This window comes from Pagrus major, chromosome 12 (genome assembly GCF_040436345.1).
Source record: "Pagrus major chromosome 12, Pma_NU_1.0".
Classification (NCBI taxonomy): Eukaryota; Metazoa; Chordata; class Actinopteri; order Spariformes; family Sparidae; genus Pagrus; species Pagrus major.
In genome coordinates, this window is record NC_133226.1 from 7,878,833 (window position 1) to 8,023,011 (window position 144,179).

The window sequence follows — 144,179 nt, forward strand, 5'->3', positions numbered from 1 at the left end:
GTGATGGCTGATCGGTGGATACCCGCCACAAGAATCTCAAAATGATTCACCCATTTGCATTTTTCCTCCACTTTCTCTTTATTTTCACTTACCAATATTTTTAGACTTTCATCCCTATGCTAATCAAAGGGAAAATAAAACCTGGGTAAGACTGTGTTTAAAACAATCTCCTCATTTAAATAAAAACAACAAACCCTGCATATATATCATTGAGCCTGACAGTTCATCCTTTAATAAATGTTGCTGCTATAGTCCAGTGTAAAGTATAATACATCATACTCTGTGCTGTGGTCTAGATGAGTGGTTAAACTGACAGATGTATGACTGGGGTTACTTCACTTCTACATTTCACATTTAAATCACTGTCTCTTATGTGATTTCAGTGCAAACATCCTGCACAACATCTACATGATTGACATCTGACGTATACGCTTCTGCATGTAGGATGGAGGTGTGTGTGTGTGTGTGTGTGTGTGTGTGTGTGTGTGTGTGACTACACGACCGTCCCAGTGTTACATGAAGAATGACGGGCTGGTCTCCTGTCTCATTAGGTGGAATGAGAACAGCTCGCTATCAGAGAAACATCTCTGTCATTCCGGCCGCCATATTCCCTCCTTGCCCCGCTGCACGGGCTATTATTAGCCACCAGATGAAAGGTTGGACACCACTGACATATCATTATCACACTTTAATGAGAGGAAACACCTGAACTTATCACAGTGACATTTTTGCTATGATTTGATGTGCAGGAGTGGGGGTGAAATGGGTATAATCAGCGTGACGCACTTGCTAATTCCAGCTTTAAAAAAAGGTTAATAACCGAAATATGAAATCTTTTTCACAGACAAATTTAAAGAAATTGCTGTGAGGACCGAGTCTTTCAGTGCACTTTGTGTAAATGCTCAATGCTCAGTGTATAATTTCAAGTTGGAAAAACTAGAAGAAAAGCAGATAAAATCTAATTGACACCTTAGAGAAGCATTAACAAAAAGGTGTGAATAGCAGGCGACGAACATAAGGACGGGTGAACTCTAACGTGCTCATATGCAACACCTTATTTTTTTACAGCCTGTTTCTTTTGATCCGTGCACTTGTGAAGAATCAATGAAATTTTCATTTCCATCAGCACAGAACTCTTCCCATCACTTTTGACGATTTCTTTTATTGTGTGATGACAGTATACATTAAAATGCAGAGCAAATTTCCCCAAGTTAGACTTTAAGCTTTTTAAAATACAAAGCTGAGACATTAAGCATGAGGAAGAAACGAGAATTTGGGGCAAAAAGACAAAAGCTACCAAATTCATTCTGTGAGTGTAAGAAAAACATCAAAGTGGATCAGCTGTAAGAACCGTGCTGTTTTAAGTCAGACATTACATGCTATCTGCCATTTTACTTTAATGCATCTTGACTTAACGAAGGCAGAACATTAAACAGCAACGAAAGTGTATAGGAATGAACCTGAGAGAGGAAGAGAACAAATGAAACAAAGGGAAAAACAGCAGCACGGGGAAGAAAATTCTAAGATTCACCATGAAGGAAAAAATAATTCAACATAAAATAGTCTCAATAATGAAATAAGTATGAAAGAAGATATTCAGAACTGCAGCAGTTCAAGGATTCATTACAAAATGAAGGTGCAGCATCAACTCAACACAACTAATATCCTGTATAGTATATCCTGTAAAGCAGAGTAGTAAAATAGCTTGTACTTTACCTTACAAGCTGAAGACTATTATGTTGCTAATATTATGTATCTTGAGTGCTAACGTGGTGATGCTAAGTAGGTACTGTATTCTACATCTTAGTTCTTTAATAGCGTTAGCTTGCAGGAATCTACTTATTAGTATTAAACCAGCAGTTGTAATACAGCTGAGACTGATGGGAATGTGATACGTTTTTTTATGCAAGAATCAGACACATTAAACTTTGACCTGACGATGGCTCTGGATGAGAAACCAAAGGATCACCAAAGTTATTACAGGCACATGAACATGAGGGTCTGCACCAAATTTCATGGCAATCCATTTAATACTTGTCGAAATACAGCACTGGATAAGCGAAGACTGTGACTTGCTGAGGGCGCCAGATGAAACATCAGACGCCGGCTAAAGTAAAATTCATCCTCTGGACACTATAAATGTATTAGATTTCAGGGTAATCCATCCAATAATTGTTGAGATACAGTCTGGAGGAAAGTGTGGAACAAACAACCAAAAGCTATTTGTTGCTAACTCGAATCACCTTGACCTCTCGGCTGTGTTTGTGGTGTTTAAATACATATGTCGGACAAATAATACAGCTTGCCGTGCAGTTGATTGGACTGGCTGGAGCAGAAAGTGCCTTCTTGTAAAATCGGCATTTAATACCATACATTAAGATGTTTGTTTCCTTATAAAAAGTGTCAGTCAGTTGTGGCATTGCAGTTAAAGCCTGTCTGTTTTTCCTGTTTGAAGTTCACCCTGTCTGCTTCCGTGTCTGAAGTGCTTCTAACCTCCCAGCAGCTGTTTGAACGCACTGTTGCAACTGATTTCACCATTTACGTCTGTAAACAGTAACTAATATAGGCTACTTCTTTGGAGGAAAAGGAAAGGGAACCAGTGATCTATACCGACCAATACTGGATAATAATGGGACGTTTCGAGATTACCGACAACTCAGAGGGTTTTTTTAATTGTCACCTTCACCCATTAAAAGACACAGTCATACACCAGTAGCAGAGGCTGATATGACCCACGATATTTCTCTGCTCAGCCATCCACACAGATGGAACAGCCATCAGGAGCAATTTGGGGTTCAGTATCTCGCCCAGTAATGTTTCAACAATCAGCAGGGAGATCCGGGGATCGCCGACCCTCCGATCAGTGGACGACTGGCTCTAACACCCGAGACCTCATAAAAGTGACATTTGCATGTTGTTTACTGGAGTTTATAGTAATGTTGTTTGGTCTTGTCTTTGCTTTGATTGAGATTTGATTGAAGACGTTAGCTCGATTTAAAACAAAAACTAATGTGTGCTGCAGTTCACAATCTGTTGCACAGTTTGTGATAACAAATTGTGTCCCAGATGGTGGGATGGTGACTGTAGCTGCTTTATGCAAACACAGTTTTAAATGAAATGTTTAAAATGCAAAGAACTTCTCTGTCTATATAGACAATCAGAAAAACAACAGCTTCGGTCACATCATGACAGATGGTCAAATGATTAATCAGCAAGGACTCTTAGTTGGTGACTGACAGTACTGGATCAACAACATCAGCTGTCTGTGAACAACAAACGAAAAAGCATTGAGTGGGAAGGAGTCAAGTGTCATTGTCATTTGTCATTCCAAGGCTGAAGAAAGATCAGGAAGGGTTTTCACATCCAACAATGGAGACGGTCTCTGAAAAGAAACAGGGCTGCGGTCTACCAACATGACCATACAGTCCTGGAAAAAAAACAGTCTTTAGTTTGGAATATTGCGCTGCAGCTCTGCATTCTCCTTCTGTCTGAAACTCTGTTTTAGTCTCCCTCCAGAATACCCAGTCTCCTCTAATTGGTCAGTTCACACACGCCTGAGCCAGCACCGCTGACAACAGCAGAGCAGCTGTGCTAAATTAAGTTGTACGTGCCAAACTAGCTGGAAGGCATAAAGCATGCAAATGTTTGACATGGTGAAGTAGTGTGATGTCACAAAGTCACGGAATTAAAGGCAGGACTACTGATGAGGCGTTTCAGGAGCAGTGTTTTCTGTGGGAAAGAGAAGCTCTTTGTTGTTGGTGCGGACTTTGGCCTTTGACTTTCAAGACTTTTTTCATGCACGAGAACATATATAATACACTGAGGGGGTTGGAGAAGAAATTTGTAATCAGAATTGTAATATTTACAATATTAATGAGGTAATAATACAAACTCAGAAATATTTATTTTTTCCGTTATGGAAATAAACAAGTTGTTCTCAGAGGAAAATAAGGTCCCCAGAACACTGTTTGACAGTAGAAAGGTGGCAGGGTCCGACAAATATAAACAAAGTATAACATAATGAAATTGTGTTGCCCTTTAATACGCTAGAGCATATTTAAAAGTGCACTATGTAGTTTTGGGGAAGAAATTTTAATCAGAAGAGAAACATCTTCATGACTGATTTTTCATGACCGAATAAACTGAATAAACAAACTGACCTTAAATACAACACAATTTCATACTGTTTTACTTTGTTTATATGTGGCGGACCCTGCCACCTTTCTAGCTTCATACAGTTTTCCGGGGACTTTATTCTCCTCTGAGAACAGCTTGTTTATTCAGTTATGAAAAAATAAATATTTCTGAGTTTGTATTATCAACTCATTAATATCATAAATATTTAAATTCTGATTTTGAATTTCTTCTCCAAAAATACATAGTGCCCCTTTAATGTTAGTTGGACTTAAACAAGGCCAAGATGTGACTCTGTGAAGGGATCCCTTGTCAACATTATACCATTTCAACTATTCAGACACTGTGTTTTTCTTGGTTGGTATTTCACTGTTTTTCGTGTCTTCAGCAAAAAATTCTGGATAAAAAGTGTGTGCAAGCACAGAAATGCCCAATAATGTATTCCGCAACTTCTACCACTGTCAACCTTACTCACACCGTGCTTCTTCTTGTTCCTTATTACCTTGAGACATGACTGCAGAAGGATGCGAAGTGCATAAAGGACAAGGAAGCACAGGTAGAGAATAAACGCTGATCCGGCAAGGAAAGTAGATCCTGAGGGAAAGGCAAAAAAAGCACATATAAACAATATAAACAAGTACTGTGCATGCTCACACACACACAGACACACACACACACACACAGAAAATGTTGTTTTGAGACTTTCCTCACTAACTGTTGCACTGTTCAAGAGTTCAAACACGTTGGAAACATGGTTATAAGAACAATTGATTGGATTTCGCTGCTCTAATATCAAAATAAATTATCATCATAATTTCATATTACGAGCACAACCACAAACAAACAGCAAGGCCACAGTGCAGATACACTGTCACATGAGGCTGCTGCCTTCATAAACAATATTTAAAGTTTGGAGCACATTCAAGGTTGGAACTTTTTGTTTTTTGGCGATGCTGAATTACTTAAAACAAAACAAGTGTCTGCCACAGTGGTGATCACAAGCTCTTTCATTCCACTCAGATGGTGACATGAAGCGTGAACAGGATTTATAAGTAAACAAATGCCAGGGCGGATTTTTTTCCCTGCAACTGAGCGTGCCATATTGCTACTAGTTGCAGTATGAATGTGCTGTGTGACTATATACCGTCTCCCATAAGAACATGAAGAATAAAGGGGAAAATGCCTCCAATACCTTCTGCCTCGACTGTAAAGCTGGCCCTGTGTCTGCGCAGCTGTTCACTAGATTTCCTTTTTGGACTTTGAAAGTGAATTTATTATCAGTCGAAAGGCCCAGGGGCCTGTCTCATAAGGCAAGTTGAACAACGGGGCATCCTCTTCAGCAGTCTTCACAAAAGCAAACAATGGCGAACCTGAATGAACCAACCTGAAGGATGGAAAAAGCCAGGAGTGACATGAGACAGGTCCGAATAATCAATTCAATGCAGCAAGGACAGACTGACAGAATATTTGAGGTGACCAGAACGATTAGTCAGAAGTTTATTAACAACAATTTGGATAAGTGATTAATCATTCATGTCACTTTAAGCAAACATGTCAGTCACTCCTCTATTCCATCCTGAATGTTTGCTGCCTCTGTGTTTTGGACTGCTGGTTGGATAAAACAAACAATTTGTAGTCATCAGTTTGGGCTCGTATAAATTGGGATGGCCATATTTGACTCTTGTTTGTTACTGAACAGACTGAATGATGAATCCATTAAAAAAATATCCATATTTAAAAAAAAAAAAAGATTTTTTTAAATGTGCTCCTTCCAGTGGCAAAGTGAATGTGAAGGAGGAAATGACAAATAATACAAATACGTGACTAAAATCTGAAAAATTTGGAAGTAATAAAATAATCAGAGCAATAATTGCTGGATTATGTTAACACATGCGGCAGACGTTTTCAACAGATTAAGCAGACTGTGAAAATGGATATACAGTAGGGGAAACAAAATGATGTGTTCTGTGAAGAAGAACAAACTATGTAATGACTCAGCCGCCGAGCAACACAAAAGACACACACACTGCTGCTGCGGCTACGGCTGAGAAGGACTGCAGTAGAAAAAGTGCCTTTAGTGAAAGTGTGTAAACAGGCTTATCACTGCCTGTCATTAGGGCACAGTGTGGAAAACCATCCATTGATACAACTCTGCGTCACAGTGAGTCTAGGAGAAGATCTCCTATTCATCTGGTATTCTGCAGGGCTGTGGTGAGGGAGATACGGGGACAATCTGCTGCATCAATCACTGTGGAGAACCTATGAAACTTCAGTGCATTAATATGCAACAGTAAATGTCATCCATGATTGATAACTGCAGTCAGGCTACCTGAGAATCCTGAAACTGTGACAAACATTTCTGATGTGGTATCGATGATACTATTAATCATTGTGTAAAACTAATGAGCTCTGAGCTCCACTGGCCTGCAAATAGACATCCGTACCAAGTTCATTCTGCTACATGTCTGAACTCCTCTAATTAATTGTCAGCCATTCATTTGAATGGAACCATTTTTCACTGCAGTAGAAGTTATTTGAATAATGTTAAAGTCTTCTATTTATAGAGCTGATTGCTGAGGACTAGGACTTACTTTTTACAAAACTATGTAACAATTCATTTGAATTTATTTAATCCCTTTATACGTTACCACCGGAATCTGAAGCTTCAAAAACACCTTGGAAAAAATCTCGTCAAGCAAAACAGTGAGGTGCCCCTGTGAAACTGGGCCATCGAATGTAATAAATGGAAAAAGCGGTGCAGCTCCACTCCTTGCACTAAAAAGTTGAGAGTATTTTACCTTTTATGTGCTCGAATGATCTAGAAACTGCTAGAAAAATAGGACACGCAAAACAACGGGTTTGCTCGCAATGTGTTTCTATGTAGCTCCAGATTTCCTTCTCATTACTTTCTACTTTCCATTGAGTACGGACTGAGATGTATTTAAATCCAAGTTGACCACACCTCTTTTCTTTTTTCAAAAAGATTGAACTTTGATGTGTAATCGCAAAGTTGTCCAAGCTGTTGAACCGGTCAGAAAGATGAGGTGGGATTGAATCATTTGAGAAAAATTGATTGATAACCACAATGTACATGGTGAAAAAATATAAATAACAGAGTGAGGAATGCTGCTTCGCTGCAGAGAGTAAATGACATAAAGAGATGGTAGTAAAAAAGTGCACGATGTTGATGAAGCTGTATGTTTTTCATCATGTGGAATGCTGTTGTTAGCCTGCTAGCTCCTACAGTTTATATGCTTACACTGCAAACTTACTAACCCCGATCTTAACTAATGACTTTTTAAGTTTTTCTTTTTGTTTCTTAATCCTCACCATAGCCTTAACTTGTGTGTCTGTCGTCATGCAGAACTTTCCATGTGAAGTACACCTTTCAAGGATTTATCACATTGTAGCACTGATGTGAGGGTAGAGAGATGCAACACGTCCTCATACCTAAACGACTGAATAGGTTGATTGCCAATGACTCCCCAAAAAACACATGTCAATGTAGCCTACAGTACATGACCAGTGGAGAGGACTGGCGACATGTATAATGAACCTTTGTTGTGCCAAAACAGACGTTTGTGGTCACGGTCAACGTGGTTAACATTGTAAAATGGTTGCATATCTATTAGCTTAAGCACTAAAACTACTAGGTTTAGGAAAATATCATGTATATGATGTAACTTAAGTAACATAGTTAGCTTAACATAGGTAAGTTAAAAATAGGTCAACATTGACCTTGGGTTTTATACTGGCTAACAACGGTGAAGTTCTGGGTGTGTTTGACCCATCCATCAACCCGAGCCTCCTCCCGATAAGGACTTTGTCACTCTTTATGCCACGTCACCGGACTTTCTCTGTTGCTCATTTAATTGTTGACACAGCAGACATTTTGACTTGTCAAAGCAAGAAAAGCACAGGTGGGGTTTCTAACATTAATGATGGCTCCCTTCAATTTAGTTGAGCTACTTCCAGGGCTCTGGTATTGTGCATGTTCATTCACTGACTGTTATAAGCTTGCAGTATTTAAAACTAGACCCACAATGCAGACACCAGAGACAGGAGTTAGAAGAAAACTAGAGTTCAAAAATGAGGCAGCAGCAGTTCCCAGGAAGTCCAAAGCTGAAAATCCAGAGCAGGGGTTCCGACGAGACAGCAGGCGAGGCTGGGCGTGACGGGACGGGCTGGTGAGTGTGGCAGGTCTGCAGCACAGAGGGAAAAAAGGCAGGTCTTAGGCAGGCGAACAAACAGAGCTGAATTGCAAAGAAATATACTCAGAGCGAGACCTTGGTGTTACCACAGATGGTTTCACAACGAACTGGCGAAGACTGGAGGGGAAAGACAGGTAACTGGTGATCAGTGTAGATGGACCACAGGTGTGTGGAGCAGCAGGTGAGAGGAGCCTGGCTGATGAGCAGAATGTAGGTCAGCCACGCCCAGCCTGAGACAAACACTGACAGATAGAGCGAGACAAACATACAACAAGAAGGGAGGGGTGAAAACACAGAAGAAACAAGGGGAAATAGACAAAGCTCTGCAGATCCTAACACCGACATGGCTTACTTGGACACTTAATGGAATGGAGCCAAGTATTTTTTGCTGCCTAAACCTAACCAAATATCTCTGTTGTCGAAACCTAACCAAATATTTTTGTTGCCTAAGCCCAACATGTTAAAGAATGAACCTGGGTGGAGAAATATCTGATCTGATTAAGGGGACTGTAGGTGCTGTTTCTGGTGACTGTTGCAGTAGGTGAGAAGGGTAGAAAGTCAAAGTGACAGTGAAGTGAATACAGTTGTGGTGCTTTCCAAGATGAATCTGACATGCAGAGCCTTATACATTCTGTTTAATTTAAGGAGATTTTGAGATTACACCGGAATGGAAATATCTGGAGGTGCCGCGAGAAAGTTATTAATGAAGCTTGTCACGGCTGGGTTCACACATTTCTCTCTGAAGAGCCGGTCTGACATGTGTGTCGCCTTGGTTCATGAACAAGGCTGCTCCATTTACTGAGTTTCTACAATAACTCAGCCTTAATTGCAGCCGTCAGCTCGAAGAACATTTGCATAACACCAAAAGGAGCAAATTATTAACTTCTAAGGATGTCATGCAGTAATCTGATATCAATGACATTCTGTTAAATCATGTTTTGGAGTTTTTTTCAATAAGGAGAATTTATTCAGTGTTTCTACACAGAGATAGGGGCGAGTTGGCTACAAACAACAGGAGAAGAGACAGACTGTTTTATTAGAGCTGATGACATCGATAAAACTATAGTTTTTTTTAAAAGTGTTGTATGTGAATCTTTGAGGATTGTTCAACTTGAAGCATCACAAAGCATGTATAATCAGAATTAGAGGCAGCAGAAGCCCACAGAATGTCTGTGATGCGAAAAAGTGATTTAAATATCTAATTTTGTAAAACAGCTATAGGCTGTTATTCAGATTGTCTAATATGCTGAACAGGAGATAACAATCTCCAGAATATCAAAATTGTGAAAATCCTTTTGTGTGTTCATCTCAGACACACTTGGGTCCTGCACTGGAAGCAAAAAGAACATGCCAGCTTGTTCTTATCAACATAAGAACGTAAGGCGGCGCGCACTGCGAGATAAGACTTTTCAGGAAACTGGGTTTGTGATGATGTAATTCTCCCATCTTCCCCACTGTGTACAAAAAAGTAGTTCATGTACAAGATTTAGTTTCTATATTTAATTATTACAGGAGATCAAACCATTTGTATCATCAGCAGAAAACCAGGAAAACATTTCCTCTTATAGTGTGAAACTGCAATTATTTCCCGTGAAAGCACCGGTACAATAAGATTGTAGGTGTTATAAGACCACAACGGCTGCTCACTATCTGCATTTGATCAAGACGTATAATAACAACGGGGGGTTAGAGTGCTCCTGAGATCCTGTAACACATATTCTTTTCATTATAAACATGACAACAAGACTAACAAAGTCAATGTGAAACTTCATGTCAGTGCCTTGCAGCAGTTTAAATGCTGCCAAGGAGCAGCATGCCCAATTAGACGCTGGAATCTAAACAGCATCACTGCTGAAAAGCCAAGCTGCCAGGGGCACAAATATTCCTAAGTGGCCTGGTAAAAACGTCAGCCATATATCCCAGGCTACAGCGGGGGAAGCTGCTCAGCTAAAACATTTAATTAGAAGGCAGGCCACTCGTTTTCTGACGTGTCCAGGTCCAAAGGCAATCATCTGAATACCATCAACATTCATGTCTTCATCTTTAACCTGCTCAGGGCACAAGGGATCAGCGAGGACACACACTGTTTAGTCATTGCATTCGTATTCAGATCATCATCGTGATCACTGATGACAGTTTTACCAACAGCTAACTCCAGAAACTTTGACTGCATGAGTAAATGATGTTGTCGATTAAGACAATTAGTTGATAAGAGTGAGGCTTTGATTATCTGTAAGAGCAAGGTCAAGTGTCAGTTTGACATTAAACTATCTCTGCTTCTTCATATAATTATGCAAAATATCACGTCTAATGTATAATGTCATGATTCAAATGACCTTTAATTATATATATCTGGTATGAATCAAGACATAATTATTTCAGCACTGATTAATCTGACACTTTTAAACATGTTGGGATAACATACTCTTGCAAGATAATGTGAGAATGGCAGGGTGCATTCAAACCAACACTAGCTCCGTGTGAGAAAAAACAAAACAAAAACTGAGCCCTTTTGATTCATTCAACTAGAGCCAGTATGATGACACAGTTGGGGCGCCAACACAGAGGCAGTGGTGAGGGGCCGGGTCGAAAAAATTAAATAAAAGGGCACCAGCTGTTTGAGGTAGGGCACCGGCTCACAGAAACTCCTGTCGTTTATCATATTTTAACTACCATAGGGGCATCCAAGAGGGCACTTTTGCTGCATTGTTTGTTTGTTTTTCTGTCATTGGGGGCATCAGGAGGGGCAGGTCCACCAAAAAAAAAAAAAAATGCTGGTTTATGCGTCTGAGATCTTACCTCACCTTTTTGTGGAAAGTAATGCAATCTCATCTAGTGAGGCAGCTCAATAAAAAGTACGATTGGCAGCAAGATAACTTTGGCTGTAAAATCCTTTGTTAAAACTGCTGTACAGTGTTATGGCGTCTGATGAGACTTGGATGGTCTACGCAGCCCCACAAAGATGCACAAGTCATATTTTTTCTGACCTAATCCTGGTGATTAAACTGAGGCATTGGCTGATGGTTTATCTGATATGCTGTGTTGGTACACGTGTTCCTGCAAAATCACAATTAATGGTGCTCCAGGACCATTATTGCAATTGACCAAAAATTCCACACAGAGCTCTCTCTAAAGCTTCCTGGTCAGTTGCAATAATGATCCTGGAGCACCATTGATTGTGACATACGAGACCAGAGTTTGTGACCCGACTGGAACATGTTTTTATCTTGTTGACTCATTTTTAGACTTAGTTATTGTTTTCAGTTTTCTATTGCATTATAGTTGGGTTCAGGCAACAAACATACTAGGATTTGGTAATAAGATCACGGTTTGAGTTAAAATAGACCATTTCACAATGATCTGAAGCGTCATTTATAAGCAATTTAATATTCAATCCCAGTTGGCTGGTAACTTTCTCACTTTTCTTTTTTTCTTTTTGTCACTTTCTTTAACATTGAGAGATATGGAATTGTTCGATAATGTCTCAGGGAATGATGCATGGATCTTGATGAAAAAAATCAGGTGTAATTATGTTGCTGGTATCTATGAGTGAGTACAATTTGATGGGGATCCCAATAAAAGCCTGTATCTTGTGGATTTAAATTTAGGCTTGATTGGATTAAAGGGAACTGCTGGGCCTTGGTGGAGTTTAAGTGATCTCCTGAGTGCCATTCTAGTTTTCAAGTGTTACCCAGTGGCCATCATTAATTCAGCCCAGAAAAAAAGGCACATCCCCTAAAAGTCAGAGTTTTTAATCCGTGAGCTAACTGGCTAACAAAATCAAAAAGACAAAAGTAAAGACATCCAATGTGACTTTTACTGACAAACCGCCACAGCAGGACTCGTATTAATGCAAATCCACCCAGTCCCTCTTCAATTTATGAAAACTTGCCATTTTCTCATGAGCCAACTCCATTTGTGCTTCACATCATCCAACAATGCCTCAAGCTTCCCCTTTTTACCCCCACTTTCACACATGGGAGCCAATCACTAATCAGCGGGATCTTTATTAACCCAATCAGCTGCTCCTGTAGCCAACTGGCTCAAGCAGCCAACACTGATGCCAACATCCGACCGCCATCCTCCTCACCAGCATCCATCCAGACTCACTGTGATTATCACCCAGCTGAGAGGTGACATCGCTCTCTGACTGTGGGGTCAGCGCTGAGTGGCGATATTTATCGTATTTTTTACAGAAACAACCACCACAAAGACGTGACGAGACCATAAAAATGTGAAGCGTTTGTACAATTAAGCCTTACAGACTGCAAGGAATTTTACATCAGTGGCCGTATTCGCAAAGGTTCTGAGAATATTCTTGGCGAGCTCTTAACTTGGCCTAAAATTTTCCTCCTAGCTGAGGAGTTTTTTTAGGAAACTCTTTTGAGCAACTCTGAGCAAGGAAGGGACAGAAACTTTTATCTTGGTGAGGCGTGATAAACCCCGTTAGTAGGTGTGAAAATGCATTCTTAGTGAAAAGGGGCAGAAAATGCACAGTGAAATCAATACGCCTGAACACAGAATTTAGTCTCTGTTAAGACACTGTGTAACTCGGGGTCCTACCCCCCAAAAAAAGTGAGATTCAAGGACTGCATTTCCTGGTGACTTTAAAAGAATGAAAATAACAAAATAATAAAGTAAAGTGCAGCAGCATTTGTATGTCAAATAATTTGAATTTTACATTTAATTCTCAGAATAAGTCGCCCTGTAGCGTAAGCTTACATAAATGTGTGGCAAAGTAATATTTATCACTTTTTATTCATTGCCCTTTAGAGAGTCTGTGCATGCCACTGCCCTGTTTGACGTGGTGTGACCCCCGTGATTTACAGAAAAATGGACGTGGCAGATTTTAGAGCGCCTTTCCTCTAAAACTTCACATAAGAAAAGGAAATTCTTCTCTCCAGGGCATCTGAAATGTGTTTACATACTCTTTCTCCTATACATTTCTCTGTCCATCTCTTACTCACTGAGGAGGACGAGGCGCAACAGTACAGCCGACTACAGGCCTCACACTGCCAGAAACAGGTTGTGATAACTAAAAAAAATGGTGAAAAATTGTAAGGAATACAGGAGAAATACAGAAGAATTGTGAGAGGAGAGAGGGCAAAAAATGGGACTCCCCGGGGAAAAATCTGGAGGGTTGGCAAGTATATGGATATCTCTGCTGAATACATTATGAGCCGTAGTTTAAAAGGAGCCTGCAAAATATTTGACAACACAGGCCGACCTGTGCCGTAACATGTAGATGGTCGTTATAATTATTTGCTTGCATGTGTTTACCATGCTGGTAATTTTAGTCGGCCTACTTAATCTACAGTAGTTGGTATTAACCAGTGTAAATCCATTTTCAAGGGAGCACACCAGAGAGGCGTGTGATATGAGAAGAGGGGGAAGGTGAAAGCGCTGAAATTGTTTGTATGATTACTCTATTGAAGAAGGCCCTATTGCATCTTTACAGTTGCCAAATGTCTTAGTGCTGTGATCATTTTAATTTCGGCAATTAGAGCACGATTGCTTTGGGTTGGCTCTTCGTCTTTCCGCCATTTCCTCCTCTGCTCAAGAGAGGCTCTTTAAAGTCCTCCTCCCTACTCCTAACAGTTTTTCACCTCATAAGCTCTATTCAAGGTGCTTTTGATCACATTCAGCCGCTAAATGGGGCATTCCATCTCCCCTCTTCTGTTGCATTCACTTTACAACACGGTTGTTATTTGATTCAACTGCCCCCCCAAGCTGTTGCCAGTTTGTTGCCCTACCTAGGGGAATATCGTTAATGATGCTAACACTAGCTAGCCAGCGTTAGGGGAGTACAGAATGCTGGACGCATACTGGTGAACTTTTTTTTCCCCACAAACTGGTACCTACCAAGACTCTTGATCTCTGACGAAACACAGATACAACGTAATACCAACAGCGTTGTACTATTGGTTCACAAACCTTGTTGGAAGCTGGGACTGACTCCAACATACATTGTAAAGTTATTAATTCACAATTGACAATTAAAAACAATATCATTGTTTTTAAGGAAAAGAGATTATTCTGAACCTTTCCACAAGCTCTGTAGATTAAAAAAGAAAAAAAAAGATTTGTCGACATAACACTGTTATCACTATGACCTTTAAAGGTTGAGATGCTTTTTTTCCAGTCTTCAATTTAAAGAAAGATTCCTAGAAAACGCCATAATTTCATCACTAAGAACAACTCTTAACACCAGGAAGTTTTCCGAATACGGCCCCTGACTTTTATTCAGCCACAGAGAGGAGGAGTGCGAGTTGATCCCGAGTTGCATTATCGGCTTTCCGTTCTATTCATGGCTCTTTGATTTGTCAAAGCAAATGACGGCATTACACAAAGTCGATCTCACACATAGATGAGCACTTGAGGAAATAGTTTCATCGTGACAAGAAACCTAAGAGGTGTCATTGTGCTGATGTAAGATTCTGTAAAAATGCACTTTCAAAAACAGCTTCACTTTTTTCTGCTCAAAAGCTCCATAGGGAAAAAAAATATTATACAACTGTTTCCAGGAGTGAACTGACTAGATAAGACTCCAGAGTTCCTTTTTGTGTTCTATAGGTCCTGTTTGTTCACAAAAAAAGGAAAAGAACAATTAAATGTCTCAATCTTTGCAAATTGCATCACACATTCTGCAATAAGCCGCTCTAGAAAACCTCTGTGAAATCCTTAAGGGACTAAGTTATGGTCCATCAGCTTGGCTATAAAGTCGGTGCCACGGGCTGCTTTTCAGTTGTGCTGAAAATATTACAGTCTCTTTGAGACAAATCACTGCGTGTGTGTGTGTGTGTGTGTGTGTGTGTGTGTGTGTATCCGTTTGCTGGCAAGCATAAAGACAAAACATAAACCACTATAGCGGGCCTATGAATAAATTAATGTATTTCATGAAATTGCTATGTGTCTGATCTGCTTCACTGCAGGGATTTTATCCGCTCGGAAAAAAAACATTCAATTCATTTATTTCTAAGTATGTCTCAAAGGTGTTTATAGAAATATGTTTATCCAGATTAACAACAGCCATTACAGCGGGCTTGTTTGCGGCACAGTGTGTGCATGTGTGATGTATGAAGAACAATATATTGAATAAATCTGCAAATTTGTGATGCGGATTGGAAAGTATGGCTGGTATTTTAAGGAGGATGAATAAGGAGCTGCAGCCTAATACTGTAAACACAAAGCAGCCCGGGTACATTCTGCACAGATCTAAACTCAGTCTGCAGTTTAAACTGAAGCTCACCGCTCCATTAAGGCACTTCAGTGTGAGATGAGTTTGCCTTAAAGTGCTGGCAAACAAGCGTGAACACGGTTCATGAGGTCAGCTCAGTCTGTGTAGTGTATGTCATATTAGTCATTCACTGCTTACACACATCTGCTGGCTCATATCCTATTCACCGGCTGCAAAGCAAGGACCTCGCACAATTATATCGGGGCAGGATCCTCCTTTCAACCAATGTCGAGGGAGGCGAAAAATCAATGCCTGCTTATCTTGTCTGCTGTCACACGACTGGAGCAGCAGTTAGGAGTGTGCTTTTCCACACAGACACTGATGCATGGGCAGGCTGGGAGTTTTATGCTGCCGGGTGTCTGGTCAACAGATTCACTTACCCCTGCACCATGAGAAGCCATTAATGGTTTATTCTCATGAGCCAGAGGCAATGCTGTCACTCCTGCTCGTTTTCAGAGTCAGAAAAAGGAGAGGCATCGCTGTCGGGCAGTCATGAATGAATCACATTGAGGGCGGTGAGAAAAGGCTGTCCAGGTTGGGGTGACACTTGAAATGTTGTGGGCACAGCGTTGACTGGAAGTATGCCGAAGGGCGGGATTCGCAACTTGACAATTAACCGCCGCTTCGCTGGTGTGTCATCCACCAGACACTAAAGAAAAACGGGGATATTTAGAATAATGAGCATCATCTATGCAAGCTGTCTTTCCTCTGGTTATAATCAGAAAGCCACTCGTGCTTCCGCCCACACAGTGTGATCTGAGCGCAGCACGAAGTCACACAGTGTTGGAGACCAGACAAACGGTTACCGTCAGCGGCATCATCTGTCCAACCTCTGTGTGGCAAAACTCATATTTATGCATTTGTTTCTCACCTAGGGTTTTTTCTTTGCAGTATAATGTAGTAGTTTTTTTTTTTTTTTTTGATTGTGCTGCTGCTCCAAGATCTGAGGAGGAGATGTTTTCAAAGCAGACAAAGATGAAGAGTATTTTCCCAAAGTATGTTCAAAGAAGTGAAAGCTACAGTTGAAGCCAATTAAAATTCATACAAAAGTGGTAAAAAAAAGTAGTTCTGAATATCGGAGGCTTCAAGACGGTGCAGACATTCTCAAAGTGTCTTATTCAAGGTGATTCTATTTTAGCTGCTAAGACATACCATTAAATATTTAAAAGATTATTGTTGTTTGAGTTGTAGACAAATGCAACATCCTGTACCTTTATTACAATGACTGCAGTGTCTTACAGTTGTGCTACACCGCACGTATGCTTTCATTTTATCTCAATTTCCTCGATTTCAGCAGCAACACAGACTCTTAGAAGTTTCACGTTTGAAAAGCAAGGTTTTGTTGACTTCTTGTTGGTCTGCAACTCGTATACAGTATATTATATCACAGCTGTCTTTTATTTAATCAATATCAGGGCTAGGGTTGTCTTCCAAAACAGTTACATTTGAGAGTTCTGCTGCCAGGCTTTTAACTAGAACAAAAACAGGAGGGGACCAGCCTACATCACCAGCTCTTTGTTGTTGTGTTGTTTTTTTTAAATACAAGCTACACAAATAATACATTTCACAGCTCATCCGTTTTCGACCATGCACCAAAACTGGATCTCCCTACATGGCTATAAGATATGCAAGCTCTGTGAATATCTTTAAATGACAAATGAAAACATATCTCTTCACCATTGCTTTTAACTCACTGGCATCTTCCTTGGTACCCTAACCCTTTTACATATGTAGTTGTTTGCGGCATTTCTGTTCTTGCTATTTGCTGCTTCACTTGCTTGTTACCCATTTTGGTTTTAACATGTAGTAATTGCACTTGTTGTAATTTACCCTTTTTCTTCTTTCTTCACTTTATTGTAAAGCACTTGGCAACACATGCTCACATCAAACTGACCAGGTTGTTTGCCAGTGACTCCCAATATCGTTCTCAAAACAACACGACAGTTGAAGCACATCAGCAACAGGTGTACTGGAGTTTTGTCACATGCTGGTAGTGTGATTAGGTTTAGGCGCTAAAACTACTTTGTCAGATTTAGGAAAACATCGTCATTTGGGTTAAAATCACTAAGTCACTTCTGTACTTCAGTTACATACATACCTACATTACGTAGGTACCTTCCGTTTCATTATGTAAGTGACGTAAGTTAACAACATTAGTATGTCAAAAGAAGACTTCCTGTTGACTTCTGGTTTCACACTGGACTCGAACAGTGATCTGCTGGGTGAAAGTCCAGTGCTGGTTTAGCCCGACCAACTCTCTACACAAACTTTTTGCTCATTATACTACTTCACTTCACTTCCTCCTTTGCAGCCGCAATAATTACTACAGCTGCTAGAGGTTGTCGCCTGACAAGAAATGGAAATATGGGTCGTAACAAGCTGTTTTCATTTTCTTCTGCTTTTAAAATAAATTCTTCTTCTTCTTCTTCTTCTTCTACTAGTACTACGATGTCAGTCATACTACTTGTTTGTTTGATTTGCAGGGATTCACTTCCTGGGAACATCTGTGGTTAAATTGGCTTCAGAGTCAAAGCTGCTGCCTCATTCTCATTTAAACACCTTTTTTGAGCACAAACTTTTGTCCCAGATCTTCAATAGGTGATGAATACCTGGTCAGTGGGCTGTTGCTGCAGAGCGAAGTGTGTTTGATAGAGTCTGCGGGGGGTCCTACTGAGCATCACCACAGGCGGACTTCTCTGAGCGACAATCACATGGAGCCAGCGGGAATCCAACCCACCCCTGAGGTGGAACTCCACCATGACTCAGGCAATCAATGGAGGCTTAAGTGCATTGTGGATGTCCAGTGGCATTGATGGGGTCAAAAGCAGGGAGGGCCTGACATGGCTGCTATATGACTAGGCCTATACTACCCTATATATCTCAACTGAACTGACCTATGACAGTTCATGCAGAATCACCCATTACTTAGGGGTGAGTGATGGGGATAAAATCTTCCATCAGGGTATATGGAATTTTATAACACAGTGTTGTCCTTTTAAAGAAACTCAATCAAGAAAAACAAACATTTATTGTCCACATAAGAATGCTTGTGGTAACTCTTTATTCTAGCATTCATTCCTAAATGATAAATTCATAGTTAATTAAAGTTTAGTTAATAGCTTTTTCACTGTTAACAAAAAATTAGATGTTATTTATAAACCATTCATCAAGCAATTGTAAAGGTTTATTAACATCAGTAGTCATCCAAATAATGTTTTTAGATGAACCACAGAGTATTTATTAACTATTTACAAAGTATACACCAGTTGTTACTTTGCAATAAACAATTTCATAATAAATAACTACATCATTGTTAAGTGATACCATGTCTGTTTCTGGCTAAATCAGTAAATCAAATGTCTGCCAAATGTTCTGTAAATTTCCTACAATGTCAAGTAGTGGTACCTTCATAATAAACCAACCCTATTGCCAAACAAGAACATCAATATTGTGCAAAGCCACCGATAATGTTCAACGCCAACATGAAAAACAACAAAAAAAACTATAACAGTGCATAACAGTGGTATGGTTAATGTGTGAGTTTACCTCTATTCAAGTATGTCTTAAAACAATCCTCACGTGTATAACACGTGTACATTAAAAGCACTGTCGCTTTAATTTCCCCCCTGTTCATTGTGTGTGTGTGCTGTGAAAAGTTCTTCTTTTGCAATTTTTGTGAATTTAACTGTTTGTGCGGATGAAGTGTGGGTCTTCCAAAGTTATTGTTCTTTCTTTTTGCAAGGCAAGGCAGTTTTATTTATAAAGCAAGTCTCATACACAGGGGTAGAATGAAGGTACTATACAAATAAAATTGAACGACACAATCCAAAGTTAAAAACCACACAGTTGAAAAGACCAAAATAAAAGAGATAAATATGGAAATAAAATTAAAAGGTAAACTAAAAAGATTTAATAAGTTTAATGGATAAATGATAAGATTTAAAACAATAATACAATGATTATAAGGCTTTGGCCACAAAAGTGCCCTCTTGGATGCCACTATGGTAAATCAAACATGATAAAGTGCCCAGTAGGCTGCCCTTCCAGTTCACTATCAATGTATCATAACTTTCCACTTGCTGGTGCCCAACAGCATACAGCTGGTGAGAAACTCTTGCAGCTGAATTTTGAAAGTTGAAGGTGGCTGGATGGTCTTTTTAGTTAGTCCTGTCTAGAAGTATTTTAAAGTAATTTGCTGGTGATGAAAGCAGAAATTTAATGTAATAAATTGTTGATTTTGTTGCTGCTTTTATATGAGTCAGTTTAAACAACAAATCCTTTGAGTGCTCTTTTGTTCTTGTTACCATACAAACGCTTAAACTCATATTAATTAATCATTTTATAATGTTTGCCTAAAATTATTGTTTTGTTTATCTCTGTTTATGAATTCTTACAGTTGGATCCAGCTTCTAAAAAGCTGTTGGAATCACATGTGTTTCGTCAGCAATCAGCACCCTTGATATTTGCCAGTTTGTGGGATAAAAGGTCAGAATGGCTGAGTTAGAACTTAGCCATTCTTATGTTTTAACTAGCTAGTGCTAGCAGTGGTAGCTAATGCACAAACAGGCAACCACTTGAGGGGGCAGATTATTCGAACAACAGCGGTGTTGTAGTGTGAATGCAATGGAAGGGGGTGAGATGGAATGCCACATTTAGTGGCTGAATATTATCAATAACACCTTTCAAAAATATACGTCACCCATACAAATGTTGAAACACTATGGTGCCTCCTACCATCCAGTAGTTACGCACCTACAAATGTCAAAATGCAGTCTTGAACTGCGGTCACTGGCTCGACCTTCCTGCCTTACTCCACTGCGACCCACCCCCCCCACCCCCTCATCCACCCGATATATAAGCTGTGGCTAACCAAAACACATTACATTTCCCACAATTACTGTGTGTTACATACTGTACTGCCTTTTGTGAGTGACGTGGTTGGAGTAGTCACTTGGATGCCAGTAAGCCACAACTCAGACTGCAGTTGTGAATGCTGATCCAAGGTCAGGGCATCAGAGCACTGACAATGAGCTGACTGAGGGTTATGAGTTTGTCTGTTTATGCTGCTTTTATTCCCACCAGGTCTAACTTGATGAACATTGTACCACAGAGTTTTCTCAAACTTTTTCTTTTATTTCCCAGTTCAGAGGCAGACAAAAGTTCATGCCCCCCACCTCACATTTTGTTTTAATCAATCATTAATACAGAACAGGAAGCAGATATTTAAAAAAGGCCCCAAGGTTAATTTCAGTGAAGTTAAACTCTGACGGCATCAGCAAACTTGTGTTTCAACGCCATAATTTTCCCCTGCTCATCCACCCCGCACCACCACCACCACCAACCACCAACCAAGCCCCCGCAGTGGGGTATACAAATGTATACTGTATATTTAACAGAAGATTTATGATGACATTTCACATCATTACCTCCTAATTAGCCTAAATGAGCCGTGAGATATTAGACATTTTCAATAAAAATGTCAGGTTTATTCTTGGCCTTAGGTTTTCATTTGCATAAGAAATGTTCTGCTTTAGTCGTACCCCCTGTAATATTAGAATTATGTGACATACACAAGCCAGTGACTGCAGTTCAAGACTGCTTTTCAACATTCCTTAGTGTGAAACCACTGTACAAATTCAAGGAGGTCCTTGAGAACATTTCCAGGCATGTTTGTGTTGACAAAGATCAGATATGTATGAAGAGAAGGTGGGAAATCTCCATGTCGTCATGTTTGTGCCAACCGAAGCCGGTATTACAAGTGAAAATAATTAGTTTTCTTAACCTGAGCCAAGTGGTTTTTGTGCCTAAACCTAACCAGACCATAAGCACAGTGTTGTCAATACATTTGATTAAAAAAATAACCTAAAGAAACGTAAAGTTGCAACATAAATAAATGTCACATTTCAACATATCTGTGGTTTTGCAAACACACAGATTCCGAACATTTATTCCAGTGACGTAGATAAACAAATATTTTCCATTAGGATCCTTTAAATTTGGTTATTAAAGGTGCAATATGTAATAATTGGCCACCTGTTGAATTCATACTCCAAACAAGTAGGGGGCAGCATATCAACAGAGCAAACGCTAACTGCTGCTAACTGTAGCTGCTGTTAGCCAGTTAGCTTAGCAGTTAGTGTTCCAGACGGGGAGCTTGGAGCATTGGGGGAGTATGGGTGTTTTTTACATCGCTATTACATTCGCTTTGGGCCAACAGGAGGAGGTTTCAGGCCTGAGACAGGGATAGCATCATGATAGCAAGAAGTAGCGCCATAACATAATGTTAGAACTGTTTTTTTCTTCACATCATGTTGTTAATTTTAGTTACATTTTTCATTGTTTGAAACTAAAGTTCTTACACATTGCACCTTTAAATGAATATAAACATATGCACAGGATATTCTACTGTAAAATATACTGTGGACAAACTGTAACGGTAATGTGAAATGAGACACTGTTTCTAAATCACCTCAAACACATCTTGGCATCTCTGTTCTCCAGTGTCTAGGTATCGTGCTAACAAATTGGACCTTAATAGGTATATCTGTGATGATCATTGACTCCCTCACATAGCTATTAATTTAATGACTCACCAATTTACTCACCTATTCATTTACTTCCCACCCCATTTCCTTAATTACTCATTTACACACGCAGACACTCAGTTTTAATTGATAGGCAGGTTAATTAAAGGTGGTGAAAAAAAATGTCAGGATGAGTCTCTGCAAACATTTCAGGTAAGTCCAGGTGAGACAGATGGTTGGGCAAGCGGGAGGGGAGAGAGATTACGACATCACGGAGAGGGACAGAAAAAGGACAGGTCATATATTTGCACCTCTAAAGTGGATTTCCGTGTTTGTCTGGAGAGTCTGCAGAAATAGTACCAAAAAAAAAAAAAAAAAGAGAACTCGATTGCTCCATCCCTGAGTGCTTCTTCAAAGGTCACTATTCACAGCATAATAATAAAGTGTGCTAATGGACACCAGCATGGTGCGGGGTTAAGTGCATTGTGTTTGTAGGACACCAAATGACAGGAGAGAAAACTGTCATCAGTTCAGACGCCGCAAGACTCAATAATTAAAATTGATTCAGCCAAGACTGGTTGGTCATGGCAACCAATGGTCGCTTTTTCTAACCTAGAGCCACTTAGCCAATAGCATTAGCATAAATAATTAGCAGCGCTGTTCGGAGAGTGCTCTTAAAAAAGGGGTTTCCACACACTGCTCCCTGTGCTGCTCGCAGGAGTAATGACAGTATATAACATATTCTTTCATTTACATTCCTTTCCATCTGCAACTGATATGCTGAGAGTGCTATGTTTAGGCACAGTGACATCCTTTGGGGGGGCGGGGGGTCTCAGCAGTATCTCCTCTTTGAACAACACTAACAACAGTGAAGTGGAAGTTGGGAGTTGCCAGTAATAGAAACAGCACAGCATACAAATGTGTGTATACTCACTGCAGCTTTGTGTTCCTCTCCTTTGTTTATGGATACTCTGTGGCAGTGGAGCACGCACAGATTAAAGACTAATGGTAACCTGGGGAAAGTGGAAATAGAGGTGACAATGAAAAAAAAAAAGAAAAAGGAAAAACAATAATGGTTCTGCTGAGGAGAAAAATCAGCTACAAAGGCAGCGAAGGGAATATGAAGGTAAAATAAGGTTTATCAGCGGTAAAGATGAGATTTTTTATTTATTTTTTTGGTAGAGTTGACCCAGAACAGCTTAGAAATGCCAACAAAGACTGCTGCCTGGACTCTGTTTTCTATCAGAGAGAGATATTTACTAAGAATTTAAGAATTTGTAAATATTCCCCACTGAGCACAGTCGAATTGCATTGGGCTGCACACTGATGGTTTTTTCGCCAACAGCAAAAAAGAAGAGAGGCGCCGCTGCTTTATACAAATAACATCAGCGCCTGATTAATCACTGCAGGCTGATCGTAGCGGAAAAGGAAATCACCTGAAATTTTACTCCTGAGAAAAACACCTGAGTTTCTTTGTTGATGTGGGGTATTTTTGTGTGTGAATTTCCAATTTGTAGATATGTAGGAAATGGAAATCCAAATAAAGCTTTTAGCTTTGGCTGAGGAGGAAACTGAACAAAAAGAAAAAAGAAAAAAAAAAGAAATTGCAACAGAGCCCAGTGGACGCCGACTCTGTAAATAAAAGACAGAGATAGACCTGATAATCAGATCTGTGTGGAGCGATATGGACAATGTAACGTCTCTGAGGCCTAATCCACATGTACACGGGTATTTTTGGAAACAGGGTTTTGTCCACACAACACACATGAAAACACACATAGCCATTCAAGTACACTGGGCATGCACCTGCCGTTGTAGACAGGAGACAGATTCTATACTCTGGTTGGCTGCTTAATTACAAAAAATACTGTGAACGAGGCAGAGAGACAAGACTGCTCTTCACAGAATCTTCTTGGATGACTTGTCAGCAAAACATGATCGGAGTCCATTTCTGTCTCTTTTCCATCATTGTGTTATCAATGTCCCTTTGTGTCTTTCTAAATACAATGTAAATTATATATATATGTATAATGTAAGTGTGATACTCCAACATCATTACATATGCTCTGAGTTCATATTTTCCACTGAGATCACAAACACTGATGTCTGCCTCATCGTTTCAACAAATCTCTGTTTCTGCCCGTCCAGGCGTGAACACTGAAAACTGCATTTTTAAATCTTCTCCCTGAAAGAAGTTTTCCAGAAGCTCAACTTTCAGCAGCCTAAAGTGCTGTTTATGTGTATACAAAAGTCCAAAGCGCATCAAACAAATGACATATTTCCATCATGTTTTCCACATCGTTTTCTTCCATTCTTGGTCTGACTGGCACTCTGTCATCTTGTTGCGCTCTGTTGTTCTGCAGTTTAATGGCAACAGCCTGAAGAAATTGGTGCCACCAACTGTTTATCTTGATGCACTCAACTCCAAATATTCACAGAAAAGTAGTGGATGGAAACGCACATTCATCAGCATTTTCTTTTACATATATTTTAAAAATTTGCACAAAATTTGGATTGAAACATCACTAGTGATTGGAAACAGACAAAGCAAAAAGATAAACACAAATCAAAAGATTCATGATCACTCTACCAGAATGCTCAGCTCAGCACGACAACACAAGGCAAACGAACAACTATGAAATGACTAGTCATTTTTCACCAACCTACCTCCCCGCTTCCCGGAGTTGCCTCTTGCTTATTTTTCTTGATTTATAATGGCTCCCAACAGTGCGAGTCCAATGCCATGTGATTGCAGCAGCCAGCAACACTAATTAGGGAGGACATTATTTATTTTTCATCCTTATACAGAAATAATCCAGACTAAGGAGCATGAAAAAGTGCCTCACTTATCTTTTGAGATTCAGTCAATCACTGGTCCTTTTGTTGTGCCGACAACATGAGACCATTTTATGTTTCCACTTATACAGCAGTTCCTCTTGCAGGACAAATCAAGGCTTGCATTCATGCTTCTATTTCAGCAGCTCTGGCTAATAATACCCTGCTGTATGAAAAATGATGTTAAAAGCAACCTCAAACCTTAAACATACTGTATGAGCTAAACGTTTCATACCAAAGGTTTTCAGCTGGCGATACATTTTGATACATCACCTGTCATGGCAATTTCACTGTCGGACGTAGGAGCTCAAGCTGAAAAGATATACTGTATGAAGTGGCGTAGCATCAAAACAAGCAATACAGAGAAAGGTTGACTTTGAAAGAAATATGTCTTCTCTTCACATAGGGGCAGCACAAAGAACACTGAGGGATGTATTTTTCCACAGCAACATTTATTTCCACATCCTTCTTATTCCATAGGTAAAGATCATATTTTAGTTCAGAGGTGTCAAACTCAATCACTCAAGGGGTCGACTGAAAAAATGAAACTGAATTTGCTGGCTAGATGAGCCGGGGCATAGCCAGAACTTTCTTACTGGCGTGGCGAGGCTGGACCAAGTGATTCCACTGGGGTGGCAAAAAATAACTCCCTAATAATAACTGACTGATCCTCTCATACCCAAAGTATTTAACAGTACACATCGCTTTTGATGTTCCTCTTTCTGTAGCAAACTGCTCTGCATAGGAGAAAACCAGGAAAAGGGTGGGGGCATCTGGTGGCATGGCCTCTGGGAATCTTTTTGAAAATTACCTTTAAAATGCTCATTTCGGCTAATTTGCATCTATTTGCATTTCCTATTAACAGCTGGGTTTTCCTTAAGTGAGTGAGTAAATGATCATTTTGCTCGTCAGAACATCCCTTATGTATAAATGGGGTAGACATGGCAACGTCTTGTGATAAGCCTCGTTCTGTCACACAACAAGTTCATTTCAGAGGCCGGTTTGGCTGAAAATGCAGAATGTTGCTGGGGATTCTGGGGCATCGTGTTGTGGACAACATTGAAACAGGAAAGTAGTCTGTACACAAATCTGGTGAAGTACAATAAGCAGTGTTCAGGCATTTGAATACTAGCTGTCCTTCAATTTTTACCTTTTCTTTCTGTGTAACATCACATTTGACAAGAATTTCTAGGGAGTCACTGCTCCAACAGTGGTGACAAGCTTCAACACACAAGCCTTGACTATAGGGAGAGTGCCCCTGTAGGAGACCATACACATAATTGATAACCTTGTCATGCAGAGGACCAAGATGTTCACCAGCAGTGGATTATTGATAAATTATTATTATGGCTATTATAGTCAGGCAATTAATGTAAAAATACCCATGAAACAACAAAGAATAAAGTTATTTTTTATCACTGTTTTTTACTAGTGCAACTGGTCTCTAATGATTACAAGCTACAACACTGTCGGCTGGTAATGTCTCTATGTGTGTGTCATCATGGCAAAATGTGGTCCTGGAGACATGTAGAGGGAACTAACATAGATGTGATTTTGACGTGATACTTTACCAGGTGTTTATGTGTTTTTCTCTCTGTGCCCAGATTTTTGTCAAAGTATCACAACTGTGCAAGATTCAGTCACGAAACTTTAAAGGTGAAAATTGCCAGCTGCAGTTTGAGTCATTTTTAAGGACACCTGGGGACATTTCCAGCCATGTTTGTGGCAATCAAAATAAGCTTTTTTTTACAGGAAGTCGCACCATCTCAGTCCATCAGCCAAACCCTAATGTTTTCGTGACCCTAACCAAGTGGTTTTTGTGAGTACTAACCCAACCAGAGCATAAGCACAATGTTGGGACTAAAGAGAAACAGGACAAATCAACTTAAACAAACATAAAGTTGCAACCAAAGGTAATGTTCAGTTTTAACTAATCTATGGCTTAGCATTTACAGGTTTATTCTGGCATTTATGAATTCAGGATATTATCATCACATGTTAAATCTGAATAACATTAAGATCACCACCCATATGGTGGCCCGAACGTCACCAATCCACCTACCCATGCTGCTGTCACTGTCAGAAGGCAGCACTGAGTCACTATGACTTGCCAACGCAATCATGGCGGCGCTGCATGGTGGCGAAACACACAATACGGTCGTCGGATATCGTCTACAGGCTTGAGAATTGGAATCATCACGCAGGCTGGTAAAACTTGTCCGACCAACGGACATATATTTAATTGAGTAGAGAACAGGGGGTGGGACTGTATCCAAACTTTGAACCGTGTAAAATTTAGACCTCTCCTGGTATTCTGCTCTACTCTGACAAAGACGTGGCGCTGACACACAGCTGGGGGCTGAGGTGTGCTGCTGGCAGGGGGGGAACAGTGTGGCTCCTGCCTGCAGACACCCTGTGGACCTGATTGTTGATTGCAGACAGAGGTTATATACATAAATGTTTGGCATGGCTTTTAAGTCGGAAAATTTACTAGCGCTGTCAAAACCACCCTTGCTGCACAAAAGGTAAGAGTTGAATGTGTGTGCTGCTTTCTGTCAGTGTATCTTTGCCTAACTGAACGTGCAGAAAATCCTGTACATTCTTTCGAGAAAAGCTTAGTTTCATCCATTAACCTTGTGTTCAGTGTTTCTCCAGTAAACTGATGAATCCTTAGAACTGTAACATGTCATTCAAGGTAAAACACACAGGAAAATAACACAGTTCAGCCTCTGTGCAGGAGCTACACTGAGGGTAGTTGGTGTCATGTGGACTGAGGTAAACAACGCTGCTCAAAAGAATCTTTTCTGCTGCTGCGACTGCTTCTCCCTCGCCAGATCCCTTCAATGTGTAGCGCTGTACACGTTCTCGGCTGCAGCCTAGCAACCAAATCTGCAGCTTATGCCTTTACATCAAGAGCGGGACACCTACTTAGAGGCAGACAACACTGAGCAATATGGGAAACGGTCATTAGTTAGACCCCCTCCTGCATGTAAGCGCTGTGACATTGAGCGGCCAGTGTGAATATTATCATGTATCCTGCTATTAACGTTTCTAAATGTGATATTTTTCATTGCTCGCACAGGTTTTAAAGTAAATACATGGCCATTTAGCTGACCTTCATATAAATAACAAAAGCAGCCATTCTGTTCACCTGTGTGTGCTTTATAGCTAAGCTACACTCAGACCGTTTGCCACAGGAGAGCCATACAAATGAACATTGATGACTGTCTGCCAGATTGATGAGGAGTAGCATCTTTTCTCTTTGTCTTTCCCTGTGTTTCTCCCTCTCCCAGCACACACACACACACACACACACACACACACACACACACACACACACACACACACACACACACACACACACACACACACACACACACACACACGCACACACACACGGAAGATTCTATTAAGATTAACCTGTATGAAATGGTAAGAATTGAAAAACTGAAACTTCATCTTCGGCTCCAAATAAAGTACACTAAGCGAGAGGCTCTCCTTTTATCAGTTCGCTGAAAAGGAAGTCCTTGATTCTTTATCCTCAACAGATTAAAAACATCGAAAAAATCACCTCAGCAATCTCTGAATACTTGCCAAAAAACTATGAAGGCACAGTAAATGTCGTTGATGAATTTAGGCATGAAAAACCTTTTATGACCTCCTCAGAATCACCTTTAAAATCTTGTGGCCAAGCATTACAAATGCATTCTGATTCAAATATTTATTAGAATTTCAAGTGTATTCTCAATGTACACAATTTCTCAGACCGGAGAGAAAAAAAACATCACTTGAAACCTTCATTACTACTGTTACTATTAGTATTATTAATCCTTGATATTGGAAAGCACCAATATTTGTCCTTCATGTAGATTAATACAAACTTTTATTTTAGGCATGCTGCATGTATTTATACACATCACGGTGTCTTCGTGGTAAATAAAGGCTGCTGGGGCTAAGGAGGTCGAGCGAGTCATCCACCAATCAAAGGATGACTTTTTGCTCTTTATCCTACTTATCCTCACTTCCCTCCTTTGGAGCCATAATAACTCAATAAATAATAACAATAAATAAAGGAAACGTAAATATTGGTCGCAATAAGCTGTTTTCACTTTCGACCAGTTATGAGGACAGGCTCCGATTAGGTAACCTAATTTTTTGTTATGTAAGGTTAGAGCTCTAAAATGACGATGTTGAAACAAAGTTAATTTAGTTTTACTTCCTTACCGTACCACCAGACAGCTTATTCCTCAGGCTGTAAGACCCCTCAATCATCAGCACTCCACCATAAATTTTTTTTATGACTTATTCAACCTGGATCCAATCCGGTAACAGGCATTAAGAAAAACTATAATAACTGTACAGAAATATCCAATCTTCTCGCTGATGGTTTGCTTATGTAGCTCATATAGAGGCATCAGTATTAAAGTGAGACGGTTTCAGTTAAAAGTTTTTTATAGTACATTTAAATGTTAAACAGAATGACATAATAGTGTTAACGTTCAAAAACCTCACAGTGGAAGAGCAACGCGATCCTCCCTGAATTTTGTGCTTTAATGTGAACACAGAAGATGCCTTCATTTAAACTCACAAGAGCAAAAACAGGCACATTAAATATTGCCAGGAGTCTTTGATCTGACAGGTTTTCCATCTAAACTATTCATTTTCTCGGCAGTGCCATCCTGCTTTTTGTCTGGCTGTTATGATTTCTATTCCACTGCCTCTCAGTCTACAGTATGTGTTTTCAGCAGTCATCTCTGTTCTACTCTTTCTGACTGCTAGAGCTGGCGATTTACCCGAGGTGCAGAGTCCAGTGTTCAACCATCAATGTCAGCAAGCCACAGGTACTTTTCACTGCACTGCCTTCCTGCACCGAAACTAAACATTACCATTGGTTGTAAATTGGCACACACCAGTTTGAGTATCTATAATTGCTAAAATCTCTCTGTACCAAAGCTTTTTACTGCCAGAGGTGGTGCTTTGCACAAGAGCTGCAGCCAGGCACAATTTTTAACCGGTGTCAACTGGTGGCCGTGGGAGTTGTGGAGAGTATGGAAGAGAAAATGTTACAAGTCCTGAGCAAGAGTGTCCATTTATTTTAAGCTGACTCCCTGGCACTGTGGTCAAACAGGGTGATTTTTCTTTGGCTGTACTTTTATTTGATATATATTAAATTCTATTTAAAAGCAGGCTAAGCAGATTTGCAGTATTATTGGATTATTTATTGTGTAATGTGACAGAAATGAGGGATTGCATTGTGTTTTAGTTTATAGATTAAAAATATGACATTGGCACTGATTCAGACATTAGATTCTTTTCTGGTTCATTATTTTTTCTGCATTATAGAATAACTAACAAAAACTATACAACAACTACTATTACTACTACTACTACTACTAATAATAATAATAATAATAATTAAGTGCTTTACATATATAGATTGAAATAAAATACAAAAATGAATGACACAATATACGAGAATGGCAGATGACAACAAACAATAAACAAAAAAGTTAAAAAACAATAAAATAAGCAGCCAAATTTGATACAATCAAGGTCTGCTTTCCAATAAAACTACGATTTCAGAGGAGACTTGAAAGAAGACAGCGACTCAGACAGCCTTATTTCCCTGCGGCAGGTCATTCCACAGCCTTAGGGCCCTGATGGCAAGAGCTCCTTCCCCTTTAGTTTTTATCCAAGAGTCTGGGAGAGATAGAAGACGAGTGCCCGAGGATCTGAAAGTGTATACAGGTACATTAGGACTTTAAAGGTCTGAAATATAATCTGGAGCCAGGCCATGAAGTGCTTTAAAACTAATCAATACGATCTTAAAATAAGATTCTAAAACAAACGGAGCCAATGGAAAAAGGCTAAAACAGGTCTATTGGATCGTACTTCTTAGTTCTGGTCAAAAGCCTTGCAGCTGAGTTCTGTATAGTCTGTAGTCATTTCAAGGCTTTATGATGAAGAAAAGAAAAGAGGCTGTTGAAATTATCAAGGTGCAAGTGGACACTGGCAAGATACACTGTAGAAAACAAGTGATGTGAATCTAGAAGAAGTCTTATAGTACTTATGTTTCAAAAATAACACAAGCGCCCCTCAGCTATTAGCAAAGCCTTGATATCTACATTTAAAATTATGTCATTTGGAAAAATTGATTCATTCACCAAAACAAAATGAAAAGTTACATTTGATAAGAGTTTCAAACCGCGGGAACCTTAAGCTGTAGCAGAAACTCAACAGTTGAAGTGTCGATGGGCTGTGTCTTTTCAAGCTGAGACTGAAAGTTGTTTTTAAGTTGTTACACCAGCAATGTTGAGTGTTTCACTAAGTCTCTTTGGCTTTGTGTCTACATTCCACACTGCAGGAAGGTGTGTTTGGAAGCTCAACCATGTGTTTGCCTTTGGAGGAGTTTAACCTAAGTTGTGAGAGTGATCTCAGGTAGCTGTGGTTGGTTTACTTTTCATTTTCTCCCGACATGGTGTGCTTATGGGATCCATGGTTTACCATGGCCTTTTCCAACCTGGAGATGGTCATGATAGATGCCAATCTTATCTTGGTATTGATCACCTCAGAAAGAGGCTGAGGGTGCATACATGAAGAGCAATTGCAATCTCCCAGGTCGGTAGATCTTAGCAGGAACATTTTGTTTGCTGACAAGCTGCTTCCTTCTGGAGTCACCAAAGGCCAAGAAGTCACGACCCATTGCCAAGACAGCAGACATTTTTTTTTGCAACCATCTCCTGCACAGCTTCTCATTGCCTTGTTTGCAATTATATTCCCTCATTGTGAGACAGAGACATGGGAATTCGCCCTTGCACTCAGACAAGGGGGATGTTTTTTCAAACTGGAATCTCAGACAACATCTTTTCTGACCAAGATGTGGAGAAGAAGGAAGGAGATATTGAGAGCACTGGTCTAGCCTCTACTGTTATCCTTACCCTTATGCAAGGGCAGGAAGCAGACATGAAATGCCAATACATACCTATGTGATTAGATTTCTTTACTAATAATTTCTGTGATGTATCTGAGCTGACCTAGAAACCAGACCAATCTGCAAGCTCAGAAGGCTGCCAAGCCAGTGACTGCAGTTTGAGACTGTGTTACAACATTTTGTGTGTGACAGCTCTTGACATTTTTAAAGAGACCCCGGGACAATTTCCAGTCGTGTTTGTGGCGACTTTTTTAATGAGATGTTGGAACCACATTTATCGGCCTGCCATTGGTATCAGGTGATATTTACCTCATTGACTAACATCGGCCTATCAGCAAATGAGATGGCATTTAAATATGTCTGGTGTGTCTTATTCATTTTGTGCTGGGTCTAATCCCGCCTGCCTGGTGGACCAAAGTCATTACTTTCTCCACAACTCTGGCAATGTGCCGTGTGCACATGTGGTTCATTTTCAAATAAAAGTGAAAGAAAATGTTGGTGTATGGAGTATTACACTGTCTCTGAGAAAGATCAGCGACTGAACTGTGCAAGATATTTCAGCAACCTTTTCTGATGAGATCTTCTGGTGAGAGACATATTTTAAGTGATGATTAGGTTGCCTGGTTTCTGACAGGCCAATCACAAATATCTATCCATTGGATAATTAACTTTACATGCAGTCTAGAGTTTGATACGCTGGTCTGTGAGTAATAGGATATGAAGTAGGCTAGTGGTAAGTAATCTTTAACCTACTTCACCTTAGCAGTCCATCAAAATCTGGTTCTGAACAAATTTGATGAGAGAAATGAGCAACCAGGTTGCTGAATCTTCACTCATATTAGATCCTCAAGACCAAATTAAGAGTTTATTCCGTCTTTCGAAAAAGTGTGGCAGTACTGCACTGGCAGTCTTTTGGTTTGATCGGTGACCATGTTCCCTGGTGACTCCTGACAGTTTCTTATCTGGACAGAAGCTAGCAGGTTGCGATTTACGCTGCTCATGTTTGCTGTCATGTTAACTGGCCCAGCGCTGCATCACATGTTTTGTTGCTCTAACTGATTGTAGGTCTTGGAAATCATGGAAGAACTGAGATGTTCCTGACTAATTTGTATCTTCCAATTGGTCTAGTGATGCCAGTATCATTGCTAATATCAGCTGGCATGTATGCTTGTAAGATGATTGGTCCAGTTCTGTTCTGAAAGAGGCCTATTTTTATGGACCATAGCACCACCTTTGCACGAGCATTCTGTTTGTCATCCAGTGAAGGGCATACCAGTTCAGAGTGCGCCCACCTGGGATTTTGTTAGCCTCCCTGTATATCCACATGATGCATGGCAGCCGCACTGGCCCTGCTGCAGGCAAGAGGAATGTGAATTATTCCACATGTAGATGACTGATTGTTATGTTCCCAGTCAAAGGCAATGAGGGACACCCAGCGTCAGTGTCCCATGGTACTCAGCTTGGTGTCAATGTCAATTCAGCACGGTGTTCATCTGCATCTGTTCTGATTCTAGCTGACGACAGACCCGTCTCCCCATATGGACAACATTTGTTTACTTCTTATTCAATTATTAAAGGACATGTTTTTCTGGCTTACACGACCTTGCTGAATCCAGGGGACATATTTATGACTGACTCCTCAGTGGTTCTGCTGGATCTTCAGTCACTTTTGCCTCTTTAGATCTGGTTGACTGGTCTCAGCTAGAGGCTACAGAATAGAAGGGGTTACAGTTAAGTGTCTGGTTTTAAAATGTTTCAAGCATGCTCAGGTCTTCTACGATGGGCTTGTGGCAAAGTCATCTGTGATCGCCAAAATCACAGGTGACTTTACTGAGTTAGATACTTGACTTGCATTGAGATATCCAGCTTCAAAGCACAGCTCCTGGTACTGTATCAATCCAGAATGTCACAGAACCATCGTCTGTATCCACACATTTGCTTTGAGAAATTGCATTACACACTAATTTGAGATAATGCGCTGAAATTATTTTTGGCTGTCAGTGCCGTATTGACAAAACTTCCTTAGATAGGATGACTGGTGGCTTATTATGATAATGTGACCTTATCTGCTTGACTGACCTACAATATTGAATAATTGATATGCGTGTTCACAATTCATGTCAAATTTAACATGCACTACTTAGTCTGGTAAAGAAAAAGATAAGGCCTGAAGCCTTAGCCTGTAATTCTGAACTGATTTTAAAAAAGACATCACACGCACTTAGTTTTGAATTGGCTTGGACATTACATGTTTATCCAGATTAAGCAAGCATCGTTTTTCTTTTCTTTTTTTCAATCTTTGATGTGAAATTCTTTTTTTAATATTGAATAAAACATGATCTATCAGTATATCAGTATATGCAGTATACTGTGGCTGCCTCAGTTTTCAATTTGTGTCTCACAAAGAGAAATATTTTATTTTTTTTGCCTTTTAAATTGATAAATCAATGAGTGACACATTCAATCACTTGATCAGTAATCTGTACGTCTCATCCACCCTCTTTATATCCAGTACAGCACCTGCATTCCTCTATCATGTATCATGTCGAGCTGTATTTTCTTTACCTTATTTGGCACCCGCTGTTCCCATCAAGAAGAACAATTAATGAAAATGAATGAATGACAGAATAAGTAGCAGATACAGAAAAAAACATCCTGTATTTGTAAGCATTGCTTTGTCAGTTCATTATTCGTTTGGAACAATGGGAGTTAATGGAACTGCCCCAAAATGTCTGTAAATCCATAAAACAGTGAGACAACACTGAAACTATCACTTATGTGCTGTGTGTTTCCTCCTTGCAGAGCTCCAATAACATTTCGACGTGAGCAACTATTGATTTTTGCTGCAGTTTGAGTCGTCCTTACAACTGATGTCATGAGTCATGACATTTTCAGCAGTCAATTAAGAAATGCTTTGAAGAAGGTACGAGTGTTTTACTCTCGTCATTCAATAAGTTCACATTGTTCACTGTTAAGCTGAATTATTCAAAGAACATCTTTTCCCCATACACAGTGGCTTTTGTGGAATGTGTTTCTTTTGCTTTGTGTTTCTTAATGTGAAAGTCAACAGCCTTGGTCGCTTAAAATGAACCCTGGGAGACTGAAGAGATTAATATCATAAAATAATGACACAGAAACTTGTAGACAGCGGTGTCCTTCTTATTCATATACCTAGCTGTGGATCGCAGCTGCTGCATTTAATTTCAGCCATCTAATAAGGGTATGATTTCAGACTTTGAAAACCAGACAAATGTAATTATCAACTGAGCAGGATAGAAAACCAGCAGGGTTCTGTCTCTCATGGGCTGTCAGTGAACACCTCTGATATTCAGAGAGAAATGTGACAGAGCCCAGATAATTCACATCTTCAAAGAGATGGTGATCCTGAGAATGTAAGCATTGATGGACTATGGAGACCAAAAAATTCAAGAGGAAGGCTTTGGAGATTTTATTCAGGGAAAAAATAGCAAACTGATTTTTTTTTTTTTAATAAGTTGTTAGTTGTTGATATGCCTTTTTCCCTAGTTGTTTAGTTTGGCTAACCAATAACACTGGAATCAGGGAAACAGCCAAACTAAGCCACATTGTCAGGCAGCGACCCCTAGTGGCCATAGAACATTTTACAGCAGCAAAGGAGGAAGTCAGGTGTCCTAGTAGAAAGAGCAACAAAATCTGCATTGGGAGGAGGTAGGAGTAGATGGTTGGGGTTAAACAAACACTGGATTTTCACCCAGGTGACCCAGGTGACCACAATTTCATATGAAATTACAAATCAGTGGTGAGTTATTTTTAACCAGTAGTTACTCATGTGGCTTACATAATGTAACTTAAGTAACTTACATAACCTGAACCTGTGTACATAAGTCGTGTTGCTTAAGTAACATAACTCATCTGTAACCCAAACTGCAATCTTTTCCCTCAACCTAAGTAGTTATATTGCCTAAATCTAAACTGCAACAGTATGACAGAGGTTCAGTACAACTGTTGCTGGTTTGCTGCAATGCTGTAATGATCCTGTTGCTTTGGGAGTCACTGGCAATCAGAGTGTGATTCATGTGAAAAACTCAACAGCTAGATAATCCACAGACTGCTCTCTCAAACATAACTGGTATTTTTCTGTGAATGCAAGTGTTTCAGATGTCATGTTTACTTAATTGGAGTAGCGCTAAAACATTAAGTCAACTCTTCGATTGAAGAATTTGAAAAACAATATCATCCCGTCTTTACAATGTAAATCATTTGTAGGTCAGCCATTGCAGTAAATCAAGCAAACACTTGCTGGATCCAACTCCTTGAATGTAGATTGTTTTCGAAAAAAACAATGGTATGTAGAAAATAAGTCATTTGAAGACCAAGCAATTAATCGATTAATCTGAAAGATAATGTTCAGATTAACAATAACAAGTATTATTAGTTGCAGCTAAATTTGACCACAACAAATTAAATCCCATTGACCTTTATTATGGTTACCAGCACAAAACAAGATTTGGAGGTGAAAATTAAAGAATATCTGTTTGACTAAACTATAATTCAGTCAGGACCACTTTGTCAAAATAATCTTTATTTACTTGCACAAGTTTCATTTGGCGGTATGGTACTGTTCTGGGACCCCCTGCTCTTCCACGCGCTTGCGTGGAAAGCCTGAGGCAGGAAGAGCACACCTTCCTGCCCTTCATGAGCCATCATGAACGGCATAAGCAGGGAGCGCAGCAGCAAAGAAAAACCCAGACAGAGCAAAGCAACCGACAAGATACAATGGTAATATTCATAACAGATGACAGGAGGCGCTGGGGTGGAGGTGGGTTGCAAAGAGCCAGCAGAGGAAGCAGCAAGTGAGGTCGGGCTAGAGCAGTTTAAATAGTGCGCTCTGAATGCAATTTCCCAATAGGAAGCTGGCACGGGGAGTCAGCTGAGCCATCAGCTGATCTGCTCCGTGTTGACAGCTACGCTGTTGAAGCTGATTTAGCGCTTGACGTCGTGGCCTGCCAGAACTGACGCTACGCTTGATTGGTGAGAAGGAAATATGTCTTTTGCATACTATTCTTTAACACTGAACAAGAGTTCAGTTGCAGTCAGTCATTCTTCTTCTTCTCCTTCTTCTTCTTCTTCTACTACCCATGACCTTAAAGTGCATTTGACATCACCAATCAATTTTAACAGAAATTCAACAATAGAAACCATGTTTTAAGTCTGGATTCTGCATTAAAAATGAGAGCGCCTCCCATTCTTGTCTTCTTCAGAGTGACTCTCCCATGATCATTTTCTGACAGTAATGGCTTACAGCAGCAGGGGTGATGTGATAAAGAAAGATGGCTGCCTTGTTGAGACATTTAACATTTGTTATTCACAGTACAAGATTTTGTTGTCCCAGATATGACAAAAGTTTTCACCACTGAATTAAACTCGCAGCAGATTCAGCCCCAGAATCACGCACAGATCCTTATCCTGATCACATCAAAAACATTGTAGCATTGAAAAATTTAGAGAACTCTGACGTCAACTTTAATCCCAAACTAAATTAATGCAGAAATGTCATGAAAGGAAGCGCCTTTTCTTGACACTCTACTTACACAGCCTCACAGAAATTTTACAAGTGGAGTTAATATTATGCAGAGCACAGGGAGTTCAACCTGTAACCAAATGCAATAAGAGAATTTCATCATGCACACCTGCAGGGGATGGACTTTTGAAGGTGTTTTTGGGCTCTTGTGTCATAACAATTTTATTTGTGCAAAATATTCTCTTGTATCATCATCAACAGAGGACACATCTCCCTTTGCTCCCAATGGGCAAAAGTCATTCAACCCTAAAGAAAAACCAATAAAAAAGCTGAGCGCTGTGTGAGACATTAAGAAAAACAAAATACAGTCATTTGCAAACAAAGTGGTTAATTGGCAATGGTTTCATCAAGTGTTCCTGAGCCCATAGGCATCACGATACTAGCATTTCACAACTTTACCAGTCCTTTGTTGCCCCTTTCCCAACTTTTGTGAAAAACATGTTATCGTCAGCAAAGTCAGAATAAGCATACATTTTCCAAAAATTAATGAGGTAAAACAATAAATATGTATATTTCTGCTGTTTTCAGTTGAGTATTCCAATCAGGAGAGACAAGTGAATGAAGTGAGGAAAATGTCTTTGTTGCTTAGACTCTACAGGGAGATTTTGTAATTTAGGTCCGTCTGCTCTTAGCAGCAGCCTTAAGAATCCCCCCATGGAGTCCAGATACTTGGTGGTGGTGGCTGATGACTCTGCTGAGACGTGAAAGATGATGAGGCTGAAGGAAGATGAAGCTGATGCATCTGCGAAGAAGGGGCAGTGATGGGGAGGTGGAGGGCGCATGGGACAGCATGAGGCTTCAGTCAAACGTATGCAAAATCAACATTCGCCTCCTGAAGGGGCAACAAAAGCATTCACATCCAGTGGAAAAGAAATTCTGCACCTTGGCTTCACGTAGGGTTCAACCATTAGCAAAGACGTGTGTGTGCTTTACCCAACAAGCGGACTATAAACAAGCACGCTGAATTCCATGTGTCTTGCATCCTGCACTGCCCACATTCAGCATCTGCAGCGATTTTCTTTTGCCAGCATTTGCATGTGTGACTGCAGCGTGAACGAACTAAAGGCAAAGAGAGAAACACATATTTAATAAGGGGCAGCCGAAAGTCGATAGGCTAACAATGTGCTGTAGGTGTGTCGTTGTGCCATTGAATAGATGAGAACAGCTGATATGTCAATTGACAGCACCAAGACATTGACAGCAAGGAGACTGTGAGTGAGCACGTGTGAGGCTAGGCATGCAAAATAATTTTTAATTTGTTTTACACAATCCTAAGAAGAGATAAAGGGAACATACTCAGCAGCGCAGGAGCAATGTTGATTGACATCCTTGGCCTCTACAAAAAGTATGTGTGGCACAAAGTATGTGAGGCTTCTCTCGTTTTCCTTCAGACTAGAATGACTTGGCCTCGATGCCCGCTGTTCTGCCGTGTTCATAAACTTAACATCATGAAGGTACATGTGTTGTTATCACACACACCATGTGTTGCATTTCATGTTGCTCTTCTCACAAGTTCAAACTGCTCCTCGCTCAGCTGCCTCTGCCAGCTCACCTGCGTGGTGTCACCAATCCTCCCCTCTGTGTTATCACTGTTCCCCTCTGTCGTGCTGGCCTGCTTCCTGTATTTACCTGACATCTCTTTGCTGACACCACACTCTGTTGCAGCCTGGCCCTCCCCCTCCTCCTCCTCCTCCTCCTCCTCCTCACCACTGGCATCAAGGCCCAGTCTGCGGTCAAGGCGAAGCAGGAGGAAGAGGAGGGGGGAGATTCTTGCTGATTTACGACACCACCTCCTTGTGACTGTGGCTGCAGGCAGCTTGGGGCCAATGTCAAAGCTCCATCGGGCAGCTCCCTGCGCTTGTTAAATTCATTTTATGGCTCTTGTCACTCCTTGTCTCAAGTGTCTTTCCCAACCGAGCCACACTTCACATGATACAAGCAGATTATTCTTTTGAAAGATAGCAGCAGGAGCTGGATGCTGTACAACAGTACTGTATGTAAAGCACTGAAGGGCTGACTCCTGCACAAACCTTTTCAGCTTGTTAGGTGAAGTTCATCCCCCAAAAAAGTGCTGTACCTAGTATGTGTAAGAAACTGAAAGGATCTGACATTCAAAGGAGCTCTGACCCACAAAAGGATGGCTTTGTGACAGTACCACAAAGCCAGATGCTGCAGCTGTTTTGCCTGCAGCAGTGACAACAACTAGTTAGGAAGACATCATGTCGTGTATCTCCATTGGTCAGTTTCTATTAAGATCTTTTCAGTTCTTCTGTCTAAAAGGCTTTCTGTTGGACATGCCCGCTGCTTTTAAAAAATTAACTGAAGAGACCGAAATTAAATAACTACGACTTTGAAGAAATGACCCTCCTTAAGACAATGTTTTCTTTCATGAATAAAAATAATGCTCATTAAAGGGGGTCATTATGCTTCTTCAATTTAGCTCCTTTCCTTCAGTTTGTTATATAGGTTCTTGTGCATGTAAAAAATCTTGAGAGTTAAAAGAATGCACCAACCAGAGCTCCTCTCTCCCACAGAAAACACTGCACCTGACGTGCCTGAAACCCCTTGTCAGTCATCCCGCCTTAAATTCCTTGACTTTGTCACATCACACTACATCGCCATGTCACACGTTTGCATAATGTATGCCTATATATTCACGGTAGAAGTGAAACTAACTGGAAGCTGAAAACATGACAGAGCCGACCAGAGACATGGTGAGTGCTGGTGGCTCAGGCGTGTGTGAGCTGACCAATGGGAGAGGACTGGGTCTTCAAGAAGGGGGCCTGAAAGAGGCAGGAGTTTTTAAAAATAATACATCTACAGAGCTTGTAGAAAGGTGCAGAATAAAAGTAAAAACATTGTTATGATTGTACATGTTTAATAAAAATCAGGTACAAAATGAATTTGTGTTTATCTCTGTGTCAGAATTCTGACAGTTGGTTGCAGCTTCTAACAAGGTTAGTATAACGCCTTGTGTTTTGTCAGCGATCAAGAGTCTTGGTAGTTGCCAGTTTGTGGGGGGAAAAAACGTAAAAACAGCTGATTTCTACATTATGCAGCCAGCATACGGTGTCGCCTAACGTTAGCTAGCCCTAGCAACATTATCGTAGGCTCGACAAACCGGCTTCCACTTGAGGCTGCAGATGATTTTAACAACAGTGGTGTTGCGACGTGAACGCAGTGGAAGGGGGAGACGGAATGCCACATTTAGTGTCTGAATCTTATCAATGACACCTTTGAAACAGAGCGTTTCAGACAGAGGGGGTACACAGTATGAGAAAACTGATGCATGTTTGAGCATTAAAGCATGTAAACCTATTCTAAAACTAACCCAAAATAAAATGAACCTGAAAATGAGCATCATATGTCTCCTTTAAGAGATTATTTCAAACAGTCTGCCCTAGCCTAAGTGGCTGGTGCTTCGCAGGAAAGGTAATGAAATGGCGGGTCCACCTGAACAGTAGGCTACATCAATCTGTGATTGTTGAACATGTCATTACACAACCGTCGACATTAATATGCTGTAACAGCCCCCACAGCTTAAATTTTGTTCTCAAGGCAAACCTCAAAGCCCGGCTGGAGACAGAGTGTATCGTCTGTGTTTGCTCACTTTGAGGCTCACTGCTTTGCACTCATAAAACTTTCACTACATAGTATAACAAGGCTAAACCCAAAGTCAAGTCAGGCAGCTATTTCATATAATATATTGTGTTTTTTTTTGTCTCTCGTGTCTGAATTCTCCAAACTAAATAGCGACTGGAAGATACCATCCCAGGAATTTATCACAGTATGAAGTGAAGGTGTGACTAAATCAAATATTTGAACGTGTTATGGACTGTGGATAAAACTTTGAATTAGAGAGAAATATCATTGCAGGAGGGCTTCTGTCATCACCCAAAAAACCCTCAATTGCAGCTATTTTTAATCATCCAAAAAATGAAAAAAACATATCAGGGCTCCAAACAAGCATTCTCCCCCTGGTTGGGACAACAGCAGGCTCCCTAATGAGAGAGAGTTTGAAATGCTTCACCACAGTATAAATAAAGAAAATGTCTTGGAAAGCCTGTCCAACAGTCTCCTGGCTTCAACTGAACTCTTGCATTTAAGCCTTCCTATCACAATAATTATGCAACAGGAGGTGGGATCAGGCAGGCTACCCACTCATGCTATAATGATGACCACATATATCCCTCAGCATATCCTCCACAACACCTGCATAATGGACTTATAGAAGGAAGAGCATGGCAGAGCGGCAGACAGCTCCTGCACCGGTTTGTTTGTGTTGGTGTTGATGGTGATGAGGAGAGCAGATCAACAGAAAAACAAAAAGCAAATCTCGCATTAGACCCAATCTGCCCGCAGCTCTTAAACACTGCATTACATGCTCTCTCTCTCTCTCTCTCTCTCTCTCTCTCTCTCTCTCTCTCTCTCTCTCTCTCTCCCTCCTTTTTTCTTTCTCCCACGTGCGCGAGAGGCGCGCACACGTCCCCCACGCAGCCGGGCGCGCACACGCGAACCTGCTCGCCGATGCACCGCACAGGAGCCCCTGACAGTGGCCGTGTGCCTGCCCGTGATCGCTGCTGTCTGGCGTCTCCGCCGCTCCGCTGGATGTTTGCGCAGAGGACACCTGGCTCTGCGCTAAACAATCCTCCACCTCTCCACCTTTTTAACTTTTGCGACGTGTGACGGGCTTTTTCTACTGAGGGCACCTGTTCCAAGACTATGTTCCTATCGGCAGAGAGAAATCTTAAGAGCCAGGCGGTCTGACTTCCAACTTGGGGGCTTGATGGCACGGTTTTTTGTGACAGGTCTGGAAAGTTGCGCTGCGCCAGGGAGCATGGGCGCAAACTTTACGTTTTTTACCGAATCGAGAGACAGTTTTTAGAATGAAGGCAGGTGAGTCACCCCTCGCCTGAGAGGCGCGCACAGCTCCGGGGCTCTCCAGGTACTGGGAAGGAAAAGCACGGAGGAAGTCGTGATCTGTGCGGCGGATTGCGCCACGGAGGACGGAGGGAACGGACCGATGAGACATCATGGGTAAGTAAGTGGAGGGCTGTCTCATATTGAAACGAATGCGCACAGATGATGAAGAGCCCTGGGAGTCTGTGAATCGCCAGTATTATTAGTTGGCGCACTTGCGGTCAGAACAGTGTGGTTTGATTTTTCCTCCTCTGGCGCATCTGTGAGTGTGTGGATATTGAGAAAATCTCCCCCTCAAGCCTTTCGCGGCTTATTCCTGCGCAGCATGTCCAGTGTTTCAGAGCACTACTTTTGCATTTACATTTTTCTTTTGTCTTTTGCAAATATTTCCTGAGATTTAAGACCAGCATCACCTCTCAGAGGTTTTTCCGTTTCTTTTCCAGAATGAAAAGAGAAAGAAAATACTGCGGGCGGGAGTGTTGGAGGAGAGAGACAGTAATGATCTCACCTTTATGATGTGGAATGTGGAATGAGTTGAGGCTCAACAATAATCTGTCAGACGACGTCCTTCTTTATCACCAAATATCAATGTGACTTTAAATGGCCGATATTTGGTGAGATGTATGGATGAATCTGTTTCCTCCCCCTCCTCCCCCTTCAAAGCCCCCCTGACATGTTTTGACTCCGTCCTCTCTCTCTCCCCCCTGCCTCCCCTCTTCTCCTGACGGCTCTGGGCACCTACAATCTTCTCATCCCACACTGCCTATCACCTCCTCCATTTTACTGGCTGTGGGTGCTCCAAAGCTAAATTCACCGCTCAGCCTCATAAACCTCACAAACCCACACTTCCCTTTAGTGTTCCAGGAGCTCTACGTTCCGCAGCTCGACTCCAGTTTTTTTTTTTTGTTTTTTTTTTAATTCTTGAAAATTTTTCTTTGCATAATTGTTTGAGGGGGGCCCAGAGAGGCTGTGGGTGTTCAGATTGTCACCGAGTCTGCGATGGAAAATGATGTTGACTTTCATGCAGCATGAATAGAAAGTCGTCCTCACGATGTTCACGAAGTCCCCTTTTCTCTCAGTGCAACTTCTGCTGTCAGATATCTCAGTCAAGGACTGGTATTCATGCGCTGGCACGCGCACGGACGCGCGCGCACGCACGGAACTGGGCTCGTTTGATAGGTGCGGGGAGAGCCGCTCCAGCTGTTTCTAAACGGCTCCACTGTGATTCATTTTGTTTGTCTTGACTTCTCTCTCACTTGTTGGATTTGTGCTGCTGTGTGGTTCCCTTTGTGTGTGTGTGTGTGTGTGTGTGTGTGTGTGTGTGTGTGTGTGTGTGTGTGTGTGTGTGTGTGTGTGTGTGTGTGTTTTGTTTGTTTACGCCTAAATTGAGTGAAAGGCTGACACATGCTGGAGGGATGCATGCTGCCCACACATCTGTGCAGAATTGTGGCATTTTTCCAAGTAATGAGCAGTTTAGTGCGACTAATGAGAACATGCTATTACAGTTTGAATCGTGTCGTCACGATTACTGTAGGCCAAGATGAGCAGTGTTGTAAAAAAATACCCTAAATTAAAGATATGGTGTTACAATATTACTTTGATACAAGTCACCAATACAAGTAATACTCGAGTAGAAGTCTTAAAGTATCTGATATTAAATGTACTTAAAGATGTATAAGTGTTGAGCTTCTTGGTCTATCTTCTCTTGTTATTTATTAAAAATACAAAACTCATTAACAACCCTTGGTGTTAGTTAATTTTTACAGTCTTTAAATTCATTCAGTTAAGCCATTGCGTTTGTTAGGATATCAACAAACAGAAGCCTAAATAATGAATAAATAAAGAATAAATGTAGGAACCAACACTACGACCACTTCGGATCGACCAGTCATCGGGTCTGAGAATCAGTGTTTTTTTTGTTTTTTTTATGTGATTGTAGATGAAATAAATGTATTTAAAAATGTTCAATCTGCAAACTAACTAGCAACCAAATTTTCTAAAGTCATCAGATTAAAATGTACAATATTTGCCTCCAAAATGTAAAAAGGATTGGAAATACTCAAATATAGTTAAAATACCTCAAATTGAACATGAGTACGGTACTTGAGTGAATGTATCTAGTTGCATTCCGTGACTGGAAACAAATGGTTGCATTTGTTAGGATATCAACACACTGAAGCGTACTCATCGCATCTTCATCCAGCAGCTTGTTTTCCTCGTACACATATGGGAAAGAAAAGTGTATGTTGCCTTCAGGGTTGGAGATTTCTCCAACTAGCAGCAACTGCAGTTGCAGCTAACAAATCATTTTTAAAGGCTACTGATAGATATTTGTAATAGCTCAGTCCATGTGTGAATAATGTCCATCACAATTTATTCTAAATTGCTTGTTTTACCCAATGAACAATTCTCAACACCAAAGTATTCAATTTACAATTATAAAAACAAAGAGGAAAAGCCACACATCATTTGAGAAGAAGAAACTCGAGAGTGTTTGGCCTGTTTGCTTGATAAATGACTGAAATGTTCTTCAAAAGTGATGGTGTAGTCAAGTTTGCCTACACCGAGGCCAAGTCATGACCAAGACCAAAGCGTTTATAGACCAAGACAAGACCAAGACTTTGAGGTGTTGAGACCAAGCCATGTCAAAGGTTAGAGTGTATCGAGACCAAGGAAAGGCCAAGACCAGAGTGTATCGATTCCAAGACAAAACAAGGACTTTCAGGTGTTGAGACCAAATTATGACCACAACGAGAGTGTAACGAGACCGAGACACGATCAAGACATTGAGGTGTTGAGATTAAATTATGACCAAGACCAGAGTATATCGAGACTGAGACATGACCAAGACTTTCAGGTGTTGAGACTAAATTATGACAGAGACCAGAGTGTAACGAGACCAAGACAAAACCAAGACTTTGAGGTGTTGAGACCAAATTATGACAGAGACCAGAGTGTAACGAGACCAAGACAAAACCAAGACTTTGAGGTGTTGAGACCAAATTATGACAGAGACCAGAGTGTAACGAGACCAAGACAAAACCAAGACTTTGAGGTGTTGAGACCAAATCATGACAGAGACCAGTGTAACGAGACCAAGACAAAACCAAGATTTTCAGGTGTTGAGACCAAGCCATTTCTGAGATTAGAGCATATCGAGACCAAGACAAGATCGAGACCAGTGTATCGATTCCAAGACAAAACGAGGACTTTCAGATGTTAAGATCAAATTATGACCAAGACCAGAGTGTAACGAGACCGAGACAAGACCAAGACTTTGAGGTGTTGAGGCCAAATCATGACAGAGACCAGAGTGTATCGATACTAGGACGAGGCCAAACCTTAAGGGGTTGAGACCAAGTTTTGACAGGATCCACAGTGTAATAAGACCTAGACAAGACCATCAAGACATCCAATGTCTTGATGAGTCCCTCACTGGATGACACACGCAAAACTGTGGAACATGCAAACCATAGGCTCTACTCAAATTGATCTGAAAGATTAATAATCTTTATTCAACACTCCTTCTCCATGCTTTACCAACACCATTCCATTTTTGTGCAATCATCAGGTTTTCTAGGTGACTCTCGTCTTTCAATACAAACCATCATGAAGTACAGTATGTTCCAAAAAATTGTTCAATACAGCGATATCCCTGCAAATGTGGTCTTGACTGGTCTTGAAATAAAATCCAGAGTCCTCTTTGTCTGAGACCGAGATAGGACTGAGTGAAGATGCGGGCGACTCTGAGACGAGACTGTGAAAATCGAAGTGGTCTTGAGATTGGTCTCGAGACTAAGACCACTATCTGGTACAAGAACACAATACTCAAAAGTATTTCCAACAAATGTCCTTTTTAAATGCATTAGTTCAAAACTAGCATCAAGTAATGTAATGTTTTTAAATGAATAACAGAACGGAACTGGTCTTAACAAGGAAGAAGAAACTTTTGACAAACAAGACCAATGCTGATGAATCCGAATCACCTATTTGTTGCCCAAGCTGTCAAGTGTATGACTGCCAAAACAACACATTTGTGCAAAAAGCACAAAGAATAGATGGTAACAGAAAGAAAGAGCAGGGGAAAGTAATGCAGGAGTCATTATGGACAACACAGAGGCCTGATGATCTCCAGTCAGACTGAACGCACTTGACTGTAGAACTGTTAAGGCAAGAGCATCATGGCAATTATGCTCAAATAACCTTCAATTTATTCAATAATCCATCAGTTTCCTCGAGCAGAGACAGTAATTGGTCCACGGAGCACATTTCTGTTAAAGCTAAGTAGGATTTCTTTTTTAAAAAAGTAACCTGTTTTTTTGTCTTTCCACTTTTTCGAGCCTTTAATAATGCACATAATTGGATGCCTCAGTGTTATTCAATGGTTTGCCATTGGCACAAAACCAACAACTTTCCCTGCAGCTTGAAGACCATGAATGTAGTCTTAGACATTAGATGTGGGTCTAGTTTCTCAGCTCTATACATTCACTTTCATGGTCAAATTGTCAAGTTTTCTTTATGAAATCAAATATACAGCTTTAATTGAAGGATAAGTTCTCTCTGTTCTTTTAAGACTTAAGCACAAACGCAACATTGTCTACCTGTATGTTAGTCAAAAAACCTGCTTTAAAACATAACAGGGAGAAGAAAAAATAACTAACCTTGGGTCTAAAAGGCTGCAGCTGTGGCTCCCTTTAAAAAAAAGCTGAAGCCATCAATGAGGATTACTCTGTCAGTGTGAGGCATGTTTCCTCATTCTGAGCCTGACTGAAAGTCCCCATCAGGCACTTTTTGCAGCAGTTTAGTAATATTCATTTCACCACTACCCACACACGCAATCAAACCGTCACAACACGACACATCACATACTCTCTTTCACTCTACCTCTAGGTCATTCATTTGAGTTTTGACTGCTGGACTCCCATTGCAACATTTCTAAGTTTGGGGATTTCTTCTCCTTTTCATTTTTCCTCAAATTTGGAATTAACTGTGAAAGACTTCTCAAAACAATGTGTCCTCCACGTTCAGCTGAAATATGGGCAGAGATGCAAAACTGAGAACAGAGTCTGGCAGTAAGCACTGAGAGCTGAGCTTGCACAAAAAAAAACAAAAAACGACTGCAACAAGAGGCACATGATATTGTATTGTGTAGTTTGTATTTTGCTGAAGCACACTCCAGCCCACGTTTGGTTGTCATGGTATTTCACATTTGATTATGCTGCTTTTTCATATTTTGGATGTATTTTCCAAGTTGTTAGTCCCTCAACCTAAATAACAAAACAATCTTTGTCAGTGCATTCCACAACGGTATGCTTTCTGATCCGCCACCAATGTGGTTAAGGTTTGATTTAAGCAATTAAAACTACTTCTTTAAAGGGTAACATATTTAAAGTGTGTTTACAGGTCTTGGGAAGTACTACTGCATGTGTTTTAAAAAATGGTATAAAGCCTTTTTTGGCTCCAGATGAAGCTGCATGTAATCTTATAAATTGCCTCCAGTGATGTCACTCAGTGGCTAAAATGCATTTAGGGTATTGTAGGCAGCAGGCTTTGACAAACAAGAAGAATGCGTGAATGAAAAAAGGCCACATTTCTGGTTCTGCTGTATCGATTTGGATCATTGTGCAATACTAGACCAGCGGACTGCTTTTCAAAACCTGGCGCCTACATTGCCCACAATGCAACATGATCTTGGTCATGGTTAAAAGTAGGGCTGCAACTGAGGATTATATTCATTATCTATTAATCTGCTGAATATTTCCACAATTAATAGATTCATCTTTTACGCGATATTTTTAAAAATGTGAAAAAATGGTTATCACAACGTCCAAGAACTCAAAGCGACGTCTTCAAATTGCCTCTTCTGTCCAATCAGCAGCCCAAACTGAAAAGTCTTTACTGCTATCATCAATGACAAAGAAAAGCAGCAAATCCTTACGTTAAAAAAAAAAAAAGCTGGAACCAGCAAAGGTTTGCTTGAAAATGAGTGAAATAGTTGGCAACTACTTTTCTTTCATAAGATTAATCAAAAGATTGTTGCTGCTCTAGTCAAAAGAAACCAACACCAACTGTTGGTGGGAGACAAGATGTTAACTGTGGTTTCTGGTGTTACAGTTACAATACTCCTGCCTTTACAACTCATTGACAGCAGTCTTAATCTGTACAGCCACAAGATGTCGCTTATCAAAAAAAACAACAAAAAAAAAAACATCCTTGGGTCATTTTATGTGTTTTAAGCTCCCCAAAAACTAGGTTTGAATACTTACATATTATAGTCATATTATACGTATGAAGATATAGCACATTTTCTAGGAAAATGTAATGCTTATATAACATAAAAAGGCCTCTTTCTCATTACATGTTGATTCATATTCTCAACAAATGCAGTGCACTTACGCACTCGAGTAAGTACACTGTATTTGTAATGCTTTGTGCTCAATTGTTTTGAGCACTCGACTGTACTTTCGTGGCTCTCATCCGTAGACTCTCTCTGTGCTGTTTGAGATGATTCTTGTGTGGGCGGTAAGAGAGGTTGGTAATGTTGGAGTCTGTTGTGGGGACCGGTCTGTGGGATAACTTGCAAAGTACGGTTTTCTGGACTGTGTCATACATTTCATACCTAAACCACATACACGTGACAAAGTTAGACCCTCTTTTGGATACTCGACCTCTTTTAGCTTCTAGACCTAAAAGAGTGGCTTTGGTGTCTCATTCACTCTTCTCACTATTTGTTTGTGTTGCCCTAATGCAAATTTCCTGCCCTCATCTGTGCTGTGCAGAGCAAAGTGTCGTCCAAATAATGAAAAACATTGCCAAAAAGGGAAAATAAATGAAAGAAGAAGATATAGTTTAATAATACGCTTTATCTTCGCAGGATATAAATATATATATTGTCCCATCGCCCAGCCCTAACTGTCACATATTTTTGTAAACCCTTATTGGTGCATGCATCAGAGCCCCGCCCCTGACAAACCAATAGAGGAGCTTGGACAATAAAACACAAACACAGAAACCTCTGATGTTAAATAGCCCACACTGTTCCACCAACTTTGGCAGAAAAAATATGTGAGTTCACAGAGCAGCCCATAGCTCATAATAAAATGCTGATTTAGAGATTAGGTCTCCGGGGGCCTTTAAACAAATGACCGTTGCTTTCATTTTTCTGATGAGGACAGCCTCTTTGCGTGAAGTATGAAGCCCCAGAAGGGACATGGAGAAAAATAGAGATAGGAAAGAAGCTAATTTAAACATACAGGCTAATGGTTTTAAGTTCACCGGGACATCTGGGAAACAGCAGCAACACCGACAACAGTCACGTTTTTGGTATGCACCTATAGTATGAATAATGTTCAGATCAGGAGGAATAATTTGATTTATAATCGTTGCAGTTTTTATGCCAAAGGGCTTTTATTTTTATTTCAGTTGCATTCCTTTACCATCTGTGCACGTTGTGCTTTTATTCTGAAGGGATTCATGCCTGAAAGAAAAATTGGTCTTTATTTATTATTATTAATAATAATAATAATAATAATAATACATTTATTTTATTTTATATAGCGCTTTTCAAGGTACTTGGAAACACTTTACGGGTTGCTCCCATCTATAATGTTTCCCTCGACATCCCTTCCAGTGGCTCCGCGGTTAGGTCTGGTGGTGGGCGGGGCAGCTCAGAAGGTAAGAATCCAAGGTTCAAGTAACTAGTAAATAAATATACCGCTATAATTAAGTTCTCAAGGCAAAATGAGACAGTTACAGAATGTGCCGCAGGAATTATTAACTAGACTCTGCTCATTGGGACTGACTAATCACTGATATAATGTCATGAATTCTGATGAAAAGGAGTATTGCTTCTCACTCTCCTGAATTGGTTCGTAATTGACCTTCACTGACTACCAGAATAACACACACACACACTTATCAGTCATGATGTCGACTCCTCAGCCTTTACAACAGGCTCGCCTCACAGTAGCCAGCTTAAACATCTCGGGTTTGCGCTGATCTTTTGACACCAGCACTCATATCGATCAACAGAGCTCTCTGCCTCCCTGCACACATTTCTGAAACCAATAACTTTTGTGTGTGTGCGTGTGGAGGTCCACAGGAAGGCCAGAATCAGTCAAGATCCTGATATGTGTGATACTATGGTGCCTGTGAAAAGATTCAGCTGTCACTTTGTGACAGACCGAGTCTGGATGTTAAACGCTGTGGGCGTCAAGGTTGAAAACTTTGGGTGATATGGCTGATTTACTGGGTTCAACTAGCACAGACACAAACTCTCTTCCTCATTCAGTTCCCTGCTGCGTGAGGCAGAATGTATGACTTAAGAAACTCCACAGTTTGTATGGCACTGACCGTCTGTACGTCTATCCAACTCTTTTGAACGCGATATCTCAAGAACGCCTTGAGGCAATTTCTTCAAATTTGGAACAAATGTCCACTATGATTCAGTGATGAACTGATTAAGATTTGGAGGCCAAAGGACAGAGGTCAGGTCACTGTGACCTCATAAAACACATTTTGGCCATAACTCAATAATTCATACAAAAGGTACAAAAAAAATTGTCGTACAAATGTCAGATAGGATTAAATGATTAAGTTATGACATTTGATATCCACAAGGTCAGGTCAAGGTGAAATGCGCTATGACATCATAATATTCTGCAAAAAATGTTCTGGCCATTATTCAACTCTCTGAAACAGTACTGGTGTGCAGAGGCATACAACCACGATGCAATAATTCTAGTCTTAGAAAGGAAATGTGTAGGGCCTGTTCTTTTATAAGGTGATTATTTAAAATATAATAAGGGTCAGGTCAACTAAAAGTCTGACCATAACCCAATCAGACTTCTTAAATGTCTGAATCCAGGCGTGGATTGGCCATCTAGAGCATTCGGGAGAATTCCTGGTTGCCGGGCAAGCTGATTGGCCTGGAGTGTCAGGCCAGTGTTAAAAATGCTAAAATAAAAAAATAAAAAACAGGTACATCAGAGAGAAAACAACACAGGGCAGCTAGCTAACAGTCAGCCCCTGATGGTCTGCAATCACGCCGTAGCGTGGCGAGAAAATGGACAGCACAGGAGGCAGAGAGAACAAGAGAAAGAGAAGATGCAAAGCTGAGAAGGAGCACATTAAGAGGAGAAAAGCTCGGGAGGAAAGTAAAAAATTACACATATCACAGCAGGGGACATGGTTGGTGTTTAAAGTGGAGGGCCACCCTCAGCACGCCATAACTACCTTCCCCAAGTTGATTCTATGTAATATAAACTTAATCATGCTGTGGAAAGCAGAAGATGCAGATGCATGGAAGTGATCTAAAGAGCTGTGTACTCTTTTCTGTCAAAAGTGCACAGAACAGATGCATGAATATTCATAGCCTTAAAGGTGCAGAATGTAGGAATTGTCCACTTGTCAGATTCATACTCAAACAGACAAATACGGGGCATAATATCACCAGAGTAACTGCTGCTAACTTTAGCTGCCATTAGCTATTAAGCTCAGTTAGCTGTAGCTAGCAGTCAGGACTGGGAGTTGGGAGAACGGGAGAGTGTTGGCGTTTAGCCAGGCTAGCAGGTTGGCATGCTAACCTCTGCAGCACAATACACAGACGTCATTGTGTCAAAACTGATATTTCTTCTTATTCTGTAGATAATTCGAGCCAATTTTTAAACTTTTTTTCCCCAGCTAAACACTTTTTTAATTATACTGGCACAAAAAGTAATCTAAAAAATAATAGAAAAAAACGCAGTGTACGTGGTCTCTTGTGAACGTGGACTGATGTTAGATCCCTGCCTGAATTATTATCCCAGTCCGCCACCGTCTGAGTCTTAAATTTAGAGATATTTCCTCCATATCAAATAGTTTCCATTTTGCTTTAATCAGTGAAGGGTAAGTAATCATTAAGCTTTGTGCATCTTTGATGGCGGAATTAAGCTACTGCTATAAGAAAGATAAGCAGAGCAGTGGCTGGATAAAAAAGCAGATATCAAGGCAAACATACGTACCCTGTTTCGTTACTTTAATTATATATTGCTGCAGTTTTTTCTGTTTCTCATGTATCTTTATCAGGCACCAACATCCTGTCGCATTAAAACATTGCAGCAATAGATAGTTAAAGTTTTAATGGGAATATACCCATCCACTTTTGCCCATCTCTTAAGTACCTTTCACTTTCAGTTTTCAAACAGTGCATATGTTGTTTTTGTGATGTTTTTATTAAAGTAGTAGGGTACACAAACCTAAACAGATGTAGGATTACTGGATAATCATGAGGCTCAAAGTCACTGAGATATCAGGCAGCACTGTGGCTGAGAGGAGCCAGAGGCACCAGACCAGAATGATTTGGCCGAGGCTCCTCTAAAAAGTCAGTTTTCCAAGTGGACTTCTGTCCAATATGTTTCATTAAGGCAGCCTTTTTCTACAGCAGGCAGCTTTCACGGCCAGAAAAAAACTGCTGGTGTAAAAATGTTGACATTCAAAAATAACCAATTAGCCTTTCTAAAGGTTCCCTCCTCGCAAATTATATTTCATGCAAGTAAATGTGATGTGATGTGAGTAAAAGTGATTTCTACAAAAAACCAACGGGCAATAATTTCTGAGACAATTGTTTGTGATTGACCTTTTTCATACCAACAGTAATTATTTATGAATTATTTTTTATATTTAAATTCAATACAGCTGCTCTTATTGCAGCTTGTTATATGTGAGGATTTGCTGCTTGTTAAAAGTTAGAAACACACTAGTTAACATGCCACTTTGTCTTCTGAGAAATAGCTATTTTTCTGTTGTTGTTCAGTTGTTTAACTTGAAATGTGATCAGAAGCATGCTTTACTGAAAAAAATAAAGTCTAAATAAAGTTTATATATGTTGAAATAATACCCATATGCATGGATGAGGCCATTGCAATTACATACAACTTAGGAGCTATAGCTGTACTATGTCCAACAAAATGCCCCTTTTACTTAAACTAAAAAATACCTGTAAATCATTTACTTAGATTACAACTATTTTTACTCTTGCTTTTAGGGGTCAGTACTGAACTCTGTACTTTTAAGGGTACCAGCTTAATTGTGATGGTACTACCGTGTACCAGTTCACAATAAATCTAACAATGCCAAATTCTCATAAGTGTGGGATGGCAGCAAAAGGGCGACAAGTCGCAGTGAGTCACTCTCTGCAGTATTTGTAATGTAAAATACAAAGTTGACCAAGGCAACACCTCTAACCTGAGGAAAATCCTGGTCAGTCACAAAATTTTAAAGCCAAAGTGTGACCATTGTTTGACAGCCTGAACCCCAAGTTCCCTGCAGCACCCAGAGCTCATGTTAGCACGCCTGCAGCCAGCCAGTTAAACCCTCTCATGAAAGGCGAAACCTTAAGTGAAGCTTCAACAACTTCATTGACACCTTGAGGTAATTAATTAGGTTTTTAGGTAATTTAATAAGGTTTTGCTGGAAACTGAGCTTTTTCCACTGTCTTTGTTGACGTTATCTAAGTATTTTTAGTGGCTCAAGGTAAAACTCAGCTGCTGGCTGCGACAGAAATTCCTCACCGACATAATGTTCAGTGCGACCAAACAGTATGTGAGGTTTTTTTTCGACATCCAAACCCCTTGAAGAGGATACCGTCTGATAAACTACTTTATTAAAACTTTCCAGCTGAGACAACATTAGCATTCTCCCTTCCTCTCAGACAGACTGCAGTTTAATCCTCTCTCCCTCCACCTCTCTCACTTCACTCTCACTCATTCTGTCCCTGTCACACCATGACTTCTCCACATGTATAGATTTTTATACATATCCTCTCGTCTTTCTGTCTCTCTGACCCCCCTGCTGCTAGCTTCCCTGTGGCAAACACAGCTAATCATGGAATTTCTATCTCTCCTCCTTCCGCCGTGAATTGACTCGGGCGACAAGATCTACATTGAAATGAAACACGTCTTAAATTAGATTTCTGTGGTTTTCACCTCATAGCTATTTATTTTATTTTATTAGCATTAGCTCAAAACTCTTTAGCAAAGCGTCACTGTTGCTGTCTTCAAACGAACACGATCAGGTTTATGCCAAGTGGTTACTAAAAGTCACGCCTGTCAGTCAATCAGTGGTCATGGTGTCTATGAGAAATGATAAACAAGTCAATCAATAGACATGGAGTCCAGCAAGGCTGCCCTGAACTTCCAGTGAGAACTTGATGTATGTTACAGGCAGTTCCTCTTGTAGATGGGTCTGAATTCTATATGTTGCTAATCCCATTGATCCTGAATGTTACTGCTCAGACTTAGTAAATCAATACACCTAATCATGGCATTAGGTCTTTAAGTGGTAATAATTCAGACCTTTCTCTTTTTTCCTACAAAGTGGCCAGCAGGCAGAGCTGGAGCAATCCGTCTGTCTTCATTACCCTCTTTCACTGCCATGCTTGAGTAGGTCATGGACCACTAGACCTCGGTTACTACAGCCCACACTAATCCAGAAAGAATAACTGAGCAAACAAAATTGACTGTTCATTTCAATTAAATTGGAATGGATGTGGCCCCATTTAAGTGGTATTTTGCCATTACTGGTGTGATATTAACCGGCCATGCTCTATTTTTCCATACATCTTCTCCCTGTTGTAATATACAGCGAGTATTTTGAGCGGGCTGCTCCTCCCATCTCTGCATGTTTGTGCAGCTCAAGTCGTAGTAAAATAAGCTTTTATCGTAAATCAGCCATTTTATACTGCTTCGTGCATTTGCTGCGAGTTGGAATTACAGCTGACTCCAATTTTCAAATTAATGGGCGTAAAATAATGGGTTTTAAGTGTGTAAAAGGTACTTCATTTCAATATTGTAATGCCCACGAGTCCAATTAATCACCGTAGCATGATGGGCCCCGCGACCGGTAATATGTCACATACTTCTGTGCCCCGAAAGTATTTTTAATTTTACGTGCCTTAAATCTGAGTGAACACACTCGATAATGTAATATATCACACATGCAGTGGTGCCTGGGGATTTTGCTTGCCTAAGCTCGATCCCACGTCGCACGCTTTAAAATCCCCCGGCTCCTGTGTCAGGGAGGACGACAGTCTGGGAGGGGAAGGAAGGCAGGAGGTGGGGTCCGAGGGAATAACAAGTCCATATCTGAAGCTTCAAGTTATGTAAAGAAGCACAATATCATGTACAATACAGCCTCCTAGTCTTTCAGAATGCACCATATATGTCTTTCATAGGCTATATTTTTTAAAGAGGGGTGGCAAAGACAAGAAAAGTGGGGTGGGGGTGGGGAGGCATTAAAAAAAAAAAGTTATTTACTTTATTGAAAAAGAGAACGGTTTACAAAGAACTCAGGTAAACCGAACAGTAGCACATACAAATGCAAGTGAAAATAAAGAGAAAGGAGAATTGATATTTGTGAATAGAAAATGTAGCATATAGTAACGGGGTGTTGGTCAATTATTCAAGAGTGCTACCATCCAGATTATTATAGTAACAAACAGTGGGTCTCATTCATGAAACGAGAGCAGAACGAATTTGTGTGTAAACTGTTCGCAGACGGAAATTTACGTGCATCTCGCATTCATCAATATTTTAGTAGCTCCGATCTTTTCGTAGCTACTAACAAAATCTACACATGCTGCTGACCACGCGTAGTGCTTGTGTAAATTTAAGAATGCACATAAATAATGCTTGTCACTATTGGAAATTACAATTTAAATTCACATTGCGCTCTGTTATGTACACAATACGCAGATGCCTTTGAAACACGTGATATAGCCTAAACATATGATAAAAATATAACACATTTAGTTAAAGTAGTTGGCAATTGGCAGGTTTAAGATCCAGATTAGGTTCATGATTGTGAATTATCCATGTAAATCGACTCAATAGATTACACGTTCTTTCTATATGTTGAATGATGATAATAAAAATATAGGCTCCAGTGGAGGCATGTCGCTGTCTCCGCCAGGTATAATTCCTGACAGAGGTCTCCCCAGTTATCCCCGCGATGCGCTCGTCTGCAGGTGATAGCTGCGACTGTGAGCCTCCTTCTCCTGAGGCTGATATATTTCTTTTGTGTGAGGTTATGCGTTTCTTTGCCTCCAGTTTCATGTCAAACCATTTACGCTTCACCTCGGACATGGTTCTTTGGACTACAGAGACAATATTGACGGCATCTGTCACCTCCCTCCAGGCCTTCGCTTTGCCTGTCCCTGTCACACCACTGCTAACAGTTGAAAATACTTTTTTTTTCTTAATTCCACTTCACCCAAAAGTATTTCTATCTCCGCTTCCGCAAAGTTCTTTTTTCTTTCTCTCCCTTTCTTCGTTTGCGCCATGACTGACAGGTCGACTGGATGCATCTACACCTCCTTATATGGTGGTCATTGGCAATTCATGGGCGGGGATTTATGCTAATAGCTGATTACCGGGAGCGCGCTGTCACTTTACGATGGATTGGCATTCACGATCATACACACGTGTTTACGATCAGATCTGAGTTTCCCGCGGTGTTCATGAATCCGGAGTAGGTTTTTAGTAGCGTAGGCTTTTATGTGCAAATCTACGCACAAATTTACTAACGTTTCATGAATGAGACCCAGTATCTTTAAGGTTGAAAGAGTAGACAAAGTTAGTAGGCTCAAAAAAGCGAGACCCTTGTTCTCGGCGAGATTTTCAGTCAAAAAAAGGGGAGCGATTGTTTCTATACTTTCTTTACAAGAGGTACGAGACACATCAACATCTGTAAACTTAACAATAAGACATTTAACAGTGTATTTTAAGTACAATTTTGAAATGTGCTTCCTTAGCCTGGTTTGAAATACAGTATATGTCAGGTAAAAGCCACGCCCTTCTGCATTTTATGCTCTCAAGCTTAGAGCTCCAGAAAATCTTTCCCATGCAGAGTGTAATGACGTAAAAGTAAAGGTAAAAAATGTAGCATGTAATCAGTAAATCTATATCTAAAATGTCAATTGTACATTTATGTGTATAACCTTGAAAAGATGCCACAAAGAAAGCCTCCCTTCTAATGTGCACAACCTTTGCTACAGTGGATCATTTAATAAGAAATGGTAGATACAGTATATTTTGTTTTTTTGCGCACTTTTCATTTCTTCCAAGTGCTCCAGCATGCGGCCTTAGCACTATTGGCCAACACACTTGGGCACTCTGGGTAATAGCCTTTGCATCAGTGCTCAGAGCAGCGTGCATTCAAATGAAATATCAACTTGTCGCACAGCCAAGGAAGAGGACAGCCGACTCCTTTGGTCCTGCCAGAACCCACTCCGTCCCTGGGGAGGGGAGGGGAGGGGAGGCATGTGGGGGAGCGGCTTACTTTTATGGGATTTCAGAGAGGTTGCAATTGGAACGTGACTGTAGGTGAGGTAATTGGGGTGAAAAAAAAGAGATATGTTTGAAGGGAATTGTATAATAATTTAACTTTGTGCTGTGTTGTGCATCTGCAAGCCCCATTTCAGTTGACATTTAGTATGAGTGTTTGAGTCTAACTTCATCTAACTGCTCCCAGTCAGTCAGTAGTTGAGCCCAGAGGGACACCGGAGCACAGAGCCTGTTTTTTTTAATTGATATTTATTGGCTGCAATGGCATCTTTATCAGACGTAATTTGTGTTGGAGCTTTATTCGTGACACACAATAAAAAAGAAAAAGAAACTGTGCTCCAGTTTGCTTTGAGGCACAACTTCCCATTCCCTGGCTGGAGTGCAGTACACAGCCTTTCACCGACTGAAGAATTCTCATTTTAAAACACCTTGAAATGAAGGATTTACCGTTCCAAAAGAACGCGTATTAATGAAACCTAAACCAAATAAAACTTAAAAGGGATCCGTGCCAATTTAATACTTCAAAGTCTGTTTGCAGGTCTTGGGGAATACTACGTGAAGAAAGTTGTATAAATCCTTTTGTGGCTCTAGAGGGGAATGCGCAAAATCTGATAAACTGCCTCAAGTGATGGGAGAAGAATGCGCGGAATAAAAAGGCTGATGTCTCCGTTTCTGCTGCATTGATTGCTGTACTAACTGCCCATCATAACACAGTGCTACAGGAGTGCAGCGCTAAATTGGTGCAGTTCTCATTTAATTTAGGATTTAATCAATGTTTTAATATTAACTTAAGATTCCAATTTATCATGTTATCAAAATCCTTGCATTTCTCCGAGGATTAAACAGGGATGCAGTTTTGAAGGATGGCAGCAAACCTTTGTTGGCCGAGTCTTAGAGATGGATTCTCTGCAGAAAAAAACAGAGATCCCGCAGGCTCTGACCACTGTTCTGTGATAAAAAATAAATCTAACACCAGCTTCCGACAAGAAGCTGAAAACAACAGGAAGAAAATGACTCCAGACTTGGAAGCTGTTTGGAACAGATGTACCCAAGTGATAATTACACGAATGTGTCGTTCTGTGTTGCTGTAGTACAAGTTGTTCAAATCTCCCAAGTTTTAACTTCTACGAGATATGAAATCTCTGAAACCCTCCGGCACTGATTGGTCATGCTCAGCTAAGAAGAGAGAGCCAGGTAAACAGATGTGTGTGTGCAGCTTACCACAGGAGATCAGATCTCCCTCTGAGGGCGAGCAGATAGCACTGCCAGTCTGAACCACGGCTGCAGCATTTTATTTATTTTTAAGGCTCTGACCTGATGTGTTTGTCCTACAGTGACCGCGAGAGTATACAGATTTTATATAATGTTGCTTTTATCTTTTTACTTTCTAATTTAACATTTCAGCTTTCAAAATCATTTCAAAGCTGGACAAAGTGCAGCATGTGTAGTGTGTGATGCACGATGCACAGTTGAAAAACAACATATACATCTATTCCCATTAGCACAAGACTGGAGTCTATCATAAAGCTTTATCTCACTTCCTGTTTTGTTGGTGTCACTGCCAAGAATCACAAATCCCTTTACAAGTGGGTTCTGAAAGGACATTTCAGGTGAATTTCAACCAGGTGTATTTCCTTGTATTGTGGCTCTACTCGTCATGCAAACTTTGCGCCTTCCACCTTCGTTCTTGAGATTTGGCGTGACGAGGACTCGCCCAAAACATTGTATATTTAGGGGGGAATCTGTGCAAGCCTCCTACAGCTTTTGAAATAGACATAATGGACTAAAAATAAACACAGAAAGTTGGCTAAGATATGGCTAGCTGCATAGGGATCTACAGTACATCTGGGGCAGCTCTGTCTGACTTGCCCTTATCACCCTGCAACATCATGGCCAAGTAGAGAGCTTTAGACTGGCAATTGCTCAAAGTTGGAAAGTGGGCAACTGGAACATGATTTTAAAACTCCATACACCAACATAATTTAACATCTTTTTAAAAAGTAAAAGCATACACTCTCTAAAATGGTAGGCAGAAATACATGTGACCAATGACACAAGATAATGAAAGACTAGGGGTGTGAATCTTTGGCAGGCTCATGATTCAATTCGACTCCAGTTCTTGTCTGATGTCTTGATGTCTGATCCAGAATGGATTTTCAAATCCAAATCAGCTTTCGATTCTTGAGCGATTCTCGATTCAATGGATAAAAAAGGGGCACTATTTTCAGTCTTTTGCTTAATCTGCTGAAACAAGACGCTGAGTGGGCGCAGTCTGAGCACCCAGTTTTTTTCTTCAGCACAGTGTTTGTTCAGCATGTTGTCAGCTGGTCTCGTTAGTTACTGTTGACCGCTGCTCCACTCCTTTAATATTAAGCCATAACGTCTCGTGACGACATAAAAAGTATTCACAAACATGCCTACTTCACATTCATCTGACTAAGGTAATTATTCGGTCATTAAATAAAAGAAATGCTCGCAACCACTGCCTTTTTTGAACATTGGGTTACTAGCGTGTGTGCATTTCAAATTGTCCAGGTGCTGCACCTCAACATCACGCTATTAATCAACACTTCGAAAAACGATTTTTGACATTTATGAATACATTCTTGGATTTTTTTACCCACCCCTACACACACTGAGAGCGATTATTGAAGCCTGTCATTTAATGCTCCTATGGTGCTCTGCAGGCATCAGATTTGACAATGCCAACACCACAGAATCGACAGTATTGAGAGAAAAATGGCTGTTTATATGTAGTACTCAGTGACCCAGTTGTGCCTAAGGTTTCCGCGACACACACACATGAACACATGCAGCGCGTCAAACCCAAAATAAAAACTCTGCCTCTGTCTTTACGTCGCTCTAATAGTGTCCTCTCCAACTATCACAAGTTTTCACAAAAGCTTATTTTGGTCATTACTGATGAGACATTTCGAGGCAGCATGTCCTCACAGGATGCAGCGCCTCAGCTGTGATATCTCTCTCTCTCCCTCTCGCTGTCTCCCTCCAAACGTGCAACCGAGGCAACTCCGGTCACCGGGTCCTCATTTGACGTTCCGAATCAAAACGAGGTCGGAGTGCTGGCGTCAAGGCAGTTTGACGCCCTGCATAATGCTTCTGATGTGCGTTCGGCCATTTAAAACAATAGGTGTACTTCAAAAGACGCGCGTCAGACGCTTTTAGCATGTTTGGCCCTTAAGACGAACAGAAACAAGGCAGCTGTCAAAACCTGCACATTCTTTTATCCCTAACGGCAAAACAGTGTCATTAGCTGGCAGCTAACTTGTACTTCTTGTAAAGTACGAGAACAACTTGCTCTCTATGTCTTGTAAAGGACGCCAAACAATGCACACATAATACCACTGCGAACACTTACAGGCAGTCAAAGTTCCCCCGGGGGAATAAAATCCCCCAAATTATTTTATTTCTCCTGCTCATTTTATTTATGGCTCAATTATTATTAATTGTGAAGTGTTTCTCTTGATATGGGCCCCGGGCAAAAAAAACTCCATAAAATATACCTTGACATAAGTGGACTTTGGACATCAGGTCTCCCCTCTGCACGTGCTTTCTGCCTATTTATCTGAAGCGGACTTTCACTTTGACAGTTTACGGTATTTATTCAGAGCACCCAGACGAGAGGCCCCAATCAAATGGAAGAGGAGACACATTAATGAAGGCAGAAGAACAATGGCAACTGGGCCATAGAGAAACTGCTGGTGTGCCTGCGCTCGCTGAGCTCCATAGTCCAGTGAGGGGGAAAACATGTTCTGATGGACCTGTTGATGCCAGACTTTGAAAACAGATGTGTCCACGGACAAGAGGGATTCACCTCTGCAACTACAACAAATGGAATTGCAGCGATTATCAACACTGTCGTCCTGCTGTGATTCACCTCGCCAAAATCTACTGTAAGAAATGGCCGAGGCCGGCAGGACCTCAGCTCTCCATGAGGTTAAAAAGAAAAACATCACAAAAATACAAAAGATTGTGGCATTGCTGAGTAGTTGACTTCCAGTCAACTTGCCATGCAATTATATATACAAAAATCAAAATAATGTTTGTAAAAAGAAAAAAGGCACCTGGTTACAAGTTAGTTTTCATATTAATACTTTTTATTTTTAAATTAATTGCAGATTTGAAAATCACGCTAGCCAGCTAGCTAATGTTAACGTTGCTCAGGCTAGCAGCAATGTGCTTGCGGCGGTTAGAAGAAGAGTTTTTACAAGCGGAGATATCTGTTTTTCAGCAGGTACAGTGACCACTTCATCATTTACTGTTGTCTTTATTAGGTTTTGATATTAAAAAAAGTGTGGTCACATGTTGTCAGTGATTGTTGCTGGAAGCTGCCTCTTGTTTGGGTTTTTTTTCCATCGTGTCATCGTGGTCAATAAACAGGTGGTGCTTCTTTTTCTTCTTGGCAGCTGGAAACTTGGCATCTGCAAGTAAAGGTGTTCCTCGCAGACTCTCCCTGTCTACGCTCAATCTCCACATTTGTGTGGCAAAGTAAAATGTAGATTACTGCCTGGAATATATACAGTTTTAAAGAACGAACATGAAAAGCACTCCTCCTTTTTGAAATTCTCCTTACATGTCCAATTTGTAAGAATTCCCAGCTCGTCACATACTGACGCTTTGGGATTGTAGGTCGGGTCAGTTGTCATCCCAGAGCATCGGTATTGACAAGTTGGTATGAGACTTACACAATTTGTAAGGGAGTCTAGGATATTGTCGTTACTAGTGACTTCACTTCATTACCTGATCCATGTCCATGGCTTTCACATGCACACACACAGCAGCCCACTTCTTGCAGCAATCCTGTAAAGCAGTTCACAAAAACAGTTATTTAATTTAAATAACAAAAGGTATGACAGCGCAGACCCCAGAGAGAGAGACTTCAGTGGTCATTGTCACTATCATTCATGAGAGAATATGGTGCGTAGTTCCTCTGGAAAATGTTTCTTTTAACGTATTTATATCACCAATGTAAAAAAAACTCACATTGAAAAATTCATTATCTTTCATTAAAATAATGGTTGTTGGTAATATAATAATGACCCCCGTAGATGTATGATTTTACTGGTTCCATGGGAGCTCAGACCTGACCTTATGGGACCTCAGCTCCCATTGGTTCCCACATAACTCGATCCCTGGACTTGGAACTTGGAGTAAGCGATCCACAGCTCCACACATGTTAAACAGTGTACTACTTGACCTGGGGCCTGTATTACGAAGCAGGATTTGTGGTTAGCGAGGCAACTTCAGGGTTAACTCTGGGTTTTATGGGTGTTATGAAGCAGGTTCACTTCTTACTGGGGTAAATCACCATGGTTACCTTTGCTGCACACCTTACCAGCCCTGCTGCAGGTTATGTTCACTATAAAAGATCAACACATGTAAAATCACTGCCTTGTGACCAATCAATACTCTGGAAAATGACCTCATCATTCATAGAAGATCCAGTGGAGCTCTTACGAGGATTGTGATTTTAACAGAGACGGATTGAGACCCTAATGACTTTGCTGTAAGATATGAAAGTAGGCAACCGCTTTGAATTATGTTTTTCTATTTATTTTTGGATTTGTTCTCAAGTGCGTTTGACACTGCGGGGGTTGCAGCTGAAAGAATAAAGCTAAAACTGTCACTCACATGCCATAAGAACACATCTAAGCAACACTTTAAAGGAGCACTGTGTAGTTTTAGGGAAGAAATTTGAATCAGAAGAGGAAGACCTTTACTGACTGTTTATGTCTAAACAACTTAATAAACAAACTGACCTTTAAGGACAACACCGTTTCATACTGTTTTACTTTGTTTATATTTGGCGGACCCTGCCACCTTTCTAGCTTCAAACAGTGGGACCTTAAATACATATTTCTGAGTTTGTATTATTACCTCATTAATGTTGTGATAATATAATACAACATAATATTACAATTCTGAGTTTGAATTTCTTCTCCAAAACTACATGGTGCCTCTTTAATTCAATGGAATACACAAATGTAGCCTAATTTTAGTCAAATCTACTATCTTGTGTCCTAATGATGGGTCGGTGATATTGCCTATGAGTTTACGCATTCAACAGTCTGCATTTTTTTTTTGTCAGCTGTACTTCTACAACTATGTTGCTTTAAGCCCAATTATGTGTTTAGCTTCTTCCTCTGTTTGTCTAATAGTTTGCTCTTCCTAAAGTATCCTGCTCCACTGCTAGTAGAATTGGCTATGTTTGCAATCGGTCATATGCCGCAAACTCATCCACTTTTATGTGAACACGCCCGTGGCGAGATGTGGAAGCCCTGGGTTCGACTTATCCAGTCTATAATCAGCTTCTTGTGACCGCTTAGCATGGTCCCGATTGTTAGGGTTAGTAAAGCCATGGTCTTTCCTGGCAGCTCCTTTTTGTTCTCACTCAATCTGACTCAGAGTTTGAAATGATTCATATAAAAGTCATGTTAATTTGGAAAGATGTAGGAGGGAACCCCAGTTCGCCCCATTATATATTGTTCAGGATGAGTCATTGTTCCCCTGAATCTCTTGGAGAGAGGTGGCGAGTGCAAAGTTACTAAGACCAGTAAATGCATGACAGCCCCATTACACAATCTGATGCGTCATGAGTGGATTACCATTAATCGCAACTCTCCTCATCCTGCTCTGTAAAGCCTCCCATGGGAGCCTGGTGTACACATGTCCAGTGGGTTTTTATTACTCTTCTGTCTCCGCAGAAATCCATGCTGAACCAGTGTGTGCTAATTAAAGATGCTGTCATGCGGAGGCGTCAATGAGCCAGTGGCTGAGTGTTGTGGCTTTTCTATCACATCGTACAGCCTGGAGTTTTCCGCCATCTAAAATATGTATGATTCCCCCTCTCAGTTTTTTGTTAGGGGCACAAGAACGCGAGTGTAGTTTCAGTGATACGGCGTGGTGAGGTCTCCCAGAGGGGTTTCACAACAGGCCCTTCTAAATGCTCCAATGGGATTATCATTTAGGGAAAACTGATGACTGTGTATAGTGCTGTGGATGCTTGGCCACTTCACAGAGTACCTAATGGAGGTGATGGAAGTGGCGGTGCATCAATTGCTTTGAGGACTCTTATTTATAGCACACATTTTCACACAGCGTGTATCTTCACTCTTTCTCGTAGACTCACAATCATTAGACCTGCTGCTTTTTCTTTTTGCCTGCATTCTGGCACATTCATGAAGCCCGAGCTCTATTTTGCATTTTTTCTCCTCTTAACTCATATTAAACACCAAGTCTAGTTCCACACAATGTTCGGTTGTCGGTCTGGTTGTTAGTTATTAGGAAATCTCAGAACTCTTAACAGTGTACAAGTTTGGCATTTGATAATTTTTGCCTTTTTAACTACTACTTTAACTACTACATGTGTATGCCATGTTTGTCTGTCATGATGCACATGAATCATTTCCTGACACTGTGTATTATTGAAATAATAATACAAAGGATTGTAATTGGTAACCGCTTTAGAGCATATCCTTTAAATAGAGCAGGTCCATTAAGACATGCAATTATATGCTCTAGCGCGCATACCCTAATTCATTCATGCACTTATAACTAGGATACCACATACAGCTTCCATCCATGCAATTCCAATAAATATAAGCTGTAGGCCCCAAACCAAATTATATATAAATTTGCAAATGTTGCTAACCATTCTATCCCGGACTCATTGCAGCATGGAAGACATTCAAGAGGCAAAGGCAGGAAAACACAGTGGAAAATGTTGAAACAAAACATGAATTTTACCAGGCCATTTCTCTCTTTCTTGTGCTTGCTCTTGATTGATTATTTTATGGCTCAAAACAAATCTACATGTGCCGGAGTATAGCATAGTGCAATACTCCTCATACTTTTACAATTGAAAAAGTTTGACTCCCAAACAATATATGATCGTTCGACTTTTATCATACAGACGATCTTTGATAAGGCAAGAAAGCAACTTTGTTAGGTTTCGTAAAATGTTGCGGTTTGCCTTAAATTAACTAACCTAAGTTACATACATTATGTAAAGTGGTGTTGTGGTACTCGAGATTGGTGTAGGTCTCAAGACTACCTTCGTCTCGGTCTCGCCTGGAACTCAGCCATGTTCTTACTCTGCCCTTTCTCGGCCTCAGACAGAGAGTGTGATGCTTGTTATATTATTTAATTTTAAGACCATTCAAGACAGTTTATGTAGTTGTTATTTTACAGTTTAGCAACAAACTTACTAAAATTACATCAGTAAACTAAAACAATAGACTTCCCTGGAAATGTAAGAATTATAAATCACCCCAAGCATCCTTTTCTGCATCATGTTCTGTAAAACCAAAAACTTAAACTTAATGTAAAAATACATCCACTGATACAAATATATCTGTGACAGGCCAATATCAGCTGATGATATTGACCAACCGATGTATCTGTCGGGCACTAATATATATTGCAATAAAAGAGGCGGGTGAAATTGGATTTTCATTTGTCTTCTGTGGGTGTATTAATTACTACAGCTACTAGAGATCACAACTAACAACAAAATCAACATTTGTCATAATAAGCTTCTATCACAGTCGACCCAATGGTCAGCTCACAGCATTTGCTTGTGATTAATGCAGATCATGTGGGACGATGCATGTCTGCCACTCATTTAAGAAAGAAGTTGTCACAGCGCTGTGTCACACTGCTCAAGTTTTGGTATAATGATGCATAATAATGTGCTCCACACAGAGTATATACGAGACAACACAGGAATTTTTCTCTTTTTTTAAATTTTTTTTTTAGTTTACAGCCCAGAACAGCAGGTACAGGATACTAGCACACAGACTTGACTGTCTTTGATTTTCTGTACATGAAATACTTTGTCCTGGAGCTTTGCTTTATATTAAAGGGGCTCAGTGGAACTTCTGTGTTGTGGTGGAAGCCGGTCGTTAATTGGTGTTAGCAGGCTCCATTTGCTAGCTACTGTTGCTCTCTGTTAGCAGAACAGAGAGGCACTGAGAAGATGAACTCTATAACGTCCATCACATACTTTGGACTGGACTTTGGAAAATTCCGACCCAAGCATTTAACAACTTAAGACAAATCGTCCACCGGCATGTATAGGCAAACATGAGAGACGGAGAAAGTCTCATTTTTCACATCACATTACAGTCCGCTCACACATGGCCAATAAAAAAGTGATTGTTACGTAGTGCCCTAAGATTGTAATGAACATTTACACTTTACTGTTCGTTTACAACTTTTTGAGGACTTGTCAATGTGCATCATCAATTCACACAATTACCATCATTATTGTAGTCTCCATCGGTCTGTGTCTCTTTATTACCGTCAGTCTGTCCGTCCACACAGTTTCAGAAAGCAATATGTCTCTTCCAAAATGATGTTGCACATCCTAGCACTATTTTGATGCATTTTTGTTTTTGTATTCATGTCATTCACTTGCTGTCCTTTTATAAACCTGGTCCAAAGTCAAACAGTAGCTTCCTATGCATATACAAAAGAAAACACAACATTTGCGCTGTGTGTGTATGAAAGTGCTTTTGTACTTCCATTTTTGTGGGGACCCATTGGAGTGTAAGACCTTGGCAGAGAGGACATTTTCAGAAAGTGAGGAGATTTTGTGCAGTCCCTACTTCTATGAATGGCTGTTTGGGGGTTAAGACCTGTTTTTAATGGCTGAGGTGAGGGTTAGGTTTGGATGAGGGTTTAATCGTTCAGTTTGTAGTAGTGCACGGCCAAATTTAGCTGCTAGGGAATGCATTGAATCAGTGAGGGTCCTCACAAGTGTAGTAGTACAAATGTGTGTGCTGTAAAAGTAGTAAACTACTTCCAAGCACAGATCTGGGACAGCTTACAGCAGGCCAACTGTTCATAAGTTATTTAAGTATGCATGAATTAATGCTAATGTTTCATGATGAATATCATTTGCCTGTTCTGTCGATACGCGTTTTCTCAAATTGGCAACCGGCGTGTGAGAGAAGACACAGGTGACGGTATTCTTTGCTTGTTTATAAAATATGTAAAGAAAATACAAGCGCAATGAGAAAAAAATGGAAAAAAAAAACAATTCAAGTCTTAAAAGTGATAAAATACTACAATATACTGAGAAGTGATATTTTATAATGTAATTACCTATAACATGACTTGGGCAGGGCCTTTCTGTGCGGAGCTTGCATGTTCTCCCCGTGTCTGCGGGGGTTCTCTCCGGGTACTCCGGCTTCATCCCACAATCCAAAGACATGCAAAGTTAGGTTAATCAGTTACTCTAAATTGTCCGTAGGTGTGAATGCGAATGGTTGTTTGTCCCTATACATCTGAACTGGCGACCTATCCAGTGTGTATCCCTACGTCGCCCAATGTCAGCTGCGATCAGCTCCAGCCCTCCGTGACCCTGAAAAAGATAAGCGATTTCAGATGATGGATGGATGGATGGATTACCTATAACATGACTGATACAGTAAGATGCGTTGGGTTTTTAAACCCCCCACTTAGGAAATGTTTTCTCTCTCTCCCTCAAAGTACATAACTATAACTCACACACACACACACAACCACACACTTATACCAACCAATAAACCTTGAAACCCCCTATAATATTGAAAAAACTAATTAGATCCCTGTTCCAACTGCTGCCTTATACATCTCCACTATGCTGCTTGTCGTCTCTGCCTTCACCCACTTCCTACTCAGCCTGCCGTCTCAGCCTGTCCAAACATAATTAACACCCTTCCTCCCTTTATGCAGCCATAGACTGGCTCCTCATTGTTAATTGTCAAATCCGAAGCTCTTAATAGCAAAGCAGCTGCTGAGAGCAGACATGTGCCCAACGGCCAGTCCGCATTACTTGAGTGTGTGGCAGAACCTCTTGCTTTTCATTTCAGTATACCGGTAAACAGGTCAGAGCAGCCACACAGCATGCGTGAGCCGCGTGGCTCACACAAGCAGTGTGGCATGTCTCATGTAGGGTTGCAGTGGCGCATTGTCTAGAGATTCAGAATCTCGCCTATTTTTCTGCATTATGTATGTGGTTCTCGGCAAAACTAGATCTGTGGATTGTCATTTCGACATCATACCAGCGTTTCATCATCTGTAGAATATGTCACAGATATGAAAAGAACATACACAACTGGTGAGGGGCAGTTTTTTTCCCATGCGCTCTTTCTCTCCTGCTCTCTGTCTTTCAATGAGGGTAAAGGAAAATCACGTCATCATCATTATTGATCACTATCAATACGCACCCGCAGCCGCCACATGCTGCTCATGCAGACAGTGTGACCCAGGCGCGAGGTGGGGTAAGTCATTAAAAGGCAGCATTGTCCCAAGATAGGAACATCCTTTGTCTGAGCATTACTCATAGTGAGATCAGATGCGAGCCCTGGGTCAAGGATGTGTCCCTTGACATACAGCGCAGTCAGAATGTGTTAGTACAGTGACACATCTTCTGAAGTGTTGGCTCTGTACCGCAGGATGTAGAATTTGAAATCAAACACGATTGGAAGGTTGAAAGGCCAGCTGTCAGCCTTAATTTGAAAGTTCTTATATCGAGTGAGTGACTTGGACAGTCAAGAAAGATAGACTTTTTGGCCATAAAACAAACCCTGGATTGCCTTGCCTGTATGTTGAGGATTATTGTCCAGCTGCATTGTCCTACAATCATACGACTGATTGTATATAGGGGGGCCCAAGAGAGTTCACTTGCTCTATACAGCTCTGTACAAAAGTTTAGATTCGGATGATCTGTTGTTTCTGTTTCTTTTTAGGCTAGATCATACAAAGGACCAGGTAATTTAAGATAGAACAAATTTGGAGTGGACCATGAGTGGAGTTGGATCATATCCTCCAAACCTTTTACAAGAGAGAAACTTTATATTCATGCCAACTTAGTAATTCAGAAACTGAAAAGTCTGTATAAAGGTCAAGACCCTGGAATCTTGTTCGTTAATGGATTTTGGGACTATAGCGCTGCCATTACCCCAGTGTCCTTTTATATTAAATATTCAAGTGAATGGAGGATTGTTAAACCTTCGTAAAATGGGGCATGGTGTGGTCTAGCTTGTCTAAGAAAAAGGAGATGGAGAGTGCCGACAACTCTGCAAGGAGAGTAAGAAATATTAGAGCATGTCTCACTGTGAAGTAAGAAAAGTGCCTACTTTTCCTTTAACACAGTGAAAAATGTATTCAAATCTCTTTTTAAATGGACATAGCAGTCAAAGCCGACTTGTAAATCATGGCAGATCTCCAAACCTGAATGTGGAGGGCTTGTGTTATTCTGAGAAAACAGTACTTTGACATGATCCTGCTACTCCTTGGTCTTCTTTGTTGATTTACATTTAAGCCGCGAGTCTCTCGGCATCTTAACCCTCGACAGATGTGTAGAATGTTTATCCAGATGGTCATCATCCTTGTGAAGCTTTACGTTTAGAATATTAATATGTTTGTGAAGAGCAACATCTCAGAAAGTTCACTTTTGCAGAAACCAGAGTCATGACCTATGATCATAGGCTAAAAAGGATCGTATGCAAATTATATATTGTGGTTCTTGCTACTAAGTTATTTTCAAAACGTCAGTAGTTTGCAGTCAGCTTTTCCATTTATATCTAACAAACAAAAAAATCTTCTCACACTGTTAATCTGTTTGAAAAGTTGTGAGTTATTTTTGCTTAAACGAAGATGCAGAATTTTTGATTTGTCCTCAGCTTATTTGGATACAAAAATGACTTGATCTTGAGCGAAGCCCTTAAATTCCTCTCTTCTGTGTCTTTCTGTCTTTTATTCTCTTCTAGGTTCATTGCTGTGTGATGGACGACTGACACACCTCCTCTTTCCTCTCCTCCTCCTCTTGCGGGCTCCCCTGTTGCTCAGCTTTGGTGAGCGCACCTGCCCCAATAGCTGCCGATGTGAGGGGAAAACTGTCCATTGTGATTCAGCTGGCTTCGTAGATGTCCCAGAAAATGTCTCAGTAGGCTGCCAAGGCCTTTCTCTGCGCTACAATGAACTGCACACCCTGCTACCGTATCAATTTGCTCACCTCGGCCAGCTTCTTTGGATATACTTGGACCACAATCAGGTTTCAGCTGTTGACAGCCGGGCATTCCAGGGGGTCCGCAGGCTTAAAGAGCTAATACTGAGCTCCAACAGGATCACATCCCTGCACAATTCAACATTCCATGGAATTCCCAATCTTCGCAGTCTGGACTTGTCATACAACAAATTGGAAATCCTGCAGCCGGGGCAATTCCATGGCTTACGAAAGCTACAAAACCTACACTTACGCTCAAATGGCCTCTCCAACATCCCAATTCGAGCCTTCCTGGAATGCAGAAGTTTGGAGTTTCTAGACTTGGGCTACAATCGAATCAAGGCTCTTACCCGCACCACCTTTTTGGGGCTACAGAAGCTGATGGAGTTGCATCTGGAGCACAACCAGTTCTCACGGATCAACTTTTTTCTGTTTCCACGCTTAGCCAACCTGAGATCGCTCTATCTGCAGTGGAACCGCATTAGGGTGGTCAACCAGGGCCTTCCATGGACTTGGTATACACTGCAGAAACTTGATCTTTCTGGAAATGAAATCCAGACCCTGGACCCAGCTGTATTTCACTGCTTGCCCAACCTTCAAGTCCTCAACCTGGAATCCAACAAACTGTCCAATGTGTCTCAGGAGGCAGTGTCAGCATGGATCTCACTAACCACCATCAGCCTTGCTGGGAACATGTGGGATTGTGGAACTGGCATATGCCCACTTGTGGCTTGGTTGAGGAATTTTCGGGGAAGTAAAGACACCACTATGATATGCAGCAGCCCAAAGTATCTCCAGGGAGAAAAAATTATGGAAGCCACCAGGAGTCATGGTATTTGCGAGGAAACTGATTACGTTCTGACAGAAACACCCTCACCAATGTCTGAGCTCATTTCTGAAGCAACCGCTGAACCAACCTATGCCCCTACAAGTGGCTCTCCGCCTATGCCACCAACCAACACCTTTGGTCCTCCTCCACCATTCAGACCTCGACCTATTCCTCATCCTACCTTTCCAGGGCACATGAGCAAAGACCCAAGAGACTCAGTTGCTCGCACTCGCCCCACTCCTATACCACCCCCAGAATTGGAGCACATGACTCTGCACAAAGTGGTGGTGGGCAGCGTGGCACTCTTCTTCAGCATGTCCCTACTCTTGACAATTATCTATGTGCTGTGGCGGCGCTATCCAGGTGCAACCAGGTTGCTGCACCAGCGATCCATGGTGGGGCGGAAGCGTCGCAAAAAGAGTCCAGAGCCAGAGCAGAACCTGAGCTCCCAGCTGCAAGAGTATTACATGAGCTACAACCCTGCTGCCACACCAGAGGCATTGGAGGTTCTAGGCAATGGCACTGGTTCCTGCACTTGCACAATTTCTGGCTCCAGGGAGTGTGAGGTATGATCCATCGCATCAGCCTAAAAATAAAAACTCAAAATCAAAATACAAAGGCTCAACAGAGAGGTAAATCCTTTATCAAGTATGCCCTGTAACAAGACACTGTTGAATCACAGCTAAGCACCCTTGACTCTTTGTTCATAACACGCTTGACTTCAAATGTTAGATGTCTCCAATTATTCAGGCTTTAGTTTCAAACCCCTAAAGTGGGAAATAGAAAACAACTAATCTGGTCCAGGGGAAGCAATCTACTACATGGGTTCAGAGCTCTGAGGTTAATTGTGTGTGGCATTAATTACTGTTCTGCAACAAAATATTTTTCTCTCATTTGTTATCTAAATTTCCTTTTGCAAATGTTTTCATGGTTTGTCTATGTCAAGGGACCATGAATAATTGGATACTGTCTAACTGTGTTGCAAACACCTCCCCCACGTCAGCATGGCATGGATCATACATGTTTGAAGCAGTTTGTTTGGATTGCGCTGAATGTTTGTGTGTGTTTGTGTGTGTGTGTGTGTGTGTGTGCGCGCTTGTTCAGGATGGGATGAGATGCACTGCTACATAAATGTGTGTCTACAGAACTTATCTTATTCTTGTAATGGAAGATTCTAAATTGCCATAAGTCTATTCAGTTTGAAAGACACAGCGTTGTCAATTTGTACAAAATTCACAGCGAGGGTGGATTAAGTGCACTGGTGTTGATTAAGATTTGACAGTTTTGCTATCACGTGGCAAAGTGAGGCGAGTCTTAAGACGCCTTTTATAGCACTAAAAATAGGAGCATGTTAACTTGTTCATTGCATCCTTTAAAGGTGACAAGGGTTTGTGATATGCATGGTCTCACATATGCATGGTATGCACGTATGTGCAGTGTAGCAGCCCTTTAGTGTAAACCTGGGTATCTCTGGAACACACTTCCTTACTTGTGTGGGAAGATTTATGGTAACCTGCACGGAGGCAAGGCAGTACAGTAATCCCAAAGCTTATGTCATGGCTTAAATGTTGATCCCTCCGCTGTGATAGGGAATATATTTATAAACCAGGGTAATTACAATCACCAGGTCGAACACTAGTGGGTCGTCTTTCTTTGTGCTCAGGAATCATGCTTTTTTAAGAAAATGAGTGCACAGCTATGGCAGATTCACCAATGGGTCTGACAGAGTTTGAAAGGTTAATAAAAGTTTTACATTTTAAAAAGTCATAAACAAAAAATGCAGCAAAATACCTGTCACAAAATGGTATGATAACAGCTATGTCACTGTAAATGGCCCTAGTTAATGGAAATTGTGATAGCTTTGACTTCATTTTCATGGAAATGTATATTCCAAACTTTGGGTTCAAAATTTAATTATCTCATTATTGTGAAGGTACAGTAAATTATACAAAAGGGCAGTAAGAAAAAATTGTTGTGGATTATGACTACATGTAATGTCTAAATAATTTACAGGCAAGGGTAAGAAGCGGTATTGTCAGACCAAATTGATTTCTGGGGCATCACGATGCACCACTTAAAGAAAACAAACATGAAACTGCAATCTGTGCTTGCAGTCTAAGGTAGCAGCTAATCAAGCAATCAAAAGTGAGTGGGACTTTCTTTTAGGTGCTTTCTTTGAGTGGAGGAATACTTCAAAAGGTGTAGAACAGTGGTTGATAAAGAGCCAAACCAATGTAAAATAGCCAATTAGGAAGCTATTCATGCAGATTCCTTTCAGACATTCAGAAATTCCACTTACATATTTTCAACTGCCACTCGAAAATTGTTATGTTGTGAGATGAGATGAGCCACAGCAGGATTTAGCGTATGCCACAGAACTGCATTGTCACCCAAGAACTACTGAAAACACATACTGTACGGTAATGATACCTTTGGTTTTGTAAACACAGAACTGACTCCCTGAGCATGCCCATCGGCATCTGCCCAAAACCGAGCTTCTCTCCAGAGATTGAAAATGCAGTTGGCAGGAAGAAAGAACTCAACTCTCTGTGTGCATTGCTCAATGTGTGGGCTCGGCAGTTTGCTTACCCTGCTTTAACACCAAATATGCAAGTTTGTGCATTGCGAGGCCATTTTCTCAGAAATCTGATTTTTTTTGGCAGAATAAGCGTTTAAAGTTCAACTTGGATGTGCGTATTCTGGCACTGACAGGAGGCAGATGTTACGGCTGTATCAGTGTCAATACAGAAGAATAATGTTGGAGAAGTTGATTTTGTGCCTCTCTGAACTCAGAGTTAACCAGTTCTACTCAACAGTCCCAATGGGACTTGGGTAAAAATGCTCAGCCATTGCAGATGATTAATATTGGGATTATTAGCGTTCATAATTGGACAGTAGCGTCCAAGTTTCCTGCTTTGTAGACTATATAAAACAACATGATGTATTTTTAAAAACAAATAAATTAGATGTCCCCAACCTGTCATTCATGTATAATCAATTTGAAGCTGCTGCTATGCTCTATGCTAAATATATAGTATGTCATAAACAAATTAACATTATGACATACTGATTTATTCTGGGACCTAAATAAGGTATAAGCACCCATCTCAGGCCGTGTTATGTACAATCCTGCTGTGTTAGTCATACATCTGGCACCAACAAGCAGCTCAACTGCAGTTTGCTACAAAACAAAAGCGCTGTTCTAATTTTCTCATCAACCACTGCAAGTATTTCTGGAGCAAGCAGCGCCAGTGTATTGTCTTTCACGACGCAACCCTAATCCAAATCTCATCATCTCAAAAACAATCTTTCCTTTTCAACATCACTGACGGGTGTCACAGCATTTTGTTGCAGAGGGGGTGGAGGGTCTACGCTGTTGCTTATTTCAGCCGTTTAATAATTGAGAAGCTGGCGTAAGCCTCGTTTAGTTTGATGAAAGTGCCATCTCGCTGGCCGGCGCAGCTGGCTGTGCCTTTCATTATGGCCCTGTGCAGCGCCAGCAGTCCCTGCGGATGGCAATGTGGAAAAACAAAAGGCAACACAACACATTTACCCTGCTGCGGCTAGGATTCAGTGAGGTATTGTCAAGACTGGCACAGAATGGTGTCAGAGCCCAGCAGGATACGGTTTCCGCTTTTGCATTGGTCCTGAAGGTTTTGAGGCAAGAAAGTCCTAACTTAATAGGCTCCGCAAAGCCAGACAGGTGTTATCATTTACTCTGGCTGATTAGACTTCTGCCAGGCTGAAGTTGGATGAAGCTATGCAGGGAGTTTGCTGAGATCACCAGAATTCATTCACTAATGCCACATTCACTTCACATTGTGCAGAATGTAAATGTGAGCAGTAAATACACTTCAGGTCGTCTTGAGTAGGAGTTATTTAGATTTCCTGACAGCTACAATATCTCTTGCTTGGAGAAAAGAACAAAAGAAGTGCAAACCAAGTGGTCCCAAACTGTCTGCACAGCCATTAGCTGCAGACAGTTTGCAGTAGACATCGACACATCCACTATATGGAGCCTGCATTTCTTATCTGGTAGGGCTGTACAATTAATTATATTAATATCCAAATCATATTTTCAAGCGTAATATGCAAATCAAGGAGCTGTATCTTACATATTTAACAGTGCCTGATTCAAATAAGACCTAAGGTTCTTGTCTTTTACAATTTCAAATCACTTCAGAGAAGTCAATCTTCAAAGAAGGCCTGTTTTTTGATGCATTTCAGAGATAAGAACTTGATTAATTGCTTTGCAAAGTGAAGTACATCATCACCGTTCAGCGTTAGCATGTTGATTATTGAACTCCAACAAAAGAGCTGACATGTGCTACACACAGCACTGCACCACCTGACAAAACTTCACCTGACTCTGTTGTGGTCGATAAACAACTCAGCTTGTTTCAATCTGACGGACCTGCGCCCATACAAAGTTACTGCTGCAGCCTTGTAGCACAGAGGGTATTCTCCACTGCCAGGGGTGTACAAACATAAGCTAACACTTTTTTTGTGTACTCTGGAGCACATAGATCAACTTCTGCTTCACAAAAGACATTTAGTAAGCCAGGACATTAACATTACATTTCATTGGATAATGCATGTTCAAGCAGAAGGCTGTTATATGCTTCTAAATGCAGTTAGTTTGAAATACTTGCACACAATTTTCTCTGCTTTATGCGTTTGGGTCAGACATTAAGACCAGTTAGCTGAACTGAGCGGTTGTAGTTCATACTTTATTTCAAGGAACTGGTTGAATGGTTTAGCTATGGGCTTGGTAAGCGTTTAAAATGTGAGTGGGACAATTTTAACAAAGGTCTGGGGGTCCCACCCTAGAAAATCTTTTAATAGCGCCTTTTAACAGGTGGTTCAATACTTTATCTGGCTACATTTAGCAGTTTCATCCAGAGAAAGTTGAAGATATTGAGAAAAACTAAAAGTATGGAAATGTATTCAATGACTAATTTCTAGGTACTGTACTTTTTTGGGCTAAAAATACATATTTGCTAACATTTCAAATTGAAAATAACTTAAAATTCACCACATAGAACCAAAAAATCTAATGAAATATCTAAACTAATGAGACAATGAAACACCAACAATAACTTTTGCTGTTGCTCTATTGCATAAATATCATAACCTCACACCATTACAAAGTGCCCAGTTGTATCATCTAATGTGAAGTTTGCTACTGCAGTAACAGTTAAGACTTATATAATAATAATAAAAAAGTTTACAGCTACAAAACCTGCCTTTATACCCTTCATCCCTTTCTTCTTTACCTCTTCATTTCATCCCTTTCTTTCTCTGACTCTGTTTTAGTCTCCTTTACCATCTCCCTTTCCTCTTTCCTGTCATGTTTCCCTTCTTCCTACCTAGTTTACTGTCTTTGTTGGAGGCTGTTTGTGGTGACATTGTCTGACCCGCCTTAACTCAGCTGCTGGGCATCTGCACTTCAATGACTAGTTAAGGCTTGTGGTGCATTTCCGTGTGTGTGCTATTTGTCAATCTGCATGTCAACTTGCCTCGGTGCAAGAGAGTTTAATTAATTTGGGCATTTTTCTCAATAAGCAAGTGGAGTCTATTCAATAGCTAATGAAGCGCCCACACAGTGCACGAGAGTAAGAGCCAGAATATCATGCAATAATATCATTGTTTCATCTGTTGCTCAGTCAGGACCTCCAGGATTCAATTCTGTCAGTCTGTGAAGCTAACATGAAATTAAGCTCAAGCAGCTCCAGGGCACAGCTGTCAGCTGTATCACAGGCTAGTCTGAATAATATCAAAACATTGTCGGATGCAACTTCTGTGCCGTTTGACATACTAAGTAGCTGTTATCAGTGATTCAATTGGAGTGATTATTGAGTAATGTCAAGTGTACCCATTATATAATATCTTCCCCAGAGGACTTTAACAACAAGCAGTTATGTTATTTTATCTGATTTTAAACATGTTTTAACAAATACAGGCCTGGAGTTTTATACCGGTAAAAAATAATAGAAATTTTAATTGTAATTGCAGTAGATTGTGGTAGGAATGAATCCGAAAAATAATTAATTTTGTGTTTTTGCCTTCAGTCAATGGGTTTTTTTAAAAAAAAAATAAGGTCTGTGATAACACCGGCTGAGGAGATTTTCACATCTTGTGTCACATCTTGTTCTACTACATTAACATACATCAGTAAATAGCCTTCTTAACACCAAACACAGAGACTCATCTACTCACTGGTACGTCTTTACAGGCCGACTTTATTTGCAAACTATTCTAACTCTAACTTTACAACTTGTGGATTGATCAGTTTATTGAAAAGTGTGCATGGAATAGCGCAGTAAGACACTCAGTGGTGGTTGCGTCATGCGACTGCGATGTAGTTCATTAATAGCTTACAGTTAGCTTTTTACTTCTGGCAATTGTAGTTGCACTTCAAAAACCATAAAAGTGATGGTCATTTGTAAAGATTATCTTGCTGAACAAAATGTGTAAGTATCTCAGAACTCTTTAATAATCCAAAATCCAATTGAAAAATCCCATAGGCCTTTTGTCGAGGGTACCAGAGCGATGCTAACTTCCCTGTCGCCCTATAAAAATATGTCATCTCTGCAGCACTCCATATTCTTCTTTTGCACAATGTAGCGTGCCGTATATCAGCTTTACGAACTGCACGTCCTTTAGCTTCTGGTGTCAAATCTTCAGTGTACATCTATAGTTGTCTCTGTGCTTTTTCATTCATAACTTAGTTTAAATACTTCACTTTCCACAGTTGAATTTGTATATATTGTTAATAGCTTACCGTTTTTGTATATAGTGTTTTTACCACTAGTGAGTGGTCAGTTAGCCTGGCTGGCTTCCTAAAAAGCTCTGCATATACACATAATAGTAGAACCATACACCCTTCTCTCTGATTTGCGACTGAAATCTCTTATCCAGCAATGAGGCCGGAGCTTTACTGCTCACTTTCACTTTCATTTTTGGCAGTTCTTCCAATCATGAGGGTGAAAACGAGCCATAGCAACATAATGTAAAGCGTGTGGCTAGCTAATCTGTCTATCTAAAGGATCAAAAATATTAAAAACACTATATACAAAAACAAACGATAAACTATTAACAATATACAAACTGTGAAAAGGGAAGTATTTAAACTAAGTTAAAGGACATACAGAACATCACACTACACTTTGCAAGTGGAGAATAGGTTAGGGGAATCACAAATCCATATTTTAAAATAAAATTTCCAGTTTAACTTGTTGAGGAAATGTGTAACACAATCAAATAACAGTCACATTTTATTTTACTGCTGTGACAAAATAGAAATGGGGGTAGACTGTCAGGCTGTTGGCATGTTTTCCCCCACTCTGCTGTCATCAAGTGAATATAAGTCAGAAAATGTCAATCAAGCTCAGTCTTTACACACCCACAGAGTCATTTGAAGGTCTCATCAGACAAAACAGTCTGCTTAGACCTATTCAAATAAGGATGTGGGTGAACCACACTTGAGATTTAAGATATGCCAAATACACAATCCATGGTGCAGTATAAAGTATGGCTCCAATATACATTAGATGACATTATTTTATAGCCCCCCTCTCAGGTTTCTATTAAATTATAATGTGGTACCAGAGAGTTTAAGGTCCATGTGATTGTGTTACAATAAGTCTTCACTGTGCTTATATGCTTCGAGTCTTCATTCATGAGCAGATAAAACATAGTGGTGTGCTTCAGGAATTGATAAACTAGGTTGGTAGCTAAAAAATAAGTCTTATTTTCAGACAGGAATGTCTTTAGAAAGAAGCAGCTGTATAAGGAGCTGAGGTAAAAAAACTGTGTTCTTGACATAGTGAGTTCTTCAGAGGTATCTGTTTGTATTTCAACCACAACTGCACTGTAGAACTGTAGTGTAATTGCTTTCAGGATAACATCTGCCTCATGTTCCAAGACTAAATGTAATGTTTCCCTCATAAATGGAGCTTATTGTATTGATTTAAGGTCTGGAGTTAAAGCTATATCCTCATTTTAAAAGACGGCCAGAGCCTGATGGATAAAGTAAAGAGTGATGAAGAAAGATGACCAAAGAGGAGGTTTCCAATAGATACCAGCCTGTGGGTCACATGCAAACAATGTGCATTCAATTTATAAAATAGAAGAAGCACTAAAATTCAATAAAAAGGGTGTGTCCTATTTGTCCACTGTTAAATATTATGTGAAATAAATTTACTACACATTAGCAATCAAAATGGGTGTGCTACATAAAATCAATTTAGTTTGATAAAATAAAAAAAAAATTAAATATGGGCAAGACTACGGAAGCCCTAAAGGGCCATGCATTCATACATTTTTTTTCTTCCGTTTTCCTGTGATAACGAGTTAATTTCATTTGTTTTCTCGAGATCTCGAGTTATTATCTCGAAATAACAACTGCCGTTTTCCCGAGATAACGATATAATTAATTTGAGATCTTGAGAAAACAAAACGATAGTGTAGTATATTAAATCATTGCAGGAAGCATCATTCATCAAGTAGCAATGTCAGAGGAGCAGGAGCATATCGATCACCGCGTCACATATCTTTTCAATCAAGGCCTGACACAGGCTGAAATAGCATTATGCCTTGCTATTACAGATAATATACACATTAGTGTGCGTAATCTAAAAAGACAGTTAGCAAGGCTTCAGCTATATCGGCAGCGCAATCTAAGTGAGCCTGATGTCGTCGTTAACTACGTAGCTGACCAGCTACGAGGTCCCGGGCGTCTCCATAATCTCAGGCCTATCATATCACAGTCATTATCTCGAGATCTCGAATTAATTATATCGTTATCTCTGGAAAACAACGTTTCATTATCTCAAGATCTCGAGAAAATTATCCCATTATCTCAGGAAAAACGGCAGTTGTTATTTCGAGATAATAACTCGAGATCTCGAGAAAACAAATGAAATTAACTCGTTATCACGGGAAAACGGAGGAAATAAAATGCATAAATGCATAGCCCTTTAGGGCTTCCGTACAAGACAGCATAAAGTTATTAAAAATAATATTAGTTTTGTGTCATTCAAACAGTAATTTATTGATGGTCTCTTCATGAAACCCCTGCAGTGAGCTAACTGTCCTCTTATTGCAAACACAGTGTGATACTGATTAAGAGGCTGCTGCTGGATCTGGACTGAATGTCTTAAAACTGACCTCACTGTGGTAAACTGGTAGATATGCAGTCCTATTTACTAGCTAACCTAGCTTTTATTAAAACACACATGTGTTTTGTTCATGAATAACAGCAATTCATCACTTACCTTAATGGGCAGGTCCACTTTATTTGTGTGTTTTTGAGGTTTTTATATCTTTTTGTAGTTTCCCAGTAAAGTGTTTTGCTTTAATGTATCATTATGAATGCTGATTGCACAATATAGTGGTTACATTGTAAATATGTTGTTGTTGTTGTTGTTTTCAAAAACTAGATTTGAGTCCTTTTTGCTACATTCACAGAAAAAAACAAAACAGTCTCTGGTATAGTATCGATGATGAATTGAGGAGCCTCGATGGCAGCAGCAGGGTGAACAGACTGTGGCTGAGGTGGGTGTTGTCTTTTAGTATCCTTTGGATTCTGTGCAGACATCTCACTTCACCGATATCACTAATGCTTGGTGGATGGGTACCAATGATGTTCTGGGCAGTTTTAATCACCCTCTGTAGAGTAATGGCTATAGAACAATGACACCATCTGTGTTAAGATTGGTTTCCTATAAACCCCTCTCTCACTAAGCAATTTTGTCTGCCACTCGGCACAAAATCTCCCAAGAAAATGAAGCTGGCTGGTGGTGAGCTGGTAGTTGCTGCTCTGAGGGAAATGGAAAGCGATCAGGTTGTGTTTGCTAAAGCGGCACCAACAATTATACCCTTGGAAATGCTAGGGCAGGGGTAAAGTTGTCTGTTTCCAAGTATTCAAATCCAAACTTTCAGATTTTGGTCAAAGTTTGTATGTTTTAGATTCAAAAACCCATTTTCTCAAGCCCTCCTGAAAACTTTTTCCCTCGTGACATGTCGTAGGTTTCTGCATGATGACATTGCTTCATATAAACCCCCCGACCAGCCTTTGTGCCAGGACTGTGTCTGTTTGAACATGGCTGGGGGTGCAGCTGATCAACATACAAAGAAACAGGGCTGGCCAGCGGCCACACACACAAAATCTGGCAGTGAGGCATCTTCCCACAGGATTGTTTTTTGTTCTTCAGAATGTAACCGCCATCACGTAATCAAAAATAATGTTTCATTTCCCTCACTGCCTTGTTCATCTCCCATCGCTCCCTCTCCTCGTCTCTGCAGCTCGCTTGACCACTTCTGCTCTGTCTCCCCTGTTGAGCTTCACTTTGTGTTTTTTTCAAACAGCAACAGACAAATCCTGCATAGTATGCCTGTCAATATTAATGATAATATAGCATCATCTTCCCAGCACCTCAGTCACTCTTCATACTTTCAGTGTCAGCGGCCCTCTGTGTCAGTTGACGTTGGGGAGGGGAGGGCATCGGCGCTGTGACCTGCATCACTGCTGTTACTAGAGGCTGAATAGAGATGGAGTCGCTTTTGAAATTTGCAGAAATTGCGAATGTGTCATTCCACTGCTTCCCCGGTCCTCAAGTGCCGTGTGTAAGGTGTGTGCACATAAACGCATCAAAGCAACTGCCGAAAAAAGGTACAGTGATGTCGACATAAAGAAACCTTTGTATTTATGTCAGAATTTTCAACAAATGCGGCAGCAAATAATACAAAATACTGGGTTAAAATGCCATATCTTTGTAGCGTGTATCAATGGTAAGTGTCAGTGGGCGTAGGAAGCATTGAAAACCGGGATGGGACAATTTTAAAGGAGGTTAGGGGGTTCTCCCCTCGAAAATCTTTTACATCAGGCCTACATTTTGCCTTTTCATCCAGAAGAAGTGCCCCAGATCACATATTTCAAGATAATAAAAGGCTAAATGTATGTAAATTAATTCAATATACTGTACATTTTTAGCTATAATATATATTTGCTAACATTTCAAATAAAAAATAACTCAAACTTCAACACATAGAACCAAACAATCTAATGAAATATCTGAATTAATGTGAAACAATTGATCACCAACAATGACTTTTGCTGTGTTCCACTTCATAAGTATCATGACCTCACACTATTATAAAATACCTAGTTGTATCATCTAATGTAATGGTGGCACTGCAGCCCTTTTTGTTTAGTTCATTTGTTCCTTCTTTATCTCTTCATTTCATCCCTTTCTTCTATCCCTCTGTTTTAGTCTCATCTTCTTGTCATGTTTCCCTTCTTCCTACCTAATTTACTCGGTAAGTATCTGTAATGATCAGCAATTATTGCGCTACTGAAATTTTCTGATGGGTTGGATGAAATTGGACTAAAGCATGTGCAATTTTGAAAGAACCCGAAAAATGGTTGGAAATACTTGGTACGGCATAAATATGGCATAAACAATCACACAAGCAATCCAAGAAATCAGCACTACGTAACCGGGGTTGTGATTGTCTCTTGTGAGAGACCGAAAAAGCGATTTGAGTTCACCATCTCTCTCTGGTCTTTTCCTCAAGCGCTCGCTGCCTCTTGGAGATACTGCGCCTGCACCCCTCCTCCCCCTCAGACAGCTTTGAAGACAGAAGGATGTCACACAGCCAGCCACAGCGCTCACTTTGCATGTCCCCTGGCTAATTTTCCCCTCCAGTTCCGTTCCACTTGACAGGCGTTCCTCTAAAAAACATTTAAAAGAACACTTTCATTTTCCGCTCCCTCTCCCCTTTACCTCATCAGTTTTCAGGAACCATTAAGAGCTTAAGTGCGAGCAGGCGTGCGCGGCAGAGAGTCATCTCAATGAATATACAGTAGGCATCATATTCCAGATTCCAGTTAAGTCATCTGCTTTTTTCCTCCCAAATTTCATCCTCCCAGGCTCTGAAACAGCAGCTTTAATGTGTGCATCATGAAATCCGCTCGGGCCTTGAATTATTAAATTCATCATTTCTGTGATCAAGCAAGATAGAGTTTTAAAAGACTGAATTATTAAGAGGTTTTTATAGTTTATAGAAAGCTTTCTGTTTCTGTTCAATGTGGTTAATAAAATCCCAGCACGTTACATTTGAGTGGGAGCAAGGCTGCGCTGCTCCTTTCAGCCATAAATGAGCCACTATTAATGGCAACAGGGGGCTAATGAAGACAAGATATATGTTTTTTATTGCTTGGCTCAAGTGTTTTTTCCGGTTGACAAAACAGAGAAAAACACTTATCAAGCCATTTATCATCGTTTCAAAACGCGAACAGTGAAAAGAGCCGCTCGGACGACAATGCCGACGAGCCCCTCCGTGAGGAGTCCTTCCACTTATCCAGCGCAACAACCTCTTAACCATCTAAGAGGAGCAATTTCATGCCCTCTTCCCTCAATCGCTGGGTCATCCTCAAAAGAAGTCGTCCCTGCAGAGGCTGCGCCGGATGATGATGATGCATGTAGTGAAATGCTGTAAACATGGCTCCACACCCCAGGCGCTCCTCCCTATCACACATGCAGAGATACAGTCATACATAGTCAACACAAACCCCAATGAGCGGTGTATTGTTAGCAGCATCTGGAGCTCGGCTTGGCCCTGCAGCGAAGACAAATAGGGATCTTATGTTTTACTGGTTATCACAAGAGAAACAGAGAGAGAAGATTCTATAGCTAGATTTTTGAAAGTGTGTGTTTGAAAGCGTGTGTGTGTATGTGTGTGTGTGTGTGTGTGCATGTGTGTTTGAGCCTTAAACTGAAAAGGGGAAAGCAGCCCAGTGGCACCTTACATAAAAGATACACCCCCTCTATTGCCCTAAATTGAATTTTATAATCTCCTACCTGCCCCCCTTTCCCTCTTGCCACAGGCTTTGGCAGCCGCAGTATACTTCATCCTCAGATAACAGTAGCATCAACCCACCCACCTTCACTTGTTCTGTCAAAAACACACAAACATCTTATTCTACCACGTTCTTTATGACTGCAAAGTTGGCACTAGCACGTCCACATACTAGATGTGTGCATACTGGATGTGAGTAATAAATGTAACTAGCAGTATCATGACACTACAACTCTGCGCAGTGTGAATGTAATTAAAAAGAACAACACACCTGCCTACACACACTCACAGAGTCTCTTTACAAAGAGCATTCCTGCAATTTCACACATAGAAGGTAGTGAACTTGTAATGGTGCTGAAGCTGCTGACTGAATGAGTGGCTGATCTACATAAACATAAAAACATTTTAATAATCGATAGTTTTTTTTTACATTTGCGGTTTGCCTATCTCAGTGCTATGAAAAGGCAGAGTAAAACAGCTGGTTGTATTAATGAGTAGGCAGGTTTTGTTACTCACTGATCTGGTAGAAAGAATGCTGGTCTGTTCACTCTTGTTTTCCCTCAGTTTCTATTAGGGGTAGACCGATATGGCTTTTTCAGGGCCAATACCAAAACCGATTATAAGAAATCAAGGAGAACGATAACTGATTTTTGAACTGATATTCATTTGCAGCGAAAATGAAAACCAGTGACGGAGTGAATCTAAGTACAATTTTTACAAAGTTCTGTTTTTAAGTACAGTTTTGAGGTACTTTACTTGAGTATTTCCTTTTTCAGATAGTAGATAGATAAATAGATAGTGGATGGTTGTTAAGTAAAGACCTAAAGCAACCAAGAGATATAAGAGAATTCAGTTGTTGGTCACATTGCAAGAGACTCCAAGAGACTGCGTCATGAATACTAAAAGCAGTCTTTCTAGGATCAGTCCTGGCACGAGACACCTGAAGAACCTCTCAGTAACTGGAGCAAGCTGAAAGTGGACCGGGGTTACAACAAGATGCAACAAGGATGTGATAATGACGGTAATTTCCGATCAGGACTTTAAAGATAAACCGATACAAGTGATTATTACATTTCTCAGACATAGAACACCAACTGACCTTATCATAGAGGATGTTGTGAATTATTGTAGCTATTACTGGTGATAAATCTCAGGGCTGAGCGGCAGACGGAATTGTGTGGAGCAGCATGTCTGTAAATAAAAAAGGCAGGTTCTTCATGGCCAGTTGTACAGAATCAGCAATACAATATATAATAGTATCATCAGCAAATAAATGGGCCTGACTACAGTCCACAGAAGTGATACTGCATATGTCAGTCAGTTGTAAGCAGTTTCACTAAAGATATTCAGATAGCTGGATTTGAATACTTAATTCTGCAAGTCCATCTGTATTGAACATCTCATGTGTATGTTGAAAGAGTTATCAGTTGCTGTAATTGGTCCTCTGTGAAGGTCTGAAACAATTAATGGAATAGTCAAGAACAGAAACATTAATCAACTAAGAGACCAAATCCAGCTTCCAAATATTGAAGATTCTTCTTTCTTTGTCTTGTGATAGTAAATAGAGTATAGATCTTTTGGGTTTCCATCTCCATGAGTCTTTCAGCTAGGGGAAGACCAATTACAGAATTGGCCCTGGCCAATTATTGGGCTGATATTCAGTATTTTTCCGATTGTCAGTATCTTTATTTTTTCTGTCAGATTGCCGATAAAATAAACTAATTTAAAAATGTGCTACTTTGGCTCTGATGCAGCATCCTCTCACACAATGTCCCGCCCACAACACTATCTGATTGGTAACACAGTGCAGATTCAGATTATTCAGTGACGTAACTAGTAACTAAATGTATCAAAAACTTGATGGAGAGGAAGTACAAAGTGGCAGAAAATCTAAGTACTTAAGTAAAGTCCGTGAAAATTGTACTTAAAGGTGCTATTTGTAAGAAAAGTTGATTTTTGAGTCACGTTCCCACTCGTCAAATACTGACGGATGGCCGCCATGGGACTCAAAAATCAACTTTTCATACAAATAAGACCTTTAAGAACAGTACTTTGGAACAGGTTTATTTCATCGCTGGTTGGATTATGACACAAAGCTTTTCATTTTTACTGCAAATGACTATCGGTCCCAAATATCAGTTTTCAGTCTCCTTGATTTCTAATAATCGGTATCTGTATCGGCCCTGAAAAAGCCATATCAGTCAACCCTGCTTTCAGCATATGTGGCATGTAGAAATAATCTGGAAACCTCTCAGGTTGAACCCTTGGAGGAGTTCTGAAATCCTGGCTGGGAACGGCTGGACTAAATGAATAATCACTAAAAATAATCATAACTGTGAATGAAAACAGTTGTTAGATGGACCCCCAGTGTACCATTTCATTCCTGCAGGGATTTTTGATACATACCCGTAAACCCATTTGTCTTATGTAAGCTTCCCTTTGATTCCTCGTTTGCAGTTTTAGTGCCAACCGTGTGCCAACTTAGGTTAGACAACGTCAGAAAATAAAAGCCTGCAGGAAATCAGCTGGAATCAAAGGGGGATAGGGAGGAGGCACCGTGCTACTCCAAGTGCTATTTGTGTCATGATGAGGTTGGTGGATGTGCAATCAGGCAGAAAGTACCATGAAATCACCTCTATGCAGAGAGAGCAGGGCTGCAACTCCTTAAGGAGGTTTACAGCAATGCCCACTTTAGCCTATGAGGGAATCAGACAAAGCTGTTCCTGCCCGACATGCTGAACGTCATGAGCCTTGAAACTGTGTGGAGTTTCACATGAAAGCCCAGAAATGCCCAGCTATTCTCTTGTGCTGTTTCAAATTTAACAACAAGAGCTCTTTCTTAGAAGTTAATAGTATAATTTGGTGTAATTTCGCATGTTGTGCTTCAAGGCCTTTTTGATAAAAAAACATGTTCATCCAATGAGTTCAGAGTCACTCTTGCTGTAAGGACAGACAGTATTTTGTTTGTGCCTGGTCTTTTTATGTCATTATCTACCTTGTTTGTGCCAGAGATAGATCCTATTATTCTGGAGTGCCAGTATTATTAGAATTGCGACTATTGTACAACATTGCTTATCTTATATTTTGTGGCCTTTTCTTTCATCGGTCATTTTGATGAGAATGTACGGTATTTGCAGTATGTTTTTTTCCCCTCTTGTCACATTAATTTTAATTTCACAAGGCTCTGCCTCTTTCTCAGCAAATGTTTGAATTATTAAAGTGTGGTTTTCATAGGGGAGCAGAGACATTTGTGGAGATCACATATTTTTGAATGGTGCCCTATAGGCATAATGTTCATTCGCGGGAATCAGGCAGCAGCCACAGCCACCCACGGAGGCTACTCCTTTTGTGTAAAGTTATTTCTCTACTTAAAGTGACCCCTGACAGTTTGAAAAGTTTTGTTATTCCTTTGTAACAGAGGGAAGAAATGTGGAGGGAAATCTTGTTCTCTCTTTTGACTATGCCTTTTGTATTTAGTGTGCTGGAAAACAGCTTGATTCTCCACAAGAGCTGCATTGATTAGTTGATTAATCGATCTGGCGTTAATAGTTTCCAACTATTTTGAGAAACTGTTTAATCCTTTCAGTCATTTGTCAGGCAAAAATGGCAAAAAATGTCATTTGTCAGCTTCTTAAATGCAAGGATTTGTTGTTTTGAATGTTTTTTTCATTTATGAGAGTAAAGGAAGAGTCTTTGTGTTATGGACTGTTGGAAGTATTCTGAAGACTTCACTTTGGGCTCTGGGAAATAGAGATTGACAACTTTTTGACATTTTATAAACTAAAGGATTAACAGATTTATCGTGAAAATCATGGGCAGATTAATCACTAATGGAATAATCATTACTTGCAGCCCTTATTTAGACTGATGAACAGTAAACTACATGCTGAACAGATTGGTATAAGTTTCCTTGCAGAATTATCAACCCATGAATAAGAATGTTTCTCCAGCTGCATATAAAATGTCGCATGCAGTGGGGCACCAGCTGGCAGAAAGGCATGATACATTTATTCCCTAGAGGGCCCTTTATCATGTTTTAACTACACTAGACATGATAATACAGTTAACATTAAGTGAAACTATATCAATATTATATTATCATATTACATTTACATTTACATTCACATTACATAACCAGAATCACTAAACACGAAATGTAAAGCAGCTATGAAATGTCAGTTTGTGAGTACAATATGTAGTGTATGTACAGAAACTAGTAGATAATATATAGAGTGGGGTGGTTATGTTACATGTAGAATTGAAGTCAATTTCAGATGACGTTCACTTAACTGTGCCGTAGGTCCGGACTACATGTTACCAAATATTCTACATTATGTAGTGCTAGTTAATTTGGCCCAGTTAAATAGCCTTTTTACATGAGCAGACTAAATACATATTGTTTCTTCTTCCACATAATCTACCAGATTGTTCAGTTGAAGTTGGACTTGAATCAGTTCTTGTAAAAATTAATGAAGCAAGAAACCCATTAAGATGCCAACACATCAGCACACAGAAGCTCTCCACTTAAATGGCAATCACATGTAGAGGGTCAGCCTGAGGTTGCGGATCATCTGTGGGAGGGAAAACACACAAATACTCTTATTTCATGTTATGACAAAATGTTTTACTCAGTTTGGTCATTTAAAGGGATAGTTCGGATTTTTTGACATGAAGTTGTATGACATCCTCACCATCAGTGTCGTGCATCAGCAGTGACTTTTCCCCCACTGCGTCCTGTGAGCCGAGGTCTGTCCCGCTGTTGTTGCTGAAGAAAGTAGTTACGGCTAGTTTGCGGGGCCACGAAGATAAAGCGTTTTGCTTCAAAAAACAATATCCGTTCAAAGGAGTAAAACATTTGCATCACAAAATCGTTTTCGACAAAAAAGTCAGACCTCACGATCACCTGGCACTATTTCCCCTCCCTTCGTATCACTGCGCGCTTCCGCCTGTTGACACACCGCACCGCTCCGTCAGCTGTTTCACGGTGTTATTATTATTATCTTCGTGACCCCGCAAACTAGTCGTAACTACTTTCTTCAGCAACAACAGCGGGACAGACCTCGGCTCACAGGACGCAGTGGGGGAAAAGTCACTGCTGATGCACGACACTGATGGTGAGGATGTCATACAACTTCATGTCAAAAAATCCGAACTATCCCTTTAAGTTGTTGCAGTTCATTGGTGTGCTTTTCCTTTTTACGTTTTATTTTTTATTTTGACAGTCAGTCAATGTGGCCAGTGTGGTATCTTTTGGTTAATAGGGCCAATCACGATACACCAATCTGTCCAATTTTGAGGCTTTTCTTCATAAATTGTGATTGGTTGAAATCCTCATAGTGTTTTTATAACAGAGCACTAGAAAAACCCAAGGTATCACATTCATGATCATGATATCATTTGCACCACATATTTTGGTAGATGTTTATTACACAAGCTATTTATTAACATTTTCTCACATGTACACCGGACAATGTCTTAAGAATCAGGTTTGGACATTTGGACAACCAACAGACATTCCTTAATCTCTTCTCTCCAGTTAGCTAGTTTTTGTCGGCATCTTTGGCTGCATCCACACTAATACGTTTTTGTTGTTAAGGTGTTAATAACAATGTTCAGCCACTAAATGTGGCAGTCCATCGCCTCCCTTCCACTGCATTTACGAACACCGCTGTTGTTCAAATCACCTGCCCCCTCAAGTGGTTGCCAGTTTGTTGCACTAGCTATTGTTGCTCACGATAGCTAGCAAACGTTAACGTTGCTGACACTAGCTAGCTAACGTTAAGTGCTGCCAACGCTAGCTAAAGTTAACGTTGCTTCCACTAGCTAACGAACGTTAAGTTTGCTAATGCTAGCTAGCTAATGTTAAGGCAGCACAATGCAGAACTTTTAAAAAAAATCAAAATAATGATTTTAAGGAAAAAGCAATACTTTTATTCTGCACCTTTTTACAAACTGTAGATATTTAAAAAAAAAGATTTGTCTACATACATTTTTTATCAATAAGACTTTTATAAAGGAAACACGTATCAGGGTCGTATCAGTCAAGACAATATCAGACAATAAATGGGCTCATCTAGACTGGTGGTCTAACTGATTCCGACATTTGCGTTCTCAAATACAGCTCCTCTGGGTAATGTCTAGATAAGTTCAGGGTTGCAGTGCATGTGTGAAAGGGAATTACAACACTGTCACTAGTAGTTGTGGTAGAGTGCTAATTGCACAATTACACCCTCTGGCAAGTGTCAAAAGCCAATTCAGTGGGAAGGGAAGGGAAATGTCCCCTGCAGCTATTTGGCAGTTCTTCAGGATCAAGTCCTATTATATCATGAAGTCACCGCTGATCTGCAATATGTGAATAGCATTTGGATAAAGAACTATTAACATAGGACAAGAAGACAACAATTGCATGCCGTGCAGATGACATTGCTGTCTAAAGACATTACACAAAGCAAGACACAAACTGTTACTGGTACTGCTTCTGCATGGCAGGGTTCAGGCTGGAATTAAGCAAATAAATTAATTAAGCTCTACAAAATTGAATATGTAAAACTTGATTAATCAGGCATGTACTTTTGGCCAGAGAACTAGGCACATGGAGGCCTACTAGCCTAAATTCAAAGAGCCCTCAGCCAGAGTCCTGTTATATTTGGATGCATTTAAATTTCCATAGCATTACTGCACCATCCCTTACAGACATCTAATTTTGGGTAATGTGAGTTTTATAATGTCATGTTCAATCCAGTCTTATCCAAGCCGGGGAGCTAATGAGAGATCATGAACATTTGGCCCTCGCAGTTGAACAAATCATTAAAAGTGACATATCTATTTTTGAAATACTGAGATGAAAATTCTATGTCATCAGATAGGAAGACAGATGCATGTCATAATTAACACAATCCAACCCCGATCCTTATCAGACCAATAGAAATCTTTGACAAGCAGTCTTTTGATTAAAAGGTCAGAGCTGTTGCAGATTGGAGTGTGGAAAAGTGTATGAGTAACACTTCTCCCCCTCTCTTTCAACAAGCACAAAAAAGACAACTCATTCACTCTGAGCCTGGTCTCCGGTGAATTCAGATAATTTACCCCAGTGTCTTCAAATGCAAATGCCCTCCTTACAGTATGTGAGAAAATTGTATTTTCCTCGGAGTGAATGAGATGAGTAGATGTTTTGTTCGGAACTGCGATAGTGATGTGAATACGCACAAACTTGACATTTTGGCCCCATTAGACAAGTCATTTCAACTGTCTGGTATTGGAAATAAATGAAAAAAGATAAGATTTAATACACTGGGCAGCATATATGTGTCTCTGTTGGCAGGATCGTAAATGTGATTAACGCAATCCATATTGGTTTTCCCGGGATGGTTTTCCTGGTCAGATCTACTCCACTCAGGGGTGGTGGTATAATCATAAACCTGGTTGGTAACTACCAAAACTGCCCAAAGAGGAATGACATCTGCACTGCACAGCAATTTAGTTACAACGCTCTCTCACCACATGAATCATTTGAGGTTGCACTGATCAGGGATCAGATAAACACTACATATCTTCTGTATGGTTGTATGAGGAAATTACAGTTGCTTTTTTCCCCCGATGAGATACGGGCAGTATTTTAGTTCAAAACAATTAGTTAATAACTTAATATCTGAATCGACATACTGACCACTTTCTTCATGAGTTCTTCCTGATTAACTACCAGCTGGAAAGAATCATTAGTTACTCTTTATGTGTACCTTCAAGTAAAGTGAAACTCAATGCTTGAGTAGTTACCATGTAGACTATGTAGTAACTATGCAGAGTAAGTAATGATTCATTTGTATGATTAAGTAATTTAAGTAACTACTATTTAATGAGTCTGCTTGGTAACAACTCTGTATTATGTCTTTACTCGAAGGTACACAAAAAGAGTCATTAATGATGTAGTAATTAGTAATTAATGAGTCGTTACTAGTTTGTGCCACTCAGCGGTTGAGCCCCATTCCATGGTCTGTAGTGTACACACCAACACTTGGTTGCTCCGAGTTCTACTCAGCTAATATGGCCACTAATTGCATGGCTAACTGAGCTAGCTGCATCTAGCCAGACTCAAACCACTTCCAGTGTACTTGGATTTCAATCTCCCTTAAATGTTTCCAGGGTGCATTTAAACATCGGAAAGCGCTTCGATCTACCCAAGATCCATGACATGACTGAGCATTAATGGGCTCAGTGACATCGATTATGTGGTTTAGTATCAAGTCCTGTAAAAGTCAACTGTTACCTCAATATACTGTAATCTCAACCCTTACTTTACTCAAAATGACTTGTCAGCCCAATTTTTTCAAATAGCAAACAGGGAGGTGTGTGTCCAACTGATTACCTGTTGGCTACATCTTGTTTTACAAGGCTGTAGCAAGTTTAATATACAGCTAACACAAGCATCCACAACCATCGCTGAGTAATAAATCAGCAATCAAATGAAGTGAATTGGAAAACCCCTTCTTCTGCCTTGAAATACAAAGATGAATATTTTGCACAAAGCCACCAGTCCTGTACAGCTGACACTGAAGAACTTAGGGCCCATGTCCATATGACATTCACCAGCATCAGAGTGTATGCAGCAGTATGGGGTCGCCTAGAGAGAGAGCACATCACCCAGCGTTTTCACAGCGCTTTGGTGCTTCTAGTTGAAAATCCCTGAACTTTTCAGAAAGGCGCTGGGGCCGTCACCGTTCAACCCAGCGCTCCCAACACACTGCCAGCGCTTCTCTGCTAGAAAGAAATGTTATGTGGACATGAGCCGTAAAAAGGCTGGGTGATTAATAATAGCCTTTAGCCAGTAGTTAATTAGTTTTGGCGAATGTTACACCACATATCGGAACACACCAGCTATACATTTTAACTAAGAACACAGCTATGGGACTATAACTAAGTGATATGTATTCATTCAAATGTGGCCTTTTCAGCTGACATTTTTCTGTCCGTCTCACTTTATCTACAGCCAGCTGTAACACTTCCATCAAAAAGCTATCAATATAAAGTATCTCCACTCACCAGCAGCTCTGCGTGGTCAAAATCAATTACTGAAGACACTGCATACACAGTATATATGCTGTAGACTACAGCAGCGTTGCATTATGAATAAACAATGGCCTGTCTGAAAGGCTTAACTCGAGTTGACTGATTTCTGTTTTGCCTCCAACAAAATGAGACCGCACCAAAATCTGCCCAAACAGAATATAATTCATCATCTAAAAAGGTTTTTATCAAGATCATTACATTGAGTCCATTTTAATTTACATCTTTTTCTCCCTCCTATTGATGCCAAAAACTCACTCCTGCTGCCAGTGGCCAAAATACTGTCCAGTAGAAATAATGGAATAATAAAAGTGTTTACAACAATTCTATCATACTTAATCATCTTAAAATGCATCATATTGTATTGCATCGAGACGGGCCTGCACTGAATTTCAATCAGTCAGCGAGTACAGATTTGGATTCTATATAAAGATGTTTATTGAGTCGGTGGCAGGATACAAAACCAAAAATAAGTGACACTTTCTCACATCATCGGGATTAAAAATATCTTGTAAGACTGAGCACAGACACTTTCTATGGCACATTTTTGTATGGCACAATACAATCACAGACCAGGCTGTCGATTCTCTTTGTGAGGCCTCTGTGTGACTTATTCATGCTAATGAAATGATGATAAATTGAACTGTCTGTGCCCGCAGGAATAACACACATGAACTCTAATTTAGGGTGACTTCTCCTTTCCCCCAATAAGTTATTGTTGCGTCATTTCATAAAACAGGTCATCACAGTCCATCAGGTTAATTTCAGTAGAGAATTAGGCACATTTTGTGGCACACTTGCAGCTATGATTAATCACAGCGTATTGACGCATTTTACCTGTTACCCAGCTGTGAACCACGATCCCCAAACACAGCTGAGACGGCCCAGAGGCTGGACAAACCCTTTTTTTTTTTTTTTAATGGAGAACAAGAATAGAAACATAGTTGTAGAAGCTGAATGTTAGTGACAGAGAAGAGCTGAGGGAATGTCCTGATCTGAGGGAGCCGGAGGATCTGCAGGGAGCCAACATGACATACACCAGAACCCCTGCGTTGCTCAGTTTCCAACTGGGCCCTTGAAGCCTTGAGGGAAAAGAGAGAGATTTTGATCTAAACATATAGACACAGTCTTATTGGAGGACGGTGCACAGTGTGAAGTGCGATGTCATGATGTATGTCTAGAGAAAATGGAAATTTGCCATCTGGCAGAGGATTTCTATAGCGTTTCTAGTAAAGCTATCCTTGAACTCTATGTAGTTGTATTAGATCATTCTAATACAGTAGGACTGCTTTTTAGGTATCAGGTTTACAATTTTTATAAGAAACTAGTAACTTGATGGTCAGGTATACTATTAAAGGAGACCTATCATGCTTTTACATTTTTTTTCCTTTCCTTCAGTGTGTTATATAGGTTCTTGTGCAGGTCTTGAAAGTTAAAAAGCTCAAAGTCTGCACCAACAGTAGCTCCTTTCTCCCACAGAAAACACTGCTCCTGAAACGCCTCATCGGTAGTCCCGCCTTTAATTTCATGACATCTTGACATCACTATGTCACCATTTTTCATAATTCACGGCTATTTTCATGGTAAAAGTGAACTGGAAGCTGAAAACATGACAGAGGTGACCGGGGACGTGGTGAGCGTTGCTGGCTCAAGCGTGACCAATCACAGCAAACTGGGCTTTTCAGGAGGGGCAACTTAAAGAGACGGGAGCTAAAACAGAGCATCTCAGACAAAGGGGGGATACAGGGCTGCAGCCCTGGACAGTTTGAGAAAACTGATGATTTTTTTGAGCAATAAATCATAAAAAAACCTTTTCTAATAGTAACCCAAACTAAAATTATGAACCTGAAAATGAGAATAATATGTCTCCTTTAACTGGATCAGCCACAGAAATACATTCTAGTCCTGTTATTTTATCTATCAACAGATTCTTTGTTGGATTTCCAGGAAAAGTTACTCTCTCAACCCGTGGATGCGAGGATTAAAATGTTTTTTTGTCACATATACAAACAATATGTGTCGTGAAATGCAGTGAGGCATACTCTTAAGGCTGTGCTGAAGACAAGACAAAAAAAATAAAAGGAAAGAAGTGACAAAAAAATGAAAAATGCAGGATGTAAAACACATGCTCGACAATTCAGGGAACATACAGAGGTCACCATTTACAATCCTGATGGCCTGAGGAAAGACGCTTTTTCTGAGTCTGTCCGTGTTGGACTGGTGGCTAAAGAGGTGTTGTCCTGAGCCTGGAAGCTTGAATAGCCTATAGCTATAGGGTAATGAGGAACCTCCATAATCTTCCTAGTGCTGGTGCTGCATTTTGTGGTAAGTCCTGCAATGAGGGGATTGAGCATAGAGGGGCTTCTCCACTGGCGTTTCTGCCAAGCCGTGCCACGCCGATTTGCGTTTCCATTTCCAGTTTTACCCAGATGTCTCACGACCGCGGCCAACCAGCAGCAGCCCCGCCACTTCTCGCCCTCAAACAAGCGTGTTTAGCAATACTCAACTCATGTCTGTGCAGGAAACCCGAGAGAGAAAGTCTCTCAGTAATTTTGTGGCTTCTAACTGAATCTCTTTAGTTTCTCTCCCTGTTTGTACTTTCAGACAGCTGCTTTATTTGACTGCTTTCAGTGTTACTGCTGGTGAAAACCCAACATTTCCATTATTGTGAGGGCATGAAATGTGTTAATCACCAAATTAGCTTACCTTTTTTTAACAATAATAATAATAATAATACTGCAGGGAGGAAGAGTATTTACAACCCTAACCCTAACCCTACTCAAGACAAGTGCATCATTATTTAAAGACACACCTTTCAAGCAGGTAGCCATGTTGTAAGCCACGCCCTGCTGATGTGCCGAATCGAACCGTGTCAAGCCAAGCCAGTCACCACCAGTTCCCAGAGGTGTGTTGTTCCTGTGATGCTTTTTACCCAAACCCACATCCAGCCTTTGGTTAAGATGTCATCTAGTAAGTGCGCTTTGCACCACAGATCGTCTCAAAGTTGTGAGACAATGTGGTTTGGATCTGTTCTTGAACATATAGAAGAATTTGAGTGGATAGAACAGCTTCAAAATAACTCCAATTTCTGAAATTTCTTTCCGTTATTCTGCCGTCAGAAAGCTCTTGAAAAAGACGATAAATGTCAAGAGATGTCAAGTAAAAAGAACTGTACTTCACCACTTACCAGCCAAGCCGAAATAATTTGACTGGGTTTCTGAACAGCGTGAAAAAAAATAACTGTTGAGCAATACAAGTGCCTTTGCAGATCACAACTATGTAACTCACTTGTATAGGTGTCCCGCAGGTCTGAAGGACAGCTGTAGGTGAAAAGGAAAAAAAAAAAATTGTGGATGAAACTGCTGAGGCTAACACGTCTTTACTTGCACAGATAATGGAGAGATGGGGAGAGTTCATAAGTTCAGGTGTGACAGAGCGAGAGAGAAAAAAGAGAGAGAACTAAAGTTTGCCTTCTTGTGTGCATGATAATTGAAAAGAGATGTAGAAAGTGTGGTGAGCTTGTTAAAGAGGATCTGTCTCTGTCGGAGAGAGCCTGTCAATATCTTGCAATTCAATAACTCCTCAGTGTTCTTGTTGTTTTGAGTGTATTCGTGATTTCTGAGCAGATAATCTCTGAAGCTTTGTGTGATGAAACCTATTTCAAAATTGGTCAAGATTTAATCCCAGCACAGCCATAGACTTGTCAAACTGATATCAGCCTTTTCATGTTTAGCATGGCTACATGTTGCCTAGCAACACAAGCAGCATGAATCCGAAGGCACAGGAACTATTATTTTTCATGGTATTTATAACAAAAGAGCAGGATCAAAGCAAAGTTATACAAGCCTCCCAAAAACAACAACTCTAAAAATATTTTTAATATGATGACGTGGCACGTTGTAAGAAATAATACCATGAGTAATGGATAATCCTCCAGATGATACATGTATCCTAACACGGGTGAGAAATTATTTCTCTGCTTTATTTATTTATGTATTTTCATTGCAGACATGTAAAACTAAATTTATTGCCACACCACACGATATATACAGAGAGAAACCTCCTGCCGCTAATGTGGTCATCCATCACCTGCGGAATCACAATCATCATAAATCATGATGCTCAAGCACAGACGAACATGCATGTGCATGCACTTACATAAATATGCACGCGTGGTGTGACATTTCAAGCTGGACGTGCTCAGTTTGCTCCCAGCCACAACTCGGTGGATCAGACCTCCTCAGGGAGATCTCCGGGCTCTGCCTATAGAGCACAGTTTCCATCTCTTGCTGAATGCACACACACACACGAAATCGCTCTCTGTCTGACTTCAGATGATGTTCTTTTAGCGCAGCTTACTCTCACTGGCCCACTTACATGTGGGTCACTATATCCTCGCTTCTAATGAAATTCACTTTGTGTTGTTAGGGAATGTGATAGTGGAGAGGGTAAACGCGCTGGAGCTCAGTAAAGCTTATTTCTTTGCTTTTATATAGTGAAATTATACAACAGACAGATGTCTTCATTATGTCAATTTAAAATGAATAGTAATTTGAGTTCCACAAAAATACAAATTAAAGGAACCGTTCACTCAAAAATGAAAATTCATTCATTTTCCACTCACCCCCATGCCGATGTGAAGCAGGGTGAAGTTTTGTAGTCTACAGAACATTTCTGGAGCTTCACAGCAAAACGACATTGCGGCTCTCCTAAACAACTAAAGTAGATGAGGACACACAAAAAACAATAAATGAATAAAAAATAGAAATAAAAATAAAATGGCTCCATACAGCTTGTCCAGCAAAATCCAAGTCCGCACCCCTTTAAAAGCCGAAATCTTTACTGTAGCTATGAGCTAAAAGCATTCGCGCAGGTAACAGGCAACGATGATACGCTAACACAGGTAAGGTAGACCGTGAAGAACTGTGTCATTACCTTAAAGGCTTAAAATGACAAAGGACAAGACCAAAAGACACATATCAGGTACAATTGGAAGCATTGTTCATTATGTGACACACGCACCCATCTGATGTGGGTGCACAAGCTTGACCACCTGTTGAGGGTGTACATAGCGTCTTTTTAAATCAATTTGGGACTTGTGATTACACCAGGCGAGCTGTATGTCATTTCATGTTTTTGATTGTTATTTTATATATTAAAACAACCATTAAAATAAAAAAAGAGAATGCTGCAATGCTATTTTACTGTGAAGCTCCAGAAATGTTTCGCTGAGTATGAAACACCCGTGACACCCGACCTTCCATCAGCATGCAGGTGAGATATATTTATTGTCACTTTTGGGTGAACTGCTCCTTTAAATTTCTCAATGGAGTTATTCCAGTGAAATAGAAATACAAAAAAAAAAAAAACAGTGTCCACAATTAAACAAAGTGGCTGTGACTGAATACGCGTCAGTTTGCAGCGACTCTGTTCACTGCACATCCAACGTTTGCATGCAGATGTTGATGATGTATTTGTGGTTTTATATCCATACAGTTTGCTCACCATCTGTTTTCCTGCATATTTCCGTATGCTGTCATTGCAAAGTTTGCATTTTTTTAGTCTAAGTCATAAAAGTCATAAAGCATGACTGGAGGCAAAATATTGCACTTGCTGTCAAGATTTATATATTATACGTCCATGCTCTCAGCACTAACATTAATCTGGGTACGTATTATTTATATATTAAAAAAGAGATAAGTGGGAGGCATTTCAACAAGAACATATATTTTGCATGATACAGTTTATGTATATCATTTTCTACCCTTTAATTTATATCAGACGTGACATTTCCTCCTGGATGTTTGTGGAAATAACAAATGGGAGCCATAAGTTTGACAAAAAAGACACAATTAAGATAATTGAATTTATCCTTGATACATGTATCGCATCATTAATTTGTTGTGTTAATAGCCAGGCATGACTGCTGTGACCTTGCGGAAAACAAAATTAGAAGCCTTTAATGAATGGCTTTTTGTCAGACCATTAGCAGGAAGTCCATTAATTTCCCCTTTATTTCCACTGAACACTGTCTTGTTATCAAAGACAGGAGCCCATTACCCTGAACCAAACTCCTGCAGACGTTCGCAGACATCTTTGTTCGCGGTGGCTTATGCACTGTCATGTTCTTTTACCCGCTACTGAAACATCAAACAAAAATGAATCAACACCGCAATTTATTGAGAAAGAAATATCGCTCGGTCTTGATTAATCAGAGGATTGAGTGTGTGTGTGTGTGTGTTTGGGAGGCAGTGAGGGAGAGCAAGAGCTTAAGAGAAAGTCTAAGTATCTGTGTTTGCAGAGATCAAGAGCTTACAGAGGCATCAGCTCCCCACAAAGACTCTCTTTGTATAATTGTTGTTCTTCTTTAAGCAGAAAGAAGCTCTGTTGTGGAGCTTTAATTTGCCTTATCCATGTCTGAGATCATGTCAGACATGCAAGAACATACTGTACATATAGTGGCCGTGTACTATATATATATGCATGAACAGAAAAGAGCAGCTGTGTTCATGCAAACCTTGCTATTTCCACACCAAACTTGCAGAGCACACATTTTTTTTAAATCGTCTCATTGATTTGACTATTCACGAGGAATTGGCACATTCAGTTTATTTCCCACTGTCTGCCTCTCTTTTCATGGTCTTCAGGGAAAGAAGGAAACAGGCAACTTCACACGAATGTATACAGGCAGCGGGCGGGGAGATGGAACAGGGTAATTGGAGCCCTGAGTGGAGTAAGAGGCTTGTGATCCCTTTGAGAGTGGCTGGCATATGTCTGTGTTACTTCCAGCTGCCCTGACTGACGGAGAGCAAGCTAATTACATCATGTTTGTATCCTTCTAATTAGTAGCCTAATTAAAAACACATAAAGGCGTTGGAGGGGGGTGGATGAAAGTAGGTACAGCTCTGGACACGTAACCTGTGTTCTTGAAAAGAGCAGAACTTAGCCCCAGCTCGTTTTCCTTTGGAATGGCTCCGCAGCAAGACGACAGGATTTATAATTATGCGCCTTTCAATTATGATTATCAGTGTTGTTTTGTTGTGTATGCAGTGATCTCAAAGCAGTGCGGACAGACCCGCACGACTCAAACTTTTGTGTGGGCCTTTTTTTTTTTTCAGTTTCAATTTTCAACCAAACGAAAATACCCGCAGTACCTTTTTGTTTCTTTGAGAAACAGATGGATTTAAAATCGATTCTCTCGCAGATTTTACAGCCACACAAACCCCAAAAAGTTGGTTTCCAGCCATAAGAGGACAGTGGTACTGAAATAAGGTCGCATTGTGACAGTCACAGCTCTGGAGTCTTATATGTGTTCTCTGAGGTGATTGAACCGAGAATGGATTTTGGTACTTTGTTCTGATGTTTACAAAGTTATATTGCCTGGCCTTATTGGGTTGGTATAACTTTATCTGCAAAGTAAGAGAGAGAATTATTGTCTTAATGTAACACCACAAATTGTCACCTTAATTCTGTGAACAAAGGCAGGGCCATTATACACGTACTTATGCTTAGTACTTAACAGTCTCAGGACTTTTGTATTCATGCTTGGGGAAACGTTCGTCCCTCTGTCCCAATCTTGTAAACAAGATCTCAGGAATGTCTTGAGGGAATTTCTTCAAATTTGGCACAGATGTCCACTTGGACTCATGGATGAAGTGATTAGAATATGGTGGTCAAACGTCAACAGTCAAGGTCACTGTGACCTCAAAAAACATGATTTTGGCCGTAACTAAATAATTCATACACTAATTATGACAACGTTTCACACAAATGTCTAGTAGGATAGAATGATGACGTTATGCAGCTCACTCACCAGGATGTGGAAGTTAATGTTAGTATTGATGTTTCTACAAAACGTCTTATATCACGTTCACGTTACATTATTATTACCTGACTTTCATGTTGGGAGGTGGAGGGGATGGTGGTGGAGTTGCAGGTGAGAAGGCTGCCAAGACAGTGATAGCAGTTCCAGTCTCCTTTTCAGTGTCCGTAAGTGTGAAACCCCTGGATATTTGTGATGAGGGACCACAATGTTTCAACATTTGTAATGTGACTTCCAAGAATCTTTTTAAAGTGACCTCGGGACAATTTCCAGTGTCATGTGCTCATGTGCTTATTGTATAGATCTTCTGTGATGTCAGGTTGTGTAACTAACTTTGCAGCTTTTCGTGTTCTTTCAGAATCAGCTTTATTGGCCAAGCATGTGAACACATACAAGGAATTTGGCAGCAAGACAGCATGTTTCTACAGGAAATGATTCACTGGAATATCATGTATCAATATAGTGATAATTTCACCAAGAACTAAACTTAATACTTTTTGATTTAAACTCTTTTTAAATCATTTATGACTATGCCACTGTCACACTATCTCATCTGGATTTGTAAAGAGCAACTGATCATTGTTTTTTTTGTTTTTTTATGCCCTGACAGCTGTCTTTAAAGAAGAAATTCTTCTTTAAAAATATAGGTGTATTTTACAACAACAACTTAACCTTGTCCTGGTGGCTTTTTGCTGGTTATGGTTAGGCAAGTTCAAATAATACACATCGAAAACAACATTCCGGAATCAGTCAACATATACCATCCTTCTGGGACTCAACAATAAAGAACAAAAGATATAAATTCCGTTTGTTGCAAGGTTCAGTTTCTCAAGTCTGTCCTGAGTAAATCTTCTTCTCACACAGATCAATAAAGAATCCCTGAAACATAAAATGAACACAACATCTCTAATATGTTAGAGTTACCTCTGGGCTCAGTCAGCTGATTGCCGTTGTGGACACAGGCTGTGTGGAAGTGCAGCTGCAGGCTACCCGTCTTTGAATTGATGAATTGCAGATCCTGCTTTTGCTTTTGGATGATTGAATTTGAAAGCTCATTAGCATCAATTTTAGATACAGAACAGAAATTATGATATCCCTGCCTGCAAGGCTAAGGCTGCAACTTATCAGTCGGCTAATTTTTTGTAGTCTTGCTGGATTGTCTACTTGTACTGTAGAAGATGGTAAACTTTAAATTCTAATAAATAAAATAAAATAATATAATACAAATTTGCAAAACTTTCAAAAAGAGTGTAAAAATCAGTAAAGCTCCTTGCTCAATCCATCTCTAGGACAACTTAAGACTGATTGCAAGCCAACCTCCCTTAAACATATGACATAATGAATATTTTTGTAAGTGGATCCCAGAACAGTTCCTTTACAGTTTCTGTATTACATGGGTTTTCACAGAACTCATATTCAGATTCTGCAATGCATGGATCTGGTGCCCAAAGCAAAATAATTCCACAGACTCTGCTCAGAATGTCTAGCTGGAGAAATATCAAACAATGCCATTGTGGAAAAAAAAGATAACAAACGTTCTCAAAATGTTCAATAATCATTTCATCCTCAGTTGTTTCCATTGCAACATTTATCAAAACCAAAAAGCTCTTTAAAAAAGAAAACACCAATGTGCAGAGACATTGTATACCCCTTCACAGAAAGACCATTTATTTCTGTGTTCTGACCAATGATCTCATCCACTGCTGTATATAGAACGAATGAATAGACTGTCCATGTATGTTGAATTCTTGTGAAGCATTCAAGTACAGAACTTTGCTTTCAAGGGCATTCAGTGTGTTTCCATGTCAATGCCCACCACTACAGGAGACAGTTCTAGACTCACAAGCCAGTGCCTCCCAGGATTTCACACTCTAGGTTGGATGCTGTGAATGTTATTCATCCATTGTGACAATGTGTTAGCAGACTGACCAGGCTGGTGGCCACTACAGCCAAGTATCTCTGCCCATCAAGGGAAGTTGTCCAGTCTGAAACTACTAGGATCACTGCTGGCTTCTTGTGTCTTCTTTTCCCAACAACTAGAAGCACATACGGGAGATAGAGAGGGGTAGAGAAGTCTGACTTGCTATAGTGTGTGTCCAAGCACAACACTCCCAAGGGTAGATTGGTGGGACAGTGGGTGTTTGTCCCCGAGGTAAACATTTCCTCTTTCTCTCCAAAGTTCTAAATCGGATTAAAATTTTCAGGATGCATCATATCAACTCTTGGCTTGTCTCTGGACATCACATTAGCCCTGGAGTTTCTGTTGCCTGAAATCTGCACTGTGGCAGAGAAGACTCCTTTCGGTCCAGGGACATTGGTTGTCTGAGATCTTAAACAGTATTAATAGCCAACAGCTACTATAACAACACGCCGCAATCCTGCATTGGTGGGAAGGAAGGACCCCGATCATGTTTGCCAAGGTTTTCCTGAGCCCTTGCCAGCTTGTCTCCTAACTCCCACTTTAGCTAAGACCTTAGCCTTGAAGAACTTGCCTTACTTTTGTGCTGTTTTCTTGGAAGTAGCAGCAACTTTTTCAGAGGCTGCCACCGGCTGAAATTGCTCCTTCAAGATGCCTCAAGATTGCTTCTTTGTTTTGAGCGGCAACTGGTGCTGTCCAGATTTCCTGGAAAACAATTAAGGAGATCTGGCAGCAAAGACTTTTAGTTCCCTTTCTATCAGTGGAAATTTCCAGTGCTGAGAGAATGAAGTGGAGCACATGTCCCTGGTGACAGATGACAAAACCTCCCCCTTGCCACCATCAAGGAAGTGAGCAGTCAGTTTTGAATGCCAGCAAGAGAAGTGATGAGGATTGGTGGGGTGTGGCAACAAAAGCATCAATAGCCATTTGGTCCTTTCTTGCAAAGTGATGTAAAAAGCACCGTCTCCAGCTTATGGCAGAAAGCCATTCAACGAGTAATGGCTGCTTGCAGTTCCATTGTTTGAAGAGTTGTGAGCAAGAGAGTGAATTGCAATCCTAGTTTAACCAAACACTTAACCATAATGAAGGAGCATAATGAGTTTGTCTGTGTCCATGAAGTAAACATTTGGGTTGTGCTGAAATAATACAAGATGACAGCAACAAACTAGAGAAAAACAAGAAATAAGCCCATAAAGTAAAATGATCGATTAACGTTTTGCTCTTGTAGCAAAAGTGCCATGTCGACACTAAGCTCTTTTTCATGTTCCTCAGGTCAGTCCTGAGCAGGTTTTGTGGTGTGGCAGAGTACATTGTACTGCTAGGGGGGCCACTGTCATTGGGGAGTGCTGTTGCCGTGAGGTTGTATACATGGTCTACAACAATGTTTCGGTGGGTGGTGCGTGTCAAGTGGCATCCACACGAGTGCCATGTAGGACCCAAGGTTTCCCAGCAGAACATTGCATTGTACTGGATGATAAAAGTTGTTTATTGTCACTTAAAATTATATTTTCTGAAGGCATGAAGGCACATGGTAGTACAAAATGCAAATAGAACTTTGGTGATTTCATTCACCGTTTTTTTTTCCTTTTTACTGTATGAACCAAAACACTGGCAAGATCTTGGGTAGATAATAATCACAATGAATATGAAGCTAAATTTCCATCTGAACTAAAAAGAAATCAGGTTTGAATTTGAATTGAACACTAATACTAATCTTGTTTACTAAATATTTACTCAGCGCTGATCCATAGTAGAAACCATAAAGTGCATCTTTGGATTGATGGCAGGAACAACATTGAATGGAAATGCTATTGACTCATCCAGCCCTTAAAGAATTAATAAGCAGTTACTAATTGGTTTGGACTATACTTGCTCCCAAATTTGAACCGCTGACTGGACTGAAAACAAATTAAACAGCAAAAAAACATTTCAGGCATAAACAAAACAAACATTTAAAATGATCTCTGTACTTTCTACTCCCTGAAAGGAAAAGCATTTCCATCAAACTTTCACAAAAGGCACATTCCAACACACGTGGCAGATGTAGCACCTTTCTGCAACTCTTTCAGACTGTTAAAAAACATTACTTACCTCCAATTATTATGTTGTTTTAAATACAGTCGGAACAAAACCAAAAGCACTTTTAGCAAAATCACTGGCACCAACTAAACAGCCAAAGTGGCTGCGTGAAGAGTGTGGGCTCTGCTCTGGAGAAAATGTCACCTTCAAATAAGGCATAATGAGCCATACAATGGTTGGCCTTGTGACCACTACTGTAGTTTAAAAACAATGCATTCCTCCAGTCACTTACCGGCAGGTATGTGAAGAGCATCTTGTCGATTAAGATAGAAAAGATGTGACTACAATTATCTTCAAGTTGCTGCCATGTCGCTGCATATGACTGCAGACTGGATCAATGCAAGCGTACAACTTCAGCGTATCATAGATTGAGACCAAATGCGAAATAAGACTGTATTAATGAACAACATAGTAATTTGTTCACCTTGCAATGTTTTGCTAACGTCATAGTAGACTTTTTGTATCTCTTATTTCCATAGTGAAACCAGAAAAACAAGCCTCTCAATGCCAGTGCATGCTCCATTACCAGTGGACCCATCTTTATGACATGAAGTGTTCTGTGTAATGACAAAAATGAAGTGGGTAGATGATCTACTCATTTCATGACATAATTTATCCCATCTTTCTTTCACCTCCTCATAGAATGAAGTGTTTCTGTTTCGGTGTGCGTGTCTGCCTGTTCAGAGTGTCGTACGCATCAGCCTTTGTGTGTGTGCGCGCGCTCGTGTGTGTGTGTGTGTTGCTTGCTTCAGAGTTAATGTGCATGTGTTCGCAGCAAATCCTGAGCGTCTGCTGCGAGTGGCTTCTGTTTTTGTGCTCTGTTGAAATTGTCTGAGGTATGACAATTTGTGCGGCTGTCTCCACTTCGCTCACATCCACCTGAGAGCGAGATAAAGAGTTGAGTGAAGACTTATCGGCCTGTTTGATAACGCTTAAATAAAAACTTCTGCTCAGGGCATACTCGTCTGAGCCCTGTGTTACAGAGATCTGCTTCACGCTGACAACAATCTCAGCCTGAGCAGCAAAAAGTTGAGCCAGGATAATTTTGAGCAGATTCTGAAAGCTTTGGAAAATTGCTTAGTCCGGCAAAAACTTGCAGCATTTGTGTTATTAAGGCAATGTGGATTTACCTGTAGCCAAGCTGAAAATAGGCTCTTTTAAAGGTTAAGTTGTAAAGTAGAGGGATTTTTTTTTCTTTTTTTTTCAGGAGCACAGAATGCTCAGAGGCAAACTTGGATATGTGGGCTGAGTGTGCCTCTGCCTCTCGCAGTGTGGGGATCAATTCAAAGCTTGTGGCTCTTAAATCAGAGTAAAATGTCAAAATCTCTTACTAATTTGCAACATCTCAACAAGCTTGAGTTGACCTGTGGGAAAGGGCTGACATTTAAAGGTCCCAAATCATTCACTTGTCATGACTTCTAATGTACTGTTCCTAGTGATACAAATAGGTTATGTGATAGAAACGAGCCTGTTTATTTCCAATAATTGCACTTTATACTGAGTATAACAACCATACATGTTTGCATTATTGAGAAGTATTGATACGGGTCCTAATTATTAGGGCTGCTTTCATAATTGTTGCTTCCTTTTACAGTTTTTAGAAATCAATAGCTAATTTGGCCACTCGTCCAACCCCCAGCGTCAATAGTTCTATTGGATGAATAAGAAAATGCTCTTTACAATAAAGTGAATTACAGCTGGTTCATTACTAATCCACAAATATCCAACTAGATATACTAAATTGACTTTTTGAATAGTGTATGTGTAAATACAGAATGTGACAAATGAGTTTTTTTTCAGGCCAAGGACACCTTGGCTGATAGAGAGATGGAGCAGGGACCCTCTATTACATATGCTGGAAAAAATTACGCTGTAAATTAAACTGAGCCTACAATAATGTGTATAGATAGGGCAGAATCAAGTGCCACATATAAACAAGTCAGCAGTAGTTGTAGAAGCTAGCGGTGCATTAACCTCACATGCAATTTCTAAGGTGGAGAGTGTGTCTTCATAAGTTAAAAAACAATCCCTTGTGGCTCAGGTGAATGTCCGTACACTTGGGATAACAATACAGATAACTTGCAAATATCTTTAAATAATACGCAGTTAGCAAACTAGTTCGCTGTTATGGATAGGTGCAGCACAGTGATTTAGCGTATTGTTAGGTTAGCTTTGTTCACATGATTGCACAAGGAGTTATGAGTAGCCTAGCATCAATGTTGTGTAAATTATTGTTTTTTTAATCTAACAATATGTCAGATTCATGATTTAGGGACTACAGGTGGGAATTAGCTTTTAGCAACATCTGGTTCAAAACGTGTATTGTGCATTGTCCCCGCTAAATAAACAACTGATTAAAAAAAATGTTAATGTGTATGGAACACATTTGAATTAAAAAAACACTTTTTTTCAATTTAATATTTAGGTGGGTTTCACTGAGAGCAACGCTCTCTTTTCCAGGAAAGCCCTGATCACATTCACACCTGGAAGCTGCCCAGTACAACCACAGTCTCATCTGATGGCCACTGAGCAGCTTCTCTGGGGATGGTTGAGGTTAAGGGCCTTGCTCAAGGGCACCTCAGTGGTGCTAACAATAATTTGGTGGGCCCCCTGCAGTAACTCCTTGGACCCCCAAGGGTTCATGGACCCCCTGTGGGAGACCCAGATTCTAAAGATAGACTTAATCCGAAAACAAAATTCTGGGGGGAAAAATGTGTTGATTCTTGTGCAAGTGTCGTATAATTAACTTACATGTAAGGCTTTTTTGAACATATACATCAAAATCAGTATTGCAAAAACATTGTAGGAATAAACCAATGGTACTTTCACAAATTATGAACAAAATAGGATGGGCTTTTAACTAAATGTCTAAAGCTCTATTCGCACAGGTTTTCACAAGTATTACCAAGGAACCTCATGTGATTTTGAAATTGAGTGTCATGTAGTGCCTTCACGTGGGATAAATCAAGTCTGTATTTCACTAGAATTCACTGACAATATCCCCTGGATATGATGTCAAGGCATCAACATCACATTAAACTTTCAGATGCAGACAATCTGTTCTTCAGCAGCCACATTATTAATAAAGTCTAGTGTTGTTTTGCCCTGTCATCACTTTTAAATGTCAGTATAGCTGATCTCACAGCAGACCTGTTGACTGCCGTTCCAACATATTATGAGCTGTGATCAAATTCCATACTTATTCAGTTGTCTGGCAACAGAAAACAGATGTGAAAAAGCCTCACAGAGATGCAGATTTGCACGGGACTGATATTATCTAATGACCTCTGTCTTTGGTGAAATTTGATGGGTAAAATGCGCTGGATTTTTTACTTTACAAATTGCAGACATGGCGGGGGATTAAGATCACAGACAACCGCCGCAATTATTACAAATTGCTAGAGATCCCCAAGGTAATACTAGTCCCCTGTGAATAAAGCTTAAGTGGTTTTAAAGACAAGTATTAGAACAAGTAGAAAAGTCTGGTAAGTGCAGAAAATTATACCACTTTACTGTAATGCAGCCTTTAAAACAAGTAAAGTACAACACTTATGCCATATCCTGATATAACATTATCCAAAATCTATAATGTACGTATAAGAATTATACTGATATCCGGCAGAGCCCTACTTACATACACTGAAGTAGTGACAGTTGCTATTCCAGTCAGCGTTGAGATGCTATCAATGTTTGATGAGAGGATTTTTGAAATATCTATTGTTACAAACTGTTGAGGTGGGCAGGTTCAATAGAACACATTTACTTCCACTTTAATTGACATTTTGAAAAATGAACACTTGTAAGGGTTCTCTGTGCTGGGCTTTCATTTAATCTCTGGAAGACATTAGGGAAAGTCTGTCCAGCCTTCTAAGCTATCTAGGCACATGGGATTTCATCATTTGCTTAATTGCTCACCCTAATTTGCTTTGCTGGCACTGTCACAGCCCCATTGTACTGTTATCAAATCACCGGGCACTGTAATTAACTTTACATTGTAACCACCACCTCTGTAAAGGGTGCGGACCAGCTGTTAAACGGTTTTAATTTTATTGTCTTTTTTTCCCCCCTTTTCTCTTGTCTTTGCAGAATGAGTACACGTGTCCACGCCCCCTACCTGGTGCCTGGCTGGGAGATTTGCCGACCATCCATTAACCCCGAGACAGGAACTGCTTTGGATGGTGCAGCAAACCACAGTGAAACAGGGATACAGGAGTGAGAGACATATGCAGACAACCCATCAGGATCCGACTCCCATAATTAACATTCAAGGATGCATTTACAAATGATCCTCCACGCTAACAAGGGCAACCACTGACTAAGACAGAGAGGAGATAACACCGTCTTTTTTCTTTTTCTTAAGATTTTATAACGTCTTTCCTTTTGGCCTGTGGTCGTCGGTCATCGGCTTTGCTGCATTCCATCACGCTTCATCACTAAACAAACACTGACACAGATGGTTGTGGGAATGCAAAGCAGAGCCTTGGAAGAGACTCATGAGCACTAATGGATGGTAATAACCAACACGGGAGCTTATTGTATAGACTTTAATAGCTTATTGTCTCCATGAGGACAACGTGGCATTGTTTTGAACAGAAGAAGACTGAACACATTCAAGAGGCTTTAAAAAAGTGTAATGAAACATTGATGAAAATACACTGATCAGGTGGCTCTGACCGCTCTGCTAACACAGCTGTGTATAATTTAAAGTGGGTTTCCATATTTTAATTCCATATGATGCATCATGTTATCATCTTTCAACACTTTTTCTTTTTTAAGAAAGACTAATCAAAGGCTAGGATGGTGTACATGTGCCTCACTGGAGCAGAAAATTATGAAAGGAGTCACTGAGCTTCTACGCGCCTGTCAGTAAAGAGGAATCAGGTGGATTTCGAGTCAGCAGCTGGAAGATTGTTTGAAGTCGGCGAAAAAGTTGCGAGTGGAAAGCAAACTATCCCCCAGCCAGTGACCCTTGGTGAAGTTTTCAGTTGGTTTGCTTTTCTTTTTTTTTTTGAAAGAAAACATTTTTTCTAAGTTGTTTCTTAATTGCAATCAAACCTCGACTATCTAGTTTGATTTGGAGGACAGAAAGGCCAATCAGAAGCAGGAGAGGGAAAAAAAAGAAAAAAGCTCCTGTCAAGGGTAAAATGTAATTTTCTGAAATTATAATGTTGTTAATGTTGTACTTTATGAATATGTGTTTCTGCCATTTTCAACACCAAATACCAAAGAGCCAAATGGAGCATTTTTTTTTGGCTTTTGGCTCTCCCAATCATGGGTTGTAACAGATCCAGGATTTGCTCTCTCCACGAAGAAAAAAAAAAAATGTAAAAGAAACTTCAACTTCACTCACGTCCAAGCAGTGCTCCGATACCGAATTGGCTTTTCTTTTTTCATGTGTGTAATGTGTACGTCTTTGTGAACAAACGATCCCACGATGACGGTCTTCGTTAGGAAGCTCCTGTCTGAGAGACAACTTCGAGCACTGCTTACACTTTATGACTTGCGTTGAATTCATGCTTCACTTTCCTTAAAACCATCAGCCCCGTCTCCCCCTCTCCCCTCGGGGAGACTGCAGATGTTGCTGTGCGCGGTTCCATGTGTGCTTGTGTTTCATATGTTATGAGTTTTGAATTCTATTTCAGACAAATTGAGTTGTGAATTGTTTGTTTTCAACCTTCAAACATAATCTTTCTACACCGGAAAATGGTAATTTTCTATTGTAAATTTCTGCTTTCCCCCCTTGGATTTGTTGATATTTAGTAAGCAGCTGTATTCTTTGTTCACTTTCAACAGTATGTTTTATAATGAAATTAATGACTTTATTGGTGAGCAATATGAATTGGTCAAATTAAAATATTCATCAATCATTTGCTGTGTTCAGGCTGTGTGTGTGTGTGTGAAGCCTTTCCTGTCCACTGTAATTTAATAAGCTCCTACCTTGTTCCACGTCTCAGTTCGCAGGCGTTGGAGTCCGTCCTATTCCCCACGGATCTCCGGTGACGAGGCTGTCACATCAACATTAGCCTCATTAATTTAGAGAGCAGAGCATTGATCTCCATTCGACCATTCTGTTCACAGTGACGCTCACTGTGGGCCCCACCAGCCCCCTAATTACGCTTCCTGTGTAATGTGTTGCATATCTCAGGAGGGGGGCCCTGCTTGGTGAATTTGCTCCATGTTCGCTGCACTCAGAACATGTCAAGCTGTCAGCTCGGAGATCCAGATGGCCAATCGGCCCGGCGCTCCCTGTGGTATTTTCACATACTCATCTCTACCTATCTCCCCCTTGCTTACGACATTTCTCCCTCTGCTTGTCTCATCCTCCTCTCCCACATCTCACTCACTTTCGGTTTCTTCTCATTATTTATGAAGTTTTTGGTCTTTTGTAGCTCTGTTTCGCTTTAATCCCCGCTTCCTCCCCGTCTGTCTTAAAGGGTCAGTTCACTCATATTACAGTAAGAGGTTTTTCCTCGAATCCCCAGCAGTATCTAGCCATGCAGATAGTTTCAGTTTTACACCCAGTTGCCTATGAATGGGATGAACAAATAAGTGGACATTTTCAACAGAGTATTGTACGCTTCATGAAGATAGGATTTATGGAGGGACTGCTGTATTAGACTAAAATAAAATGGCAATCAAGAGTTCAGTCAAAGTCCTTTTTGGACAAGTCTCGCAACTCATCAGCCATCCTGGCAATGCCCTGGGCAGTTATTTCAGGCTAACAAAGCTGGCGTCGCCGTCAGCTCATCCCACCAGAGCACATGAACAAATGTGAGTTTAATATCTTTGAATAACGTCACCGTTCTCGGTAATCCTGTGCATTAGAGTGTTATCCTCCTCGTCCATGCTTATTAGAAATGTGTCTGCACCCACGCCAAAATGTGAATCACAACTGTGCACTCGCATCAGTGCAGTAACTCGATTGGCTGATAGGTTTCCTTTTTCGGCTGCTGTTATAAAGCTGATGATTGGCTTTGGGATGAAGGGGCGGATACATGTCATTCAACTGCCATCTCTGGCGTCAAATTGCTTTAAGTGGTTTGTCTCCTCTCTTATTAATATCTCTGGTACAGTGCATGTCAAGGTTCTAAGAGTTCAGCTACCACCCTGGGGGTGTATTAAAGTTTGATTGTAGTGGTCAAAGCATTGAAAAAAATATTTATTTCCCAGGAGAGTGCTGACAGTTGAGTCTAAATATTATCCATAGTAACTTGAACATGTTTCTGCAAAATAACACTTTGAAAAATCAATTTTGACATATTCTGCAGCAATGCTTTGGGTCAAAACCCCATTTATCTACATTGTTTTGGGCTAGCAAAAAGAACCTAAGAGATGTATTTCTCAAAGGCAGGGCACATAAAAGTGGAACTACCTGTGCCATTAATCGACAAGGTTTTATTGCGAACTGATAGAAAAGACAGACAGAGGAGACATGGGGACAGAGGTGACGACATTTACCACACCAGAGTAGTAAGTCTAAAGAAATGTTGTAGAATTGCTTTGGTCCAGGATCACAGTCCATATCCCAAAGCTGTACAATGTCTTGATAGTTAATGAATTGTAAATGAGTTATTCCTGAATAACTGTGACTCGAGGACTATTTAGTATAATGATGAGTTACTGGAGAACAGACTGGGAGATACTATATTAATGAATCATTAGGTAATGATTAGTTCATAAATATCTGTAAATCGACATAAGGACCACTTTCTTCATGAATTGTTCCTGACTGACTATCAACCACCCACTGATTTGCAGGAACTAGTGATGATTCATTAATTACTTATTACCAAATCATTAGTTATGTTTTTCGTGCGCCATGAAGGAAAGTGAAACCTAATACGTAGTAGTCTCTAGAGCTTAGATCGGGCCCAAAAAAATCAAGCCCGACCCTTCCCGAGCCTGTGCACGTTGTGTCCGAGCCCGGCCCGGCCCGACACATTAACTGTAATTATGAGCCCGAGCCCGATTTAAACCCGACAATTTTTTAATACGTGGTGTAACAGTCAGAGTTATTAAATGTTGCGCCACTAGGTGGCGCCTCCTTTTGTTTAGTGGGTAATGTAACCTGTATGATGAAGAAGAGCAGGTGTACTTCCGCTCCCCATGAGAAAGGATACCACCAACAGAGCGAAGACTCCCCATTTTATTTTGTCTTTATTTTGTAAAGTGTTGGTGCAAGAACCTCGGCCTGTGTTCGTTTGCATGTATGCCTGTAACATCTAGTGCCGTAGAGACCTGGCATGGTATAGTCAGTACTATTATGAATAAAAGTGCCGTGCGGAAACCCCCACATGTTGCCTGCCGTCTCTTGAGTAACCGGAGATACCCACACTAAAGTGGACCATCACCTTCCCCTTCAATAGCCCACGTTACAGTGGGCTGTTATAACTGACATTCTCAACTGCAATTCCGAGTTGTTTGAACTACAGAAATCTGTTTAGAATTATCTTAATGAATAATACAACAAGGACGAAGCAATGAAAACTGCGTTGTTTGTTTATTCAGAATGGAATGGATCGCAAATGAATAAAGTAATGATAAAAAAAAAAAAAAAATGCTTGATCAAGGGCCTGGCCCGGCCCGGGTGGCCCGGCCCGGCCCTGCCCGAGGATAGAAGCGGGAAACACCGACCCAGTCAAGTTCGGGCTCGGGCTGAGAATCTAAACTCTAGTAGTCTCCCAATAGATTAGTTAAATACTAATTACGTAAGTGTTTACTCTTTTTGTTCACCTTCAAGTAAAGCGGAACATCATACTGAGTAGTTACCTAATAGACTCATTAAATAATAAGTACTTTATCATTAGTTACTGTTTTTCATGGAGGTTCACAATTAGCTCTTTAATAACAGACCGGAGACAGCAGGGCTCGCAAAAATATTTGAATTATATTCACACCACATTCTGTCTACATTCACATTCACATCCAAGTCATGTTCTGTAGCATTAGTGATGCTGAAGCCTTGAAAATAAATTACCAAATTACCTGATGATTCATTAATATAGTATCTTCCAGTCTGTTCTCCAGTAACTCATCATTATCTACTATATAGTCCTCGAATCACAGTTATTCCAGGAGTTACTCATTAACGATTAATTACCTACCAAGTTGTTCCTGATTCATTCCTCACTAACATTTTTGTGAAGTGTTAGAGTTTAATTGACTAATTGTTGCAGTGGCTGTAATCATTTACATTATGAGTATCTTGAACAGCCACTAGACAACTGGTACAAAATCAACATACATCAACAATTTTCATAATTGCTTTATCATTTTAGTTGTTTATTGAGAAAAAATTCCATGAGGGTTGTAAACTGAATATGCTTGCGTTCTGGACTAGTGGTCTGGAAAAACTACACATTTGCAGACATCACCTTAGGCTGTGGGTAATTGTGAGGGTCCATTTTGTAAAATAAACAGTAAATTAATTAGAAAGTCTAATTACCAGAATAACCAGTGATGAACATAATCATTAGCTGCGGTCCTGGAAGTGCTGCATTAGAAATATTTTTCGGATTATGAGTGAACTGACCCTTAAAGCAGCTTGTCTTTTTTTCCCCTGTCATGCATCTTGTACATCTCATGGCTTGCTATTATCTTCTGTATATCTCTGTCCCCCTCTCTCCTCTCTGTGTATCCTTCTTATCCGCTGCTGTTCTCTATGATCTCAGTAACTCAGTCTCCGTCTCTGGCGCTGCATGTGCAGTGGCAGCACAGACAGGGCTGTATGCCTGCGAGCAGACACCATGCATAATTCATGTGGCTTGGGCTCCCTGTTGACCCGAGTCCAAACAGTTGGCAGTCTATAACGCTTCCACAGAAAGGCCCCGAGAAGAAGATGTTGAGCTAAAGCAACATACACTGATGTAAGATTTATTAAGCCACTTGCATGACAATATAAACAACTTTCAGACATTGTCCCTATCTTCCATCTCAGATTAAAGGATAAGACATCTTAATGTGTGTGAAAGCGTTTGAAGCAAAGACATACGGACCGAGCAAGACAATGGATTACAATACAGAGACATGAGAACGATTTAAGCACACAAGATTTGATAAGAAAGAGATTATCTTGTAACTTTATGGTGATTTGAGAGATGGTCAGATTCTATTGCACACCACAATGAAGATCAGAAGAAATTCAACACAGGAACATTTCTTAACCTCTATAAAAAATTTAACGGCGTACAAAGGACCAGCTTCTGGGAGAGACGATATCCACACAGACCATGTCTGTGCGAGGAAAAAACAGCAAACATCAACAACCCTTTTGAGCCTTGATGTATAGTCTTTCATCCCTTGGAAGACTTTTTCTGATTGGCAAAGGCGTGAAAGAAAACAAGCCCTTTGATTCCCGTGTTCCTCCTCCTCCTACTGGTCTCCACTTCAAACAAATGTGCCACTAATAACTTTGCCTAACCTGACGGCAGCTGACTCACCGTCGAATCATTCTTTTCAAGTAAGCCATGTTAATTTGGTTTGACATTCCAATGTGAAGTTTCATTCAGGAGGCGTTTTTATAACAGCAGCGTGTGTGCCTCTCTAGGAATGATTACTGATCACTCATTACCTCATATAATCTCCAACTTGGACTGCAGCTTGCCGGGTGGCTTTCACTTTAATTATGACTGTCGTAGCAATTAGTCAGCTACTGTTCAGGAGAGCGGAGTTAGACGCTAAAATACCAAACTCCATCATCGCGACCTTTTATGTGAGCACCAGTTCTTTCAAAACTGTCACATCGCTGTTTTCACAACCCACACCAGGAGCGCCGTTCAACAGATCATGTGCTGCAGCCATCTGCTCCTGACTGGGGGGCTGCAGGGTTCTTGTTGAGATCATCTCTGATACCATCATCGCCAACTGCTGGTCTGCTGCTTTCTGTCTGTTTCCGCCTTCTTTTTTTTTCCAATATTCAACCAGGATGAGCAAACAGTGCCATGGAAACTATGGAAATGTTTGCTTTCTGCCCATGTTTCATAGATTCTGAGAGCGCAGACTGTGAAGCAAGACCCAACCCTCGGCATTCATCAAAGCGCACATCTGCAGCCTCCTTCAGAGCCCAGCAGCTGTTAGCACTCTGAGCTACGGTGATGAGATAAAACAGTTTACCTCCCTCCATGATGTTTTTAAGAGCTATTCCAAAATGAAAACAGTAGGGATCTGAGAGGAATGTAGAAAAATGCAATCAGAAGTGCTCTATTTCCATTTTTGATTTTTCCAGGGCTGATGCCTATATCAGGCACTACAAAATTCCAATATCAATATATTAGCCAATATTCTTTACAGCTAAAAATGAGAGAGGCCCTTTCAAGAGCCAGTGTCTGGTTTGTCCATTCTGTGCTACTGTAGAAACATGGCACTGCAACATGGTGGATTATTGGGAAGAGGACCCACTCCCTCTGTAGATATTAAATGTTTATTTTAAGGTAACAAAATCACGACAATTCTTAGATTCAGGTGATTATACACTAATGAAAACATCATTACATATCATATTGTACACACTGGACCTTTATGTGAATGCAAAGTATGTGCAGAGATGACGTTTAGTGACTTTGGCCATGTCATTCCTCGCAAGACCACACCAAACCCAGCATGGCAGTGTTTGGTCAACACGCTGTCAATCCCAACTCGTGGAATACAGCAGCTTGGTCAGTGGCCTTGAGCTTCAAACTACGATGCTCTGCCTACCCCTCTAGCATCAATTTTGACTGTGACGGGCTCCGTGGTCAGGTTAGCAATCATGCGTTACATGCAATGTCCAGTTAGACTTTCAAAATTAAGCTTGCTGATGAACACTTCATATATTTTGACATATTGGGCTGTTGTTACTGTTGTCAAACGGTCACCGTTTGGTTAGGTTTAGGCACAAAAACTACTTGGTTAGGTTTTGGAAAAGATCATACTTTGGGGTAAAATAACTACAATCAGTCTTGTAACATCAGTTATCTAACTATGTCATTATCATTGGTTACGTCATTTACGTAGGTTAAAGCAACAAGTAGTAACTGATACTTAGTGTGATTTGGCAACAGGAGACATCTTTCATCCTATTACAAGTCAGTATATCATCAAAATGATTTCTGCAGCTGTTATTTTTAGGTAAAATTGTTACATAATGTCGCTTTAACTTACTTGCGTAACATAAATAACAAACAAATCACTCTTGACTCATGGTCATAAACGAGACACAAACTCCAGTCTGTGGGAAAGTCCACTGTATGACCAATCCAACCATCCTAAACACCCCATAATTTGGACTTTTCTCACTCTTATACTACTGCACCAGAAGGACACAAACTTACAAGTGTAGGACCACTGACCAGGACAGCAGGCTGCTTTGGGAAGTGACAATAAACCAAGTTTTTAAAACTGCATACGAGACAGCTATATAAAGCTATGATGTGTAACTGTGAGAGTCAACCCCCCCAACACAGCATGTCTAACCATTGCATGGACACACTATCTATACAATCGTGACAAGAGATAGATAAAGCCAAACCAAATAATCCACCTGATATGCAGCAGCAGGCTGAGACATGTCAGCATCAGATGATTATCACCTGACGGATATTAAAATCAGAAATTCATGCCTTGCAGGAGCAGATAGTCTCTTTTTATGAAATGCCACGTAGAGTTGACACTCAGCAGATGACCATCAGTGCATGGCTATGAATTAATGATTGGCCATGAATACAGCTGAGTGGAGCAGCAAGGTAACCCATTGAACAGGAGCTCAGCAGTTTAGATTGAACAATGATACAAAGAATAGCCACACAAGCTGTGGTATGAGCACATTGATTTGTATTGAATTATTTTCCTCTTCTATAGAAGTCTGTGGGGAAAATGTGAATGTGATAACCTCTCATGTACTGTATGAGACATGTTTGTTGTCCTATGAAGCCAGTAATGGGAAATATGTCCCTGAAACATGACTATCTTGACAATAGTTCAACGGTAAATAACAACCAGCAAGAAAAAATCTCCCATAACACTAAAAAATAAGCACTTACATAAACAGAAAAAAAATCACCATAATGTCCCTGACAAGCATGAAGCAAAAATAATTGTCTCAGTCACAACTCACAATCAATATCAATACACAAGCACAACTTTGCAGTCAGCACACACAAGGCGACAACCACAAGCTGATGACAGACACCAACTAAACGGAGCCATCTGATGATACACGTGTTAGCAGCAGCAGTACTTGCCTTGTTAGAGTAAAGCAGTGATCTCTGGCTGATGCTACGTCCCTCCCTGGGAAAATTGAGGTGTTGACAACAGGGCAAGGAAAAGGCAGCTTGTGGGTTGAAGTGGCATTTGAGGCCAAGAGCTGAAATAACCATCTGCACTCTGAAGAGTGCCCTCCCAGAAGTGTGTTTTTTCCCTTCAGAAAAATGTTCTGAAGCAAAACAGTCATATAGTTTCCAGTCTAGTGAGCTTAATGATGAAATTCTACGTGGGCTCATGATGCTGTGTTACTGTAGCCTAATTTACACTCCACACTGCAGAGTTAGCAAAGGAGATGATCATTAAAATGTTCCACTGCTTTGCAAAAGCATTGGAAATTCAGCCAGCCACTAGCCAGTAGAGTGAGTCATGTGACAATAGCAAGGTGTCTGAGTTGTTTGCCCCCGTTGCAATCCTATTTAAGATAGTAGTTCTTAAATATACTAATCATACATTTTTAATGTAGTTATATGATTCAAGTATCTTATTTTGTAGACTTTTTGGGGGTTCAGTTGCTCAGTTGCTTTTCAATTTCAAATGGGCAGACCTACAACAAATTAGAGAAATGTGTGACGGCACTCAGCGACACAAGCAAGTTGGGGCAGCTTGGTCCATTTTCAAACAGGAAAAAAATGGCTGCCTGGTCACAAACAATCTCTTATTACAGCTAAAAGTATATTAAAATGTTTATCTATAAACATTTGTGGCATGAAATAGGCAATGCAGTAACAGAGTGTTGATTCCGTATTGATCAACCCAGTGGCGGAGCCAGTCAATTTTCATAGGGGTGGCCAGACTGAGACCATAGCTCACACAGGGGTGGCACAGAAACTGATCTTTTTTTTATGTGGCAAGTCGCTGTGGATCTAGTAGTGTTTCTTAGTCACTCACTCATTTACTTATACGGGCAGTGATTGCCATGTAGAATTACATCATGAAGACCCGCATGAGCTTTTTAATGTATTCAGTTCAGTTCATTCAGTTCATTATCTTGACCGCTTTTTCCGTGAGGGTCGCGGAGATGTTACTGCTTTATCCCCCCTTTCAGGGGATTGCGGGGGTTACTGGGGCCAAATCCAGTTCTCATAGGGCGGAGGCCAGGGTATATCCCTGGACGAGTCGCCAGCTCATCCCAGGGCCCTCTGATGGCAGAGGCTGCCACACAAGGTGCCAACTGCGCGTCAGGAGCAGTCTTGCTCAAGGATACTTCGGCATGTAGCTCAGTTCCGCCCAGGGGAGCCGGGGTTCGAACCAGCGACCTTCTGGTCACTGGTCACCTGCTCTACTGAGCTATAGCTTTTTAATGTATTCCTGAACTGTGGTGTATTCCAATAACGAGGCAGCTGCACACGTTCAATAACTTTACTAGCAGTTCGGGGCAAAACAGTACAACACAGGTAGCCAAGTGTATTCGCAGAACCCTTACTGAGCATGCGCAGACAACTACTCAAAGTACGGCAAGCCTACCAGGTCAATCAGTAACAACGAATACGGCATTGCTGTAATATATCACATTTCCTCCCCCTTTAGCTCAAAACTAACTCAAAATATTCTAACATCCCAAAACAGTGTTTATCACTATAGTGCATAAGCAAACACTATCATCACTGTAACTGTTAACAATAAAAAATAGACATGTTCACTTAACCATACTGAATGCTCTTAATGTGTTACTCAATTATAAACTTTTAATAAACTCAAATTCAGCAATCAGTTTCTCAACAGTCCTCAGAACTTCTATTCTCCATGATCAGTTCTGGTAACGCTGTGGCAAGCGTGTGGCACGTTGTGAGCGCCTCAAAGTCACTGTAGCTGGGTCAGGTGGTTCAGGGAGCCTGGGCAGCTCAGATGCTGGGGTCTCAGGTACCAGGAGCTCCGTTCCTGAACAAGCCTCTGCCTGCCCAGCCAACTCGACGGCCTCCTCCTCAGGTGCTGACTCCGGAGTGTCTGGAGAGAAGCGAGGTCGAAGCTGATCCCCATGACGTCTGTACATGTGGTCAGTTTTTTCACCTAGCACCTTGTATGAGACAGGGCCAGTCTGCTGCTTTACTACTCCTGGAATCCACCTTGGACTTTCTCCTGCAGTATTGCGCAGATAAACCTGTTCATCCACGTCAAACTGCCTCTCTGCAGCTTTGTTGTCGTGTCGTTCCTTCTGTCGATACTGCTTCCTTCTCACCGTTTCTGTGATGCTTGGTTTCAGGAAGTCCAATCTGGTTCGCACGTGTCTCTTTAAAAACAAGTCAGCTGGTGACTCGCCAGTCGTGCTGTTAGGAGTTGTGCGATACCGAAGCAGGAAGTGTGAGATTTTATCATCAATGCTCAGGTCTTCCTTTGCCAGCTTTTTCATGCCTGCCTTGAAGGTTGCAACATACCTCTCAGCTAGGCCGTTGGTAGCTGGGTGTCTCGGAGCACCAGTAGTGTGGAGGATTCCATTTCTCTTCATGAACTGCTGGAACTCGTCTGATGTGAAGGTTGTTGCATTGTCAGTGACTATTTGTTCCGGAACTCCATATGACGCAAACAGCCTCTTTAGCCTGGTAATGGTCGCTGCAGAAGTTATTTGTGTCATTTTGTAAACTTCCAACCATTTTGAGTACGCGTCGACCACGATCATGAACATGTTACCCATGAACGGGCCCGCAAAGTCAATGTGAAGTCTTTTCCAAACACCCCCAGGGAACTCCCATGGGTGTAGTGGGACCTGGCGTGGCATGTGTTGATCCAGCTGACAAGTCTCACACTCTTTGCAGACTTTTTCGATGTCGATGTCGATTTTAGGCCACCAGACATATTGCCGTGCGACTGTCTTCATCTTCACGATGCCTGGGTGACCGGCATGGATCTCTTTTAGCACTGCTGATCTCAGTTTTGCAGGTGCAATCACTCTTGTCCCCCACAGGACGCATCCCTGCTCCACAGACAATTCATCTTTCTTTTTGTGAAACACTTTCAGTTCCTCTGGTATTTCCTTCGGCCATCCTTCCATGATGTACCTGTGCAGCTTTGAAAGCTCTGGGTCGTTTCTTGTTGACTTGGCGATCCGTCTTGCACTCAGTGGTGCCCCCTCCAGGTGCTCACACACCAGTGCATCAATGTATGCGGACACTGTCTCTGTTCCGGCATCCTTGGTCTCAGGCAGTGGAACACGTGATAAGCCATCTGCGTTGGCATGCTTTTCAGACTGACGGTACAGTATGTGGTAATCATATGCAGATAATATGATGGCCCACCTCTGGATACGTGCTGCCGCCATTGTTGGAAGTCCCTTATGCTCACCGAACAGTGTTAGCAGAGGTCTGTGGTCTGTAATTAGGTTAAACTGCCGTCCCCACAGGTATTGGTGGAACTTTTTCACACCAAACACCAAGCTCAGAGCCTCCTTCTCGATTTGTGAATATTTCTTCTCTGCTGGGGAGAGAGACCGTGAAGCATAGGCCACTGGATGCTCTTTTCCATCTGGCGTTGTGTGCTGAATTACCGCTCCGATCCCATAAGCAGAAGCATCACATGCGAGAGTTAGCGGCAGGTGAGGATCGTAGTGCATTAACACTTTGTCACTTGTCAAAAGTTGTTTACACTTGTTGAAGGAATCTTGTTCAGCTTCGCTCCATCTCCAGGTGGTTTCATCTTTTAGCAGGCTGTAGAGCGGTGCAAGCACTGTGCTCTGCTGCGGCACAAAACGTCCATAATAGTTTACCAGCCCCAGGAAAGCTCTTAACTCTTTGACGCTTGTGGGTGCTGGTGCATCATGTATGGCTCTCACCTTGCCTTGGGACGGGTACACCCCTTTTTCATCCAGCACATGACCCAGATATTCAATCTGAGTCTTGCCGAACTCACACTTGGACTCTTTCACCCTCAACCCGTTCTCCTGGAGACGCTGTAGGACTCTGTCCAAGTTCATGAGGTGCTCTGCTTCGTCTCTGCCCATTATAAGGAGGTCATCCAGATAAACCACCACGTTGAGGTCCTTCATCAGGTTCTCCATAATTCTCTGGAAGATACTGACAGCAGAGTTTACACCAAAGCAGAGGCGGTTGTAAACAAACAGTCCTTTGTGAGTGTTTACAGTTGTATATTTCTTGGAGTCTTCATCAAGTAGTACCTGTTGATATGCTGAAGCCAGGTCTATTTTTGAGAACAACTTCCCACCACTAAGTGTTGCCAGCACCTCCTCAATGCGTGGTAGGGGGTATATCTCGGTGTTTGTAGCCTGGTTCACAGTAACCTTGTAGTCACCGCATAAACGGAGTGTGCTGTCCCGCTTGGTTACCGGGACTACTGGGGCAGCCCACTCACTGTGCTTTACAGGGGAGATGATGCCATCTTTCTCCAGCCTTTCCAGTTCTTTTTCCACTTTTTCTTTCATTGCAAAAGGCAGGGGGCGTGCTTTGTGGAATTTTGGGGTTGCCTCAGGCTTGACAGAGATTGTTGCCTTGATGTCCTTTAATGTCCCGAGCTCATCTCTGAAAACTTCACTGTATTTTGCAATCACCTCAGGAATAGACTTGGGCGGCTGTGTATGTCCACTGACAGTTTTAATCATTCTCCAATTGAGTTTTATTTGTTCAAGCCAGTTTCTCCCACACAGTGAAGGACCCTTCCCTTTTACAACTATCAGTGGCAAGTCAGCAGTCTGATCTTCATATGTCACTTTAGCCATGAACTGTCCTCTCACTGGGATGGGCTGACCTGTGTAGGTTTTTAGCTTGACACTCGCGCCCTCTAGCGGTATGTGTGAGAATGATCTTTCGTACACAGTCTCTGAGATAATGCTGACAGCGGCTCCCGTGTCTATTTCCATCAGTACATTAACCGCATTTACTTCAAAGTCAACGCTGAATGGCCGCCTGTCTGTGTCACCTGCACAAAGCACTGGGAACATATCCACTTCTGCCCCTTCTGCATGGACATAGCCTGTGGTGACTTTTTGTGTGCGCCTCTTCTGCGCTCCACTCTTCTCATGCGTGGGACCGCCGGCCCTACACGCTTTTTGGATATGCCCCACTTTATTACACTTATGGCATCTACTGTCCTTAAAGTAGCAGTCACTGGCGCTATGATTTTTGCCTTTACATCTATAGCACTCTTTTTGTGCTGAAGGCGAGTGTCTCTGTTTCCCGTTTACCTTGTTAACAGAAACGGTAGCGCCGTCCCCCTTCCTCAGCTGCTGCACATCTCGTTGAGCTGTTTCCATGTTCATTGCGAGCTCCAGGGCTTTTGCAAAAGTAAGTCCGTCCTCTGAGAGTAATTTCCGCTGGCACGCTTCATTATTAATCCCGCTGACGAAACCGTCTCGTAGGGATTCATCCAACCGGTCTCCAAAGTCACATTTTGCGGCTAACTGTTGTAGCTCCGCCGCGAACTGAGAAGCCGACTCATTACTTTTCTGGACACACCTACGAAACCTGAAGCGCTCCGCGATGACCAACGGTTTAGGCTCGTAATATCCCCGCAGAACGGCCACAATCTGCTGAAAACTTTTATCCTTTGGCTTTTCTGGCTGGACCAGATTGCGCAAAAGTCCGTAGGCAGAAGCCCCCATTGTGCTCAACAGAGTCGCCACTTGTTTGTCGTCTGCAACATCGTGTGCTTCGAAAAAGAGCTCCATGCGCTCCACGTAGGCAGACCATGGCTCAATTTCAGGCTTAAACTCGTCCGGTCTTGCAAAGGTCGCCATTTACCTCATCCAGTTTATCTCGTCGCCAATTATGTGGTGTATTCCAATAACGAGGCAGCTGCACACGTTCAATAACTTTACTAGCAGTTCGGGGCAAAACAGTACAACACAGGTAGCCAAGTGTATTCGCAGAACCCTTACTGAGCATGCGCAGACAACTACTCAAAGTACGGCAAGCCTACCAGGTCAATCAGTAACAACGAATACGGCATTGCTGTAATATATCACATGAACTGATTTAAAAAAAGATCTGAAACAGTTGTGAAGGTGGTGTCTTTAATTGGTGATAAAGCTCACACGATAATTACAATTTACACCACATAAGAATATTACAGAAGGCACTTTTATCAAACAAACCCACAAAGTTGCATTATATATTATTAATATTATATTCCTTTGCAATACTTCGCATATTATTATTTGGCTGCCAACTCGTGTGTACTGAATACGAGACTCTAGCGAAAATGCTAGCGTGAATGCATGGACAACAAATTTTAATTCCCTTTCAAGAATATGACACAGACTGACCAACACTATCAAGCTAAATCAGCACTGAAAGTTGACTTTACTTCTAACAGCCTTCTACAACACTGGGGCTTATTAAAACTGAATATTTTCTTTTAAATGACACTGACACAGTGAAACTTTCATACTGCTAAGTTAACAGCCTAAACTAACTTAGCAAACTTTACCATATCTGTTTCAACTCCAGCACACAAGCCGTAATACACATACATTAAGGCAAGAAACGTTTCAAACATAGTGAATGAACTTCATTCTGCTACCTGCGACCTCTTCTCTGGCAGCAGGAAACAGACCGTCCTCCTACTGCACAGAGTCCGTTGGTCTTCGCTCAGAGTGCACGCGATCAACAACAACTACTTCTTCTTCTGTAATTGTCTTGGTGGTTGACATTCAAGTTGAGTGTATTGATGCCACCATCTGTTTGGGTGGAGAACTACTTGTTTGAGGTGCGCTGTTGAAATGCATCCATATGGGAACACCTGCATCCAAAAATGGTTCCGCATAAAAGTTGCCGGCAACGCGGTGGTGGGGGGGGGCCAGAGGGGTGGCCAAAGATTAATTTATGGTAGCCTCGGCCACAATTGGCCACCCCCTGGCTCTGCCCATGGATCAACCATGCCTAGTTTAACAGTTTGATTCGAGTTTCGGGAGCTTGGTGAGTTGTGCTGGATGGACCTGTGGACCGGACACAATTGGATAGACCTGCAGCCAATCAGAGCAGCCAAACCTGTGACTGTGCATCACATGACATTGTAATTACACAGCTTGGCCACTAATTGGCTTCAAAAGGGGCTCGTTCTCCTCTATCAGTCATCATATGAAACCTGCGCAGTATTAGATAAACAGTTGTGATTGCCCCATCACAAACTAGGATGCAGGGAAATCTGTCTTAATTGGCGGCCAGATGGATCTGCCAGAGCAAATAAACTATGAACTCAAAGATTCATCTGGCTCCCAGATTATTATTTTGTGTACTGGATATAAATCTTTACTTCCCTTTGTAAATACGTTTTTGGCATACAGATTTTCTGTTTTGCAGTTTGATTGGATTGTTAAAGCTCTAATTAGTTCAAGGTAATTTGAGGCCCTCAAAATTATACATAATCTAATACAATCTAATACGTGTCTAATACATTGTTGAAATCCAGAATATATCCATTTACAAATCTTTTCACTGACCGATCCTCTAGCATTACCTCATCATGTTACCTTGGCAGGATTTCTAACAGCTACAAATGAATATGTTGAGTCTGTAATGACCAAATTAACCAACTTGACAGAGTGTCCCCTTTGAAACAGGTGTGCTGATATTCCTTGATGTGAAGTGATTTAAATGTTGACTCAATTAACTTCAGGACTAAATTTCTTCAGGGAGACTGGGATGTCTGAAATGAGAGTAGAATTATTAAATATGCATGAAAAAAATCCATACAAACTTTTCATAAAAGCATAGTATATATTGTTTTTTTTCACATAGATGAAAACAAAAGAATGGCCAAGCTCTGGTGCCTCAGTCCAAACAAAGTAAAGTTTATCTATAAATCAAAGTTGAAAACAACCATGGGCGATCAAAATGCTGTAACATAACAAACCGAATACAGTACTTCACATCTGCAAAACAACTGATCATACATGCAAAACACAAACATGAATACATTCACAGCCATGCTGACTTGCATAAGAATGCCTAAGAAAAACATGAGTTTTGCAGATTTGATTCAATTAGGGCTCTCCCACAGTCTAGGGCTTGCAACCTCAAAAGGCTGAGCTCTCTGTGGAATCACTAAGTTTTCATGAGCCAACCTAAAAGGTCTGGGCCACCCAGCCCATTTAAAGACTTCAAAACAAGCAGCAAAAACACTACAGTAACACAGAGTCGAGCTGGGAGCCAGTAAAGGGGAAGGCAGTGCCAGTGTGAGGTCAAATCATGTTAGCGAGGGCTGAGGAGCAGTGTTCTACAGCAGCTCTAGACAGAACCCAGACAGGAAACTAATGATGCTGAAAGGGGAGTTTCCTCTCGATGGGAGACTATGTGAATGTGGGTAAGCTTATCTGCAACATTTCAGGGAAGTAATGCTGCTTTGACGGTGATCCTAACTGACATATAACGTTTATTACGATGTCTACAGGGCTACATCAAAGATCAAACCAACTTTTTTGAAGGACGACATAGATGACATCTGTCACATTCTCAGAGCCTGTAGTGCACTGTTTTATCTGACCCTCATGCATGATATTTTGTGCCACCCACTGTGGTAGGTTTGAGGATATTAGGGACGAATTAGACCTAGAACTGATTCCTGTCAGTGGACATCCCAAAACGACATATATCACCTTTCAGAAATACTACATGACTATTGCAGCAGATCAGCGACAGGCATATTGGATTGTCGTATGGTCGCAGTTTGGTTAGGTTTAGGCTGGAAAACCACTTGGTTAGGTTTAGGCAAGAAATATACATGGTATGGTTTAGGCAAGAAAACTGATTGGTGAGGTTTAGATTAGAAAACTACTTGGTTTGGTTAAGGCATGAAAACTAATTGGTGAAGTTTAGGTTTTAAAAGTACTTGGTTAGGTTTAGGTTAGAAAACTACTTGGTTAGGTTTAGGCAAGACAACTACTTGGTTAGGTTTAGGTTAGAAAACCACTAGGTTAGGTTTAGGCAAGACAACTACTTGGTTAGGTTTAGGATAAAAAACTACTTGGTTAGGTTTAGGTTACAAAACTACTTGGTTGGGTTTAGGCATGAAAACTAATTGGTTAGGTCTAGGTTAGAAAGCCACTTGGTTAGGTTTAGACAAGACAACTACTTGGTTAGGTTTAGGTTAGAAAACTACTTGGTTAGGGTTAGGAAAACATAGTTAGGGTTAAAATAAGTGTCACTTGTGTAACTAAAGTAACGTTTTTACACTATGTACGTGACTTGAGTAACTACGTTAGTAAGTTGAAATAACTCATTATTGATTTTTGGTTTCATAATGGACAAGAACAGTGATCTTCTGGGTGAAGGCACTGTGCTTGTTTCACAGAACCATTCAGAAACATAACTATGGGTTATAATAAGCTGCTTGCACAGTCACCAAATGTAGTTATTCTGATGAGGATGGGCTGACAAGGTAGGGGTATTTGTAAACCCAAGCTAAGAATTCAAATATGTATGATAAAAATGTTTTGACAGTATACATATACTTGTGTTCAGCTGTCAACAACCTAGGAAAAAAGACATCAGCTTTCTTTGAACACCAGACAAATCCACGCCACAGCATCTACTGGAAATGGATCAAAGTCATCAACTAGGAGTCTGTCGACAGCTGCGCAAAGGTCAAGGACTCCAAAGCAAAGAACATCCCTGTGACACATGTCTTGCCAGCTCCAGTTTAGCAAATCTTCACAAGAATAATAAATTCTTCACTCTCGCTCTGTCTCTTTTGTGCTGATATTCTTGGAAATTCCGCTTTAAAAATCTAACCTCAATCCATTTGGCCTTAGTATTATTGTACATATATATATACATATATTAAAATAAATGAAAAGAAGAATGAAAGAGGGCCGTCATTCTTCAGCAATGGTTCATACCAGATACTGCAAGGACGTGGTTTGGAAATATTTATAGCAAGTAAAAAAGGTTATGCTGAAAATTATTATACACCAATCCACCACAACATTAAAACCACTGACAGGTGAAGTAAATGACATTTATCATTTGGTTAGAATGTGATTTTCTGCAAGGAAACCTTGAGTCCTGGCATTCACATGCACCACCTACCCAAACCCTGTTGCACACCAAATTCACCCCCTCATACCAACTGGCAGTGCCCCCTTCAAGTAGGACAATGCGCCCTGACCCACCACAAAACCTGCTCAGGAATAGCCAGGGGAACATGACAATGAGCTCAAGTTGGCCACCACATTCCCAGATCCCCAAATCACAATCTGAGCATCTGTGAGCTGTGCCAAAACAAGTCCAATCTGTGGAGGGCCCACCTCGCAACCCATAGGACCCAAAGGATAAGCCACCAACGCCTGGGTGCCAGACATCACAGGACACCCCTAGAGGTCCTGTGTCCATGCCTCGATGGGTCTTAGCCAAGTCTGATCTGCGGTGGGGCCTACACGGATTGAACTTGTTCAGGTTATGCTGGACAGGTCGGCGTCTTAAGATCTTTGTCACTCTTTGTCCAGTTTTTGGGTGTCACAGGGAGCATTGTCCTGCTGGTGGGGCCACTGCCATCAGGGAGTACTGTTGTCATGAGGGGGTGTACTTGGTCTGCAGTGGTGTTTGGTTGATGATTAATATCAAGTGGCATCCATTGGAATGCCAGGACCCAGGGTTTTTGCGCAAAAAATTTGATTGTAACAAGATAATCAATGATATTCATTTCACCTGTCAGTGGTTTTAATGTTGTGGCTGATAGGTGTATATCGATGATTGACTTGTTTGGGTATTCCATGGTGGACTGCTTTTTTATTATTATTAATTTTCTTTTCAAAAAAGTTGATATTTGCCCTCAGTGGTCCTGGACTCATACTGGATTTTCATGATCAAGATAATACATCTCAGTCCATCAACCCATCTGTTCATTTCACACAGTACATCTGCGGCAGGGGGGCCTATCCCAGCACTCACTGGGAGAGAAGCAGAGTTCAGAGGTCACCAGTCTATCACAAGCCATAAATAACCATGATATAAAATTGTGTGCACACATGAGTGATGAGATGAGCGTGTTTGCCTCACATCCTGTTCACACATTCACAGAGCAGATTGAGATAATTTCCCTACTGAGCTCCAGGCATCTCCTATATCATATATACAATATGGGCAGATGGCTGACAAGTTAGTTCATTTTCATCCTCATCAACCATTCAGTGACTCCTTGCTTTTTTTTTTAACTGTCTCTGGAAGTCTCTCTTCTTGTTTGTGTGCAACTGCACCTGCTCAGTGCTGTATGTCACAGACCATGATAAGATGTAAATTGTTTCATTGTGTTATGCATGTAGGAGATACACTAATAATAAACACAATTTATCAATCACTGGGATTAATAAAACACTCGTTAATGGGGCACCACCTCCGATGTTTTATCTATTTGAATAATCCGGAGGTAATTAATCAAATTCGACTAAACAAGGTTAACTTGTAGCTATCAATTCTAATCAATTTCAGAACAATTTATTCAATCTCAAAAATGAAGAAGTGAGATTCTACACATATCCATCGGTTCTCCACATTAAAACAAACCTGCACAGACAACGACGCACGGTTAAATATGTTTATTGACTAAATAAATCAAGGTGAATAAATGAAAGGATGATTCAAACAAACAATAATGATAACATAAGATGTAGAGACTAAATGATCATGGTAATGAATGAATGGAGATGAGCGGATGGTAAAGTCACGAGTCTGGGAAGCATTCAAAGATTACTATAGTAATTTTTACACTAACGAGACCTAACCGGATTTCTTATTAATTAAAGATTACTATGAATCAAAAGAAAAGAGACACCACCAACTCAAGAACATGCGTGTGACTCCAGCAGTGTGCGTGGGTGTTTAGCCTACTTTGCCTGAAGACTGGGAGACGTTCACCACTTTGGACCTCTCCGGAGCTGATAGCTTGACCGTGGCTTGGTGTCGGTCCAGGAGAAGGAGTTGAGTCGCGGGTCGTCTGCGGCTTGAAGATGTCTGTCCGAGCCGGAGGGATGTCGCAGCTCGTCCGGTCTCTCAGTGGGTTTCTCTCGTCCAGGTGTCGGAGGGAGAGCGCAGTCTGTCCAGTACCCGGCAGGAAGGTCCCGGTCCACTGCCCAGCGGGATGGCACCGCTTGTGAGCGTTGGGGGCGAGCCGGTCTTGGCTTGGCAAATGTCTATTGTTGCAAACCGTCACACGGTTTGTTGATGCAGGCAATTACTGCACAAAGCTGGTTGTCGTAATAAAAAGTCTTCTTCTTGTCTGAAGTGGTGACTCTGAACTTTTGATCGAACTAATTCAACTTTCTTGACGAAAATAACTAGAGAATAACGCTGGCCTGGCGAGTCCTCAGTTATTACTCAAAACAAGACGAATTAAGTCAAATTAACTTCTACTGAGTAAAATAACGATACTTAACAAAACGAAAGCACTTTGAATCAGTGCGTCCTCAAATTAGAAGATTGAGGTAAAAATCGCACGTGGTCAATTGTGCGGAGATTTCTGCCTAAGAGCGTGTCGCAAAAATACAAAAGGTAAAGGTTTAAAGTAAAGCTAAGAAAAATTTAGAAGAAGAGCAATTTTAAAAAGAGGTTACAGCAAGAGATTACAGCAAGAGAGCAGTTGTCTCTTGGTATTTGTAGTCCATATCAGCAGGCGGTTCCTAAGGGGCGGGCTTACGGTTATTACTGTGTATCATATCAATCGTCTACACTTACGAAACTTTGAATTAAATTAAACCGATTTAATGTTTCGCGATCGTGCTTCACCTTTCTCAGGACCTTACCATGGCAAAATAAATGGACTTAATGAAATAATATGACCTGATTAAATTCGCTGAACGAATAAAAGAAATTAACACTGGATCAAACATGAAAACACTTAAAGATACAGTAGAACTGATAGAATCTGACCACATATATAAGCATTTCTTATAGTTCTAATACCTGTAAATGAAGAAACATATTACAGACTTTTAATCAGGAAAACGTATTAAAACATAGATATCTTGAAAGTTTAATTTCTTTGTACCCGGACTCACCACTGGAGGGCACTGTGGTTCCACCAAACACATGACACAATTAAACATTAAATTTGATTTTAGCCAAATTTCATCACAGAGAAACGGGAGAAAGATCAGTTTTATGAGCTTCTCTTACTGACCCTTAATCTGTTGGAATTAAGAGAATGAGATCCTGACTTAATGGTTAATTAGAAATGGTCTGAAATCTGGAGGAACACAGAGACCATTTGGTGTGGAATGTGGTTACAGATAGCATCCAGACGGGTAATAAATTCAGACCTGAAGTGTTTGCATAGAACAAGTCAGAAGGTTTCCAGTGTTCTCTTAAAAGCTAATGTGTGCTTTAGAAGTTAGAGGTGAGGAGAGAGACACAGGTAAAGAGAGAGATACTCTAAAACAAAGAAAGAAAAAACATTTGATGTGAGTTAATTTACATATATAAAGACTCTGTATTGACACCTTCCGATGGCCAGTTGTCCCTCCTGGTAAGCTTCACAGAGGCCTCCCCATGACCTGTGAAAGAGGATATGTGTGCTTGCAAGGGAGAGGAGGTTCATCCAAAGGCTTTGAGTTGTAAATTAATTAAAAGTGTCTTCATACGAAGTGTTTATGAGCAAAGAAAACACTGTCCTCTCTGCCAGGCGATAAGATGGCGCCCCTCTTCCTGTAGAGTTGCTTCAAACTTAAAAACAGAGGTGATAAGAAACACAGGGCCTCACATCAAAGATATAAAGGAACACAGCCATGTGCTCCTACATATCCCCCACTTCGATCTGAATGACCGTAGTAGCGGGAACTTTGGATCGATGAAGTCATGATGTCCATCGTCGAGGAAACTGAACTGGTACACTTCATGTTCAGAGTTGGTGTTTGTCTTTATCATGTGCTGAGGTCTATTATATAACAAAAATCGTATATATATCAAAAGAAAAGAGAGAAGCCGATAATAATACTGACGACCCTAACTCTTCCTAAGGGTTAATAGGAGGTGCTAATCTTATAGGGTTACAGGGCCTATACTAAAGTTAGTAACTGTCGTCAACTAACTGTAAAAGGGTCGCTATCACTAACTGATCACTGCACTCGAGTAAGAGTGTTTGCTCTAACTGAGTGTCTGTGGAGAAATTTAGATTTCTTGATTTTGCTTTCCCGTTGATTTGTGTCCAAATGATGGAGCTAAATTTTCAATGTATAGGATAACGTTCTCTGGTGATGGTGGGTAAAATTTCCTTCACCAGAAACAGTGGGATAAGATGCAGAAGAATCTTATCTATGGCTGAGCTGTTCACTGAGGATCCAATGTCTCTCGGCGTGCCTGTCATAACGAACTGACAGGTTGTGTGTGAGGATAATCAACCGACATGACTGAAAGGTGAATGATTACTCACGTAAATATGTATTACACTGTTCATATAGATGTACATTTCTGCTTATTTTCTAAGACTGAATGGGAGCAGCTGTAACACAAGCAAGATCCTTTCAGGGATCACTAAAGTATTTCTGATTCTAATTCTGACTATAGCAAGGCGAGTTTTTATTCAGAGCTTCACTGTGGGTTTCGACCACCAAATGATGCTCTACAACGACTGGCTTATGTTTGTAGCACCTGCTGTTGTTGGTTGATCTGTGCTCTGATGTCTGGGATTTCAGCTTGTAGTTCACATCTATAGCGATTTGACTGTGAATAAGCTGATAACATGGACTGCAGAAAATCCAAAATTAAACAAAATATTCTTACAACAATAGCTTTTCAGGAGCCCCCCAATGAATTGTTCAGGTCTGCACTGAACTATTCGTTTCTGATTGAGTGACAGTGAACTTCCACAACTGCTGCAACCTGTAAGTCGAGTCTGTCAGCTTGACAAACACTTTCTTTGTGTGTAGACGACAGCTGGTGATCAACAGTTTGGTTTGTTCCTCGCGAACAATCTCAGAGTTTTGGTTTTGATTCTACTCTATCAATTTATTATACACTTTGGACTAAAGGGCAAACGTGTTAGATTAACCCCCACTTTGAATCAATGAGTTTGGGTGAATCAAATGACTGTATTTAGTTAAGCAGGTTAAATTAGCAGGTTAATTTACAAAGCCTGTTTAACAATTCAACTTTTGTAAACGACTGGAACAACAGTGACTTTTGTTGGCAAACACAAAAAAAAAAATTCTACTCGCGATGGGCACTTTCAGGTGCTTTAAGGGTTTTATCCTTATTTATGACCTAATAGAGAAGTTTGCATCCCTGTCAAGTCCCATGGGGTTTTGTGCGGATTCATCTGGTTGCGATGGACCAACTTAAGAGTCTGCTCTTCCTGACCTTTGTTTACTTTGATCTTTTGGGGCAGAAGCTTACGGGCAAGCCTTCTGGTGTCTTGGTTGTCTTTTCTCGTCAGGGGAGCAGAGGTGTAGTACCACCTTTTGTCCCCCACTTGGATTTTATCATGGGACACTTTTTGGTCATAGTAGGCTCTGTGGCCCCTTCGTGGGAAGGAAGCTCTGGGACGCAGGTTTGACAGTTGGACCTGACGGCAAATCGAGCAGTCTTTGATGTAGTTTGCTACATCTTCCTGCATGTGTGGCCAATAGGCTACTTGTTGGAGTGCCTGATATGTTGCTTTGGCTCCTCTATGTCCTGCGTGTGGAGAGTTATGGGCCTGCATTAGCATCACCCCCCTGTGGCTCTGAGGCTCCACGAACGCATGTGAAGTGAGAGCGTCGGAGACACGTACAAGGAGGTTTTCGACAATGCGCAGGGAAGTGTGTGCGTCATCCAAGTGTTTCAAGTCAGGACCAGAGCGTCTCAGTTCTGAAGAGTTGGCAGGAGCATTGGCTACTGCCTGAGCTTGAGTGACGACACCAACCCCAAGGGTGGGAGGGTTGGGAAGAGATTCAGGATTGAATTGCCAGGGAGTTTCATCAAAGGCACCAGGTGCCAAGACATCTGGCTCAAGTACATAGCACTGAGTTTCAGTGGGATGTGGAAGATCTATAGGCAGTGGTTGGTGGACCTGTGCCCAAATCTTCAAGCGTTTGAAGTCAATCAGTGGCTCAAATCGGTTGAGGAGATCTTTACCGATGAGAAGAGGGATGGAATCAAAGGGGGACACGTACACAGGGTGGACGAGGTTCATTGGTCCCATAGTGAAGTTAATCAATGCCCTAGTGGTCAAGGTAGTACCTGTGGGCGAATATGGTTGGACTTCAAGTGAGCAGTGTTGCAGCTTTAAGTTCCTGTTGGATTGGTGTACCATTGTTCGCAGTTTGTTGAAAAGCGTTGGTGACATGAGAGTCACATCTGCACCTGTGTCAAGGAGTGCTTCATGTTCAAGCTCGTTTTCAAGTGTAGCAGATAGGTAGAGCTTGCGTGCAACCCCCCTTTCTTTAAGATTGCCTAAGAACTGTTGAAAAGGTGGTTCAACCTGAAAGATTGACGGGGCTTCACCAGGAGGAATCTTGTTTGAGTCTAGCTGAACCACTAAGATTGCACTAGAGTCTGGCTGTTTACGCCCTTGGTCTGATTGCTCAGGTGTGCCATTCTTGGCCATTGGGACCTGGTCCTGAGGCAATGCATGTTCAGGTTCAGTGGGGTTCATGTACGACTCCTCTTTCACCACCACATTGGGTTGGTTGGATGAGGGTTTTGGAGAGGAAGTTGCTGGATTCTCAGGAGTCGTCAAGCGAGCAACTACTGAGAGGAGGTCAGCTTTTTCTCTATCTCCTTTGTATGCATGTTCAATCATGCGTTTAATAGCGTCAAGGTCTTTCTTGCTCATACCTGATTGATTCAACTTATCAGGGCTGGTTGGTTCAGTATTTTCGTCTGTTGCTTCCTCATCAGATGGGTTTTCATGTTGCCCATTTCTGGATGGATAGCTTTGAGACCCACGTCTGTCATGTTTTCTACCGTTATAAGTTTGACGGTTTTTCCGTTGGTCTGATTGGGATTTGTTTCGGTGGGAGTCAGAAAAGTGACGTTTTGCACCAAATCGTGGTTGGTACTGACTTCTGTCAGACCGAGAGGTTTGTGGATACCTTCGACCTGAATCAGGTTGGTGAAATGAAGGGTTTTTCTGCTCTGTTGGAGGTTGGTAAGGTTGAGAAGGGGGTGTGGTTGACTCACATGGTTTGACACCCGGAACTCCTTCCAACTCCAGAGGCAAAGACTCTGTGGAAATACTCAGGATATTTGTTTCAGTGGATTTGACCAGTGTTTGTCTTTGTTTAGCAAAACCTTTTGTGGCCAGTTCACGTAGTTGTCGACTAGTGAGGGTTTCTGGACATGCCATGACACCAAGATGATGGCTAGTCGTGGGGTGGAGGTTTTGTACGAACAGTGACTTGAAGTGTAGTTCTTCCTCCATTTCTGTCTCATTCTTGGGTCCAAAATAGGCTTCATGAAGCCTCTCATAGTACTCTTGCGGGGATTCTTGTCTTCCCTGTTTGACAGCTAAAGCGGCAGTTAGACCTGTCTTTGTAGTGTAGCTTTTAAATTCATCCATCAATGCTTTGCTGAGGGCTTCATAGCTCTCTTTGACACGGCGAGGTTGTCGCTCGATGAATTTGCTGACTCTCTGATTAGAGGTGACTCTAATTAGGTAGATTTTGTCATCTACTGTGGCATCTGGGAATCTCCTCAGATAGAACTCTATGTCTTTTAGATAAGCGCTGGTGTCGTGAGTGCCACCAGGCTTGGGTTCGAAACGGTTTATGTTTCGAGCCATTTTATCTAGGTCCCTGTCGGAGGGACTTCGCGAATAGTGCGCGCTTGAACGAGGGGGATGTTGAGGAGAGTTAGACCTTTTATTTTGGTCATGTAGGTCCCTGTCAGTCCGATTGCGGACAGCAGGGCCTATGGGCGACAAAGATCGCGGCGAGGATACGCCTATTTGAGCGTCTCTGTGGAATCTGCTCTCTCTTCTTTCCTCACGGGAGCTTGCATTTGCAGGCGTTCTTTGGAATGAACTATACTCAAGAGAATGTTCTAATTCCCTTTTAACCTCATTGAGCTCTGCCTCTTTCTTCATCTGTTCAAGATGGGATTTGTCAGCTTGGGCTTTGGCCTCTTCTAGTGCCTGTTGCATGTCTTGGAGACGTTTCCTGTCACTTTCTCTGGCCCTGTCCCAGACTTTGAGCTTACTTTTTAGATCCTTATTTTTTTCGGTTGCTTCTTCAAGGTCTTTGTTAGCATTTTTAAGATCTTCAGTTACTTCTCCAAGCTCATATTCCTTTTTATCTAGCTCTAGCCCTTGGGCTTTTAGGACCTGTTTTAGCTCTAAGTTTTCACTGAGCAGTGTAGCTTGTTCATGCTCTTGTGCTTTGACTTGAGACTCCAGTTGTTTATTGTAGTCTTTTGCTCTAGCTAAAGATTCCTCTGACTCAGTTAAGGACTCCCTTACTTCGGTTAAAGCATGCACTGTCTTAGTTAAAGACTCCTCTGCTTTAGTTAAGGATTCCTCCATTTCCTCATGTTGCTTTTTAAGAGCTCTGTGGTTTTCTTTTCTGACCCTCATTTCAGCTACAGCTTTGTCTAGCAATCCATCTCTATGTTTTTGTTGCGCAGCCATAACAACGATCATGCTCCCTAACATTTTCTCTCTGGTTTTTCCTTGCATTGGTTCGGTTAGGGATTGGCATATTAGCGCGGTCATTATATTTTGTAGTTCATTAGGGTCGGCCTTCTGGATTTCGTCTACGTATCCTGGCAGCAAATTTGTTGTGAGCTCCTTTATTACTGCATCTTGTTCGGCTAGGGGATTCAAAGTTGCGGCTAGTGAACCGCCAGGACCCCCTGATTCGGTCATTGTTTAAGTTTGTTTTGAAAGGGAAAAAAAAAAAAATTTTTATTAAAATTTATTTATTTAATTTTAAATTTTTTTCTATTTATTTTATTTGGGCTTTAAATGTTTAATTGTTTTCAATTAGAGGTAGGATTCACCTTTATTTGAATTAACTTGTGCAGTTCAAAACAAGTAAGCGTTTGGATTTTAAAGGATCTAACAGCTAATGTGTTAACAACAAAAACTAAAGTATTTGATCTAACTGTGGCTTTCGATTGAAACTACTTGGATGTGTAGTTAACAGCTTAATTATTTGACTTGCATGAGCATAGCATATCAGCGTCAGATTTCAAGTAATACACTAAAAAGAAAAATTTTAATTGAACTTGGATTGAAATAGTTGAATCTGGTTAAAGTTGTCAAATTGGTAATTTACAGCTAAATTAACTTTTATTTATCTGAATAATGAGACACGTTAATTTACTATGGTAGTTATTGCAGTATTACAAGTTTCCAATAATACAATTTAGCAAGTATCTGTGTGAAAAAAAAAACTTTTGTTTATTAAAGCTGAAGGATCAAATTCAGTTAGCCAAGTTAGCCAGCAGAGTATGCTATTTAGTCGTATTTGTTGTTAACAGAATCAGCCACCATGGGTGTTGTCACAAATTTGATAGTCACAGATTTGGTCATTAGAGGAAGCTATCACAAAATAAAATCTTTTACCGAATCGTCCTACAGAGGGCACTATTACAAATTTAGGAGTTTTAATAGAGTCGAGCAACAGAGGGCGCTATTACAAATTTAGGAGTTTTAATAGAGTCGAGCACTAGGGGCGCTGTCTCGGAATTGACTTTTAACAAGGCTACCTGAAGAAGAGTCTAGAGGAGGGACTTTTTAGCTCCGCCCACTGATATACCCCCTTGTTTTAGCAGGATTTAGCTCAGTGGTGATTTGGGCTCTGAAACGTTCACTTCTCAAGGCAGAAGTTCAAAAGGCAGCAATTGGTTTCACTTTTCACACAAGCAGAATCTGGGCGCAGCGGCCGGCACTGATTTCTTATCACAGACAGTTTTCAGCACATCAGAAAACATTCAACCAGCAACTAGCATTGCATTCATTTACTTATGTTTTCACCATTTGAGCTGATAGAGGTTTTCTGCCCTCCTTTACACAGCCAAATATACTGTCTTTGATCGGATGGTTGCCACAGCAACCGATCTTGATACTACGGGAGTAAAACAATTAAAAACCTCTCACTGTTTGCACAGCTGTTTTCTGTTTAGGTAGCTAATCTAAGTCAGAAAACACGAGGGTCTGAGCAAGTTACAAATATCTCCGGAACATCGCGGCAAATAAAGACTGTCTCAAGATGAGTTTCTAAGCTTTGGCACAGCGCAACAGCTTAAGATTCATCAAACCGGTTAAATTTAGAAGTGTGCAGCGACACTTATGCATGCAAATAAATCACAGACCTGGTTCAACACAGCGTCTGTACACGAAACATTAACGCACGGCGGCGTTTAACAACTCTTTAACTCACAGATCTGGTGATTACAGCGCAGAATCTGTACACGAAACATTAACGCACGGCGGCGCTGAACAACTCTTTAAATCATAGGTCTGGTACAACGCAGCATCTACACATTAATTTCCAACATGCGGCGATGTTGAACGCTTCTTTATCATACACGGATCTGGTTACAACGCAGCATCCATACAAATTAATTTCATATTAAGCAACGCGATCACAGCTCGGCGGAGTTTATGCTCACACACGATTCAAGGTATATACAGTCAAGAATATAAAGTTAAGTATCGCATTAATCACTCAGTGGACAGCTAAACAACGTTAAACAGCTTGGGTTTTGATTTTAAAACCGATGTTTGTCTGTACACATCAATTTAATGCAGAGAACTGTGGTTTTAGGTGGCCTCGCACGGACGGCACCATAATATATGTAGGAGATACACTAATAATAAACACAATTTATCAATCACTGGGATTAATAAAACACTCGTTAATGGGGCACCACCTCCGATGTTTTATCTATTTGAATAATCCGGAGGTAATTAATCAAATTCGACTAAACAAGGTTAACTTGTAGCTATCAATTCTAATCAATTTCAGAACAATTTATTCAATCTCAAAAATGAAGAAGTGAGATTCTACACATATCCATCGGTTCTCCACATTAAAACAAACCTGCACAGACAACGACGCACGGTTAAATATGTTTATTGACTAAATAAATCAAGGTGAATAAATGAAAGGATGATTCAAACAAACAATAATGATAACATAAGATGTAGAGACTAAATGATCATGGTAATGAATGAATGGAGATGAGCGGATGGTAAAGTCACGAGTCTGGGAAGCATTCAAAGATTACTATAGTAATTTTTACACTAACGAGACCTAACCGGATTTCTTATTAATTAAAGATTACTATGAATCAAAAGAAAAGAGACACCACCAACTCAAGAACATGCGTGTGACTCCAGCAGTGTGCGTGGGTGTTTAGCCTACTTTGCCTGAAGACTGGGAGACGTTCACCACTTTGGACCTCTCCGGAGCTGATAGCTTGACCGTGGCTTGGTGTCGGTCCAGGAGAAGGAGTTGAGTCGCGGGTCGTCTGCGGCTTGAAGATGTCTGTCCGAGCCGGAGGGATGTCGCAGCTCGTCCGGTCTCTCAGTGGGTTTCTCTCGTCCAGGTGTCGGAGGGAGAGCGCAGTCTGTCCAGTACCCGGCAGGAAGGTCCCGGTCCACTGCCCAGCGGGATGGCACCGCTTGTGAGCGTTGGGGGCGAGCCGGTCTTGGCTTGGCAAATGTCTATTGTTGCAAACCGTCACACGGTTTGTTGATGCAGGCAATTACTGCACAAAGCTGGTTGTCGTAATAAAAAGTCTTCTTCTTGTCTGAAGTGGTGACTCTGAACTTTTGATCGAACTAATTCAACTTTCTTGACGAAAATAACTAGAGAATAACGCTGGCCTGGCGAGTCCTCAGTTATTACTCAAAACAAGACGAATTAAGTCAAATTAACTTCTACTGAGTAAAATAACGATACTTAACAAAACGAAAGCACTTTGAATCAGTGCGTCCTCAAATTAGAAGATTGAGGTAAAAATCGCACGTGGTCAATTGTGCGGAGATTTCTGCCTAAGAGCGTGTCGCAAAAATACAAAAGGTAAAGGTTTAAAGTAAAGCTAAGAAAAATTTAGAAGAAGAGCAATTTTAAAAAGAGGTTACAGCAAGAGATTACAGCAAGAGAGCAGTTGTCTCTTGGTATTTGTAGTCCATATCAGCAGGCGGTTCCTAAGGGGCGGGCTTACGGTTATTACTGTGTATCATATCAATCGTCTACACTTACGAAACTTTGAATTAAATTAAACCGATTTAATGTTTCGCGATCGTGCTTCACCTTTCTCAGGACCTTACCATGGCAAAATAAATGGACTTAATGAAATAATATGACCTGATTAAATTCGCTGAACGAATAAAAGAAATTAACACTGGATCAAACATGAAAACACTTAAAGATACAGTAGAACTGATAGAATCTGACCACATATATAAGCATTTCTTATAGTTCTAATACCTGTAAATGAAGAAACATATTACAGACTTTTAATCAGGAAAACGTATTAAAACATAGATATCTTGAAAGTTTAATTTCTTTGTACCCGGACTCACCACTGGAGGGCACTGTGGTTCCACCAAACACATGACACAATTAAACATTAAATTTGATTTTAGCCAAATTTCATCACAGAGAAACGGGAGAAAGATCAGTTTTATGAGCTTCTCTTACTGACCCTTAATCTGTTGGAATTAAGAGAATGAGATCCTGACTTAATGGTTAATTAGAAATGGTCTGAAATCTGGAGGAACACAGAGACCATTTGGTGTGGAATGTGGTTACAGATAGCATCCAGACGGGTAATAAATTCAGACCTGAAGTGTTTGCATAGAACAAGTCAGAAGGTTTCCAGTGTTCTCTTAAAAGCTAATGTGTGCTTTAGAAGTTAGAGGTGAGGAGAGAGACACAGGTAAAGAGAGAGATACTCTAAAACAAAGAAAGAAAAAACATTTGATGTGAGTTAATTTACATATATAAAGACTCTGTATTGACACCTTCCGATGGCCAGTTGTCCCTCCTGGTAAGCTTCACAGAGGCCTCCCCATGACCTGTGAAAGAGGATATGTGTGCTTGCAAGGGAGAGGAGGTTCATCCAAAGGCTTTGAGTTGTAAATTAATTAAAAGTGTCTTCATACGAAGTGTTTATGAGCAAAGAAAACACTGTCCTCTCTGCCAGGCGATAAGATGGCGCCCCTCTTCCTGTAGAGTTGCTTCAAACTTAAAAACAGAGGTGATAAGAAACACAGGGCCTCACATCAAAGATATAAAGGAACACAGCCATGTGCTCCTACATGCAATGGAAACATCTGCATTTGTTATGTTTTGCAGTCATTCTGGTCCTTTAATCCAGGCATGTCTTACTGTAGGAACAGGATACTTTTCAAAACGAGAAGAGCTCTCAGAAAGCACTGCCAAGACCAATAGTCCATTCTTCTTTGACATACAAGCAAGTGTGAACTTCATGATAAATATTTAATGCTTGTTCTTATAAAGTTAACATTTTTTTCCTGAACTCTGGTGGGGTTTATTGCAGATAATTCGCCTTTGGATGAGGGTAAGAGAGTAATTAGCTGCATTATTAAATAGCTACACCTTAATTTGAGGTAAATGCCTTGTTACAATTGTACCTGTGTAGTTTGAGCAGCTACATGTGTCGACTACCCCAGGAATTACTGTTAACCAGCCATGAATATGGATTATATTATTATGGAATATATATCTGCAATTGGTTACGTTGTGACTTTTACCACCATCCACTAGATTTTATAACAGATTGTTTTTTAATTTTTTTTTTTTTTTTTTTATTGTTTTTTCCGATCTTGTGAAAAAATATACAGTAACACTGAACACCTATTCGGGAGAATGCGGCCTGAAATAGGTGACCAACTGCAAGCTTACACCCGAAGTAGTGATGGAAATGAAGTCTCTTGGCTCCGCAATGGCTCTCCATTTAGTGCCACTTCTGGCTTTTACAATGCTGTCAATTTAGTAATGTTTTGACCTATGATGGGTGATATAAGTGTACACATATATCAATTACATTATTCAATGGAATTATACTCAACCTCATAATCCCCAGATAACCACAATTCTACATTATATTTTGTTTAAAAACCTTGAATAATATAGAAAGATCATGTGTATTGAACAGGAACTGACGTTTAACTGTGTTTTGTTTGTTGGCAACCAGCAACAGTCTCACCATGCTTGGATCTTAATTTGACCAAAGAGAGACATTTTCTGTTACTTTAAAAAATATGTTAATCTTCCTATTACTATCCTCATGGAAGAGCCCAGTAAAATAATAGAAATAAGAAATAACACAACCCTCTGAACTCTCTCTCTGAACAGAAGTCTCTGTTCATTGCTTGTTGAGACTGCATCACTGGCCACCAGCTCAAGATAACGTGAGGTGGCAGGATGTGGTGTTGTTTCGAAAAGAAAAAAATTCTGTCCTTGAGACATTTGTTTGAAATCATGATCACTGCTTCTCTTTGCCAATTCAGACTGATTCTTTGTTTTCCTCCTGCCACACTTACAACAGTCATTTTAGGATTTGTGAATGATTCCCCAGTAGCAACATTCTTCTCTTGTTGAACCCTCTACAGCGTGTTGTGATGCCTTTCAATTTCTGACTTTCCCCTGAAGCATCAACAGGATGGAGTTTAGTGACCAGGATGCAAACAGAGGCGATGGTAGGAGTGAAAGTGAAGAAGAAGTGGACGGCAGAAGTGGTAGGAGTTAGCTTGGGAGGAACAGAGAGTGTATGCTATAATTTTGGGGGATGAAAAACTGCTAATTTGGTGTGATTATTAAGTGCAGATGGCCAAGGCAAAGTAGCAATTTAGGAAAAGTCAAAGTGGACAAAGTAGTGAAACTGGGGGAATGGAGCTTGAATGTTTGCAAGCAGGTGATTTCTAGATTACTTTTCAGTGTGAGCATCAGGGAACTTGTTGAAAACTTGCAAGTACTTAACAGTGCAGTCAAGAATCCTAGAAGAAGGTTAAGAGGTGTGGAGGAAAAATAGACTGAAACAGTTTTGGTAGAATTCAAATTAAAAGAAACACCAGGAAAAGTATATTTTTGATTTGTAAAATACAATTTAAGAGAAAATATAAAAGCTTATGATGTGCTTGCCATGAATTTGGAAGCCAAAGTCTGCAAAGCAGAGAGATGTGCCAGCTGTGTTGGTAAACACGAGTGAGCAACTGAAATTCTGTAACTGTGGAAGTGAACAGAGTGTTTCATATTGGGTTTGCAAAGTAATGAAAACTGAGGCAGAGGTCCAACAGATAAAAGTGAAGGAATAAGTCTACTAAGCAGAGGTGGTTAAGATGCCTGGCCAGGAAAAACGGTCAAAGGGGAAAAACCGTAAACAAGAAGACATATGGCACTGAATGTACAGTAGGAGTGTGGGCAGAGAAAAATATGTTTCAAGAAACTGAAACAAGTCCAGTTGCCTGCGATACAGCACTTAGAATTATGTTTGTGACCTTTACAGGAGGACTGGGAAACGCAATATCTGAGATTAACTTTCAAACTGAATTGTTAAAGCAGCAGTGCAGCAATGATATAATAGGTTTGAAGTGAAGAGATACTGGCGAGCCAAGTGTCATCATGTGTTAGTAAATCATTTTAAGCTTGATAGCCAATAGACAGGGTTTTAAGCAACTGATAGACACAACAGGGGAGAATCCAGACATATTTGTGTTTTCAGGAATTATGGCTGAAACCCAACTTGGATTTTGTTATGTTTGCGGGCAACTAGGCAGGAAAAACATTAATGGGTAGGTGAGCAAACTGATATCAATGCTCGGGTAATTGAAGACTGACTATATGTGCCAAATGCAA

At 40.7% G+C, this 144,179-nt stretch overlaps 1 protein-coding gene across 1 annotated transcript; it reads left to right on the forward strand.

Annotated features, from left to right (window-relative positions):
- Positions 1 to 42,465: 42,465 nt before the first annotated feature.
- On the forward strand, positions 42,466 to 109,408 carry lrrtm4l1 (leucine rich repeat transmembrane neuronal 4 like 1). The gene is made up of 3 exons (XM_073478373.1): positions 42,466 to 42,469; positions 70,449 to 72,079; positions 109,343 to 109,408. The coding sequence occupies exons 1-3, from the start codon at positions 42,466 to 42,468 to the stop codon at positions 109,406 to 109,408; spliced, it is 1,701 nt and encodes a 566-aa protein (XP_073334474.1).
- Positions 109,409 to 144,179: the final 34,771 nt, after the last annotated feature.

Excerpts from the sequence above, each read along its gene's own strand:
- lrrtm4l1 (XM_073478373.1), top strand. Across the intron at positions 72,080-109,342 it reads CTGGCTCCAGGGAGTGTGAG|AATGAGTACACGTGTCCACG; the intron begins GTATGATCCATC and ends TTGTCTTTGCAG.